Raw genomic sequence first — 121,896 nt, forward strand, 5'->3', positions numbered from 1 at the left:
ATCACCATCAGAATCCTCCTCGCCAACTTCCTCCTCAGCGCCAGCTACACCAGTATCCTCATCCTGTTGTACTTCAACAGTGACATCTTCAATTTGCATATCAGCAAGTGGATTGTGGGTGCTCCTTTCAGCACTTGCAGGGGGCGTGCAAATGGTGGAAAGAGCCACCTCTTCCCGTCCAGTGCTGGGAAGGTCAGGCATCGCAACCACCACCACACTTGGACTCTCCTTGGGGATTTGTGATATCTTCTTAGAAAGCACAGTTCTTCGCTGTGCTTTTGCCAGCTTAACTCTTTTGATTTTTTTAGTGGGAGGAGGGCTTCCATCGTCATGTGAAGCTGAACCACTAGTCATGAACATACTAGGGATCGACCTTAGCCGTTCCTTGCCACTCCGTGTCGTAAATGGCATATTGGCAAGTTTACGTTTCTCTTCAGCTGATTTAAATGTCTTTTTCAAGGTCATTTTCCTGAACTTTGCCATTTGGGATTGTATGTGCCCTCTACTATGACATTGGGCATCGGCCTTGGCAGACGACGTTGATGGCATGTTATCGTCTATGTTATGACTAGTGGCAGCAGCTTCAGCACTAGGAGGAAGTGGTTCTTGATCTTTCTCTATTTTATTTTTATCGGAGAAAGTTTGGTCCTCCATTTATGTTATATCGATTTGATATATACGTGCGGCTAAACACAGAAAATAATTTTTTTTTTGGTTTGGACTGGAGTGTACTTTGTGGGTTACAGCACCCTTTAACGGTCAAGCCAGCCGGCCCTTTACTTATGACACAGGCGCACGCTTGGCACTACTTTGTTGATGCACGTGCGGCTACTGCGCACACAATTCACAAACACAGAAAATAATTTTTTTTTTGGTTTGGACTGGAGTGTACTTTCGGGGGTTACAGCACCCTTAACGGTCAAGCCAGCCGGCCCTTTACTTATGACACAGGCGCACGCTTGGCACTACTTTGTTGATGCACGTGCGGCTACTGCGCACACAATTCACAAACACAGAAAATAATTTTTTTTTGGTTTGGACTGGAGTGTACTTTCGGGGGTTACAGCACCCTTTAACGGTCAAGCCAGCCGGCCCTTTAGTTATGACACAGGCGCACGCTTGGCACTACTTTGTTGATGCACGTGCGGCTACTGCGCACACAATTCACAAACACAGAAAATAATTTTTTTTTGGTTTGGACTGGAGTGTACTTTCGGGGGTTACAGCACCCTTTAACGGTCAAGCCAGCCGGCCCTTTACTTATGACACAGGCGCACGCTTGGCACTACTTTGTTGATGCACGTGCGGCTACTGCGCACACAATTCACAAACACAGAAAATTATTTTTTTTTGGTTTGGACTGGAGTGTACTTTCGGGGGTTACAGCACCCTTAACGGTCAAGCCAGCCGGCCCTTTACTTATGACACAGGCGCACGCTTGGCACTACTTTGTTGATGCACGTGCGGCTACTGCGCACACAATTCACAAACACAGAAAATAATTTTTTTTTGGTTTGGACTGGAGTGTACTTTCGGGGGTTACAGCACCCTTTAACGGTCAAGCCAGCCGGCCCTTTACTTATGACACAGGCGCACGCTTGGCACTACTTTGTTGATGCACGTGCGGCTACTGCGCACACAATTCACAAACACAGAAAATAATTTTTTTTTGGTTTGGATAACGGTCAAGCCAGCCGGCCCTTTACTTATGACACAGGCGCACGCTTGGCACTACTTTGTTGATGCACGTGCGGCTACTGCGCACACAATTCACAAACACAGAAAATAATTTTTTTTTTGGTTTGGACTGGAGTGTACTTTCGGGGGTTACAGCACCCTTAACGGTCAAGCCAGCCGGCCCTTTACTTATGACACAGGTGCACGCTTGGCACTACTTTGTTGATGCACGTGCGGCTACTGCGCACACAATTCACAAACACAGAAAATAATTTTTTTTTGGTTTGGACTGGAGTGTACTTTCGGGGGTTACAGCACCCTTTAACGGTCAAGCCAGCCGGCCCTTTACTTATGACACAGGCGCACGCTTGGCACTACTTTGTTGATGCACGTGCGGCTACTGCGCACACAATTCACAAACACAGAAAATAATTTTTTTTTTTTGGGTTTGGACTGGAGTGTACTTTGGGGGTTACAGCACCCTTTAACGGTCAAGCCAGCCGGCCCTTTACTTATGACACAGGCGCACGCTTGGCACTACTTTGTTGATGCACGTGCGGCTACTGCGCACACAATTCACAAACACAGAAAATAATTTTTTTTTTGGTTTGGACTGGAGTGTACTTTCGGGGGTTACAGCACCCTTAACGGTCAAGCCAGCCGGCCCTTTACTTATGACACAGGTGCACGCTTGGCACTACTTTGTTGATGCACGTGCGGCTACTGCGCACACAATTCACAAACACAGAAAATAATTTTTTTTTGGGTTTGGACTGGAGTGTACTTTCGGGGGTTACAGCACCCTTAACGGTCAAGCCAGCCGGCCCTTTACTTATGACACAGGCGCACGCTTGGCACTATTTTGTTGATGCACGTGCGGCTACTGCGCACACAATTCACAAACACAGAAAATAATTTTTTTTTGGTTTGGATAACGGTCAAGCCAGCCTGCCCTTTACTTATGACACAGGCGCACGCTTGGCACTACTTTGTTGATGCACGTGCGGCTACTGCGCACACAATTCACAAACACAGAAAATAATTTTTTTTTGGTTTGGACTGGAGTGTACTTTCGGGGGTTACAGCACCCTTTAACGGTCAAGCCAGCCGGCCCTTTACTTATGACACAGGCGCACGCTTGGCACTACTTTGTTGATGCACGTGCGGCTACTGCGCACACAATTCACAAACACAGAAAATATATTATTTTTTTAGCACTTGGGGGGAGCACCCCTGATGGGCAGAGCACCCCCTGGACAACACTACAGCACTCCTTTAGGACTGGGACACTGCACAGGACTTTGGAGTGGACACAGCCCCTATGGAGAACTGACTGCACAACACAGTCCAGCCAGCCCCTATGGACTTTGAAGTAGTGGACACAGCCCCTATTAACAACAGCAGCACAGCACAACACAGCCAGCCCCTATGGACTTTGAAGTAGTGGACAACAGCAGCACTACACTACACTACACTACACTACACAGCCCTAACTCCCACCCTCCCTCTTCACTGTCCACAGCCGAGTGAGAAAATGGCGCCGACGCGGGTACCTTATATAGGATCCAAAACCCGCGAGACTCGGAAGGCGGGATGATGACGTTTTGCCTCGATTTCAGATCCGAGTCAGGCGGGAAAAGTCGAGCCTGACTCGGATCGGACTCGGATCGGGGGGGCTCGGGGGGGTTCGGATTTCAGAAATCCGAACCCGCTCACCCCTAATATATATATATATATATATATATATATATATATATATTACAATAGTCCTCACATGCAGATACATACCGAGTTTTATTATTTGTATTTAAAATCTATGTGATAGCTGGAGCCAAATGAGGCAGAACAATGCTCATATTTTTGAGTGTCAGTGTAGGGACTGACCAGAAGGGGAGACTGACATGGTTGGTGATCTTGACAAATTACATACAATCCATGTTATCTGTACACCTTTAGTAGGGCTCTATTTACTACAATCCACATTTTGAATGCAGATTGTAGTGTGATATTACAGACTGAGGGCCTGATTCAGAGCCGGTCGCTATTTGCAGTCGTTCGTTCAAAAAAAAGGGGTGGCTATTCAAATGAACCGTTCGCTCTTTGCGGTCTGTTCACGCCTCTAGGTCTGAACGAGCGAACAAAACTTGCGGTCGTTTTTTGGGAAAATACGCCCCCTGGCCGCTCGCATCCTACGTCATGTCCGCTATTTATTAGATTAATCGAGTACATCGACCAGGGTATGAGCTGCTCGCTATTCTTGTGGTTGGTTTTTGCTACCACAATTTTGCGAGCAGTTCTGGCTATAAAATAACCCAGTGACGTGCTCAATGACGCTGCTGTTTTAATTATGCACAACCATAAAACGCCCGTTTTGACCTTTAAGCACGCCTGCGATCGGATCTCCACTGCCTGTTTTCAAGCACCTTCCCCTGTTACCACCCACATACGCCTCTTTCTGTCATTCAAATTATTAGGCATTCAATATTTTGCAAGCACATGAATTTCGACCGCACTGACTGGTTCGCGCATGCGTATAACGATCCGTACGCATGCGCAGTTGGGCTAACATCGCTCGGAGCGAACGAGCGCCCGCTTATGAGCGGCTCTGAATCAGGCCCTGAATTCGCATTGCGAATTCAGCCAATATCACAGGGATTTACTAAAAATCCCTTGCAGGGACAGAGCTTGCGATAAAGCTCTGTCCCTGCGAATCCCCTCCGTACACTTATCACGGTATTTTCGCAAAAAATACTGTGACAAGTGCCCGCGCATGTGCCGACCGGCCACAGCTAAGCCCCGCCACTGTCACTAAGCTCCGCCTCCCTTGATCGCAGACCCCCCCGCCGCGACCTCCCCTCCCTACACTACACTTACCTCCGGTGATTGGTGCTCCGGTGATGTCCTCCGTGGCTCCGGTCAGCTGACATTCCATCATGCACTGGGACCCAGTCAGGTGACGATCGGGCCCCAGTGCAGGATGGGAGACCGGCTGACCGGAGGGAGGACATCACCGGAGCACCGATCTTCGGTCCCTGGACTCTGGTAAGTTTTTTTTTTTTTACTAAGTTTAGACCACACAGCTGATCACTGGGGCCGGCTCCGAGCTCTGCTCTGCCTGTTAGAGCAGAGCAGGAGTCCGGTAACCGGGGGAGACCCTGGATAACGCCACCTCCAGGTGGCGTTACTATCGCAGGGCTTTCCCAGGTATTTTTTCACAATTTATTTTTAGTAACTTTGGCCAGATCACATTTCCCATTACAATTATGGGAAATGCGATCTGCTTACTAAAAATATGTGATAATTAGGACTTGGAGTAGAATTTTACGAATTCTACTCCAATTGCCTTTTAGTAACTTTAGGTGATACTAAAATAATGTGAAAAGGGTGTGAAAATACCCTTTTTCACTTTTAGTAAAAATAATGTTAAGCCCATAGAAACAGCAGTCAGTCATTCCACACAGAGTGATATTTTTCTCCAGGGGTCTAAAATCTCATTCATGTAAATTGGCTGATGGCTACACCTCTACGTAATTCAAACTTCAAATAATGATGATATTTTAAAATGCCGCAAAAGTTTATATAATACCCGATTCTGAGTGCTTATCTCTGGTACGGGAATAGCACTATCTGTGTTTCCCAATAGGTGCTGGGAGCAGTGGCATAACTCCTGCCCTTGCAGCCCCCGCGGTGTCTTGGAGGCGCTGGGTAGCTTGGGGGCGACGGAGGAAGTAGTTACGTCACTCAGTGGCGGAACTCCCGTAACTACGGAGGGTGCAGGGCGCCTGCTGAGTCTGTTACCAGCGGGCGCCCGGCTCTTATTCAAACCCCCGGCGGCAGCCGGAGGATGGTTGCTGCTATTTCCTATGTGGCTAAAGGACCTCTATGACGTATCCACCACGTGACCGCTGTGCAGGAGGTTGGACCGCTCCTGCGTTACCATCCACTAGGGCATAGAGGGGGAAAAAATATTTGTGGCAAGCGCAGCGAGCAACTGTGCCCGAAGCGTGGCGAGCGCAGCAAGCCCGCGAGGGGACACTTTTGGTTCCCCATTAGCAACCCCGCCCCTCCCCCTTTGAGGCCGGGTCACGTGGGTGTGACGTCACAGGTCCATCAGCCTTGTATCGTCTAGACCTAACCGCCGGAGGATGGAGCTCCCTCCGTCTTCCGGGTCCCACAGGGCACTATGGGAGTGACGTCATGACGTCACTCCCGTAGTGCCGAGCAGCGGACGCCGGGGACGGAGCTCAGGAGTGAGCTCCGTCTTCCGTGTCCCATAGAGCACTATGGGAGTGACGTCATGACGTCACTCCCATAGTGCCGAGGAGCGGACGTCGGGGTATGGACGGCAGCAGCACTGGAGCGGGGATAAAGGTAAGTGTTTTTTTTATTTATTTTTTTGTGTGTGTTTGTGTGCGCATTGGGGGGGAGCAACTACAGGGGGCTAACTACTGGGGGCAACTACAGGGAGCTCACTACTGGGGGCTCACTACTGGGATCAACAAGGTGCAACTACAGGGAACTCACTACTTGGGGCAACTACAGGGGGCAATTACAGGGGGCTCACTACTGTGGGCAACTACAGGGGCTCACTACTGGGGGTAACTACTGGGGGCTCACTACTGGGGGCTCACTACTGGGGGCTCACTACAGGGGGCAACTACTGGGCACAACTACAGGGGGCACAACTACATGGGGCACTACTAGAAGGGGCACAACTACAGGGGGCACTACTTGAAGGGGCACAACTACAAGGGGCACTACAGGGGGCACTACTTTAATGGGCACAACTACAGGGGGCCCTGCATAATGGGCACTACTACAGGGGACATTGCATAAGGGGCACTATTACAGGGGGCATTGCACTTTGGGGCACAACTACAGAGGGCACTAACTTGATACACACAGTTTACAGGTTATAAACTATGTTCCCAATAAGCTGGTTCTACACGGACATAAAAACTGTGCAACCTGTCTTGAGCTGAGGTGACAGACTGGCAGGAGTAGAGAGGAGAGTTGGTGAGGTAGATCTGTCAGGGTGGGATGTAATGGGCATTACTGTTTGGCATAATGTGTATTTGGCATTACTGTGTGCACAATGTGCTATTAGGGGCATTACTGTGTGGCATAATGTGTAAGGGGCATTACTGTGTGACATATTGTGTTGTATGTGGCATTACAGTGTGGCATAATGTGAAATAGGGGCATTACAGCATGGCATAAATTTGTTATAAGGGCTTTACTGTATGTCATTATTTGTTATACGTGGCATTATTGTGTGGCATGTGTAAGGGGCATTGCTGTGTGGCATAATGTGCTGTAAGGGGCACTCCGGTGTGGCATAATGTGTTGTAAGGGGCATTCCGGTGTGGCATTACTTAGTCTGTCATAATGTGTAAGGCACGTTGCTGTATCATGTAACCACACACCTTAAACGTCGTTTTTGGGTGTGTTTGATCTTTTGGTGGGGGGGGTGAATGGCGCCTGAAACTTTTTTGGTATGGGGGAGCATAATTTATAGTTACACCACTGGCTGGGAGTATTTATTAAGCACGTGTGGAGTGCACTCTTTATACATTTTCGGTGATTTATTTACTTTTTGAATTTGCTGTGCTGTGTCTCACACTTTTCTTCTTGCATGAAAGCACATACACAGATTTATATCAGTATTACACCGTGTTTGCTTTTATCATTATTTTCAATATATTGTATTTTCGTGGAAATATTGCATGAAAATCCTTCAGATGTGCCTTGGAGTACGTCCGGAAATTCACAGAAGAAACTACAAACACATATTGACGTTTGTTATATCACAAAAAGGTTGTATTATATAGAACATTGCACTGACGGCACTACTTTCTTCACCCTTGTTTATATGTATCTGCTTTGGACAAACTTTGTGGTCTCTGGGCCTGATTAAGAGCCGGACGCTATTTGCAGATGGTCGTTCCAAAAAAGGAGCCGGCTATTTAAATTGAGCGCTCGCTCTTTGCGGTTTGTTGACGCCACTATGTCTGTGCGAGCAAAGGAAAAATGCGCTCGCTATTTTGTAAAGGCGCCCTTTTGCCGTTCGCATCACACGTCATCTCCGGTATTTATTAGATTAATCGGGTACATCGAAAGGCATCTGAACAGCTCGCAGTGCTTTTGGTAGGTTTTTCTTTTTTTTTTTTTTTTTAGATTGAGTACATTTTTATTGGTTTATAGATATACATCAACAAATAACCAAACAAAATAAATAATAAAAAAAAAAATATATATATATATATATATATATATATAATAAAAAAATATATAATTATATATATATATATATATATATACTTACCTACACATACACATATATACATACATACACATATATACACATACACATACATACATACACACACACATATGCACACATATACCCATAATCAAATAACAGTATCTGGAATATAAAACCTAGATCTACAAACTGCATCCCAGATCCATTGCTTATAAAAAATATAATATTAATCTGTATACCAAAACAATAAACATAGACAAAAAAAAAATAAAAAAAAAAATATATATATATATATACATACATACACACATACATATACACACACATAAACACATATATAAATATATATATATATATATATATATATACACCACACTATACAAATATTGGAATATTGTCAAAAATAACACCTGAAAAATTGGCAAAATTAACTAGATCACAATAAATTCTGCTCTCAACTTATCACACAGCACATTACCTCCAACAAAGTAACAATCTACCTCACTATCCTAACAATAATATAACGGTCAATCATTAGGCAGTGCACGGGCATAACAGGATTTAAGCCAACTGCTCCAGATACGTTCATACTTCTTCTCAGCTTTGCGACAAATAAACACATGTTTTTCATGTTCAACAGTGGTACGGACCAAGGACAGCCAAGCATTATAATCTGGTCCTGTAGGAGCCATCCACGACCGAGCCACACATACCTTAGCTAGTGTACACATATTGACAATGTATTGCTTAAGATATCTGTCCACTACCCCATCGTCCATAGAGCCTAAACAGCACATCAATGGCGTAGCTAAAGTGGGAGCAATACCTGTATTGGACAAAACTCTCAGAACCTTATTCCAAAAAATGCTAACCACCGGACAATCCCATAGAAGGTGCCAGAAAGTACCGCTACTAATTTTACACTTAGGGCATATGTCAGATGCTCTCCCCCAAAATTTTAGCAAACGAACAGGAGTTAAATAGGTACGGTGTAGAATAAACAGTTGAATCTGTTGAAATCTTATAGAAGTCGTGGAAATACGAGGAGCTTCTAGAGCATTATACCAGTCCGTATCACTTATAAGGCCAATATCTCTCTCCCACTTTGATCTAAGATGTGGTAAACTATCCTTATGATAAGAAGACAATATATAGGAGTATAAGTAAGAAAGCATCTTCCGGGGACCTAAAGATAAAAGGAATGACTTCAATGGGGATATTTGAATTAGAGGAGGGCCATCTGAAAATTGAGCTGAGAGAGCATGCCGTAATTGTAAATATCTATAGAAATATGATTGAGGGAGATGATGAGCTTCTTGGAGTTGTGCAAAAGATTTAATAATTGAAGTGTCATATAAATGACCCAGTGTAGTTACACCATTAGAACCCCATGTCACCTCAAGCTGTAAAGAGGCCAGTTCAGGTAATATACGATAACTACATAGAGAAGTGTCTGGATCTAATCCCGTAAACTGTAGAATACTAGATACCAATTTCCATATCTTAATAGCTTGCATCAACAGGGGAGGGCCTTTCTGTATAATTCTACCCGCAAGCAAGGCCTGTAATGGTGTAAAGTTAGGGAAAATCTGAGAAACCAACAAAACGTGCAGGGCATTAGGGGAGTCATCTTGAAGCCATAACCGTATATGTGCCATCTGCGCCGCATAATAATAAAATTTGGAAGAGCCAAACCTCCCCCAGACCTAGATCGGGTCAGAGCTGCCAATTGAATACGTGGTCGACGATTCACCCAGACCAATGAAGAAAGAAGACTATTCAAACGCCTAAACAATGTATCTGTAATAAAAACAGGAGAATGCTGCAAAACGTACACAAATTTTGGCTGCACCACCATCTTGATTAAGTTAATTCTACCAGTAACGGTAAGAGGGAGCTGGCGCCAGGACTGAAGTTTGCCCTTTATGTAGACAAAAAGGGGCTCAACATTCAATACTATATAGTACTTTGGGGAATTAGTTATCCAAATACCTAAATATTTAAATTTATTTACCCAACAGAGAGGGAGAGTGATAATGGGAACAGTCGGATACAACCCCCTAAGAGGAAGGATAGATGATTTGTCCCAGTTTATCTTAAGACCAGAAAAAAATCCAAATTGTTCTATGACTTGAAGAACCACAGGCATAGCTGTTACATAGTCAGACAAAAAAGTAATAAATCATCTGCATATAAGGAAACTTTGTCCATTCTATTACCCAATTGTAGACTTATAATATCAGGGTGAGAACGTATAATACAGGCTAACGGCTCAATAGCCAATGCAAACAGGGTTGGGGACAAGGGGCAACCCTGTCTTGTGCCCCGAGACAGGGGGAAGGATGGGGAGATAAACCCATTCACTGACACCCTGGCAGTAGGGTTCGCATACACTAGCTTTACCCATTTCAAGAACACCGGCCCAAACCCAAAACATAACATGACCTCCCACAGAAAGGGCCACTCCACAGAGTCAAATGCTTTTGCAGCATCTAATGACACAATAACAGAGGACGATTCCTCACCATGGGAGGCCTGTAAGTGAGTGTGCAGCCTTCTAATGTTCTCCGACGTCGACTTGCCTGGCATGAATCCAGATTGGTCTGGGTGAATAATTGAAGTAATAACAGTGTTTAGCCGAATAGAAAGGATCTTAGCCAAAATTTTGGCATCTGTGGGAATTAGAGAAATTGGCCTATAGGAATCAGGGTATCTAGGGTCCTTCCCGGGTTTAGGGAGCACAACAATGACATAGATGGAGAGAACAAATTTTCTTCATAGAGCCCATTAAACAGATCTGAAAGTCTTGGAACAAAGATACGAGCATGTTTTTTATATATCTCTATGGGAATCCCATCAGATCCGGGTGCCTTGTTACCGGGAAAGGAACTAATCGCAGCATCTACCTCCTCCAGGGTCAACGGGGCATCTAAATACGCCCGAGCCTCGGATGACAATTTTGGAAGCCTAGCAGAAGCAACATATAATGACAAAGCATTCACGTCCTCAGTCAACTGTGTTTGATATAAGTTGTTATAAAATAAACTAAAAACCTCTGCAATATCTTGTGTAGATGTGACCATAGAGCCCTCAGGCCCAATTAGTTCAGAGACAACAGCAGAAGGACGATCAGCATGAACCAAGTGTGCCAGAAAACTACCAGTTCTGTCAGCCTGCATATAATATAAATGAGAACGGAATAACAGTCTACGGTTCATTCTATCTGTCAAATGATCAGTCCACTCTGTCTGTGCAGTCAACCATTTTAAACGTGAAGATTCCAACTTGTCCCCCAAGTAATCCAACTCAAGATTTCTACAGGCCATCTCCAAAACACGTTCTTTTTCCCTATAAAATGTTTTTAATTCTGCTACCTTTTTGATCAGAGACCCACGTAAATAGGCCTTGAAGGCGTCCCAAACATTAGCTACAGAGGCAGATCCCACTTTGTCAGTGAAATAGCCATCCCACATAACTTCCAGCTCCGAACCTGTACCCATTTGAAGAAGCCAAGAGGGGTGTAGTTTCCATAAACGGAGACCTCTAGGACTACACATATTCAATTCTACCAGAAGTGGGGAGTGATCTGAGATTCCTCTGGCTTTATATTCAATGTTAGTTATATTAGGTACAATAGAAGGGGACACCAGGGCCAAATCCAATCTAGAGAAAGAGTGATGCGTGGAAGAAAAACAGGAGAACTGTTGTACTCCAGGGTGTTTAACTCGCCACGCATCAACCCATCCCAAGTCAGTTACAAACTTAGCAAAGCCCTCACCACCTTTAGAAAGAGAACTTGAAGACTCACGCCACTTATCCATAGACTGGTCCATTATATTATTGAAGTCTCCCAAACAGAGCACAGGCGTATCTGGAGAACGGGCCACAAATTGAGCAGCTTTTTTTAAAACATCATACGAAAAAGGAGGGGGGATGTACACTGCTAACAATAAAATGGGCTTAGAATACAGTACACAATCCAGAAACACATATCTGCCATAAGGGTCAGTTTGGACCGCACTAAAAGAAAAATGGACAGATTTATTAATAAGAATGGAGACACCCCTGGACGATGAAGTATGTGAGGAGTGATAAGCCCATCCCACCCATGGTCTTTTTAGAGCTACTACCTTACTCCCGACCAAATGCGTCTCCATTAGACAAGAAATATCAGGGCCATATTGCTTAATCATTTTAAAGACCAAAGAGCACTTTAAACGATCATTAACCCCCCGGACATTCCATGTTAAAAGTTTCACCATTGTAATACATTAAGCTATAAAGCATAATTGAAGTTACCTTAAAAATAGTGTGATAAAGAAAAAATAATAAAAAAAAACATTTGTAAGAAAAAAACTGGACTACCCATCCAAAGCCACCCCCCACCCTGTATACCCACCCGAACTTAGGCATACTTAAACCCAAAACTAAACTAAACTACACTAAAACCCACAGGATACAACTACTCGATCCTTATAGGTGTAAAAGGCACTGGAATAAAAATAACCACCAATGCAACGAAACTCTCCGGCCATATTTTGACCGAAATATCAACATAAACAACAAATAGAAATATACCCAGTAAGGGGAGCGGGACATAGAACAATATCCAACCAATATCACAACATAAATATTATTATAGAAATATAAATATTGAAATATCAGAAAAAGGCCTATTTAATGTCGTAATGACACTAGCAATTTCTGGCCATAAACAAATATAATCAGTAAATGCAATCAGTACAGTCATTCCAGTGCCATTTGCCTGTTCCCAGGAGATATCCAGTCCAGCCACGCCGCAGCCTCCCATGGTGTAGAGAAAAATTTTGACTCTCCATCCGCAACCACTCGCAACTTAGATGGAAAAATCATAGCGTACTGAAGATTTAAATCACGGAAACAACGCTTTATTGGAAGGAATTTAGCTATGTCTTTTTGGACATCCATTGCGAAATCAGGAAACATAGAAATTTTTACACCGTTGCGTTCCAGTGGCCCTTTAACTCGAGCCAATCGAAGCACAGTATCACGATCCTGGTAATGAAGAAATTTGGCTATAAATGTGCGCGGTGGAGCGCCAGGCGGCAGGGGACGGGTAGGGATCCGATGCGCTCTCTCCACAGCAAATTGGGTAGTAAATGAGTCTCTGCCATATGTATCCCCCAACCACTTCTCAAGGAATGTTTCAGGTGAAGACCCCTCCTCTCTTTCCGGGAGACCAACAAACCGCACGTTATTGCGGCGCAGTCTGCCCTCCATATAGGAAATTTTATGCTGCATTGCGGACATTTGGGATGTCAGGGAGGCCACTTGAGTCTGTAGTGGGGTCCGGGAATCTTCCAGATTAGATAGACGTGTTTCTGCCTCCCCGACTCTTTCGCGGACCTGCTGGAGACCTTGATGAAGAGAAGATATATCGGATTGAACTTTCTCAATCTTATCTGCCAATTTAGTCTCGCAGGAGGTAACTGCTTCCAGCACTTGTTGCAGCGTAACTTCTGGTGATGAATCTGACCCAGATGCAGCAGGGGGAGGTGGGGTCACAGACTTGGATGTACCCTGGGGATCGCAACACACTGGGGGTACAGGAGTGGAGGAGCGGGCAAAGCATTCCAGTTTTGCAGCAGCATGACCTGTTTTCCCCATAGTATTAATATAATGTAGGAGAATAATGTAGGAGACAAGTTATAATATATAAATGCACAGGTAGTGACACAGCAGCAGCAACAGGCAGAGATTCCTCCAAACTTAGAAATCACTCACAGGAAAAGAAGTGTTGCTGAGTCCCACAGTTGCAGAGCTGACAGTTCTCCACACAGAGCAGGGAGAAATAGTGATGTCTGGCAGAACTCCGGCAGTATTAGACTCAGAGATAACCTCCCTGACCCTGACTCTAAACACAAGCCAGGCAGGAGAAGCAGACCAGAAGCTCCCAGCAAAGCCCCCTTGTCAGGCACAGACAGGCTGCATAATACAGAAGCCAACAGGAGAGGAGAGGCCTGGGTGCAGCCCTGGAATCACAGGATCTAAAGACAGGCAGGCCCAGGGAATGCAATGGAGGCCCTCAAGAGCCACTCTCCTCACTCCACACAGCTCCAACCAAGTCAGCAGGTTCCTGGCAAGGTATGTGAGAGACAGCAGGGTAGTAATGTTGATATAGGGGTCTCAGGAGAGTTAAGCAGGATTATCAGCCGGAGAGCTCAGAGTCCCTGTGTCCTACACTATTGCTGCCGTGGCCATGCCCCCTTTGGTAGGTTTTTCTTACTGCTATCACTGCGAGCAGTTGAGGCTAAAAGACAACCAAGTTACGTGGTCGATGACGCTCCTTTACTAATTATGCACTCCCTTTAAACGCCCTTTTGACCGTTTGGCACGCCTGCGTTCGGATCTCCACTCCCCCGTTTTCAAGCACCTTCCCCTGTTACCACCCACAAACGGTACATTCTGTCAATCAAATTAGCAGCCCCTCGCTGTTTTGTGAGCGCACGATTTCCGACCGCAATGACTGGTTTGCGCATGCGCATTATGACCCATACGCATGCGCAGTTGGGCGAACATCGCTCAGAGCAAACGAGCGGCCGCTTACGAGCGGCTCTGAATCAGGCCCTCTGTGTCTTGGCAAAGGGTCCGCTGAGGCCCGAAACGTCGACCAAATGGACTTGTGGCAATATGTGAGCTATTAAAAAGAGTTTCTTCACTTTTTTATGTTAAGAAGACTGGTGAGTGCTCTCTTTATTCTACTATATATATATATATATATATATATAAGTTGCCAACATTACGATGTTGCTTTATTACATCGTGAGCGGCAGTACGCTCGCAAGCGGGTCGATGTTCCCCCACTGCGCATGCGCATGACGGAGGGAGCTCCGTCGTGCGCATGCGCGAGACCCGGCAAGCGACGGGCTCTCCATCGCTCCGGGTCTTGCACCAAAGGGGGCGTGCTGTCGATGTTGATTGACAGCACACCCCCTTTGGTGAGCGTGCCGGGGGCGTGCCTGCCAGACGGAGGCGTTCCCATGGGTACGCCTACCATCTGAAGCCGGCCCCACTGACATCACTAATGATGTCAGTGGGAGCGATATTGGCTCTGATAGAGCCAAAATCACTCCAGGGCTTGCGGCAGCGAGACCCTACCGCAGGGTCTCGTCGCAAGCCCAATGGTCGCGATGGTCAAGACCATCGCGACCATCATCATGGACGCTCGCATAAGCTGTGGGTGGTAACCCACAGCTATGCGAGCGTCCGAGAGGCCGCTCCATTTTCAGGGAGGAGGACCCTGATTCAGAGCGAGCGCTCTGGTCAGAGCATTCAGCTCTGAATCAGGCCCAATGTTTTTAGTTAACTCTTTGCACTGTCTTTTTTTGTTGCTTTTTCTAAAGGTGCCCATACATCTGCGACGGATCGTCGCGATGCAGGGATGCGACCTAAAATTTCCGATTGCCCATCGGAAATTTCCGATCGCCCACCATCGATGTTCAGCGATCCGTAGCCGGATCGCTGATATTTGACTTGTTAAATGTCTCCGATTTGACGAATGCGATCATTTTTTGATCGCGATCGTCAAATCTCCAAAATCCAACATGTTGGATTTCTGCGATCCTGTGATGCCGGGTTGCAGGATCGCGGCAATCCGTCGCAAGTGTATGGGGCCCATAAGATAAGTCTAGTGCAAAGTGACAATACTGCACTAATTAGCTGCACTGAGTAGATCTATAGTGCCTAATATACACTGAGCGATATGTACCCAGCCGATATGTCAGCCTGACATATCAGCTGGGTACACATCAGAACGAGGTAATGAACGAAGGACTGATACATCGTTATCGTGAAGCATGGCCAACAGGACAATGTCGCAAGCGGGTGCGGGAGCGCACATATTGCCCGTACACACTGAGCTATGCGGGTCGATATGTTGCTCCGATTCGGACGGAAATTACATATCTTGCTGACATCGTCTGAATGTACCCAGCATTACAGGAAGGTCACCGTGAGACAGGCAGAGTGGTGAGAACTGGACAGATGGTAACCTTGCCCACTCTGACATCTACATAGAATGGAATGGTGTCATTGAATTTCATTTGTTTAATGTTTAGTGTGTATTAAGAAAAGTGACCTGGTTATTGGGAAATAAATAGATTACATATTAAGGCGATAATATACAGTGCTTAATGATCAATCATTTACAATGCAGATTGAGTAATCAGTTACTGTTCTAGATTCTTGAACACTTAAAGGACACTTAGGCAGCAGCACATATGCCATTTAGTGGGACTAGGTATGTAATTCCGACAATCGGGATGCCTCCTGTCAAAATACCAACAACGCCACTCCGATGGTCGGTATCCCGACAGGGGTCTGGTAAGTATAATTACCCTCCCTCCTACTAACGCTTACCCTAACCCTCCCTTCTTGTAGCCTACCCCTAACACGCCCCGCACCCTAACCCTCCCCATTAGTACCTAAACCTAAGTCTCCCCCCTTCGTGCCAAAAGCAGCAGCCACAGATGCCTGTGGCTCCCCCTATGCCTGTGGGGGGGGATCGATCACACTGATCGCGCCCCCCCGGCTTTGAGCAGGGCTGAGGGGGCCCAGAGCACCCCCCTCCCCAGCGCACAGCACTGCTTCACGACGCTGCAAATATTTTTTTTGTGTGAAGGGGGCGTGGCCACGCCTCCCGCGATTAGGCCACGCCCTCTATTACCCGGGCCCGCCGCGGCTCTCAGCGGGCCTGCCCCCACCCACAACTAACAGCTAAGATGCTGGATACCAGCTTTGGCATTAAGATAGCTGTTGATATTTTGACACCTATGTTAAATCCCGTGTCAGGCTTCCCCTGTCGGCATTTAGACCGGTGGCATCCAGACCGCTGGTCTGCTAACTACATCCCATTTTGTGATTATGTGGATATTATTACACAAATGTGCCTGATTTTATGACAGATGCATAGATCTGTGTATCAAGAAGGAGGCATTTGAAGAGGATCTAAAGTGGGTGCATTAAGCACGTTTCTAACTAAATAAATATATAACAAATCATGTGGCTGGCCCTTTCATCCTCCTGGTTACTCTGTTTGTCCTAGAGACAGTAATTTATTATAAACTGCTTATTCTCTGCAACTATATTTCTGTTTTAAATCCTACAAGAGCCACTAAATGCCAAAAGCGCAGGTATAAAATACACCCGAAAATAGATGCAGATGTGACCATCTAAAATTACAGTCAGGGCCAGTGCTATGTTCTCCTGCACCCCCTGCCTAGGCTAAGGTACATACATACGGCATAAACCTCTTTTGAAGCCTCACTGTAACATTTACACTTCGTGCATATGCCAGCTCTCTCAGAGCCGAGAATTTTAAGGTGGAACAGCACCTCTGCTGGAAAAAAACTATACTCCAGTGCACATAGGGCATTCGGTTAGCATTGTGCCCTCCTGCCGCACTTACTGGGCTTGCTGTATTCTACCTGCCCTGGTTACAGTACACAATTAGTACACCCTATACTACTTTAATGACGTATCATATACAGTACATAAAGCAATCTATCTGTATCTGGACAGTTTTATCAATAAATAATAAGTCACATCTGTCAAGCAAAACACATTTAATTACATTTATAAGTAGGGATGTGCGCCGACCCCCGTGTTTTGGATCTGGATTTGCCTAAAACGCCCTTGCGGGCTTTGGATCTGTATTTTTTTTTCAAAACTTGATAAAAACTGCTAAAATTACATAATTTGGGCTTTTTGTTGTTCCTATATTATTATTAACCTCAGTAACATTAATTTCCACTCGTCTCCAGTCAATTTTGACCACCTCACAGCTCACAATATTGTTTTCATCTGGTTTAGGCCCAAAATTTGCATCAAGCTAGCTGACTAAGCTAAGCAGCAGCAGTGGGCGGCACAGACACGTGGCAGTTCATCTTCCAACATGGCACTTAAGGAAACATATGTTTTCATTAATCAAGAGGCCTGAGGAAGATAGAGTATGTATGTAGGGCAGGGATATGAAGGGTTGATTGGTAGTAAATTTATTTGAATTTTTTGACTCAGAAGAAAATTTATGAGGGAGGAGGGGAGAGCATGGGTGAACAAAATGTCCCATGTTTGCCCACAAAATCAACTTGGTGGTTCAGAATATTGTTTTAAATTAAAGGAGCATGCAGGAAATGCTGTCTGTTGCCATAAACATTTGTGGACATTTTTGGCATTCAGCAACCACATATCAAAGATTGCAGCAGCTGTGGCAGTTCAACTTCCAACATGGCACATCAGGAAACAAATGTTTTTATTATTCAAGAGGCCTGAGGGAGTTGGAGTATGTATGTAGTTGAAGGCAGGGAAAGGAAGATTTTATTAGTAGTAAATTTAATTTATTTTTTTGATTCTGAAGCAAATTTATGATGGAGGAGGGGAGGCATTAAATATTTAAATCAATCACATCAGTCCTTGCCCCAGAAGAATCCTTGCCTGCTGCTGCTGCTGGGAGTGGATTTTCATCTCAGAAGGGGACCAGGAAGACTACTAGTAGTACTTTAAAACACAATTGACTGTTAAACAATCCTTTGCAAGGGTGAGCAAGTATGACAGCAGGCACCCAGTTGCACAGCAGCTCACTGACCCCATAACATTTATGCTGGTATTAGATGTGCGTCCAATATCTGCCAATAATGCAGTGGGTTTTAGATAGTTAATTGAGGTCCTGTGTCCCTGCTACCAAATCCCATCTAGATTCCACTTCACTAGAAAATCAATTCCCAACCTGTACAGGGATATAAAAAAGAACTTAATTAGTGACCTCTAAAATGCCATTGTACCCACTATCCACTTAACCACAGATATGTGGAGAAGCGGAACAGAGCAAATACAAGGTTACATGACTGTAAGAGGCATGCCACTGACAACCGTTTAGAAAAACTCAGGGAAATCATTGAAAATGGCTCACCCTGCTTGGACTCTCCTCAGGATTTGTGATTTCTAACAATGCCACCAATATTGTGAGAGCATTACAGCTGGGTGAATTCCAACACGTCCCATGTTTTGCTCACGCAATCAACTTTTTGGTGCAATTTTTTATAGAAATGACAGGGCCGTGCAGGAGATGCTCTCTTCGGGACATTTTCACCATTTAACAGGTGCATGTAGAAGACTGCAGCACCTGCAGAAAATGTTGAATTTGCTCTGCCACCAACTGAAGCAAGAGGTAGTTACAAGGTGGAACTCCACCCTTTATATGCTTCAGCAGATGGAGGAACAGAAAAAAGCCATCCAAAGCTACATAGCATACTATGACATAGGAAGAGGAGTGGGAATGTATCTTACTTAAGCTCAGTGGAAAAATACTTTCCGTGTTGCGCAAAGTGTTGTAACCTTTCAAAGTAGTCACCTGTGAAGTGAGTTCAGACACTGCCAGCTTGAGTCAGGTAATTCCCCTAATTAGACTGTTGGAAAAGCAGCTGGAGAAACTGAAGGAGGAACTGAAATGAAGCGATTTCACTAAGTATGTCAGACTTTTAGATCAAGTCCTTTATTTGTTTCACCAGGATCCAATGGTTGTCAGGATCTTAAATTCAGATCAATAGATTCAATCAATAGTGCTGGATCCTAGGTTTGTCATACGTTGTGCATTTCTTCCCAATGGACACAGATCTGAAGAGATGCAAAGAGCTATTGTCAGGATGTGACTTAGCTGTTCAGTCGTTGGGAGTGGAGGTGAGTGGTGGCTGAGTTTTCTCCCCGAGGTCTGCTAGAGCTTCTGTGTGTGTGCCCTGGTTCCCGTGGTAGCGTGCATGGGCATAGCCATGTTTATCCACATCATCTGACTAGTCTCCCACAATAGTAGCCCTGCAGTCACTCTGCTGATCCTCTGATCCAATGACCAGCTACCTAGGGGTATATAGTCTCACTCCAGGAACAAGAAGATGCTGTTCAACTTCGCTGTTCCAGTGACTGTGACTCACCAGTGTTTCTTCATGTTAATTCCTCAGTGTATTGCTTCAGCCTTCTCACTGTTCTCCAGTGTTATTTGCATCAGCTCCCAGGCTGACTTCCAGTGTATCATTTCAGTTCTCTCACTGAACTCCAGTTCTTTTCATAACAGCTCTTGTGTTGTTATTATTGTGCTGTTCAGTTCCCCAGCTGCCTCCCTGTGTTACTGGTGTCTGCTTTCATGCTAATTACTAGTTAGCTCTCAGCTGGATCCTTAACTATTCTCAGTGCATTCCTGTGTTACATTTCCCTGTGTTCTCCGTGCAAGTCAACAACTGGTTCCTTTACTAATCTCTGTGCATTACTGTGTTACATTTTCCTGTGTTCTCAGTGCAAGTCAGCGACTGGATCCTTAAGAATTCTAAGTGCATTCCTGTGTTACATTTCCCTGTGTTCTCAGTACAAGTCAGCGACTGGATCCTTAACTTTTCTCAGTGCATTCCTGGTTACATTTCCCTGTGTTCAAGTATTCAGTTCACATGCTGATCTCCTGTGTTCAAGTATTCAGTTCACATGCTAATCTCCTGTGTTCAAGTATTCAGTTCACATGCTGGTCTCCTGTGTTCAAGTATTCAGTTTATTCACTGATCTCCTGTGTTCAAGTATTCAGTCCACACACTGATCTCCTGTGTTCAAGTATTCAGTTTACATGCTGATCTCCTGTGTTCAAGTATTCAGTTCATATGCTGATCTGTGTTCAAGTATTCAGCTCACACGCTGATCTCCTGTGTTCAAGTATTCAGTTCACATGCTGGTCTCCTGTGTTCAAGTATTCAGTTTATTCACTGATCTCCTGTGTTCAAGTATTCAGTCCACACACTGATCTCCTGTGTTCAAGTATTCAGTTTACATGCTGATCTCCTGTGTTCAAGTATTCAGTTCATATGCTGATCTGTGTTCAAGTATTCAGCTCACACGCTGATCTCCTTTGTTCAAGTATTCAGTTCATACGCTGATTGCTGTGTTCAAGTATTCAGTTCATATGCTGGTTTCCTGTGTTCAAGTATTCAGTGTACACGCTGATCTCCTGTGTTCAAGTACTCTGTTCATATGCGGATCTCCTGTGGTCAAGTATTCAGCTCACTAGCTGATCCCTTGTGTCCTAGTTATTATTTCTTATGCTGGCCTCTAGTGTTATACCTTTACTGTCTCTGTGCTGGTTTCCTGTGAATTAACTCTCGTAAATATATTTCCTGCTACTCCCAGGTACCTGTCCAGAGGGCCGTGACCTGCTCACTTGGTGCAATGAAACCCATATCCCATCTGGATCGGTCACTGGTGAAGACCACCAAGTAAGTTAGACTCCGCGCCTCTGGGCAGGTCTAGCCAAACCTGGGTTTGGCCGCAATAAGGAGACCTAATACTGTCACTCACCTGCTTGTTCCCTAGCCACCCTTACCCCTTGGCTTCTATCCTCACCTGAAGAACTTCCTATACGGTTCCTGACAGCTGTTTTTAAGAAAATTGTCATCATGTGGCACATGATGCAGCGATGGCTCCTACAGTTTCTCCAGCAAGTGCATCTGCCGAGGAAAAAAACAAAACTTTCCCAAAAGACCAACTGGTGATGCAGATAACTCAACACAACCAGGTTTTGACATCTGGTCGGGTCTAAAAGAATTGCCTACAATTAAGACCTCTACCATGACTCCATCTGATACGGTCACCATTCAAAGAATGGTTGAGGACTATTTTGAAATTTTTAATGATAGCATCCAAATAGGCATGTCAGACAGTCCGTTTGACTACTGGAAGGAATAAAAAGGCAATTTGGAGGCCCTTGCACAAACTGGCTTTGCTTTACTTGAGCTGCCCACCCTCCAGTGTGTACTCAGAAAGAGTTTACAGCACAGCTGGGAACTTTGTCAGCGATCGGCGTAGGAGGCTACTTCCTCAAAATGTGGAAAAGATGATGTCCAACAAAATGAACAACAAATTCTATGCCAATTACATCCAAAAACTACAGAGGCATCTGTTAGGGTGGATTCCAGTGGGGACGAATTAATACTGTGTGAAGATGATGTACACACTGATGAGGGTGAGGAATCGGATGATGATGGCAACAACATCGTGCCTCTGTAAAGCCAGTTTGTGCACATAGAGATCATTGCCAGCAATGTCAGCTGCCAATTGGTAGCTTTGTTTTGTGGGGGCCCAAACAAACCAATTGCTTCATGATTGATATTGTTGATGAAGGTGTTGGTGGTCAAGATGGCAGGTGCTTGGATCTAGCAGAGAGAAGGGAGCTAGCTGACCCTGGACTGCTTGTTGGTACTTTAGCCAAGGTTTCTGAATTTTGAAAAAAAAATTTTTGATGGATGCACTGCAGATGACATAACAGGGAGGAGGTTCCTAGATGGTTAAGGTTGCTACCTCTAATTACTTTGGCTTTACAAAGGGTACAGATGGCTTGACAATTCCATACATAAGAAGTGGATTTTTTTTGTCTTATGCCCAGGCATGACAATGGGCTTTTCCTTATCAGGGGCAACAATTGTTTCTTCCACTAGTGCCTGATTTACACAAACAACATCCTCATCAACAACATCCTCATCATCAACATCCTTATTAGCGTCAGCTACACAAATATCCTGCTCATCCTGGTGCAGTACCACAGAAGCATCCTCGATTTCTTTTTATTTATTTTTATGCCCCTTGATGGACAGGACAACACAGCAGCACCCCTTTATGTACTGGGGAAGAGCACCCCTGGATTTACAGAGCACCCATGGATGACACAGCATCCCTTTATGTACTGCAGCCCTAGACCCTTTATGGACAACACAGCAGCACCCCTGTATGTACTGCAGCCCCAGCCCTCTGCTGAACAGGACAACACAGCAGCACCCCTTTATGTACTTAAGCATCTTTATGGACAACACAGCAGCAGCCATTTATGTACTGCAGCCCCAGCCCCTTGATTGACAGCAGCCCCAGTCCCAGCCCGACAACACTGCACCCTTGAGAAGTTGAGGACACGTGCACAGACAGAGCAACACAGAGCACATATGTTCTGTACACTCTCCACAGCCAGAGTGAAAATGGCGCCGATCACGGGGACCTTTATAGAATCCAACAGCGGGATCATGATGTTTTGCCTCAAGTTACCTGAGCCGGACTCGGATCCAACTCGGACCCTCTATGTTCAGGTGGGTCCGGTTCTCGGAGAACCGGGCCCGCTCATCTCTATTTATAAGTAATGCAAAAACAATGGAGCAGCCGCACTAATAATAGTTTCAGTGGGATCGCTACCAGAAGCGGCTGCAAACCAGCATCATCATCTTCAGTGTGTATTTTGCACCAGAGACTGAGCACCAGAAAATCATAAACCCATCACAAGCACCTAGGCATCTCTGTCGTGGTCTGCATGGGAGACATTTCTGGTAAGTTGCCATTCCTATACTCGCCAAGTGGATGTGGAAGAGAACAGGCTTGAAAATAAATTAAAAATACAATGGAGGTGCCAACTATCTATAAATCAGGCTCACACATAGGAAGAAATAAAAGCCCTTTGAATCCCCTGTTCAGTATAAAGATGGGAGACCAAAGCCCTTACTCAGCACTAGGATTCACCAGCCAGCACCTTTTTGGGACAAATATAGCACCTATAGCATCCCAATTTGCCAACGGCCACAGGACTCCGCAAGACAGACACAAATTAATATCTGGTAATGAGTAAACCATCCACATGCTACACCCAAGCTGGGGGGGCAACAGTCCAAACATGCCAGTTCATAGGACCTCGGGCAGATACACCTGTCCTCGCAAGCCACCAAAGACATCTACTTGCACCTACACAATGAGTCTGCCTTGGAGCACTGCAATTTGCAAAGCACAGCATCAGCACTCAACAACACATCACAATACAGCAGTGACCCATTCCGACACTAGACGTATACAGCTAAGCAAAAAGGATATCAAAGCCACAAGTCCCTCTTGAGCTCCACCAACAGCCGCAGGAAAAGTAGGGTCTAAAAATCCCAGCCATAGCCCACTCCAATACTAGGCACAGGACTCTCCCCTTGGGAATAACCCTACAAGCAAAGTTAAACAGGCCAAGCAAGGACTGAGCCTGTGCAAGCTCAAACTAACCACATCGAAAGCAGAGACAAAGGCTGCGTGCAATTTATGAACCTTATCCTGAAGCAAATGGCAGCTAGACACCTCCATGTTTATCCCAATTCTAAGGTAAGAGATTGGGGAAGCTAGACCTTCAGTCTTCTAATGGGCCACTGGGATCCCAAATTCCGTCAACAAAGCTTGCTTGAAAAAAGGAGGTCAGCACAGTGCAGAGAACAATTGTGGTCGACACAAAATAAGTCAAGGTAGGAGCAATTCCTGACTCCCCTTTGCCAGCCCCCATGCACCAGTGTAAGAAGGAGCTGAAATGCTCAAAGAACGCATAATAGACAAAACACCCCATAGGCACATCCTCCCCCAAGCAGAACCCCATGAACTGGGGGATGTCCGGATGCAGTGGCAGTAAGCAGAAGCCCAAATCCACATACAACTTCTCCATCAGGACACTGGAACCAAATGACTTGACCTTATCCAGGGTAGCTTCAAATAACTGGTAATGTACCAAACACAAGTCAGCCGGGATGGCATCATTAACTGATGCAGTAGCCGGGTGGGAGAGATGATAAATAAGCCAATACTTGCTATTGGTGAAAGTGAAACAATGCACAGCTCCTGGGGAGGAAGGAGGGAAACAAAGATGAGGAGGAGTCCACCAAGGAGCAGCATCCAGCAATGCCATGGTGGCTGGCCGTGTATCCTCTAGCCAGACCTTCACATATTTGCAAACGAAGTCAATCACCACCGCCCTTGACTGTTTACAGTGGAGCACATCATCATAGGAGCGACACTTTAACCCATGTGTGTTCATTGCCATACCATGAACAACATGCACATAGCACAACACATTCAAGTGCTCAGTGTGGTGTGTCTCAAAGTAGCAAATATATACGTGCCCAAGAGCCTGGCATGATAAGATTTAAATGCATTGTTGCCAATGCCAGCACACTTTTGTGCTTCCAGAAGCCCAGCCTTGCCCCAACATATTTTATTCCACATCCAAGAACGCAGCCCATGTAGAACAGCTGTGTTATTCCAATGAACCACACTCCACTACGCTTGCAGCAGAGATCCCAAGCTACCTCACTAGAGATACAGGTCTGTCGAGACCAGCAATGGGTACCACCTGTGACTATGCATAACCTTCTTGACAGCATACCTAGAGGAACCCTCAGATTCTGAGGTAGACCTGGATGAGGAGGATCCTGATCCTGCCCCCAAAAAACCCATGCTTGCCAATGACTCATGGATGAGATGGGTGCGAAACCACAGGAGCAGAACATACAGTCTGGCCACCATTACATTGGGTGGCAACAGCCCCAAACCTGCAACAGAAGAGGGGACAACTGGAGAGGGAGGCAGTAGAGAAACAGAAGACAAAAGAGTGGAAGGGGACAGCCTTAAAGATGCCGAGCCCATGTAACCATCGAGAGCACGCAACAGCTGCCCTGCTAGTGGACAACTTTCTCCTGCCACTCTGCAACTGAGCCCAGACCAGCAGATGGTGGCGCACAGAAGATGAGGATACCTGTATACACCTCATTGGCGCGAATACAAAAGGCAATGCCACCAAAGCTTATGCCACAACTACAGGAGCCAGAGGAGGGCCCACATAGTGGGAGCATAGCTGCAGGTGCAGTGACCAAATACATGATCAGGCCACCTCCAGTAGTATCTTCTAGAATAGCTGACCCACCACTGCAGGTGCTGCAAGATAAGTAGGAGGCCCACCCCCCCCCCAACACAGGTGCGATCTTGGGCACAGCACTAATGACTGATACTAGGTCAAAGGGGGAAGCCAGAGCAGGGGCCCATCGATCAGCTCTTACTCCATCCCCACCACCCGACGCCATAAATAGCCATAACTGTTAATATGCAGTTTTATGGGTAATCAATACATGCTGTTTTTTTAAAGGTGTGTTTTTGTGCATGACTCATCTGTCTAAATAACATCACATGTCTGAGAAATATTATACACCAAACTTAAAGGTCAGGCTGATTAGACTCCAGGTGCAAGACTTGTTTACATGCATCTATAAAAGTATCTGCATGTGTAGATATCTGTCACTGTGATATTGGAATGTCACAGTGCAGTATGGCTGTAGAGTACCAAGAGGGAATAATATCTTATCGTATTCACTACTGTTTGTCTTCAATCACGTATATGCTGTTATATTCAAAAAACCTACTCTGGTTTGGAATCAATGTGTGGAGTAACCTCTTTGCTCATATCTGCTACTCTCACTTACCAACTTGTAAGCATCTGACAATAATAACGCCTGCAGATGCAGCATGGGGTAATGGGTGTCATGACTTACCCCACACTGCAGGGCCAGCTCTAGGGGTGTTTGACCTGAGAGGTCAAACAGGGGCGCCACCCATAGAGGACACACCCTTCCCCAGCATCCCAACTTCCACCCATGGGCCAAAGTGGGAGGTTGGGGACCCCCACCGCCGCAGCTGTGCGGTGGTGCCAGGACCCCAGAGTCTGAATGGATGCTGTGCGCATGCACTTGGCATCCATTCAGTGCCATGAGAGGGCTGGGGGAAGCCCAGAAGGTGAGGCTCCCCCAAGCCTGACGTAATTTGGAGGCGTGCAATGCAGGCACGCCCCTCAGATAACGTCACGTAAGGAGGCGTGACCTATGGTAATTAGGCCATGCCCCCAATTTCACCGCGATAAGGAGCGCAGAACGCACAGGGCGCTTTTAGCCCTGGAGCCGGCTCTGCCACACTGCGCTGCACAGCATAAACACTGGGACCTGAATCGGAGGTGGCCGCAACTTGGCAGTCAACAGTGTTGCCCACATGATCATTTGTACTGTGCTGTGCACAGCAAGAACTTTAACCCCTCCTGTAGTGTGAGGGTCGGTGGTGTCTGCTCCCCCAGGCTACAGCACTCCGGGTGATGGCCCTGTCAGCCTGCCCCTTGTTCACAGTATTGCAGATAATTGAGTCGGCTGTGGAATTTTTAACTCCAGACTCGTCTTTGTTGTGGATTTCTTTGGGCTGCAATGATAAATGGCATGAGTACAGTCCACTTGTTGCCCCCTGCAGCAGTGCCCCTATAGTACTGCCCCCTTCAGCAGTGCAGCTATAGTAATGCCCCAAGGTAATACCCCTGTAGTAGTGCCCATATAGTAATGACCCTGTAGTAGTGCCCATACGGTAAAGCCCCCATAGTAATGCCCCTGTAGTAGTGTCCATAAAGTAATTCCCCCATAGTAATGCCCCTGTAGTAGTGCCCATATAGTAATGCCCCTGTAGTAGTGTCCATATGGTAATGCCCCTGTAGTAGTGCCCATATGGTAATGCCCCTATAGTAATGCACCTGTAGTAGTGCCGATATGGTAATGCCCCCATAGTAATGCCCCTGTAGTGCTGCTTACACAACAAAAAAAACAAAACTTACCTTAAACCCCGCTCCTACGTCTGACGCCGTACGGTCTCCCGGTTGTTCCTCGGAACTATGGGAGAGACGTCGTGATGGTAATAAAATCTCAGCGGGCATCTGGCTTGGAGCCCTCCTGTGGCGCCGGGTTGGAGGACACTGGCGGCGGGTGCAGCGGCGCATCCGGTGTACGTGTACCTCCAGCCCCCCCCCCCCCATTTGCGGCCCTGTCATCAGATACACACGGCTTTTACCTTTACACAAGCGTCTAGTTGTTTTTAATTTCTTGTGCCAATCATAGATGGATTGTCTCATTAGTGGTGATTTCCTGAATCGCGTTCTAAAATGTTGTTGTACAACTGTAACAGTACCCGTTCTACTTAATTTGGGCACAAAAAAACATCTTCTCCACAGCATTTGCAGCCATCTTGCCTGACTGGTCACATGACGCACTTCTGGTTGCTTACGTCATCATGGTCTTCTGTAGTTAAAACTTCCACAGTTTTTCTATGAAACAGTGTATGGTGCGTGTCATTATCCTAATTAGTAATTATTCTATAAATTGTTAAAACTGTCTATTTCTTTTGTAATTACCCTGCATATACAGTATATATTTTATGGGAAGGCTAGTAGAATTATTGGACTTGTGCTACCACGCACTCAGGAGATAAATGAAAAAAAAAGTCTCCTGAAGAAAACTAAAGCTGATCCCAGCCATCCTAACCATGCTCTTTTTGAGAAATTGACATCTAATTGGCGTTTTAGAGCTGCGCACACTCGCACAAAATGTTTGCATAATAGTTTTTCCCCAACTGCAGTGCGTATGTTAAATGATTGATTTCATTTTTAATTGATTAATGCTGTCAGGGCCGTAGCTAGGGTAGTGCAGCCGGTGCCATCGCACAGGGCACCACAGGTCAGGGGGCGCTGTTTGGGTCTGTCAAATTTTTGTTTATTATCATTCTTGCGTGTAGCTTCCTCTTATTTCATCTTCAGCATCTCCTGGCCTCTCTTATCTCTTCCCTGGCCCTTCCCCATGAAACCATGGCCCTTTTTTGGGTGCATTATGTCCCTTTGAAAAATGACGTGGGCGCCAATGCTCTTTCTGTCACAGGGCACCAAAAAGTCTAGTTACGGCTCTGAATGCTGTTATGATGTTTTCTATTCTTTTTTTTCTTATTTAAATAGTAGTGTATTTGCTGCCTGATTATTATGTGGTATAGTGCTGTTTGGTTTTTTTGTTGACATCATTCGTGCTGTTAATGACAATAAAGTATTACTACTATTAGATAGATATACAGATAGACAGATAGATAGATAGAGTTGGGTATGCGATCCCGGTGCTGATAATGCCGGCGGTCAGAATCCCAGCAGTGCAATCCCGACGCATGTAGGTAAGTATTCTAACCCTTCCCCTAACCCTACACCTAACCCACCTTTCCCGCAGCCTAACTAACCCTCACCTCCTACAGCCAAACCCTAACACTCCCCCCATGAAGCCTATCCCTAACCCTCCCCCTAGTGCCGAACCCTAACCAGGGGCGCCACAACATTTTTGGTTGGGGGGTACAAAACATAATTTATATATATTTATATGTGCTGTGAAGGGGGGGTCAGGGGTGAAGCAGGGGGTTGGGTTAAAAGGGGTCAACGAGGGGGGATTGTTGTGCCCCAAAGTGGGGGGTCTGGAGTGCAGCAAAGGGGGGGTTGAGGGTGCCGTGAATGGGGGGCGGGCATTTGGGTCCAAGGGGGAAGAGAGAAGGTATGAAGTTGGATCAGAGAAGTAAGAGGAGAGGAATATATAAAGTGAAGGGTGCAGGGCTGTTCCCAGAGAAAGGGCCAGCCAGCAGTTACTAGCCACTGTAGGGGTTGGAGCTAGGTGAAACGGGGAGGAGGCGGGAAGAGAAGGGCTGTGAGGATGGAGGAGGTGGAGCAGCTGGAAAGGGGAATATCTCTGTTCCTGGCCCTGTGGTAAACCTGCTCACTATGACCCAGTACATATTATACTGGCACCTCTCAAATTCTCAAATGTTTGGGGGGGCGAGTCACCCCCTTGCCCCCAGTTCCTATGCCCCTAACCATAATACTCACAGTCGGGATCGCAGCCATCAATACTTTGGAGCCGGGATTTTAACTGCAGTTGGGCATTGTGTGTGCTGGGATGCCGACTACATCCTTATAAACAGTATATATATATATATATATATATATATACACACACAGTCAGGTGCATAAATATTGGGACATTGTCAGAATTTTCATATTTTGGCCTCTATTCACCACCATAATGGCTTTGAAATGAAACAAACAAGATGTGCTTTAACTGCAGACTTTCAGATTTAATTTGAGGGTAATTACATCCAAATCAGGTGAACGGTGTAGGAATTACAACGGTTTCTATATGCGCCTCCCACTTTTTAAGGGGCCAAAAGTAATGGGACAAACTAAACAATCCTAAATTTAACTTTCACTATTTAATACTTTGTTGCAAATCCTTTGCAGGCAATTACAGCCTGAAGTCTGGAACGCATAGATATCACCAGACGCTGGGTTTCATCCCTGGTGATGCTCTGCCAGGCCTCTACTGCAAATGTCTTCAGTTCCTGCTTGTTCTTGGGGTATTTTCCCTTCGGTTTTGTCTTCATCAAGTGAAATGCATGCTCAATCGGATTCAGGTCAGGGGATTGACTTGGCCATTGCATAACATTCCACTTTTTAGCCTTAAAAAACTCTTTGGTTGCTTTTGCAGTATGCTTCGGGTCATTGTCCATCTGCACTGCATCCATCTGCCGTCCAATGAGTTCTGAAGCATTTGACTGAATATGAGCATATAATATTGCCCAAAACACTTCAGAATTCATTCTGCTGCTTTTGTCAGCAGTCACATCATCAATAAATACAAGGGAACCAGTTCCATTGGCAGCCATACATGCCCACGCCATGACACTACCACCACCATGCTTCACTGATGAGGTGGTATGTTTTAGATCATGAGCAGTTCCTTTCCTTCTCCATACTCTTCTCTTCCCATCACTCTGGTACAAGTTGATTTTTGTCTCATATGTCCATAGGATGTTGTTCCAGAACTGTAATGGCTTTTCTACTTCAAGGTCCATAGGGTATCCACAGGATACCTTGGGGTATAGGTGATGACGTCAGGCATCGGGCACCATAGAGTTAAGTTTTCAGCCTCCCAGGATGTACTAGGGTCCCCATCCCATACCCCGCCCCCGAGCCAAGGCATCTCAGTTTAGTTTGGTGCCCGGCCGGAGTCGGATGCACCTGTTAGAGGGGGGCCATGAAGAGCCCCTGAAGTTTTCCTCAATGCAGCTGTGGCTGCACATCTGGAAGTACAGCATGGACAGTCAGTCCTGACGTCCATGCTGTCTTCCCTAAACCCCCTACCAGACTCTGTGTCTGTGTAGTTGATTTATCAGCGCTGTTAGTGCAGGAATTGATTTTCTTTGCATTGTATGTGACTGTGCTAGTGCTGCTGCCTGTACTTTTTAATTTCTAACTGTCAGCCTTATTACTGTCCCTGCTCTTTCTGCTAAAGCCCTTGCGGTGCGGTGCTGCAGTGTGGTCTCTCACTATACTAAAAGTATTGGTGAAGAGGGGTCACATACTTTCCACCATCATGTCGGAAAGTGACTTTCCTCTCCGGCTTCAGTGTACTACGTGTAAAGTACCTATAGCGGAGGGGGAGGGTAGCGCGGAGGGTTTATGCCGGCAGTGTTTTTTATTGGCGCGGGCAATTACGGTCACAGCAATGGTACAGGAGCCGCCCTGGGCTTGTTTTGCTCAGGCACTTACAACATTGGTGGCCCTGTTAGCTCCGCAGCCCGCGTTCTCACAGATGGGATTGTCCCAGCAATCGGTGGTGTCGTCACCCATGCAGGGTTTCCCGAGGCAATTGATGGTACCCCGCAGTCTCCCTATTTCCCCTCTCCCGGTCTCTAAGGAGCCGGCGTGGGTTAATTCCCTGACTAGTTCTGTACAGCACTTGTCGGATGTGTTACAAGGGGAGTCTGTGTTGCAGCCACATAAGAGGCCGGTGGCATCTCTGTCTGCTCCTTATGAGGATGACGAAGTGACGTCTGATGATGGGGAGATTCTGGATCTTTCCGACCAGGAACCTCTCCGTACTAAGGAGGCGGACGCTAGGTCCAAGGTATATATTCCTGGACTTATTTGGGCAGTCCGCACCGCTTTGGTAATTGAGGACGAAGTTCCTCCAGCGTCTAAATCCAAATATGCCTTTTTTAAGGATGTTAAGGGTGACACCACAGTCTTTCCTCTTTCGGGTCAGTTGGTGGACCATTTAGAGGAGGCGTGGAAACAGCCTGGCAAACGATACCAGCCGCAGAGGCGTTTGGAGGTGGCTTATCCGTTCGCGGATAATTATTTTTCTAAGTGGGAATCTCCTCCACAGGTGGATTCTCATGTGACACGCCTCATCCGGAGTGCCACTTTACCCATGCCATCCATGTCCTCCCTTAAGGATGCTATGGACCGCAAGGTGGAGATCTGCCTAAAGTCCATTTATTCCCTTGCGGGGGGGGCAGCGCGGCCAGCTATGGCCATTTGCTGGGTTGCCAGAGCTATGGAGCGCTGGGCGGATACGTTGGAGGCGTCCTTTGACTCCGACTGTTCGGCTGAACAGACGGAGTTGATCGGCAATCTCCGGGATTCGGCCACTAATATCAACGAAGCGGCCTTGGATATTAGTACCCTGGCGTCTCGAATTTCTTCGGCAGCTGTAGCTGCTCGTCGCACATTGTGGTTGTGATCCTGGAAGGCGGACGCTGATTCCAAAAAGGGTTTGGAAGCGTTGCCTTTTAACGGAGAAGTTCTCTTTGGTCCGGACCTGGACAAAATTGTAGCCACGTTGGCGGCAGCCAAATCGGCTTGTCTCCCGTCTGCTGCAGTTCCTTCCGGTTCAGGTACATCGTCCTTTCGGCCTTATAGGGCCCAGGGTAGGCCTAAAGCACAGTCCTTTCCCCGACAGGCTGGCCCCAAAAAATCGGCCAAGCCCTGGAAGCAGGCCTGGAGTACCAGATGTCCGGCCCCTAAGCCAGATGACAAGCCTGCGGCCTGACGGTCCGGGCCTCCCTTTGGGGGATCCCAAGGTGGGAGGCCATCTGCTGCAGTTCACCCTGTGTTGGTCGGTCACCACGACAGACACTTGGGTTCTCGAGGTGGTCTCACATGGGTATGCCCTCTCCTTCCGGCACAGACCCCCGTCTTGATTCTTCACCACAGGTCTGCCATCAGACCGGAACAAAGCCGCGGAGCTGCGGAAGGTCTTGCACACTATGCTCCAGGCTGGAGTTATAGTGCCTGTTCCATTCTCCCAGAAGGGCCAGGGTTTCTATTCCAATCTCTTTTTGGTGCAGAAACCCAATGGGTCGTTTCGTCCGATACTCAACCTCAAAGCTCTCAACAAGTCTTTGCGGGTGCCGAAGTTTCGGATGGAGACCCTACAGTCCATCATTCTGGCGCTGGAGCCTGGGGACTACATGGTGTCATTGGACATACAGGACGCTTACCTGCATGTCCCTATTCTTTCGCGCCATCAGCAGTTCCTCAGGTTTGCAATCAGCAGTGACCACTTTCAGTTCCAGGCGTTACCTTTTGGCCTGGCGACAGCACCACGTGTTTTCACCAAGGTGATGGCGGCTGCAGGGAGTCCGCATGTTGCCGTACTTGGACGACCTTCTCTTAGTGGCAGGATCTCCAGAGCTCCTTCTACGCCACTTGGACCTGACCATTGCGGTACCGCAACGGCACGGCTGGTTAATAAACTGGCAGAAGTCCACCCTGATCCCGTCTCAGCGGATTCTGCACCTCGGAGCCTTATTGGACTCCGGACAGCAAAGGATCTTTGTGACGGGGGAAAAGATCTCTGCCTTGCAGTTGCGGGTGCGCAGTTGTCTGCAGAGCCGCCAGGTGTCTCTACACTCGGCGATGAGGTTACTGGGTTCCATGGTGTCGGTTTTCGACATTGTGGAATATGCCCAGTTTCACTCCAGACCTCTGCAGCACCTGATCCTGTCCAAATGGAATGGACTGCCTCAGAGTCTAAATTCCCAGACGATGGTGCTCACTCCGGAGGTTCGCCTGTCTCTTGCCTGGTGGTTGCAGACGACCCATCTCAACAAGGGTTGTCCGTTCTGGGTGGCGAATTGGGTCCTGATAACAACGGATGCCAGTCTTCGGGGCTGGGGAGCAGTCTCGGGTCCACACTTTTTCCAGGGCAGGTGGACTCCGGCAGAAACAGAGCTTCCAATAAACATCTTGGAACTCCGAGCGGTTTTCAATGCTCTCCAGCAGGTGCACCGGGTTCTCCAAGGTCACCCAGTGCAGGTCCAGTCAGACAACGCTACCACCGTGGCCTACATAAATCGGCAAGGAGGAACCCGAAGTCGGGCGGCTCTCGTAGAGGTGTCCCGAATCCTGGTATGGGCGGAGCGCAATCTTCCGGCCATATCAGCAGTCTTCATTCCGGGAGTGCTAAACTGGGAGGCGGACTTTCTCAGTCGCCAGGACGTTCATCCGGGGGAATGGTCTCTGCACCCGGACGTGTTTCAACTACTGGTGGACAGGTGGGGTCTTCCAGAGATCGACCTCATGGCGTCCCGGCACAACAACAAGTTGCCGGTGTACGGGTCTCGAACAAGAGATGAAAAGGCGTCTCTGGTGGATGCTCTGTCCGTCCGGTGGACGTTCCGGTTCGCTTATCTGTTTCCTCCGGTTTCCCTTCTTCTGCGAGTGATCCGGAAATTCAAACAGGAAGGAGGGACGCTCCTGTTGATAGCTCCCGCATGGCCCAGATGGCACTGGTTCTCAGACCTGCAGGGTCTGTCCGCTACGACCGGACCTTCTGTCACAGGGTCCTTGTCTTCACCCGGACCTGACTCGGCTGTCTTTGATGGCGTGGCTGTTGAGACGGCCATGTTGAGGTCCAGGGGGTTTTCCAGCTCTGTAGTGCGAACCATGCTAAGAGCTCGGAAGCCGTCTTCCGCGAGAATATACCATCGCGTGTGGCATACGTTCTTCCAGTGGTGTCGACCGAGAGGTTATGCACCGCGGGAGTTTCGTCTGTCTAGAGTGCTAGCCTTCCTACAAGCGGGACTAGACCATGGGCTTCACCTTGCTTCTTTGAAGGTGCAGGTTTCTGCCCTGTTGGTCTGGTTTCATTGTAGGATTGCTACAATCCCTGATGTGCGCACCTGTATGCAAGGTGTTCTGCGAATTCAGCCACCTTTTGTTCCACCTGTGGCGCCTTGGGACTTGGCTGTGGTCCTGAGGGCTCTCCAGGGACCGCCGTTTGAACCACTGGGCTCAGTGGATCTTAAATGGCTAACAGCTAAGACTGTTTTCCTTCTGGCCATAGCTTCGGCCAGACGTGTTTCTAATTTAGGGGCTCTCTCTTGTAGACCCCCTTTCTTGATTTTTCATGGGAACAGGGCAGTGCTACACACTCGTCCTGAATTTCTTCCCAAAGTTGTTTCCCAGTTTCATGTTAACGAGGAAATAGTTGTACCGGCTTTTAACTCACCTGGACTTTCAGTGGGTGAGGCCACTTTGGATGTTGTGCGGGTCTTAAGGACTTATGTTGACCGCACTTCTTCGTTTAGGAAGTCGGACGCCTTGTTTGTCCTCTATGGCTTCCGTAAAAAGGGTTGGCCTGCTTCAAAGCAAACTTTGGCAGCCTGGATCCGTATGGCGATTTCAGAAGCTTATCTTCATAAAGGCCTGCCGGTTCCTCCTTCTGTGAAGGCTCATTCCACTAGGTCTGTGGGTCCTTCGTGGGCAGCTCGACGTGGTGCCTCTGCAGTCCAGATCTGCAAGGCGGCCACGTGGTCCTCTGTCCATACCTTTGTGAGGTATTACGCGTTTGACACCTTTGCCTCTCAGGATGCTTCCTTCGGGCGGCGGATTCTCCTTTCAGCACAGGAGCATCTCCACCCTTAAAGGATACTGCTTTCGGACATCCCCAAGGTATCCTGTGGATACGCTATGGACCCTGAAGTAGAAAATATGAGATATGGTAAGAACTTACCCTTGTTATCTCTATTTCAACGAAGTCCATAGGGTTCCACAGGACTCCCGCCCTGTCGCACCTGTGCTGCAGATGGGCTTTACTCTGGTCACTGGTTTTTCCGTCTCCCTCTGGTGAGAATGTGATTATTGTGTGTGTCCAGAATCCAGATCTTTTTTCTCTCTCTTCCTTCTCCTCCGGCCTATGGCTTGGTACAAAACCGAGATGCCTTGGCTCGGGGGCTGGGTATAGGAGGGGGACCCTAGTGCATCCTGGGAGGCTGAAAACTTAACTCTATGGTGCCCGATGCCTGACGTCATCACCTATACCCAAGGTATCCTGTGGAACCCTATGGACTTCGTAGAAATTGAGATAACAAGGGTAAGTTCTTACCATATCTCATATTTTTTAGATGTTGTTTGGCAAACTCTAATCTGGTTTTCCTGTTTTTGAGGCTCACCAATGGTTTACATCTTGTGGTGAACCCTCTATATTCACTCTTGTGAAGTCTTCTCTTGATTGTTGTCTTTGACACATATACACCTACCTCCTGGAGAGTGTTCTTGATTTGGCCAACTGTTGTGAAGGGGTTTTTCTTCACCAGGGAAATAATTCTTCTGTCATCCACCACAGTTGTTTTCCGTGGTCTTCTGGGTCTTTTGGTGTTGCTGAGCTCTCCGGTGAGTTCTTTCTTTTTAAGAATGTTCCAAACGGTTGATTTGGCAACAACTAATGTTTTGACTATCTCTCTGATGGGTTTGTTTTTATTTTTGAGGCTTGCTTCACTGATCGTGACAGCTCTTTGAATCTCATATTGAGAGTCGACAGGAACTGATTCCAAATGCAAATGTCACACTTAACTCCAGACCTATTACCTGTTTATTTGATAATGAAATAACGAGGGAATAGCCCACACCTCTCCTTGAAATAGCTTTTGAGTTGATAGTCCCATTACTTTTAGCCCCTTAAAAAGTGGGAGGCACTTATAGAAACCGTTGTAATTCCTACACCGTTCACCTGATTTGGATGTAATTATCCTCAAATTAAATCTGAAAGTCTGCAGTTAAAGCACATCTTGTATGTTTCATTTCAAAGCCATTGTGGTGGTGAATAGAGGCCAAAATATGAAAATTCTGTCAATGTCCCAATATTTATGCCTGACTGTATATATATTTATATATTATATTCAGTATATGAGAGGCATGTTGCTGCAGCATAACAAATAGCTTTTAAGATTTGTGCTGTAATTAAACCTTTTTTTATATATTTAACACGCCTGGGAAATGTGCTAAATTATCTTTAGCTACAGTAACATGTAGGGCTATATACAAACGGTGGTGGATGTAGCAAAACTAGAGGAGTTGAAGACATCATAGAATTTCATGTTCTCATCAATTTAAGGTAGTACAAAAACAATCATTCAGTCATTATATACCAATGAGTGACTACGTGAAAGCATATGTATATATTTTTTATTCAGAAATAAAAAAAAAAAGTTAATACTGATAGTGATTGTTCAACTTACATTAAAAACATGCTTAAAAAAGACAAAGACTGTCATTTGAGTATTCAACATTATTAGAAAAATAATAGTATGATGTTATTGTTTTGAAACTTATGTACCAATATAAAAGTAAATCTGAAATACACATTTCATATTATAAAGAGTATTTTTCAGCAATGTGGGAGATCCATACTATAATATGTATGATATGGATCTCCCACAAGCTCCTGCATGATCTCTCCATTTATTTACTAATATTCTGACAACCAGTGGTTTAATTTTATTCTGTTAAACTTGGAGTTCAAGACAATTTTTCCAGGTCTCTCCATAACATATTATTTGTCAGCACTTGGATTGAGTTTCACTTGTCATGACTTTATAATAAAAGGGTGCATTAATGCATTTAATTTATAAAATAAAACCATAACAACAAAATAAAAAGGTAAACAGCAAATACTCTTACTTAGGTGCAGGGCCGTATTAGTAATACTATTTTAATACTTATTATTTATGGCCGACGGTGTGGCCAGTTAGACAGCTGGTCATCATCATGCTGCCATGATGAGAAAACTAGATATACAGTTTGAATACTTATGATGATGGGCCTATTTTTATGTGTAGGCCTGGAGCTGTAGCTCCATCCGCCCCATTGTTATTTTGGCCCTGCTATGGTGTTATATTTTGTTATGAGAGAATTAAGTATGTGAAGAGATAAAAAACGGGATGCGATCAAAATCCCGACAGCGGGGATTCCAGCGTTCAAAATACTGGTGCCAGCATCCTGAAGATAAGTAGGTAAGGCACTAGGGGTAGGGTAAGGTTTAGGCTACGGGGGTGGGGGGGTAGATTTAAGCTGTGAGGAGGGAGGTTTAGGTATAGGCACCAGGGAGGGAGGTTAGGTTTAGGCCGCGGATAGGGAGCTTTAGGGATAAGATTAGGGGTTGGGGTAGGCTTACTTACCTGGAGGCGTCAGGATTGTAACCTGGTCAGGATGCTGGCGGTGGGATTCTGACCACCGGGATCCCGAGTACCAGCATCCTGTACCCATCCCATAACAAACATATAAGCTCAGACAGAGTCATCAATGAAGCCTTTTGTAGTTGATAAATGTGTTTTTTTAAATGGGAATGTAGTCAAAATGTCGACATTTGCAATATTAACATTAATAATGTCAACATCACAATGTAGCACAGACCGGAGGGTTGCTACGGGAGGGAAGGGTTAGGCTACGGGAGAAGTGGTTAGGGTTAGGCGTTATAGGGGGGGTTAGGCTACAGGAGGAGAGGTTAAGGTTAGAAACTAGGGGGAGGGTTAGGATTTAGGCATACTCACAGATGGCAGCACCACTGGATACGCCGGAAGTCATCATTAACTGACTGCCGCACCTGGAAGACATTGCAAGAGCCACCGGACCTGACATACCAGGTATATCTTCGCTAGACAACAGGGACATTTTGTTGACATTCTAATCATGTCGACATTTCATCAGTGTTGACATGATGAATGCCAACATGTTGAGCATGTGAACATGTTGCATGTTAACATTATGACCATGTGGACATGGTGATTGTCCACAAAATATACCACACCCCTTATAGGATATATTTGCCTAAAATTAATTTGATATGATCTGAAATGTTAAGAAGTATGGTATTTAGGGGCATATTTACCAATTATCGGGACTTGGTCCTGATAATTATAATTTCTTATCGACTAATATCGTGGTACTACAGAAATTATTTGTTAGCCCATTTACTTCTGGATGCAGACCACAGCCAATTTTCTTAAGAATTATAACTGGCATTCTTGGTTTTTTTTCTGCGTTTTTCATCTCCAAACCTATTTATTGGTATTGAGGCTGATTCTCAAACCATGTGTTGTGGCTTACAAATCTCAAAAGCAGCACAAGAGATAATGCTGGGAAAGCTATCTGGCCAACCAGAACATAGGAGAAGGCACAATACACTTATTAATTAAGAGGACAATCAATTATTTAATTAAGGGGGTGAAAACAGTATTTGTGCTGTGGGACAAAATATTTTTATGATTATCTTAAAAGGGGGAGAAATTAATTATCTTAAAAGGGGGAGAAATCATTATATGTAGAGGGTAATATAATTTTAACATTAAGTGGGCAATAATAATATTGGGTCTATTTATCAAGTAATATTTGCGGGATATTCCCCCAAAATACCCGTTTTCGGGGGATATCTGCAAATAGTAAGTATCCCCCGACTGTATCATGGCTGTACCATTTCCAACAGCTGCTGCAGCACCATAGGATAACGCCATCTCCACGTGTTATTACCCTATGGTGCATACTGGCTACATTTGGCAAAAATTACCAGAAGAGGGATCATAGGGTGAACGTTCATCTCTAAATCAGGCCCATAGTTTGATAAATTTGAGGGCTTGTTCTTTACATCCCCAAATATCGGGATGGCCATGTGTATTGTGGCCAGTGCTAGTTCTGTGGTCGCACTCATTTTTATTTCTTATATCTAGTTCCAGAAACCAGAAGAAATCAGTTAAATAATTTCAGAAATGAATAAAATATGTATCTGCAAATGTATCCAGAGTGTGGCAGCTACTATAAATCTTGAATGAACTTGTATCTTTAGGTGACTATCCCAGGTAACGGCACCTTTTAAACATAGAAAAAAAAGCACTGATTGTGGTGTTTAGTGAAATGGCAGATTTGAGGGGGTTCAATAGCAGTTTTACCTTTAGTAAATCGGGTTGTTTGAAAACCCACAGAAAAACAGCCAAAAACCCCTCAGAGTGCTGACCCTAAAATCACCATGACAATCAACACACCATCACGTACACAGAAAAGATTGTAGAATTTACAAATGTGCTTAATTTGATTCATGGCTCTATTAAATTATCTCATAAATGTAATCTAACAAAACAGATCACTTTGGGCCTGATTCAGCAGTGCACGCTAGAGGGAAGAAGCCAGGATCTCTGTCGGCTGACGGAGATTTCCTGGCTTCTTCATCTCACCTGCGGCGGCCGGCTGCGTGACCCCATGGTTCACCTTAGCCGGCCGATGTCCCGCAAAGTATCCAATGCTGCGGTGGACAACGCAGCTCGGATACATAATGCAGCAGGAGTTGTGATGCATCCTGTGGTATTACCATATCTGCACAGACGGAATTGCAAAGCTGTTTGTGAGCAGCTTTGCAATTCTGTCTGAAGCTGAATCAGGCCCTTTATGAGCAAGAAAATAGTTGACAAACTCTATAAAAATGATAATAGTAATTACGAAAAAACACTCTGATAAACTGTTATCAGTAAATGTCAACCAATGACCCAAATAAATACCTGTCCTAATCATTATCATTGTTTCTATGGCATGTACATACCAATTTGTGTTCAGATGCTACATTTATAGAACTCCCATGGATCCTGGAATATGGTAAATGGTCTACTGTTCACAGTACTTTCAAGAAACACAATCACAAAATGTTTCTCCTACTCCATACATTTGTTAGAAGTTAGTGGATCAGCCTTCTCTCACTGGGGCAGATGTATTAAGCTCTGGAAAGTGTTAAAAGTGCAGAGTGATAAACGACCAACCACTGAGCTACTAACTGTTATGTTACAGTCTGTGTTTGAAAATTACAGTTGGGAGCTGATTGGTTGGTAGTTTATCACTCTCCACTTTTTCACTTCCCAGAGCTTCATACATCTGCCCCTCTGTGAGGACCTACATCAAAGTAGAGGCTTTAAAACTGTAAATGCATTCAGGGCTGGTACAAGCTCTGCTGGCACTTTCGGCCCTCCTACCAACTGAGGTGGCAAAACACACGGAGTGTGGCATTAGGTCTTGTAAGATCAGACAAGACTAAAATAGAACTTTCTTTCCTTGATGCAAAAGGGTATATATTGTACAAATAAAACACTGCACACCAGCCAAGAACCACCATCCACACCATGAAATGACAAGGTGATAGCCACAAATTATGGGATCACATTTAGTGGTGGGGGACTGATAGTATAGACGTGATCATCAGGGAGATGAATGGTGCTCAAAACCCTTTACTAAAACCTCAAGTTTAGGAGGAAGATTATCTTTATATAAGGCAATAATCCAAAGGACAATGCAAGAACAACAGTGAAGTGGCTTTAAAGTAAGAACATTGAGTCCCTGAGTGATCCAATCAGAGTACTGACCTACATCCTATTGAAAATCAGTGTCAAGGACCTAAACTTGCTGTCCAATTAACCTAACACAGTTTGTGCAATTTTGCAAGGAAGAGTTGGCAAATATTTCTCCATATTTGTGATTAGTTACACTACATAACTCCCAGAGGGCAGAGAAGCATTGGTCAGGTGCCGAAGGGGGACATCAGCGGAGGGGTAATAAATACTGGTGCAGCCACATCTATGTAGTTTGAACCATGTGCAGCCATTTACACAGGCTGCATTTACATAGTCTGTAAAGGACCCCATCCTCACCTCAACTCCCCCTCATGGCTCCAGGGCGCACCTGAAATCCTTTCATCCAAGCGCCCTAACAAGTCAATTTATTACCATTTACTATAGCTTCCGGAGGTAGTTCAATTAAATAATGATCAAGGAGATACTTATTTAATGATTATGTTGATCACAGAGCGTTTCTTTCAATACTATTTCTGAGGAATTCTGGTAAAAGTAGAAGAAACCATATAGATCAAGCAACAGACTGGTGTGGAAATGTAAACAGTAAGTTAACTGTTTAATCATTACTCCTGACATATAAAAAGCCCTGTGTGTCAGAAACAATTATATTTACAATTATCCTGCCAGGGGGGGGGGGGGGGGCTTATATGATGAATGGCAGGGTTCCAAGCCTAGGACACCTGCTGTCCTTATATTTGGGACAGTGAACTTATTATAAAAAACTGTATTTGGTCGATGAGTTTAACACTACTTGCGATTTGTAATAAAACTTTCAATAAACAGGTTTATTATCAGTTACTGTTACTAATGGCTGTAAGCACCCTATCCTTGCTGAAATTACCTTCATTTAATAGTTTTAATTATACTGACTGTGCACTGTTTCCGGATTCTTTAAAATGGTACTTGGGCAAAACTTCATAATTCAGTATAACTTATTGTTAACATTATGTTCTATAACACTAATATTCAGATTTACATCTCAGGTTTAAAATATACCAACTATAGATCTTATTGCATGTTTTGACCAAAAACAAAAAGTGTTGGTCACTCAAAACAAAAATTACCCCATATTCAAAGGTGGTATTGCAATGTGGTCTCCATATTCTTTCTACAGGTGTATAGACAGAGCTGGTGCTGCGATTAGGCAAATATAACCATATTAAAGGATAAATATTAAACATATAAACAATATTAAAGGATAATACAGTAGGTTATTGCCTAGACTGGATTAGATGGATTTTTCACCTGCAGTCAATAACCATCCATGCACTAATTAATCTTAAAGGATTTTTGGAAATAAGTAGTGTGTGTTCCTCTGCTAGTAAACTCATTTGCATACATACAACACATGTATTCTCCATGCCTAAATGTATAAAAATATGTTTCTATATAAAAAGCACAAAATGGTCAGTTGTTACCCTGTGTCACATATGGCAAAAATGTAAAAATAAATGTCCACGTCTCATAGAGCTCAAGCTTCTGTACTTGTTCCCAGGTATTCCATCTCTGTTGATTTGCCTCCCTTGAGCTTCTTCCTACGGAACTCAGCAGATATCTCATCAAAAGACTTCCCTTTTGTTTCTGGAACTTTAAAGTATGTAAATATGGTAAAACCAAGTAGAAGAACTGCAAAAATGATGAACACGTAAGGTCCACATGCATCCTAAAAAATAAAAACAACAAAAAAAATTACTTTCACATAGCGTAGTTGTGCAAAATTGTGACATAAATGTAAATTGCTGTGAGATGTCTACATCTATACACAATATGATTTGTATAGACATAATTAATCAAACATTGTTCCTATAGCAATTTTAAACTTATTACATGACATGTCTAAAATAACTTCCTGTGCAATTAATAATAGGGCTAAATTGAGAATACAAAGAAGAGTGATGGAGCCACAAAACAAGTACAGTATATTAGGTTCCTCTAGTACACTTATAATCATACTTTCATTATGAGAGTAAAAATTCACATTTTTGACAGAAATGTTACATGCTCTTGTTACCAGATTTGCCGAGAGGAGGGGGAAGAAAGACACAAAGTACCCAGGGCCAGTCTGGAGATGTTACCATGCTCCCCAATATTGTTTGGCCATGATCTCTCTATGAGGGCCTAATATGCACAAAGCACAAAGATTAGCACAAAAAGACGGGATGCCTGACATTGCTTTATGTCCTAAGCAAACTTCATATCATGGGGTTACTATGAAATATGGTAGCCCCAGCTTCTGTGTATAAATGACTATCGTGTTGTTTGTCCAGCTACACGTAATCTGTGTAAAATGGAGCTAAAAAAAAACTCTGACCTGTGCTGGAATGAAAACTGAAAATAGTGCAAAAGGTATGGGCAGGAAAACCTCTTCGTGCCCAGAAGTACTTTATAATACTAAATCAATTGTTTACAGTTTTAGAGATTGCAGGAAATCTGGGCATTAAAGTGTAGTGTAGCGGATAGCATTACTGCCTCACGGCACTGAAGTCATATATTTAATTTCCAGTCATGGCACAACAGTGTGAAGTTTGTATGTTCTCCATACGTGGTCTTATTCTGGGAGCTCTGGTTTCCTTCTACACTCAAAAAAAACATACTGTTAGGTTAATTTGCTTCTAACGAAAAATGAACCTTAGTATGAATGTGTGCACCCATGTGATGGGGAATACCAGCTCCTCTGGGGCCGGGACTTGATGTGATTGACTAAAATATTCTCCATAAAGCGCTGCAGAATATGTGTGTGCTATGTACTGTAAATAAATGATAGATCATGGTGGTGACACAGTGATTACCATTGCTGCTTCATGGGACTGGAGCCATGTATTTGATTCTGTCCAAGACCCTATCTATGTGGAGTTTGCGTATTCTCCCTGTGTTAGTGTGGGTTTCCTCTGGCTGTTCTGGTTTCCTTTCACAGTCCAGAAACATACCGAATGATTAACTGTCTTCTAACAAAATGGACCCAAATGTGTATGTACAAGAGATTTTAGACTGTAAGCTCCAGTGGCAAAAGGGGACTAACATAAATGATGACAAATGCTCGGAAAAGTGCAACATAATTTGGTGGAACTATACAAATAATAATAATAGTAATAATAATAATAATAGTAATAATAATAATAATACTACTAATAATAATAATATCACATGTCCAAATAATCCACTGGGAGAGGGGCCCATTCCTGGTATGGTGAACACTGCATGAAGAATAAAGCCACATTAAAATTCTATTTCATACTCACTGCAATGTACTGAAAACACATTCCAATGATGAAGTTACAGGTCCAGTTGACAAATCCAGATACTGCCATAGCAGCAGGCCGTGGACCTTGGCTGAACAATTCGGCAACAATGAACCAAGGGATGGGACCAGGCCCCACTTCAAAGAAGATCACAAAGAGAAAGATGGCAACCATACACAAATAGCTCATCCAGGCATGGTCAGCCTAAGAGAAGAAAGCAGTTTGTTTTTTTGGTTCAGTAAATGAGTTGATATTTACCCTTGTCTATTCATTATAATTCAACTATAACGTGCTTGCACAGAAATAAAAGAACAGTGGTAATAGCAACAAATACTAGAGAGGACAATACAGGAGCAGACTAGGAATATTACTACTTATTATGCTGTAAGTCACATGCCACTGACAAGTTTACAGGACCAGTATGCAACTATAATACAGTTATGTGAATTTATATTAGTACTTCTATACTGTCTATAACACATATCAAGGTTGGAGATCATTTAAAAAAAACTATTCAGGGAGATTAAGTCATTTAACTCTATACTATAATCATAGATTCACAGTGTCATCACCAACATCAGGCTATTCTGACTGTCACTCTTGATAATATCCAAAATATTATGGTCCTTGAAGTGGGTCACTGTGGGTGAGCACCACTGGTTTAAGCATACCTTCCAACTGTCCCAAATCCAGCGGGATAGTCCCGGTTTTCTGGGGCTGTCCTGCTGTCCCACCTGCGGGCCGCAGTGTCCCGCGGTGGGGGGGAAGTTGGGGAGAGCACATACCGCTGCTCTGCATAGCAGAGCAGCAAGTGTGCAGGAGGAGAACAAATGCCGTGCACATGCGCACGGCATCTGTTCTCATGTGTTAGGACTGCCTGGGGGCTGCCCAGCATCTCGGAGAGTGCTGGGCACGCCCCCATAGTGACGAAAATGGGGGAAGCCACGAAGCTTTGCCCCATTTTCAGTAGACTCCTCCCCTTTTACATAAACCACACCCCCTTTTCGGTCGCGCACGCCTTCGGCGCGCGACCTGTCCCTCCTTGGGAGGATGAAAAATTGGGAGGTATGGTTTAAGTAACATTCAATTGTTGTATATAAGCCCTGCACAATTTATCCGTTTTGAACTTCATAGGTGAAGTTGTTTCAGATCAACTCACTTTAACCACTTAACTGGTGTGGTCGCATGTAATTTGACCGGACCCAGAAGTGCTTCATCTGGCAAGGTACCACGCCAACCTGTCTGTCCTCCGACTTCTGGAGAGGAGATCCATTCTGCACAACCTCTGTCACCCCATGCCCTCCTGCAGTGATGCGGCGGCCTGTGACCGCCGACATCACTGCCAAAATGCCGGCACTCTAGGGCGCTTGTGCCTACAGTATGCTAATTCTTCAGCAGGGGGGACTGATGATCCCTGCACCACACTCCGCTGCACCCTGCATCACAGAGGTGAGGGGGCGGGGCTAGACACAGGGGAATGGGGGTCACAGGGGGAAACTGTTTCACTAGGGGCGAGAGGTGGGGTTATAATGAACATTAATATATATTTTTTTGTGGGGGGGGGGTAAAAATATTTATATAATAAACAATTACATACATAGCCACACATGATGATAGAGGGGGGGCTAAACTTGGGACCCATTGTCTCTAGTTGTGAGGGTGGAGGCTCTGCCCAATGACCTTTTACCACTAGGGGTTTTTTTACACTGGGGGGGTATTTTTGATGGGGGACAGAATTGAAATTTCAATAGGGGTCTATGGACAAAGGGGTTGGGGGGGTTTCATATCATCCCCTAGGTATATTTTTTAAAAATAAAATATTTAAATACATTTTTAAAAATACTTCTTAAACTTTTTTACAATTTAAAGAAAAACAACAATATTTGGCGTAACATATCTACATGGACTTAGTATTGGGACTTACATATATGTATGTATGAAACAGACGAGATGCTGATGTTTTTAGTATATTCTTTATTTTATCTGGACAATTTTTGGCGGTTTTGACGGAAAAAAATTGTTAAGTCAGTGGTTCCCAAACTTTCTCAGTTCTAAGCACCCTTAGGGTCTCCTTAATATTTTCAAGGACCCTTAAGCCAAAATAATTACTGAGCAGTCCTGGTTTTTTTAGTAATTAGGTCAAAATAACGTAATAAGTATTAAAAAAGAAAGATAAAAACTGTGCTATTCTTACCCATTGCCCCTCCATATCTCTTCCATTGCCCCCTCTGTCTCTCTCCCATTTCCCCTCCATTTGCCCCCTAAAGGTCTGTCCATTGGCCCCCTCCATGTCTCTCTATTTGCCCCCTGCATGTCTCACCATATACCCTCCTGCATGTCTCCATATGCCCATCTCCATGACCCCCATTACTTATCTTTAGTTGTGATTGTCAGCACTGTTCTCCAGCATCGCTTTTCAGATCAGATCAGACACTTCCTGTCTGATCTCCTACAATGCACTGCGCTGTAGGACCCAATTCAGCATCAAGCAGCCTCAAGAATCACTGCCTGTTGCTTTACACTGATAGCTCTCCCCCGCTCATCGCAACCTCCCCACCAGCACTGCTTCGCTCAACTCCGCACCACCAACCCCTTTCCCACCCGTGCAAGAAAAAAAAATATTTGACACAAAAAAAAAAATACACTGACCGGCCTTTTTAGGCCACCGGCCGCCTCAGCACCCTGGTGACAGCACCGCGGCACCCCAGGGAGCCATGCTGCACAGTTTGGGAACCACTGAGTTAAGTGGTTAAGAAATGTAAGCATTGGGCAAAGATCTGTCTAGAAAATAACAAGTGTTGATTGGTTGGTTGGTTGATCTATTAATTAATTCATTAAAAGCATGCTACCAATTATGCCTGTTTAATGACTCCTCCATACCCATTTTTATTATAACATTGTTATCACCAAAATATCTATTATTTCAATGGGATGTGCAGCTTTAACCTTTGTCATTGTGGTGAAAGAGATGAGCAGAATCACATCCTCTTCATTGTTTTCAGGTGATCTGCTTTTCAGTATGTGCTGTACGGATGCGGTAAGTTACGGTTACATGCCACTGTCATTGTTGCTAGAACAAGCATTGATACACACTAGAATCTATCCTCACTCCAGGGAAAACACAACTGAACATGACACATGAAGGCTGTTCCATTTAAGATCATATTTCTCTAACCATTATTCTGTATGTTTTTTTTTTAATGAGCTTGCAACGTGGCACAACTTTTCTGGTGTAAAGACAACATATTGGACTTACCAGAAGAGCTAGAGCAATAGTCATGATGACAGCACAAACGCACATGCCTGCTAAACCAATGATATACAGGGACCTTCTTCCAGCTCTCTCTACAAGGAACACCTGTAGCATAACACAGATAAGTCATGATGTTACTACATGCTTGCTTCTATAACATAAGGTAGGAAATCACATTGGACAGTGTGCTATGACATTCAGAGTTGTCAGCAAGACAGCTAAACTATAAGATACTTAAAGTATAACCAGAGCAAGCCTAGTGTAAGGAAAGCTTGTCCAATTTCTTTCATTCATTTTAACTTTATTAGAGATTATTTAGACCTCATGGGGCCCTAGGCAACATACCAGTTTGGGGCCCCCCTCCCTCAAACAATCCATAGCATGTTATTTGCGTTCCTGATTCATGCAAAGCATCCCTACCCTAATCCTGGCCCTAACTCAATCCTAAACTCAAACCTGACCCTAACCATAACCTCTAACCCTAATACCCTAACTGCTAAACCCTACACTATCCCTAATACCCCAACTCAAACACCTAATCTGACCCCAATACCCTAACCCAAACTGATACACCAACCCTAATACCTTATCCCTAATGCCAAAACCCAAACTAAACCTAATACCTAAGATTTTACTCCTTATTATCCATTGAATACATCACATAAGCCTGAGAAGTGCTAAAGATTAGAAGGTAGCTGCGAGGTGGCATCTGCAGCGGGGGTTGTGGTGTGGCCATGCCCAGTATTGTGTGTGACTGTGCTCAGCTTAGTACAATGATGGGGATGAGTCATCACCATTACACCCCCCCCCCTTTTTTTTTTTTAAAGTACACTATAGGATTTATTTTTGTAATGGTAGGTGGGGAGTGGACAGGACTGCATTATAGTATAGTATATTGCAAGTACCTAACATGAAAATAGCATCATCCTGGATTGATGTACTAATAATGTCATGATCATCATAATGTATATTACTATATGCTTGTAATATAAGGCAGTCCTGTCCACTTCCCAGACCCCATCTACCATAAAAATTATATCCTACATAATTCAATCTATATTAGAGTAGTTGAGAATGGCACAGTACACTACTCTACCTGCCTGGCTGCTGTGATTCCCTGAGATCTGGATCCTTGGTCACTGTCTCACTCAGCCAGACTCTGCCTTGGCCTGTCCCTCTGCTCCTTGCTGGGTGCCACCGATGCGTGCTGCTGGTGGCAAGCTGCAAGCCTGGCAGTCAGTGGCAGAGGCTGCTGTGCTGGGGGTGGGCTGGAGACAATGGGGCTGGTCGGAGGACTCGGTGATCCTCGTCCTCCCTCTTATGCACAGTCACTCTGTGACAATGCAGACAGTGGTGCCACAGCGGGACTCTAAGCGGGTCCTCGTGACATCTTGATGTCACGTGGTACTTGTACAGTGCTCCTCTGGGAGCATTTTGACCAGCCAGATTTCTTGGGGAAAAGGGTCCCGTCTAGGGCCCCGCGAGTCAAAAGGGGCCCATCCACGGGCCCCTTGGGACTCGTGGGGCCCTAGGCGAGCGCCTAGGTTGCCTTGTGGGAAATCCGGGCCTGAATGTAATGGTATTTTTATTTTATAGTATAAATGGATACAGCAATTAATGTGTACACATAACAAGCATTAGAATATATTTTATTTTATGGATACAACTTTTTATCCAAGTTATTGATTGTTAAGAGAAAATAGTCTACTGTAATTTTCACACCTTAAGTCCTGCTTTTTCCCAAAAATTTAGAATATTATACATTATTTCTGACATTTATTTCCTCCCCTCTGGGAGAGTGCCCATAGGGGTATCTGATCCCTGATGGGGGTGGGACTGGGCTCTTCTCATAATTAGGCACCGAAAATTCCGGAGTCTCCCAGACACCCCGTGAGAGTAGGTAAGTGTAATATTATAGTATTAGCAGGACCAAATATCTACCATTGTTAATAGCTAGTGAAGAGACATATCATGCCTATATATAGGTGATGGCATAGGATTTAATGCAAAGGGAATGTTGAAAAAAATGTAGCAAAGTGGAAAGCAATGAGACAGCATCTATCCTACTGGATGCTGCCATGCCTGATGTAGTTAGGGCAAACAGACACACCCTGGGTACCCTAGATGCCCCTCTGTCATGGTCATGCAAGAGCTTGAGCCTGGGACCTTATGCACTTGAAACATTTGTAACCAGTTATTGCAGTTTGTTCATACTTTTGTTCTGATTATAAATAAGTCATAGGCGTATTTATAATAGGTGCAGGGTGTGCAATGCACACAGATCAGGATGGGCCCAACACTACACACCCTGCACCCAGATTATACTCACCTTGTACCAGCAAGCTGGTCCCTCCTCCTCCGCGGCACCCTATTCCCAGTGACATCTTCAGGTAGATGACATCGCACAATGAAAACAAAGACTCTGGCACGATGCCAGTCTTTGCTCCCTTGTGCACATCCACCATCTTCCCGAATATCGCTGGGAAGATGGTTCCATGGAGGAGGGACGCACTTGCCACCTGGATTTACAGCTGATAAGGAGGGGCGCTACTCATAGGAGGGGAGCCTGCTGCACACGGGCCCCCTCGGACATTGGTATGCCCCTGACTTAAGCATGCTATACTTACTCTGCCCACAGCAACTTGTCTGAAGGCTGTGGGTATATGAGGCAAGATGTCAACCACTGCCTGATTATTGTGGTTAGACCATTCATGTATTTCCCATGTTCCTGACTGTTTTTAGATTTCTTGTATTTCAACTGTGAATGGCTACAATTCTGGCTCTGATACACCTGGCTATGTTCTTATCTACAGCTCTGCTTAATCATTTGGTTACTTGTTTACAATCTTACTTGTCTACCTTTGTACAGAACCTCTGACAGGTCCTGGATTTTGGCTGCGTGTTTTCAGCCATTGGTATCATATCCATGAAACAACATTACTGCAGCATCCCATCTGCCATTGTCTGTGACGCCCTCTCCTTCCTCCTCCTCTATGCTACTCATGTTCCTCTCTCTTCAGGTCCCCCCCCACCACCACCACCGCCCAAACATCCTCACTTCAGTAGAGCAGGCAGAGTTGCTATCTACTGCCCCATGGATCAGGGTTATGGTACTGATACAGCCCAGCACCACGCTCCCAGGCAATCACTGACACATAGGAGCAGCAGTCAGTAGCATCACACCTTTAGCATATCATAGTGCAAATAATATGGTATTATTATGTTTCACTGCAATGTCCTATCATGTACTTCTAGAAGGGTTCTGTATAGTTTGTCAATGGTTAGAATGTTGACATACATCATGTCGACAGGGTCATATGCCAACATGTTCAGCATGTCGACATTAACCATGTCGACACTGATGAAATGTCGACATGCTAAAAATGTCAACCATTGGCAGCGAGGCTGTTCTGCTGGTAAGTACCCTAAACCTAACCCCAGCCTTAGCCCTAATCTGGCAGCTGTGGCTAACACTCAGGCATTTGCGGCTTTAGCCGCAAGTTACAGCTAGTGTTGCAAAACAGGAGTCGCAGCGGTAAGTGTGCTCCTAAGGCTAACCCTAAAACTAACTTTACCCCTAAACCTAATGTCCGCATTTCACAAAACGTCAGCATTTCACTTTTGCGTTGTTGACATTGTGAACATGCTGTCATTTTGCAGACATCGATATGTTAGCCGTCGACATTTCATCAATTAATGTTGACATTGTGACCATCATCATGCTGGCTACAACCCCTTCTAGCAGTATACATCAGAGAAGGAGCGTACAAATGCTTGAGATAACACAGTAGTGGAGATTACATGAGACAAAAGATATTTATCTATTGTCCTGTGTATGTTTCTATATGTAGTGGCAGCAATATAAGAGGGAAACATTTACTTCCCTCGTGCTGCCAACCAATGTTTTCCTAATAGCACAGCGATGAAAGACTTTTAGATGGAAATTGAGGTATTATAGGGGCCCAATTATCAATGAGTTTTATCATATGCAATGCGTTATAAAACACATTGCGTATGCTAAATGATGCTCAAGCCAATCAGCTTCCAGCTGTCATTTTTCAAACAGATGACATTTGGGAGCTAATTGGCTGGAGCACCATTATCAAACTCAACAAGTTTTATTACACGTTGTGTATGATAAAACTCGTTGACAACACCATAAAACAGGGTTGGTAGATTTTGATAACCATGCAAAGCTGTATAAATCTTTAGTCAGTGGGTCTGTAATTTTCCTGTCTATAATCACACAGAAGTAAATCCTTAAAACATGACTTGTTGGAGACATTGGAGATGAAACTCTGATTTTAGGTATGCAAGTATATGACCAACAAGGGGAAATTACTATTACATTCCAACAGTAGATAAATTAATATAAAATGAACACATTAAATTATAAGTAGAGTAATATATACTTAGCAGTATAATACAGTGATCAAGTTGCAGGGTGAATTCATTCATCTATTTTTAAATCAAGTTTACTTAACAAATACATAATAGTGTCTAGTGGTTTATTGCCAGTGTGTAACCATTCAGATATTACTCAGCATGTTTGGTAATAAATAACAGACTGTCAAGCTGCAACAGCCATTTTTGTTGGTGTCAGCAAATATTGAGCTTACAACCTTGTACTGTATGTGAAGATAAAATAGATTGCTAACAGGCTAAAATACAGAATGCTCTGTTCTTCCAGGTGAACTTATCATGTCAGCAATGTACCGGGGACTAATTTCAGCACCACTATCTGACGTAGATTAATCAATACACCACACAGCTCTCTACTTGGCTGCCACAATATAAATTCATAGAGAAATGTGATCAATATGGGTTTATTAGGGGATCATTACCTTAATAATTTTATTAATGCACTACAAACAGAAAAGACTATTGGTTAAATGTAATAGCGTGTGCAATGCAGGCATTGGCAATATCCCAGTGAGTCTGCCCGATGTTTTAAAGGGGCAATCATTTAAAAGAGAAAACAATCTAGTTTTTCCTTTAAAATGATTGCCCCTTAAAACATTGGGCAGACTTTTAGGGAACTTGTCGCCGATGCTCTGCATTGTACAGGCTATTACATTTACTCCTATAAGTTATTATAGCCATACATACGGTTTTCGCGGGAGGCTACGGATTTTTCGGGTAACCCCACCGCACCCCCCGGAAGGGTAGGCACTTCTCCTGAATTCTGCCCACTTTCTAGAATGAGGAGAATATAAGCGGGGATCGGCAGTTCTGAGCATTAGGTGCGGGGCCTAATGAAGCGATTGTATGAGAATTGTATCAATTAGCTCTGCCCCCTATTTTAATTCTGCATAATCGCGGTGAATTCCCACAAGGGGGCGGGGCTTAATTACGCTATCCAGTCGCCCCCAAATCCGCCTACCTGCTTCACCTCCTTGTCCTACTCCCGGGGAGGAAGATTTCATAGACGGCAAGTATGATTATAGCAGTGTTTAGCCCTCTTATTTTAATATGGAGTAGAAACGGTATTAGCTGCAAATTACAGTTGTGATACTATTTAGGTAAATCTCTATCAGATTTTCACATCTGAAATATTGCAATTCTGCATCTGAATGAGCTGATTCGGGTTGGATTAGAACAATTGGTGAACAGCAATTTGAAAATCATTCCACAGATTTTCACTGTGACTGCCATCTGGCCTATGACTGGGGGTGGAAAGTGCATCACATTGATTTTGCATTTAAGCCACTTTTGCTATATGATTTGAGTTATTGTCCTGATGAATATAAATCTTCCAAATGCGGACTGCATTCTGTTTTTCTGTAAGATTCATCAATATCTCTCTTCATCCATGTTCCCTCTAATTTGACACATTTTTTATATTGTGGCAGTGAAACATTCCCAAAGAATTATGCTCCAGCTTCATGGGAGGGACGGTGTTTGCAGGATGATACGCAATGCTAGGCTTGTGCCAAACATAGCGCCTAGTGTTCAAGCCAAACAGCTCACTATTGGTATCATCAGATCATAGAATATTTATCCATTTGCTACAGTATCTGGTCCATCCAGAACTAGTGCAGATATTATTGAATCATGGACAAATTTTCCAATGGCTGCCACGGAAGACTGTAACAGAGATGCTATTGGCCTCTGGTGGCCACCCCAATAGACTGGGACTTCTCACACAGAGACTCAGTATCGGAGGATGGCCTGTTCCAAAAACAGATCCTCAATTTTGGCATATCTCATTCTCCAGTTATTTAGGGTCATTGTATCTGAAGGGAGAATATTTATGAGATGCTAAGTTGTTGTTTTTTTTAAATTTGTGATTCCTTAAGAAAAAAGCTTTTTTTTTGTTGCTTGACCCTACAAAGTATTTGTGTTGATCAGTGCTAAGAATTCCTGTATAAATGTATGTTGATATTATGATTATTCAATGTAAAAAAATATTACAAAAGGGGTAAATATTTTTTATGGTCATTCATCTTTGTTCTATGGGCCTGATTCAGTGATGGACGGAAATGCAAAAGCAACTGCATTCTGTCATGGATCGTATGCTAGTGCTTTCCAAAACACAGCCGAGCATAGGGAGTATACCCGAGTGGGGGTACTCCACTGCTGCCCTCTTTTATCCTACGATGACGTGCAATGGCGGTAACATCGATGCAAAGCAAGCAGCCATGTTTCATATGCAGCAAGTCGGACCAGCTACAGACTCAGCAGCTCCCCTGACATGTAGTGAGCTAAAGAGATAGCAGTGGCTAATTTATGCATGCCCATGAAGCGGCGTGTAAATGGTCAGACACGCCTGCGTTTGCCTAACCACCCCTGTTACCTCCCCCAAACGCTGACTACCTGTCACTCACTTTGCGAATGGATCCTCTGTATGGCCGTAATCACCTTGCAATCACTGCGCGTGCGCTGTGTCGCATTCGTGCATACGCATCAGCAAGCAATCGCTCTTTCTGTGAGTATATCGGCATTGCAACGGTCTCTGAATCAGGCCTGCAATAGCAGATAATCAGTAACACCTGGGAAAATAGCAGGGCCGTAGCTAGGGTAGTGGGGCCGGTGCCATCGCAGGTCAGTGGGCGCTGTTTGGGCCTGTCAAATTTCTGTTTATTATCATTCTCACTTGTAGCTTCCTCTTCTTTTATCCCCAGCATCTCCTGGCCTCCCCTATGTCTTCCCTGGCCCTTCCCCATGAGGCCATTCCCCTTTTTTGGGTGCATTATGTCCCTTTGAAAAATGAGGGGGGCGCCAATGCGCTTTCTGGCACAGGGCACCAAAAAGTCTAGTTACGGCTCTTGAAAATAGGATCATTATGTTTTAACTACTGTATCAAATTCAGTTCTACTGTAACAAAGCGGTCTATTCATAATCACTGCGAGCTGCGGTGCTAATCTAGTATCCAACTCACTGTGAGCTGTCGCTGCGGATACTAAAATCCCAGAGCAATTCAACATTGTTCCGGCGTAGGGACAGCTGATCCTGAAAATCAGCTGTCTCTGCGATCTCTAGCACCACTACAAAGTCTGACTCAGCAGTGGGGGTACTCATGTGTGAACTGAGTTAATGTATGCATACCGAGATATCTGACGGCCGAGGAGGGATCCAAATACACCACTCTTCACTATCCGGAGTTGTTTGCTCCTGAAGTAAACCTGGCACATATACTACCCTTGCCAAGCTGGACACATCTTGCATATAGTAGTGCCAGCTTTGCAAGCTAAGTAAAATGTGCCTTTTATCAGTGAAGCATTTTGTCTGTTAGTAAAATATAGAGTTGGATGAAATTTGCAATCAATCATTAAAATATCTATTCATGTAATCTAAATAAATATATAAATGATTGGAAACCAGTCCACTTGGGCAAAACATAACAAGAATAGTGTGTATTTCCTATTTCTCTACTTTTGAAGATTCCGTTCCAGGGAGATAGTAAGTGACAAGTGCGGGTAGTATACTTGTGACATCATGAACCTGCCACTGTGGCAAAATGCAACAAATTCCAGCATCGCGCAGTAATGGCAGGGAAATGATTGCATCATCATGGCCTCATCCACTTCACTGAGGAAGTATATGGATTCAAGAGGGTGGTCTACTCTCCCAGGAGATCTTCCCTAATCCGCCAGTCTCATGGACAATCCAGGAGAGTAGGCAAGTATGATAGATAGATAGATAGATAGATAGTTTGTTTGTTTTTCACAACCATATCATTTATGTAACATAACTACTTACCGAAACCACAGTGAAGATTGTGTTTACCGCACCAACTCCTATAGTTGCATATACTGGTTGGCTAATTCCTGATTTAGTAAATATGCTTGTAGAATAGTAGAAAATCTGTTAAGAGATGAAATGTCAATTATTTTATGTTACATTGAGCAGGAGGTATTGTGTAAGCTATCTGTGCTGGAAATAACCTCCATGCCACCTTTAAACAAAACGAAGCTGCCTTTATGTCACTTCTGGCTGGTTACAGCCAGCTCACTCAGACCTATAAAGATGTGTACTCTCTGTATAAGTCAGCAGCAAAACAGGGAACCAACAACTAGGTCTATATTTTGTATATAAACCTAAATGTCAAATAAGAGAAAAAGAAAAACACAAATCTTCAAGCACGTTCAGTAGAATATAAATGTAGTAATGTTTTAGTTCTATTCAACCAGATTTACTGGTGTTGTCAAAATGGTTAATAAATATGACAGTGAAAGTCGTTACAAATTAAAACTGGGAAAACAAATATAAATATAATGAAATGAGAAATAAATAATGAACGTTTACGCTACACCTTACAATGTTTAATTTGGCATTTACTGTCACCACAAAATTCTTATAGCGCATCTATTTGATTTTTTAGAGCCATTATTTGAGCCTAAGGTAAGACTAGACGCACTTCTGTTATGGGCGTATTCCAATTTCACTCCTTTATCTGGGCCTGATGCAGCATGGATCACAATTGCAACCGCGTACGCAGATCGGCCGATTAATGCGTACTGCGCATGCATATGCACCACACCGCACATGCACAACAATTGCGCTGCGATTATGCACCACACCGCACATGCACAGCAATTGCGCTGCGATTATGCACACAGTCAGGAATCCATCACAGAGTGAGTGACAGGATGTGAGCGTTTGGGGTGGTGACGGGGGAGTGGTTGCAGAAAGGCAGGAGTGCCTCTCCCCTTGAATGCTGTCGCATTGGGCGTGCATAAATTAGCCACTGCAATTGCCTACGCAGCTTGAGTACTCACTACGTGCGACAGGATTTGCAATTTCTGAAAAAGGTCAGACTTGCTATAACTGTGCGTGACGGGCCGATGTTTTCCGATGGTACCAATGTATAAGCAGGACTGCGAGGTATTACGAATGTGAAAAACCAGTCCTGGGTGTCTCTATGCTGGCTGAGCGGTGGCAGACATTGGTATATTTTCGCAGCTGCATTGCGTGCTATTACACAGCTGCGATCTGTGCTAAATCAGGCCCTCTGTTGGTAGTGGACCTGCTTATCCTCCCAATGAGAAGAAATTATAATTAGTACATGGGTTATGTGTACATGCCTCTCCTCCCACAGGCAACGGTGCTAGACATGCATTTTCTTACCCCATTGATGCCAGAAAACTGCTGAGAGATGTGAAGGACCAGCGAGACTAAAAGTGGTTGTCTGTAATTTGGAGATTTAAACAGCTGAATAATAGAAACTTTCTTTTCACGCGCTGCTTCCTCCTTCTCCCTCCTCATCTCCTCAATGTCTTTGGATGTGTCATATTCTCCCTTAAGTCTTTTTAAAACTATAATCAGAATACACAAAACAAAATGTGGAAACTGCTGTTTTAGCCAGTTTGAAACAAAATGAACTTTCATAGCTATGGAAGAAGGATATACAGACGGATATATCTTCTGCATTCAGTACAAAAGTGCTTGCAGCAGCCATCCCCATTTCTCTCTAGGAGGTAAATGGCAATATGGGGCTATTGTACAGATCTCTATTAGCTAACGCTATATGTCCCTTGTGCGGGAAGCCCAGCCGGAGAGGGATCTTCCTTTTTTTTTTTTTCAGCAAAATTGATGTTGGCACACGTGAGAGAACCTGAAAGCGATCCGGCGGCTGCCCGCAGTGTAGGGATTAATGATTGAACCGTAAATTGACTGCTAAAGTAATTGTGCACTAGTAAATCTCCCAGAGTGATATTGGAGTCACTATGGAAATTTATGTCACTCACAGGGCCTGGTTCTGAGCCTCACACAATGCCCATGTTCATAGAGTTCAGCAATTTTTCTGCTACTACACATGTGCAAACATTTCCAAAAACTCATACGGTACATACGTCACACTGTGTGTACGCACAGAGGTGCAGTTGTGACTTAGACACATGGCATCCAAAATGTATTGTAAATGTCCAGGGCTTTCCTTGGCGGTGACTGGGAGGTGGCTATTCAGACGCACATAGATGGTCCGCCTTTTGGTCATGTTGTGATAGTGTTTTGGGCTTTTCACATAACTGGACAGAGATAAAGTACCAACCAATCAGCTCCTAATGCTGGGTCCACACTGGCAGACATATTGGCCGATCAATTGATCGGACAATATATGGTGTACCCGTGGGCCAATGTGTAACAGCGATATGTCTGTGAACTACGTCTTTCACAGGCATATCACGTCGGCTGTGCTGCACAGCCGATGACAGATATATCTGCAGATATGTTGGGGCATCGTGTGGTGTGTACGGGCGGTCAGCCAAACGTCTGTACAGCTGCAGCAGAGTACGTGAAGAGGGGGGCACGGCGAGACCCGGGGCGAGCTGGACCCGCGGTCACATGATGATTGTTCAGCATGAATTAACAAACATCATTGCAGATATATGTTAGGTGTGTACCCAGCTTAACTGTCACTTTTCGATGCAACCTGTAAAGTGACAGTTAGGAGCTGATTGGTTGGTACTTTATCTCAGTCTACTTTATCTCTCTCCAAGGCTTAGTACATAGACCCCTCAGATGTTTAATGGCTCCCATTGGAGGCCATGCTCTGACAGAGATTCTGCCCCGGGGTAGTGCAAGTTTCGATTGTACGACCAATAGTTGCATCTAAAGATGCACCAAGCAGTATAATCAGGGGTTAAAGTTGGCCGGAACGGGGCGGAACTGCGATCCATCACTTCTATTTGAAAACTGAACCAGTTCCGCCTCCTCCGACTCACCTTAGCCAGGCGCCACAGGGAGTCTCCATTTGACGTGCGCACACTGAGATTTTGTTACCAGTGGGCCCCCGGCTCCCTCCCCGCAGTGCCAGCCGGAGGCTGGAGCTCACACCTGAGCTCCGGCTTCAGGCTCCCGCAGTGCACTATGGGAGAGACGTCATGACGTCTCTCCCATAGTTCCGAGGAGCGGCCAGCCGGACGGAAGCGGGACTTAAGGTACGTATTTTTTTTGTGTAAGCGGCTTCATATTGGGGGCATAACTTCTGGGGGCACTACTAATGAGGGGCATTTACTTGGGGGCACTACTACTGGGGGAATTACTATTGGGGGCACTACTACTGGGGGCATTTACTCGGGGCATTACTATTGGGGTCACTATTACTGGGCCATTACTACAGGGGGCATTACTATTGGCACTACTACAGGGATCATTACTTCTACAGGGGGCTTTACTACAGAGGGAACCTCTCCTGGGGGGCATTGCATAAGGGGCACCACCACTGGGGGCACTGAATAAGGGGCACCACTACTGGGGTCACGGAATAAGGGACACTACCAATGCGGGCACTGCATAAGGGGCACTACCACTACTGGGGGAACTGCATAAGGAGCACCACTACTGGGGGCACTGTATAAGGGGCATTACCACTGTGAGCACTGCATAAGGGGCACTACCACTACTGGGGGAGCTGCATAAGGGGCACTACCACTACTGGGGGAGCTGCATAAAGGGCACCACTACTGGGGGCACTGCATAGCATAAAGGGCACTACCACTATGGGCACTGCATAAGGGGCACTACCACTACTGGGGGCACTGCATAAGGGGCACTACCACTACTGGGGGCACTGCATATGGGGCACTACCACTATGGGCACTGCATAAGTGGCACTACCACTACTGGGGCAACTGCATAAGAAGCACTACTACTACTGGGGGAACTGCATAAGAGGCACTACCACTTCTGGGGGAACTGCATAAGGGGCACCACTACTGGGGCACTGCATAAGGGGCAATACCACTACTGAGGGCACTGCATAAGGGACATTACCACTATGGGCACTGCATAAGTGGCACTACCACTACTGGGGGAACTGCATAAGAAGCACTACCACTACTGGGGGAACTGCATAAGGGGCACTACCACTACTGGGGGAACTGCATAAGGGGCACTACCACTACTGGGGAACTGCATAAGGTGTACCACTACTGGGGCACTGCATAAGGGGCACTACCACTAAAGTGGGCACTGAATAAGGGGCACTACCACTACTGTGGGAACTGCATAAGGGGCACCGCTACAATGGGCATTGCATAATGCCTTCGGCAGCACAGATAGTGTAATGGTTAGCATTACTGCCTCACAGCACCGAGGTTGTGGGTTCGATTCCCACCACGGCCCTAACTGTGCAGAGAATGTATATTCTCCCTGTGCTTGCATGGGTTTCCTCCGTGTGCTCCGGTTTCCTCCCACACTCCAAAAATATACTGGTAGGTTCATTGGCTCCCAACAAAAATTAACCCTACTGTGTATGTGTGTGTGCGCATGTGATAGGGAACATAGATTGTTAGCTCCCCTGGGGCAGGGACTGATGCGAATGGCCAACTATTCTCTGTAAAGCACTGCGGAATATGTGTGTGCTACATAAATAACTGGTAATAAATAAATAATAAATAAGGGGCACTACTGCTGTGGGCATTGTATAAGGGGCACTGCTACTGTGGGCATTATGGCCCTCATTCAGAGCCGTACGCTCTGAGCAGAGCGCACGCTCTGAATGAGGGCCGGGCTCCATTTTCATGGAGCGTCCTCCTGGACGCTCGTATAGCTGTGGGTCACCACCCACAGGCTATACGAGCGTGCATTGTGATGGTCGAGACCATCGCGACCATCGAATTTGCGAGCCAGAGCCTGCAGTTGAGGTTTTCAACCGCAAGCTCCGGAGTGATTTTGGCTCTATCAGAGCCAAAATCACTCCCACTGACATCACTACTGATGTGAGTGGGGCCGGACCCAGACGGTAGGCGTTCCCATGGGAACGCCTCCGTCTGGAAGCCACGCCCACCAAAGGGGGCGTGCTGTCAGTCACCATCGACAGCACGCCCCCTTTGGTGCGAGACCACGAGCGACGGCTACCCCGTCGCTCGCCGGGTCTCGTGCATGCGCACGACGGAGCTCCCTCCATCGTGCGCATGCGCATCAGGGCACCATCGACCCACTTGCGAGCGTCCTGCGCTCGCGAGCGGGTCTGAATTAGGTCCAGAGATGCATAAATGGGTGATGTACCTGGGGCAATGTCGGTATCCACAAGTGCAAGAATGTCCTGAGGAGCAGACTACTCTAGACGGCTATCCATGGCAAATCATTGTGGCTATTTGTGAACCACTTGGAGGCCATGTTCTTTCATACATGCTTTGCTGTTGCAGCAGAGAGCCCTGTAGTAGGCTCCATTGTGTCCTTAACCTTGATAAGCTTGGTTCCCTCAGGTCTGGTTTAACTCCCTCCAGGTGGTGCTACCACACAAACTTCTACATGTCCAGGTAAAACCAAGGGTTGTCCCAGTTGTAAGGGTAGAAGCTGTTCCACTTATCCCAGTGTACCATCCATAGGGGAAGGAGGAAGAAGCAAGGCATGGAGTTATCAGCAGATCCATTTGATCTCTCACATAGGGCTCTATTTATTACTATTATATTTTTACTAAAATAAAGTGAAAAAGGGTGTTTTCACACCCTTTTCACATTATTTTAGTTTCACCTAAAGTTACTACAGGGCAATTGGAGTAGAATTCAAAAATTCTACACCAAGACCTAATTATCAAATATTTTTAGTAATTAGATCGCATTTCCCATAATTGTAGTGGGAAATGCGATCTGTGTGCAAGTTACTGAAAATAAATTGTGAAAAAAATACCTGGGGAGGCCCTGTGATAATAAGGCCACCTATCCAGGGTCTCCCCCGATTACCGGACTCCTGCTCCATTCTAATATGCAGAGCAGAGCCCAGAGCCGGCCCCAGTGATCAGCTGTGTGGTCTAAACAGACCACACGCTGATACACTGAAAAAAAATTAAAGAAAATAGTAAAAAAAAAAAAATTAACTTATCTGAGTCCAGGGACCGGAGTTCGGGGCTTCGGTGATGTCCTCCATCCGGTCAGCTGGTCTCCCATACTGCACTGCGGCCCAGACATCAGGTGACCGGGTCCCAGTGCAGTATGGGATGTCAGCTGACCAGTCATGGAGGACATCACCTGAGTCCAGATCATGCAGGTAAGTGCAATTAAGGGAGGGGGGGTCATGGGGGGTCTGCAATCGTGGGGGCTGGGCTTAGCACTGGGGGTGGGGCTTAGCACCAGGAAGGTAGCAGCGGCGGCTGGTCAGCGCATGCGCGGGCACTTGTCACGGTATTTTTTGCGAAAATACAGTGATAAGGCTGCGGAGGGGATTCACAGGGACAGAGCTTTATTGCAAACTCTGTCCCTGCAAGGAATTTTTAATAAAACCCTGTGATATTGCCTGATTCGCAATGCAAATTCATTCGGTAATATCACACTACAATCTGCATTCCCAATGCGGATTGTAGTAAATAGAGCCCATAGTCCTGCAGATACATCTCTTTCCCACCTTTGAGAGGCTTCTAGTACATAACCAACTGATTCACTCTGTTCATTTTGGAGCACCAGTGCTTTCCCTTCGATGGCAAGCGAGAAAGCGTCTGTATGTCTGTTTGTCTGCCTATTTGTACTTTATGCACAGCCAGAGGTTTGGACCTAGCTCCACCAAATTTGTAAGGGTGGTGTAGTTTGATCAGGATTAGGTTTTTGCCTAGGTTTGAACTTTGTCAGGGCCACACCAGAGCCGCAACTAGGGGGGGAGGGCACATGCATTGGGCGCCGTATTTGAGGGTGGCGCCAAGATGAGATATCATGTGACCGATGACATCAGCTCACCTCCGGCCGTGACTCCCGGGTGTGTCTATGGTAGTACTCCCCTCTCTCCCTCACTGGCTGCGCACAGGCATCCGGGTCCCGGGTTGCAAGGGAAACCAGGTTGCCATAGCAACCACAGCCCTTCCACTGTCAGGCCCCTGCCCTGACAGCTCTCTCAGGCCCTCTGCTGATGGCACACCGGGATGCAGTGGCTTCTGGGAAGTGTAGTTTCCCCAAAGCCAATGCAGTTTGCCGAGTCCTGAGTGACTGCTGGAGCCAGATGTTTACTTCATATTGTGAGGCTGCGGACAGGTGCAGGACCCAGCAGCAGCAAGTGTGTCAGAGGGCCGGGTACAGGGAGAGCAGCATGTCCTTAGCATCATCGCATGCTGGGTCTTGTAGTCACACATCAGCTGTGGAGTTGGAAAGTGCCTGGGCTCTGTGTATAAAATACAGCGGGGCCAACCTATATATACAGCTGAAACCCCCCTATGTATACAGCTGAAGCTGACTCACCCCTATCTATGCAGCTGAGCCCCCACCCCCTTATGTATTCAACTGCAGGGCCAGATTAAGGAGGGGGTAAGTACGTGTGTTTGTATATATATATATATATATATATATATACATACATATATATACACACACACACACATATATATATATATATATATATATATATATGTAATCAGTGGATTAAATAGTTAATTTCTACATAGGCATATAAGTTGTAACACACATATATATCCCTTTCTAGGCCTCTTGAGGTTTGAAATGAGATTGTCTTAATACAGTTGCTGTTTTTCCATAGAATGGTCAAATGACCTTTTGGGGTCAAAGAAGACATAAATTGAGGCCTAGCTCTACCTGTCATTTCTACTACTAGAAGTATAATGAGCCATTCATGCCTTACATGTTCTTATCAGTTAGCTACATTCCAATGAGGTGACCACTCTAAAGCTGTGTAGAGATGTCCAGACTCTATACAAAGGAGCCTTGAAATAGAGTTCATCTCCAGGCATTAGGATATGTCATTAATGTATTTCTTTGTCTGGTAGTACATCTTTGTGCTTACGGAGCATGTGCAATAGAGATAAGTTGGTCAATGCTATGCTGGACCAATGAGTGCTTGATACCTAGCACTGTATGTAATTGATATGGGCTTAATATCCGGAAAGCCAACACCCCAGACTAAGGTATATAAACCAGAGGTACACAAAGGACCCATTAGCTCATGTATGGACCTAAGACTCTGCAGTAGAGGTGCCTGCAATGTAAAGTGAATTATCTGGGCGTTGGAAAACGAGGGCTCCCCAGAGAGAAGATAAGATGAAGTACATCTTATGCTGAAGATGATGATTTACCGGTGTCATCTGAATACTTAGACAAAAGTTGAGTATACTGTATACTTTGTATGTTGTTTGTTTATTGTTTGTTTGTTACTTGTAAATAAAGTGTGTTTATTTGTACTCACTCATATTGGTCACATTTGTGTGCTATTTCATTTCGATCAGAATGAAACCCACCGTTATGCACTTGGTGTCGAGAAGTGGGATCGGAAGGGTTAATTAGTTTGTGACCAATTGACTGATTCTGTAAAAAAAAAAAAGTGCAAAATGATGTTTTGCTTTTTCTCTGCTGACCTGTATATTGCATTGTGTATGTTTTCTCTGTCTCATTCCTATGAAAAGATTGTGATTTAGCTTAAATCACATTGTATGTTGTTTTGTCTTTTTCTTTTAAAAAAAAAGAAAATTGAGAAAAATGTTTTACAAATTGTTGAATCATGTGAAAATTGTAAAAGATAGAGTACAGAAAAAGTTGGTGAAATTTCAGAAATGTGTTAAAAAATCTCAGTTTAATCCAACTTTGGGACGCCTTTACAAAGTTGTAGTGATTTGAGGTTTTTGAAAGCAAATGATTTTGCATCAGATGATGAAGTTTTGCAATTATGTGTTCCTGAGATTTCTCAAAGTTTTCCTTTAAGAAATTCCATAGGGGGGAGGAGGGAATCCCCACAAGCGAGAGTTGAGATGCCAGCTAGCGCAGATATAAGTGCTGATTTATTACACACAGAAAGTGTAGAAATTAGTGAGCTTGAAATACAAAAAGAAGTATGTGAAGTTATGCAGAAAGAACTTAAGACAGAAATTAAACAATGTATTCACACTACAGTAAATGTATTTGATCAGAGCAGTGATTGTGTGATTAAAATTTCTGATGATTTCATAAAATGTGAACAAAATGTTGAAATCCATGAATGCAAAGAGTATGTCCAGAAATCAGAGTCAAAATTGAATGCAGATGAGGTTTCTGATAACATGCCATTGGTTAGTGATACTCTTGAGGTGAATGATGGTATGTCTGACTTGTCCATGACTATCCCGCTTGCCATGCAATTTGAAATGATTGAAAAAAAAGATGTGTTTGCATGGCCATTCAGAGGGGTGTTGCTAAGTGAAGGGGTGGTGATGATGTTTTTTGCCTTGCCCAATGAGACATGGGCATTGCCCAAAGCCAAGGGGTGGGAAATGGGCAGGATTGCAGTTATAGACCATGCCCCTGAGACTGAAGACTTCCCCCATGACAACATTACTTTTACATGGCATGATCAGCGTGTCATTGTTGAATGTAAAAATGCAAAAAGTGAACAAGATGTGTCTTCTGATGAAACATCCATTGCAAATGATGTTCATGGTTTACTTGCTCATTGTGAAGGAGGGGTTGGTGGGTACACACTAACTAACGACAAGGGGCATACATGCAGTACAGACACACTGACTAACGACAAGGGGCATACATGCAGTACAGACACACTGACTGTGGGTTTGTGTAGTGACAAAGGTGCAGATTTTGTGTTTGGTAATGAAATTCGCATCCCAGTGTATTTCCTTACAAAGCCTTACCAGCCAAAGGTTTTGAAGCAGCTGAAAGACACACAGTTGCTAACGACAATGGCAGAAACTCTCATGCTTATTAAGGAGATCAAAGCACTACTTGCTGGCCGAGTGAAATTTAAACCAATGTTTGAACTGTCCATACTGGATTTCTTTATGATCACAGCTCCACGGTGGTGGGAAGATTTCCAAGACAGAGAGCATTATTGGTTCATGGACTATGGTGCTATCTGCACCCACACAGGACTTTTGTTGCCCATTGCTGAAGCAAAGCAGCTTTCTTTACAAGCTGACAGCCGACAGCCAGAAGAAGGGGCTAGCGAACTTGTTGCATCTATGACTGTTTTCCAAGTCACTGACAAGACTGGATGCCCTGTAAGTCTTCACATTGAGAAATGGACATTAGACACAAAGTCTATATGCGTTGCTGTCCAAAGCTGGAAGAACGACGTGGGACATGCTGATACACACACCTACAGCTTCAATGGTGTGTGCACAAGTGAACTGAACACAGAACATGGTGTGCAATTCACCGCAAAGACAGCACTGATGGTGCTAGAACTGTTAAGCCATGACGGAGCTGACGCTGCATTCAAGCATGCTCAAATCAAAGGGATTCCTTATATCCAAAACATGGTCAGAGACATTGCAAAAACCTGTTACATTTGCCAATAGCTGGAAATGTGGCCTACCTTGCTTGCTACTGAAAAAGGCCGCATATACTGTGAAATAATGACTGCACAAGTCTGGCAATTTGAATTCATCGTTTGCCACCAAGAAGATGGAGGACGAGTGCTGTACTGAACAGCTACAAAACACTGTCATTCAGGAGTGAAGTTGTCCCAAGCAGAGTGATACAAGATAAGAGACTTTCCTGAACATGTGACACAGACTGATTTGTTGATATTATGGGATGTCTGAGAAGATTCAAGCAGACAAAGACACCCAATTCTACAGACACAACATGGAGTATATTGGGTTTTTCTAATCTTCGTACCATTCACAAAACTGACATCAGTATGATTGAATGAATGGATGTGTTGTTTAGGAAACAGGAATGTTCATATATATACAATGTGGGGTGTTTAGAGCAGGCTGTATACAGTACATATGTTTTGATAACCGGAGGGTGGTAAAAGTTTGAATTTTTTAAGTAAGATATCTGGTGCACAGACACAAACACTTATGATAAAGTTGTGAAGAAATGTTTAGTAGGAAGAGATATAGAGATAGGTAGAATAGATAATTGCTGCAGGATAAGTACATGCTTATTTTGTGTTGTTATGGTTTATCTCACACTGTTTATTTGTTTAAGCCAACAGGTTGATGGTTGGAACAGGAGGTGAGAGAACGTTGCTGGAGGTGTTCCTGAGATGACGATGGCCAGAGAGTGATTTCTTATACAGGAGAGAGTCCAGGAGGACAACAGAGTTATAAGATCTGACAGCACAACCATTACATACATCTATGTGTATTCTGCAAGATTGAACTTGTGCCTTATATTGGTTGGATCCACACTCACCAATATTCTCAAGACTTTTTCAAGATGTCATTGAACTGAACTGAACTTTGCTTTACTTTACTGATATTATCTCATAAGTAACATATATTTGATATAATCATATGTATTCTTCATTGTTTTATTAGAATATTCACATGATATAAAGGAATATATATATGTAGAGAGTTAGAAATTAAACAAGAGTTCAGTGATGCTTATTGCCAGGATTCTGCAATACAGCCAAAGTGGTCAAGTCCTGAATGGAAATGTTGATTTAGTGTGATATTATATTATTTGTTATATGTAATCATGGTATTAACTTTGTTATATTATATGTTGTTACATAGTGTGTTAGGACAAGTAGTGAAAGTACAATGGAGGTTTAGATTATGCAATGGGGATTATGTTCATTATATTTGATATGTAGAAATTAGGGTGGAATGTAATCAGTGGATTAAATAGTTAATTTCTACATAGGCATATAAGTTGTAAGTTGTAACACAAATATATATACCCCTTGCTAGGCCTCTTGAGGTTTGAAATGAGATTGTCTTAATACAGTTGCTGTTTTTCCATAGAATGGTCAAATGACCTTTTGGGGTCAAAGAAGACATAAATTGGGGCCTAGCTCTACCTGTCATTTCTACTACTAGAAATATAATGAGCCATTCATGCCTTACATGTTCTTATCAGTTAGCTACATTCCAATGAGGTGACCACTGTAAAGCTGTGTAGAGATGCTAAGCATTATGGGTAATTAACTGATGTCAAGACTCAATACAAAGGAGCCTTGAAATAGAGTTCATCTCCAGACATTAGGATACGTCATTAATGTATTTCTTTGTCTGGTAGTACATCTTTGTGCTTACGGAGCATGTGCAATAGAGATAAGTTTGGTCAATGCTATGCTGGACCAATGAGTGCTTGATACCTAGCACTGTATGTAATTGATATGGGCTTAATATCTGGAAAGCCAACACCCCAGACTAAGGTATATAAACCAGAGGTACACAAAGGACGCATTAGCTCATGTATGGACCTAAGACTCTGCAGTAGAGGTGCCTGCAATGTAAAGTGAATTATCTGGGCGTTGGAAAACGAGGGCTCCCCAGAGAGAAGATAAGATGAAGTACATCTTATGCTGAAGATGATGATTTACCGGTGTCATCTGAATACTTAGACAAAAGTTGAGTATAGTGTATACTTTGTATGTTGTTTGTTTATTGTTTGTTTGTTACTTGTAAATAAAGTGTGTTTATTTGTACTCACTCATATTGGTCACATTTGTGTGCTATTTCATTTCGATCAGAACGAAACCCACCGTTATGCAATATATATATATATATATATATATATATTAGGGGTGTGCACCGGCCACTTTTCGTGTTTTGTGTTTTGGTTTTGGATCTGGATCTTTCTTCGTGTTTTGGATCTGGATTGGTTTTGCCAAAACCACCCTTCCGTGTTTTGGGTTCTGGGTTTTGTGTTTTGGATCTGTATTTTTTTTAAAAAAAGCATAAAAACAGCTAAAATCACAGAATTTGTAGGTTTTTCTGCTCCTATGCTATTATTAACCTCAATAACCTTAATTTCCACTCATTTCCAGTCTATTCTGAACACCTCACACCTCACAATAGTGTTTTTATGTCCAAAACGTTGCACCGAGGTAGCTGGATGACTATGCTAAGCGACACGAGTGGGCGGCACAAACACGTGACCCATCTAGGCGTGAAACTGCAGTGGCAGACAGGATGGCAGTTTGAAAAACTAGGCCCCAAACTGTACATAATGCAAAGAAAAAAAAGAGGTGCAAGATGGAATTGTCCTTGGGCCCTCCCACCCACCCTTATGTTGTATAAACAGGACATGCACACTTTAACAAACCAATCATTTCAGCGCCAGGGTCTGCCACACAACTGTGGCTGAAATGATTGGTTCGTTTGGGCCCCCACAAAACAAGCTGGCAATTAATGTGTCCCTGCACAAACTGGCTCTATGGAGGCAAGATGTCATCCTCATCCTCCTCATCCACCGATTCCTCACCCTCTTCAGTGTGTACATCCTCATCCTCACAAAGTATTAACTCGTCCCCACTTGAATCCACCACCACAGGTCCCTCTGTACCTTCTGGAGGCTGGTCTCCCTGGAAGAGCTGATAATTCATTTTGATGAACATCATCTTCTCCACATTCTGTGGAAGCAACCTCCTACGCCTTTCGCTGACAAGGTTCCCGGCTGCACTAAACACTCTTTCGGAGTACACACTGGAGGGGGGGCAACTCAGGTAAAATAGAGCCAGTTTGTACAGGGGCCTCCAAATTGCCTCTTTTTCCTGCCAGTACAGGTATGGACTGTCTGCCATGCCTACTTGGATGCTGTCACCGATGTAATCCTCCACCATTCTGTCAATGGTGACAGTATCATATGCAGTGACAGTAGACATGTCAGAAATTGTTGCCAGGTCCTTCAGTCCGGACCAGATGTCCAAACTTGGTCCTGCCTGCCCTGCATCACCGCCAGCGGGTTGCTTAGGATACCTAAGTTTTTTCCTGGCAGCCCCAGTTGCAGGAGAAAATGAAGAAGGAGCCGTTGACGTGTCACGTTCCGCTTCAGCTGACAGTGTGTTCACCAGCAGGTCTTTGCACCTCTGCAGGCTTGTGTCGGCTGGAAAGAGAGACACCACATAGGCTTTAAACCTAGGATCGAGCACGGTGGCCAAAACGTAGTGGTCTGATTTCAACAGATTGACCACCCTGGAATCCTGGCAAAGCGAATGAAGGGCTTCATCCACAAGTCCCACATGCCGAGCGGAATCGCTCCGTCTTAGCTCCTCCTTCACTTTCTCCAGCTGCTTCTGCAAAAGCCTGATGAGGGGAATGACCTGACTCAAGCTGGCAGTGTCTGAACTGACTTCACGTGTGGCAAGTTCGAAGGGCTGGAGAACCTTGCACAACACGGAAATCATTCTCCACTGCGCTTGAGTCAGGTGCATACCCCCTCCTTTGCCTATGTCATAGGTGGATGTATAGGCTTGTATGGCCTTTTGCTGCTCCTCCATCCTCTGAAGCATATAGAGGGTTGAGTTCCACCGCGTCACAACCTCTTGCTTCAGGTGATGGCGGGGCAGGTTCAAGAGTGTTTGCTGGCGCTCCAGTCTTCGGCACGCAGTCGCTGAATGGCGAAAGTGGCCAGAAATTTTTCGGGCCACCCAAAGCGTCTCCTGCACGCCCCTGTCGCTTTTCAGAAAATTCTGCACCACCAAGTTTATTGTGTGAGCAAAACATGGGACGTGCTGGAATTTGCCCAGATGTAATGCCCGCACAATATTGGTGGCGTTGTCAGATATCACAAATCCCCAGGAGAGTCTAAGTGGGGTAAGCCACTGGGCGATGATTTCCCTCAGTTTCTCTAAGAGGTTGTCGGCGGTGTGCCTCTTACTGAAACCGGTGATACACAGCGTAGCCTGCCTTGTAACGAGCTGGCATTTCTGAGATGCTGCTACTGGTGACGCTGCTGCTGTTGCTGCGTAAGGTGATACATCTACCCAGTGGGCTGTCACAGTCATATAGTCCTTAGTCTGCCCTGTTCCACTTGTCCACATGTCCGTGGTTAAGTGGACATTGTGTACAACGGCATTTTTCAGGACACTGAGGACACTTTTTCTGCCGTTTCTGTACAGTCTCGGTATCGCCTGCCTAGTGAAGTGGAATCTAGACGGGATTTGGAACCGGGGACACACTACCTCCATCAATTGTCTAAATCCCACTGCACTAATGGCGGATACCGGACGCACGTCTAACACCAACATAGCAGTCAAGGCCTCAGTTATACGTTTTGCTTCAGGATGACTGCTGTCGTACTTCATCCTCCTCGCTAAGGACTGTTGGAGGGTCAATTGTTTAGTAAAAGTAGTGGTGTTCCTACTTCCTCTCTGGGATGATGAACGACTCCCAGCAGCAGCAACAGCAGCAGCGGCAGCAGTAGGCGTAGCAATGCAGGATCCTCCGGAGGAATCCCGGATAGGAGAGTCAGTCATGCCAGTGACATGGCCTGCAGGACTACTTCCAATCCTAACTAAGGAGGAAATTGACGAGGAGGGAGTTGACGGTGTGGTTTGCAGGCGCTTGGATACAACAGGACAACGGGATTTAGGTGTCCCTGGACTGCTTACGGTCTTAGCCAAAGTTTCTGAACTTGACAGTAACTTTTTATGAACGCGCTGCAGGTGCCGTATAAGGGAGGATGTTCCTAGGTGGTTGACGTCCCTACCCCTACTTATTTCACCTTTACATATGGTACATATGGCAAGACAGTTGTTGTCCGGATTTGGATAGAAATATTGCCAGACCAAAGAGGTGGAATGTTTGGTCTTCTGCCCAGGCATGACCGTGATGGGCTTTTTCATCCCACGGACAACAACTGTCTCCCCCGGAGCCTGATTTAAACAAACCACATCACCATCAGAATCCTCCTCGCCAACTTCCTCCTCAGCGCCAGCTACACCAGTATCCTCATCCTGTTGTACTTCAACAGTGACATCTTCAATTTGCATATCAGCAAGTGGACTGTGGGTGCTCCTTTCAGCACTTGCAGGGGGCGTGCAAATGGTGGAAAGAGCCACCTCTTCCCGTCCAGTGCTGGGAAGGTCAGGCATCGCAACCACCACCACACTTGGACTCTCCTTGGGGATTTGTGATATCTTCTTAGAAAGCACAGTTCTTCGCTGTGCTTTTGCCAGCTTAACTCTTTTGATTTTTTTAGTGGGAGGAGGGCTTCCATCGTCATGTGAAGCTGAACCACTAGTCATGAACATACTAGGGATCGACCTTAGCCGTTCCTTGCCACTCCGTGTCGTAAATGGCATATTGGCAAGTTTACGTTTCTCTTCAGCTGATTTAAATGTCTTTTTCAAGGTCATTTTCCTGAACTTTGCCATTTGGGATTGTATGTGCCCTCTACTATGACATTGGGCATCGGCCTTGGCAGACGACGTTGATGGCATGTTATCGTCTATGTCATGACTAGTGGCAGCAGCTTCAGCACTAGGAGGAAGTGGTTCTTGATCTTTCTCTATTTTATTTTTATCGGAGAAAGTTTGGTCCTCCATTTATGTTATATCGATTTGATATATACGTGCGGCTAAACACAGAAAATTATTTTTTTTTGGGTTTGGACTGGAGTGTACTTTGTGGGTTACAGCACCCTTTAACGGTCAAGCCAGCCGGCCCTTTACTTATGACACAGGCGCACGCTTGGCACTACTTTGCTGATGCACGTGCGGCTACTGCGCACACAATTCACAAACACAGAAAATAATTTTTTTTTGGTTTGGACTGGAGTGTACTTTCGGGGGTTACAGCACCCTTTAACGGTCAAGCCAGCCGGCCCTTTACTTATGACACAGGCGCACGCTTGGCACTACTTTGTTGATGCACGTGCGGCTACTGCGCACACAATTCACAAACACAGAAAATAATTTTTTTTTGGTTTGGACTGGAGTGTACTTTCGGGGGTTACAGCACCCTTAACGGTCAAGCCAGCCGGCCCTTTACTTATGACACAGGCGCACGCTTGGCACTACTTTGTTGATGCACGTGCGGCTACTGCGCACACAATTCACAAACACAGAAAATAATTTTTTTTTTGGTTTGGACTGGAGTGTACTTTCGGGGGTTACAGCACCCTTAACGGTCAAGCCAGCCGGCCCTTTACTTATGACACAGGTGCACGCTTGGCACTACTTTGTTGATGCACGTGCGGCTACTGCGCACACAATTCACAAACACAGAAAATAATTTTTTTTTTGGTTTGGACTGGAGTGTACTTTCGGAGGTTACAGCACCCTTAACGGTCAAGCCAGTCGGCCCTTTACTTATGACACAGGCGCACGCTTGGCACTACTTTGTTGATGCACGTGCGGCTACTGCGCACACAATTCACAAACACAGAAAATAATTTTTTTTTTGGTTTGGACTGGAGTGTACTTTCGGGGGTTACAGCACCCTTAACGGTCAAGCCAGCCGGCCCTTTACTTATGACACAGGCGCACGCTTGGCACTACTTTGTTGATGCACGTGCGGCTACTGCGCACACAATTCACAAACACAGAAAATAATTTTTTTTTGGTTTGGACTGGAGTGTACTTTCGGGGGTTACAGCACCCTTTAACGGTCAAGCCAGCCGGCCCTTTACTTATGACACAGGCGCACACTTGGCACTACTTTGTTGATGCACGTGCGGCTACTGCGCACACAATTCACAAACACAGAAAATATATTATTTTTTTAGCACTTGGGGGGAGCACCCCTGATGGACAGAGCACCCCCTGGACAACACTACAGCACTCCTTTAGGACTGGGACACTGCACAGGACTTTGGAGTGGACACAGCCCCTATGGAGAACTGACTGCACAACACAGTCCAGCCAGCCCCTATGGACTTTGAAGTAGTGGACACAGCCCCTATTAACAACAGCAGCACAGCACAACACAGCCAGCCCCTATGGACTTTGAAGTAGTGGACAACAGCAGCACTACACTACACTACACTACACTACACTACACAGCCCTAACTCCCACCCTCCCTCTTCACTGTCCACAGCCGAGTGAGAAAATGGCGCCGACGCGGGTACCTTATATAGGATCCAAAACCCGCGAGACTCGGAAGGCGGGATGATGACGTTTTGCCTCGATTTCAGATCCGAGTCAGGCGGGAAAAGTCGAGCCTGACTCGGATCGGACTCGGATCGGGGGGGCTCGGGGGGGTTCGGATTTCAGAAATCCGAACCCGCTCACCCCTAATATATATATATATATATATATATAAACACGCAGTTTGCCCCGGGTGACAAAAATCTTATTTTCGGCCCTGGCCTGAAAATGGAGACACTTTTAAATTACACAGGTTCAGGGGCTGGCGCAAGTCAATTGTCAGTCTGCCAAAAACCGGTGGGAAAGCGACAAAAGTATAATTTTACCCTCACAGTCTGGGCAAATGTCAAACTGTTTGACTGATGCAAGTTCATATTAAATCCATAGTTAGTCCTTTTTGAAGTGACCATATGTATTAGTCAACCCTCTGTGTTTGCATATAAGGACGTAACTAGGACCTTGGGGGCCACATAGTAAAATCTTAAAAGGGTCCCCCAGGGGTAAAAATGCACATAAATTTGCCCCCACACAGAGCCCATTCATGTTATTCCACACAGAGCCCATTCAGGTTATGCTACACAATAGTACCCCTTATACACATTATGCCACACAGTAGTAGTGTCCCATATATATTATGCTACACAGCCTGTTACATTACACAGTAATTCCCCTTACACATTATACCACACAGTATCTGCCCTTTACAGATTATGCCACATAGTAGTAGTGCCCCATACAACACATTATTCCACACAATAGTAGTGCCCCTTACACATTTTGCCACAAAGTAATTCCCCTTATAACATTATGCCACACAGTAATGCCCATTATAACATTATGCCACACAGTAATGCCCCTTCCACAATATGCCCCCCAGCAACTCACCTCCCCGTGTCCTTCCAGCAGCCTCTTGCCTCCCTCTGTGTGCCATCAGCAGCAAGCAGGTGTAGATTTGGTGCCAGTCCACCAGCTAATTACAGCTTGCGCCCCAGCAGGCAGTGCCAGACATGGACAGAGAGCGCTGGCACAATTTGAATCTGGCACCGGTTTGCGAGCCAATCAAAGCTTGTGGACCGGCAGCCAATAAGGAACCACCACTGCTGATTGGCTGCTGGTTGGCAAGCTTTGATTGCCTCTTGACCGGCAGTGCTGTCTCTCCATGTTATGCCACTGTTTACATGCATGTTAGCAAACAGTGAGGTACTTTCAGAATTAATGGAATGGGGTTATAGGTGAGGATAATGTAAACAAATAAAGGCTGCAGGTGTACTTCAGGGTCCTATCTTCAACCTGGGCAACGCCAGGTATCCCAGCTAGATTTATACAGTATAATGGAGACTACCAGGATGACAGAGCAGTGGTGAAAGCTTACAGTACAATGACCCCATAGTTCTACAACCTGTTGCATAAGTGCATATGTAAAGCAAAGTGAGCATGCGTATCTGAATGTGGCAGGCACAGTTGCACAGAACTGTAAACTGCATGGCTGTACAGCATTACTCTGACTCTATAAGAGCATAAATAAAGAACTCCCAACCAAAACAGTCACAGCAGAAGCATGTTCACAAATGACTTCTCAGATCTCCTTTTGCATAGAGGATCACAGGGTTATAGGTAACCGAGATGTTAAATAAATCTGTGATCTAAGCTCTGCAAATGTGCTTGTTTGTGTAATTGTGAGCCAAGGGACCGGAACGATGGGTCATTTCCTTTAACTAAATGTAATCATGACACCATCACAATTTGCATTGTCAGGTCTACCCTATTCTGTTAGATCAGCAAAAGCAAGAGAAGAGTAAGAATAATAAGCTCACCCACCGAGAAAAACATACTAAAAAAAAGTGATATTGTTTGTAAAAATGTGACGATCGTACACTTCTAGTCAGCATTTGTAATAAATGTGTTTCAGGATCAGTAGCTGGATAGACTGTATGATATACAGACACTGCTGTATCTGTCAGTAATCCTGATAAAATACAGGTTGTATAACTATTGTACACAAGGACACAGCTTTTCCTTTCACATTACCTGATACTTATTATAATACACAAATAAGAGTTATCTAATAAACTTGAAAACACAAACTGGGATCACGTTGGCAGTCTTCTGTATATATTCAGGGTGTATTATATATTCAGAATATAATAAATTACTCACTCACTACCAGGCCCAAAAATCCTTGTGCACTCAAAACACTGCAGCTTCCTTATACCATTATATGCTGCATTATATTATGCACCGACTGGCCCTGGTACTTGGTGTAACCAAATGCTGGATGGCCATGCCCCCACCCCAAAAACCTGTAACAAAATAGTATGGCAGAAGGGGTGCACCAGGGGGGGGGATGGTCAAGGGGCTCACCTGTAATAATTTTACTCTCTGCCCGCTGCCGCCTCCGCATCTTATAGCAGCCACAGCGGCACATCGAACAATGAAAGAGAGAAGACTGGTTCTGCTCAGCGGCAGCAGTCTCCTTTCTTTCATTGCCCAATGTGCCACTGCGGCTGTTGTGCTATACAGACACGTCCACAGCATTAGTGGGCAGACAGGAGAATTTTTCAAGTGGAGGCGATCACTGACCCAGGCCCCTTCAACATGCTTAACATTGTTAAGTAGTACCTACCCCCCTTCTCAACTTGCAGGGAGTTGGGAGGTAAGTTGGTGTTGCGGTATCAGAGGTAACTGTATCTTGTGCCCATGGTTATTGAACAGTGATTTTAGATAAAGGGAGTGGTTTTGATGGAGGACTAGGACTTTGGAGTGCTAGGTAAGCCCCGGGGATGTGACCATCCATGCCTCCCCCCCCTCCCTTCCCTCCAGAGAGGACATTTAAAAAGTAGCCAAGTACGCTTTAATTGCAGCATACAGGGAGCTTAATGTCTCCTTGGAGCACTCAGACAGTGGGCCTGATTCAGACCCGCTCACAAGCGCTCGCAAGAGAGTCGATGTTGGCCAAGTGCGCATGCGCACGACGGAGGCGGCTCCGTCGTGCGCATGCGCGAGACCCGGATAACGACGGCCAAGCTGTCGCTATGGGTCTCGCACCAAGGGGGCGTGCTGTCGATGGTGATTGACAGCACGCCTCCTTTGGTGGGAGTACCAGGGGCGTGGCTGCCCAGACGGAGGCGTTCCCATGGGAATGCCTACCGTCTGGGGCCGGCCCCACTGACATCACTAGTGATGTCAGTGGGAGTGCTTTTGGCTCTGATAGAGCCAAAAGCACTCCAGGGCCTGCGGCAATGAGACCCTACCACAAGGGTCTTGTCGCAATCCCGATGTGTCGCGATGGTCTTGACCATCGCGACCATCATTTTGGCCGCTCGCTATAGCTGTGGGTGGTCACCCACAGCTATGCGAGCGGCCAGCAGGCCGCTCTTAAATTCAGAGGGACGGCCCTGATTCAGAGCGAGCGCTCTGTCAGAGCGTCCGGCTCTGAATCAGGGCCTGTGTTCATAATGTCAACACCAGAATATCGACATACAGTTTTTTGCATATTTTAGCCTAACCTTAAAAATAACACAAAAATTGTACTGTTTACATGTTAAATCGACATTATGAACATTTCAACATTTCATCCGTGTTGACATTTTTCTTGTCAGCCTCATGTCCACGTCGACATTCTGGCTGTCGACATTTAGAAGTTGATATGCTGGTGTTAACATTCTGCATGAGTCTAATAAATTCCTAAGGAGCCACATATTGAGCACATTTTATAATTGTTTTTAAAAGTACTCACCAGAACTGTTTGTTCAATAATTAATAACTGGCAATCCTGGTTTGGATCGATTAGATGGTCAAATCTAGCAGAGTATCCGGTTACCTGAGCTCTGTAATTGAGTAGCGTGTGGTCATTTTTTGCTAGTACTCCCTAATATGACCTGTTTTGCACTTTCTGATCACCAAGAATCTTCAAATTTGTCCATCCATATTGGTGTCTAATATAGATGTAGAATGACTGCATCACCCTGTGCATGGATAGCTTTGGAACGACATACCAACAGCAGTCCCATTTGATCACAACTATTAAATTCACCAAACAATGCAATGAGATTACTGGTACGTATTGACACACCATGGTGTATTGTCCTGCATTCATCATAAGGATTGTGTATTGATCACGATTATGACCACATTGTCAGTACTGAGTTGTCAGTTACAATACAGACAGAGGTTCATCCCATCAGGCTGTGTATGTGGTCTGCCTAGCTCATGTACTCAGTACAGGGGGGGAATGACAGAATGGTAGTTAATAGAGCACAATCCTTAGGGCCACTCACGCTGCATTTAGGTCCCAGTACATACAGTCCAGGGCATATAATTGTGACATGACTATACAAATCTCCACCAACCACCAATAATAATATCTTTGTTCAGCTCATCAATAAGGCTTCTACCGTTATTTGTTTCTTATCTTTGTTAACTTCTCCCCAGTGTTCATAGGGCCTGATTCAGAGCCGCTCGTTCGTTCTGAGCGATGTTCGCACAACTGCGCATGTGTATGGGTCGTAATGCGCATGCGCAAACCAATCATTGCGGTCGGAAATCGCGCGCTCGCAAAACAGCGAGGGGCTGCTAATTTGATTGACAGAATGTACCATTTGTGGGTTGTAACAGGGGAAGGTGCTTGAAAACGGGGGAGTGGAGATCCGAACGCAGGCGTGCCAAACGGTAAAAGGGTGTTTAATGGGAGTGCATAATTAGTAAAGGAGCATCATCGACCACGTCACTTGGTTGTGTTTTAGCCTGAACTGCTCGCAGTGATTGCGGTAAGAAAATCCTACCACAAGCACTGCGAGCAGTTCAGATGCCTTTCGATGTACCCGATTAATCATATAAATACCGGAGATGACGTGTGATGCGAACGGCAAAGGGGCGTCTTTACAAAATAGCGAGCGCATTTTTCGTTTGCTCGCTCAGACATAGAGGCGTCAACAAACCGCAATGAGCGAGCGCTCAATTTAAATAGCCGGCCCCCTTTTTGGAACGACCGTCCGCAAATAGCGTCCGGCTCTGAATCAGGCCCATAGATCGTGCCTCAAGGTAAAGGTAAGTTCTACTTCAAACAACTCATTACAGGCTGGGAAAACAACTTTTTTTTTCTTTTCCTGCTACAGTAGTCTGTAAGCTCCCTCTCCCAACCCCTTGTCTAATTGTCTGTCTTGCATGCCACTGCTTTATGTATGTTCTGTCCTGCCCACTGACCAGTGCTGAGGAGAACTGTAGAACAATATGAATCTAAAAATATTATAATAATAACTTATGATTAAAAATGTCAAGATGTTAATTACACCTTAATGAAAGAAAAACAGAAAGAAAAGTAGCTGCCATGGCTGGTAATAATCAGAGCCTCATTTAGAAGTTACCTCATGTTTATGGCACAGGTGGAATCCTAAACATTCAGTCGCAACATTGCTGTCTTATGTATGCATTTTGAAAAGCATGCATCTCATGGTACATCCAACTCAAAGCACAAAAAATAAATAAATATATATATATATATATATATATATATATAATTATAATATATATATATATTATATGGGAAATTGCACCAGTAACCAAATCACCTTTCTACAGTGATAAACTCTATTCATTATACAACTGGAACTACTAATATGGCCAAATCATCATAACACAACCGCCCACAATAAGCCACACGTATGGTACTATCAAAATAGCTCAAGTTATCATTGATCATCCTACTTTCAAAGTCAGTAACGGAATCACCATTCGTGAGACGTTACTATATGGTCTATTCAAAAGCACTTAATTTCTACAAAAACAGGTAAAAATTAACATTATCACCTGCTTTTGTAGAAATTAAGTGTCCGGGTCATTCATCAAAAAGGTAATGCAGGAGATATCACCGATATCTCCTGCTTGTCTTTCACTTCCAATGTGGCTTGCTGACCCCATACACTAGTATGGCGATAGAAATTCATCAAGCTCCGAAAATACAATATTTTCGGAGCTTGACTGCGGAAGCATTTGTCGTCTTCAGACTCCCGGGTTGCGAAGAGGGATCCTTTCTGATCCTTCTGCCGGACGTCAGGGTTTTGTGCGCCTGCGTGAACTCTAGGTCACGTAGGCGCACTAGCACTGCCGAGTCGACTCGGAAGTGCAAAGTTTTACTGTCCTGAATGGAGCAGTGAAGCTGTTAAGGGAGACAGCTCATATTTGGATCAGCTGTCTCCGCACCAGAGCAATGATGAATTGCTCTGGCGCTCGTGGAAAGTTAGTATGTTATAGTAGATTTGGATGCTCTTCTGCGCACTGAGGGCCTGATTCAGACCCGGTCGCAAGCGCTGAGCGCTCGCAACTGGGTCGATGGTGGCCCAGAGCGCATGCGCACGACGGAGCCGGCTCCGTCGTGCGCATGCGCGAGACCCGGATAGCGACGGGCACTCCGTCGCTCCGGGTCTCGCAAAAAAGGGGGTGAGCTGTCGATGTTGAGTGACAGCTCGCCCCCTTTGGTGGGCGGGCCGGGGGGGTGGCTGCCCAAACTGAGGCGTTACCATGAGAAAGCCTGTTGTTTGGGGGTGGCCCCACTGACATCACAAGTGATGTCAGTGGAGAGCTTCCGGCTCTGTTAGAGCCGAAAGCTCTCTGGGGCTTGCGGCCACGAGACCCTACCATAAGGGTCTCGTCGCAAGCCCGATGGTAGCGATGGTCTTGACCATCGCGACCATCAAACTGGCCGCTCGCTATAGCTGTGGGTGGTCACCCACAGCTATGCGAGCGACCAGGAGGCCGCACAAAAAAAAAAAAACGCCCCGATTCAGAGCGAGCGCTCTATCAGAGCGTCAAGCTCTGAATCAGGGCCTGAGCTCATGGTTTTATGGCCAGCTGCTAGCAAACCTCAAGGTGTCCCCAAACCGCAAAATAGCGTATAATAAAAGTAAATATGGTGCAGCGCTTGGCCTATTATGGCAATTATGGAAATCAAGTGTAACAATTATATTGCTTGATTGAGTTGATTCATGTATGGTGGTATATACCGATGACATATATTGACATAATAATGGTGTGAAGAATAATATCAAGACTAATGAATATTATTAACAATGATATTTAGTTCAGAGAGTAAAAAAATGCTTAAATACAAATGAAGATAAAGGGTAAAAATATCAATATCATTCCATTCAATGATCAAAAAAAGATCTGTACATTTATGATCTTCCCAACTGGTTATTCAGATGTATGTTCCCGATAATGCAGACCAAGGTATAGGAATATTCAATAATTGATTGTCCAGAAATGTAACAGAGTGCGGCGTCCCACTACTCTGGAAGCGGTGGGCCGTGATCTTAGGGGTCAACCTCGGTGATCACATGATCACATGCAACTGCAAAAGGTCGCACTCCTAGAGTGCGACTGCCAAAAACAATATGTAGGAAGAACAACTAGACCTCTCAAAATACGTATTCATGAACACATACGCAATATCAAGAAGGGTCTTGAGGATGACAACTTATCAAAACACTTCAAAGATCACCATGATAGTGACCCAAAATCACTGAAGTTTATAGGTATCCAAGAAATAAAACACAACTGGAGAGGAGGCAATTTTACTAATCAAATAAATAAAAATTAGTTAAGATGGATGTATGAATTAAAAACATTTGCACCCCGAGGTTTAAACAAATATAATGAAGTCATAATAGGCAAACAATGAAGTACCATATGTCTTTTACTATAACACCAATAATGTAACAACAACACACAGTAATCACGTTAGGGACACAAGTTGAGCCATACATGTGGTATGCATGTTGAGCCTATAGTGGTATATATATACTTGCCTACCCTCCTGATTTGGTCGGGAGCCTCGCGAAAATCGGGTGCCGCTTCCGACCTCCCAGGAAAGCAGACAATCCTCCCAGCTGCCGCCCACTACTCCTATCCCCCCGCAATAACCCCTGCAGCCCCCACAGTGGGGGGGCGGTGATGCGATTCGCGTAATTTTGGCCCCGCCCCCTGCTATACAATGCCTATATTATCGGCCTGCTTCACAATGCCTATATGACAGCCACGCCCACAGGTGCCTGTCACCCGCCCGGCCACTCCCCCTTGTCCCGGCCACGCCCCCCATCCTGCCGATCTGGCTGCTCCCTCCCGGAAGGAGCAGCCAGAAAGTTGGCAGGTATGGGTATATAATAGACCGACATGTACCCAAATTGACACACCCCAAGACAGTAATCCTAAACATAGTAGTTGAGTTCCTCACAGTAGAAAGGAGTTCCCCAACATCTATTATAGACACCAATAGATATACGAGTAAACAATAACTACATAGAACATTCCATACCTCTGCAGAATTATGCTTTAGAAGTGGCTTCAAAACTGGGCATATCTTGCAACAAGCAGCATAAAATAAAACACATAGATGTTGCCATCCTCCACATACCCAATAAGATCCATCTAATCCATGAATGACAGCTACAATAACCAACCTTAAAGAAGCTACCATCCACCTATCAAATTCTGCCTCCATTAATTTACATAGACAAAGACCACCCCCCCCTTTCACCTTAAAAAAGGTGAGAGGCAAGCTATATACTACGACTACCTCCTAGAAGAAGGCCATAGAAGGCTGAAATGCGTTGGGGCATTACATATTCCCTATCCACGGCAAGAACTCCCAAATCCAAAGGTGTTATTCGAACTACGTTCCCGATTAGCAGCACATCATTAAGCACGTGACGCGACACACCCGGAAACATGGCAAAGACAGAACAGCGGCGCCAGAAGAGAGAAGACGTCCGAGACATGAGTGGAGTGCAATGGAGTTAATGGTAAGTGCAAGTGGAACCGAGTCTCTGTAAGGGACGGAACAGACTCCATGGAGTCCAAACCGAGGTTGTCATCCCTAAGATTATGGTCCACCACTTCCAGAGTCATCACTCCGAGGGGTATGGGTGTGCCATCGGAGCCCTGACCTGCAGGTAGTGAAACCCGATCCGGAGCATCGCATACCCACTACCTTCCATACTCTGCCCGCAGTACCACACAGAAGAAATAAGACCAACACTGGTATGTGCATGAACTCCATTCCACATTATTTATAAAAGCCAGAGTAGTGGGACACCGCACTCTGTTACATTTCTGGACAATCAATTATTGAATGTACCTATAGCTTGGTCTGCATTATCGGGAACATACATCTGAATAACCAGTTGGGAAGATCATAAATGTACAGATCTTTTTTTGATCATTGAATGGAACAATATTGATATTTTTACCCTTTATCTTCATTTGTATTTAAGCATTTTTTTACTCTCTGCCTATTTGAACTAAATATCATTATTAATATTAGTCTTGGTATTATTTTTCACACCACTATTATGTCAATATATGTCATCGGTATATACCACCATATATGAATCAAGTAATATAATTGTTACACTTGATTTCCATAATTACCATAATAGGCCAAGCGCTGCACCATATTTACTTTTATTATAAGTTAGTATGTTAATTATTGGGGTCCACGCAGACTCCGACAATTAACATAATGAATCCTAAGTGTCTGTAGACAAAATTGATAAATTCAGCTTCTAGAATTGACTCTAGATTTTCATAATTTTTTTTTTTTTTGCAAAATGGGGACATCCTGGGGATACATCGACATACATTTTTGTAACCATGCTGTGGAAACGGAATCACCATGCTGTGGTCACAGAATTGCCAAGTGGGTAATGAGCATGGTAAAGTGTACTGATTATAATATGTTTGCTACCTATTACTGCAACTCCAGTACTACTTATATTTCCTACTATGTTTTACAAAATATTTAAGGACAAAATGACACAATTTGTAATGTATCAGCATGGCTCAATACTTGGAATACTTGTGAATAAACGTTGACCTAAACATACGATTCACATACATAAAAGAAGTGCAAATCCAAAATATCAACTACAAATTGGTACATTTAAAACAAAATCAAGACTAATCAAGTAGTACATTCATAAAATATAGACTTTACTGAGTCTCTTGAAAAGGAGGACTAAAATAATTATTGTCCCCTGTTATTGATATTGGGGTGTTGCAACAACTTTAACACTTGTTGTGTCTCTTGACAAAGTGAAATATGTATTAGAGTTAACATTATATGCTATAGACTCACCAGAAATATGTTGAATAATATCCAACACTCTTGTTCAGGATTATTTCAGAAATGACTCAGCACATGGTTCATTGCAGCCTGTGCAATAAATGCCTAAGATCAGCTGTACACATTTTTTTTATTTACTTCCTGATCAAAGGAGCAAAAAATGTGGTGATTCTGTTACCTCAAATTACAGCCTAGAAAAAAATGGACCATCTTCTTTTAAAAATGAGCTTGTATTTAGAAAATTGAATATAAAACTGAATTTGGAGGTAATATCTCAAAATCTGTATATTTATTTATTTATTATCAGTTATTTATATAGCGCACACATATTCCGCAGCGCTTTACAGAGAATATTTGTCCATTCACATCAGTCCCTGCCCCAGTGGAGTTTACAATCTATGTAAAAATAATCAAACTTTACCACTGTTTAATTTAACCATATCATAAAGAGAGAATTAGTTATGGCTGTTAAATTGCCTTATTTCCATTTTATTAACCCTGATATTGAGATATTATGTGATAATAATCTAATCAAACACATATTTTCTTTGCTTTATATGCAAATAAATGAATGATAGTCTGCCCATAATATTGTTTTCATTCAGAGAACACTAATAGTTAAAAATTATTTTTCTCTATTAGCAAAATAGAGCAGTTCAAATGATTAATAATGCCAGCATATTCCACCTGGGTTGACTTTTATGTTTTAGGCTCTTATTTTATATATAATACCGTGCTATATATATTAGCTATAACAAAGATGTTGATTATTTGGTGGCAACTGATGCTATATTACTAGCTGTTCCTGTCATGCATGTATTTAATGTAATATGTATAAGCATTAAATTGGTGGCGCTCCCTGAGGGGGTGTGGTGGGGACAGCATGCTTGATTAGGGGTGGAGTGGGGTGGCATGACCGTGCAAGCGCGTCATCATGGCCATGCCCCCACTACATTGTGTAGCAGAGGGTAGGGCTATAATGATGGTATTCAGCACGAATCACGTCATCGGCCCCTCTGCTGCCGGGGTTTTTGAGTTATGGTGTGGGGGTCCGGGGTAGGCGGTTGGCCGGTTCATTTTTGGGGCATAGGTCCCCCTGGATTGCATTGGTTGATCTGTTTCAGGGCACCGCATTATAACACATTTTCCTTTATAACACATTTTAACCCTTCACTATGTTTAATATATATGTACTTCACTTTTTTATTTTCACTCTCTATATGCAGCTGTAGCTGCTCTTAACTATCTCTTTACACTACACTTTTCTTACTATGGTGGTACCCTGGGGCAGATTCCCTGGGCCAGTTTTGGGGGGTCCTGCGCTCTGGATTTGAACCCTAGTATGTTAGGGACCTACCCTAAAGAGTTTACCTGGATATGGTGGGTAGGCCCATAATCTTGGCCATGATTATGCAAAAAACCTCTATTGATTGCAAAATGTTATTGCATTTATATATTATTAATAATTTGGAGTTGTGCACCTGAGATTTGTCTGTTTCTGAGCCTACAATTAGTCTCATCAGGTAGTACCTCCCATTATATATATATTCAGGTTGTGCAGTCCAGAAATCTTTCCCATATACACTTGTCCACCTTTCCAGGTGCCCGGGAGTGCCACTCAATTTTCGGGAGGCTCCCGGCCATTTCGGAAGGGTAGGTAAATATGTATATACTGTATATACAAAAGAAGCCTCGGGTGCTTAGATATATTAAATTAAATAAAAACATACAAAAATAAAGAAATTGACTCAGCCGTGGCACTGATTGGCTTGGCCCCCCCCTGCATGTGCCACTGAACCCTACAAACCATATGCTAGAGTGACAACGATGGTGCGACACCCCCATGGCCCTGAGTGATTGCAAAGGTTGCACACCCTTAAGACCCCCATACATAGCACGTCGGATCGGCACGATATAGGTGCTATATCATGCCGTGTATGGGCACAATATCGCACCTGATATCGTGCTGCGCGCTCCCGGGGTCGTACATCACATCCCCAGATCTTCCTGCAGAAGCAAGAGATCTGGGATGCGATGTACGATCCCATTGAAATGAAGGAGGGGGGAGCCGGCATATCGTGCGGTTTGTGGGGACCGCACGATTGCCGGTGGTGCCAGCACGATCCATCTGCCTACGGATCGGCAGTCGCCCTACACGGTGCATCGCACCGTGTATGGGCACCTTTAGTTACTGCCCTGATGTCCAGTATACAAATGTAGCTTAACAGTGTTAGCTATAAATAAGAAAATGTTATTACTTCATTGGTGCACACTATTAAGTTCTAAGGTGTCATACGGCCTGGGCCGACTCCAGGAGGCTCCGCGCCCTGCGCAGAATGGGACTGAAAATGAGGGCGTGGATTAATTACCATAGGCTACACTAATTACCATAGGCCACACCTTCCATCTAACGTCAGGTTGGGGGCGATCCCAGCACTCCGTCAGTAGCTGGGCTGCCCCCAGCCCTCTTCCTGCACTGAATGGATGGTACGCGAACGTGCGTGGCATCCATTCTATTCTCTGCAGTCTGGCACCGCCGCAGCTGTGCCCAACCTCCAGACCATCCACTGGACACTTCAGCCCGTGGGTGGAACAGCAGGGCAGTGCCGGAAAAACACGACTGTCCTGCTGAAATCAGGAATGGTTGGAAGGGGTCCTCTATGGGGAGGCGCCCCTGTTCGACCGTACTGGTCGAATATGCCTCGAGCCAGCCAATAGAGAATAATGGCTTGACAGTGATATTAATTGATAAATGCAAAAATCTGTAATTACTAGCAAACACCCCCACATTCATTGTTTACCGATTTAAAAATTAATGGAAATCTTTCCTGCAGTAGTCCAAAAGGAAATTACTAATAAATAATCAGAACAGATAGCCGCAACTTTATTTAATAAATTTGTGATGCTAATGATGCAAACAGCCAATCAAAAACAGCTATATACAATTTCTGTGTTGCCATTATATTTTTACACCAGGCCTCTGGTACATGCAAAATATACTCCTCCTAACCTAAGAAGCAGTGGCGTAACTTCATTCCAGGTGCCCGGAGGCAAGATAAATGTTGGTGCCCCCCGACCCCCAAATTAAAATGTACCACCCCCCAGCACCTATGCCAGCCCCAGCTGCTGCCACACCCCTATGCATTTCCTTTTATACAATGCCCCCAGTAGTGGTCCCCTTATGCAGTGCCCACCTATGTAGTGCCCCCCAGTAATGGTCCCCCTATGTAGTGCCCCCCAGTAATGGTCCCCCTATGCAGTGCCTCCAGTAGTGGGGTCCCCCTATGCAGTACTTCCAGTAGTGGTCCCCCTATGCTGTGCCCCCAGTAGTAAGGCCCCTGTAGTGCCCCCAATAGTAAGGCCCCTGTAGTGCCCCCATATGATGCCCCCAGTAGTAATGCTGCTGTAGTGCCCCCATATGATGCCCCAGTAGTAAGCCCCCTGTAATGCCCCCTGTAGTGCCCCCATATGATGCCCCCTGTAATGTCCCTGTAGTCTGCCCCCCAGTAGTAAGCCCCCTGTAATGCCCTCAGTAGTAAGCCCCCTGTAATAAGCCCCCTGTAAAAAGCCCCCAGTAGTAAGCCCCCAGTAGTAAGCCCCCAGTAGTAAGCCCCTTGTAATGCCCCCGGTAATGTGCCCCCAGTAGTAAACCCTCTGTAATAAACGGCAGCCCCCTGTAGTAAGCCCCCTGTAGTGCCCCCCCCACGCATGCACACACACATAAAAAAAAAAAACTTCCCTTAAACCCCGCTCCAATGCCTGCTGCCTTCCATTCCCGGCGCCCGCACATCGGAACTATCGGAGTGACGTCATGACATCACTTCCATAGTGCACTGCGGGACCCAGAAGCCGGAGCTCAGGAGTGAGCTCCGTCCTCTGGCTACCGCCGGGGGAGAGATTGAGCCGGGCACCCGCTGGTAACACACTTAGCGGGCGCCCGGCAAATGGAGGGTGCAATTAAGGAAGCCTCCGATCGCTTCTGAGGCCAACGTTCCCAGTGATGCAATGCGCTGAGAAGCCTGCGCAGCTGTCAGGTAAGTACTGGAGGGGACGGCAATACTTTAAGGGGCAGAACTACAGGAGGGGCGAACTACAGGGGCACAACTACTGGGGGCACACCATATAGGCACCTATACAGCGGGCACTGCATATAGGGGGCACTGCATGTGAGCACAACGGGGGGCACAGCATGGGGGGGCAGAACTACAGGGGCACACCATATGGGCACCGATAAACGGGTGCAGCTCCCAGCCCCCCCCCACCGAAATTACCTGTTAAACCCCCACAGCGGGGGGAGGACGGTGACGCGATTCACATTGAATCGCGTCATTTTGGCCCCACCCCCTGCTTCACAATGCCTGTATTATTGGCATTGTGTAGTAGGTGCGGGACCAATGTGACGCGATCGCGTAGCCCTGTCCCCGTCACGCAAATGTCATCAGCCCGTCTGGCCACGTCCCCTTTTGCCAGAAACGCCCCCTGCCCTGCCGATCTGGTGGCTCTCTCCCGGAAGGAGCATCCAGATAGTCGGCAAGTATGCTCTACAGCAAGAATATTTTGCTTGAATACAACATATTTATTAGAGTGATTATTATTTTATTGCTGTAAATATACAAATATATGGTAAGTGTAATACAAATGTTTTGCTATATATACACAAACCCCCCTCTCCTCCAGCAATAGGATGTTTAGAGCTTTGATCAATCTGCCCCAAAGTTCCACAAATTTGCACATATACCTACAGTATGCAGTGGATGGTACCATTGTTTCATAATTTTACATATTATCACAATCATAAGTATAAGTATGTCAGAATGGTAATGTTTAACAATAATTAACTGTTCACAGGGTAATAAATCATGTGAATCTTATTGTAGTAACATTACATAAAACATATTTTGTGCAGCATACGTTCTGGCCATATGCAGAACAGGTCCTGCAATCTCGCACACAGTTCCCCCAAGCCTCTGCTTGATTGACAGGCAGATGCGTTTGGGTGGTGGTGCGGGGGCGGGGATGGCCTGCGTTCCCGGAAATGGGAGCTTGTCACCCTTGTGTTCTGGGAGTGCTGAGGCCTGGGTCTGCATCTTGGCCTCGCAAGCAGCTAAGAGCCGTCCAGCCTGTGTATGCTGAGGCTTAGTCAGCTGGCCAATGCAGGGGAACATCGCGACCATCAGTGATGCCAGGCTGGTCCCTTGGTCGCTGCTCTGGGTTTGCAGATGCTGACAAGAGGAGTCTCTTATACTTTGTATTAAGAGACTGTGTTATTTTTTTTAAGAAAAAGAGAAAGAGATATAATTTAACTTGTCAACCTATGTTGAAAACTCAAAAGATACACAGATAGCGATTTTATTATACAGTGTAACGTATGGGACATTTCATGCAATGGCCCTGATGTGGATTTATAGATCAGGTACAGTATACTTAAATCTGAATCAATATTGTACATTGTAGTATGCACATTTCATTATATCTAGGTCACCCTGTGATTGTTTACACTGTGCACTTGTGATAAGGTTCATTTGCTGCAGTTATTGTCTTCACATCAATGTTAAATCTATATTGTTAATGTTGATTAAATCAGCCAGGTGAGATTTGTCGATTATTAGATTACAAGAAGCCTGTGTCTCTCCATTAATATGTTCAAGGACTCTTTGTTCATAGTGGACCCAAAACTAACAACTTGCAATCTACACAAACATGTTGTCAGGATTGTTCAATCATCCTGTAGCAGGGTTTAAAATGGTGGATTATGGGAACAGGAGAGACATTCAGTTTTGGTATCCTGATGTGTGTAGTCAATCTATAGCCAGGCCCTGCATGCCACAATCAGGGGTGCAGAGAGGGGGAAGGGGCAGGTACTAATTAGCCGGGCTTGTTGGAGGGGCCTGGGTCCACGCCCCCCCACCTTATAACCTGTCAGCGGCAGCTGTCTCCCTCCCCAGCCCCACATGCTGCTGTGTGCTGGGTGCTGAGCAGCAGCAGTCTCCACTGCCTGCATGATGTGCAGGGGGAAGCGATCGCACTGATCATCCCCGTCCCCTTCCACAGATCTGCCACTGGCTGAAGGGAACAATGGGAACAATAAACATAATGTGTTTTTTTTCTGTAGGGTTCTGTAGGGGGTGTGACCACCACAATTAGGCCACACCCTCTAGAGGACCCAGGCCCGGCCCTGGATCTTGGGTGCAAAAGGTCAGCTCTTTCAAGAATGTGATTAGACTCTGCTTGTCCAGTTCATCCTGTATTATCTGCAGGTTACCAAAGGATCTGGACCACCATATAGCTACAGAGTGGACAGGAGAATCTGGTTGGTTAGTATTGGACTCTTATGCTGGGTACACACTGGACAACATATCAGCTGTTCAACGCCCAATATATCGTGTGTGCGTCGGCCAGTGTGTACGGATGATAGGCCAAATGTAATAGCGTTAGAGTTTAGAAAATGTGATTTAGCAGTAAACTCTCACACTATTTAAACTTAGCCAAGTTAATACAGTCCGAGAAGAAACTTGCATGTTTTTAGACTCAAAAATCTCTCACGATTTAAACTATCATCCAGATGTTTTCCCATTTTGAAGATAAAACTCGACCAATGTGAGAGTTTACTGCTAAACTCTCACATTTGCTATTCTTACTCTGTCTTTATACTTTTATGCCTTCACGTATAATATACTGTTGTTTCTTCCCCGTTTTCCTTGCCTGTGTGATCAGTGAACTTGGGATAGTGGGGTATACAGTGTGAGCGCCGACTCTAGCACCTCATATCCTCACACTTCTGTATTATGAGAAAATGGTGACTCCTTCATTAAAATAACAGGAGATTAACAAATTATAGAGAAGAGAATGCAAGCATTGGAATTTTACTAAATAGACTGTAAACAGGCTAACTAAAGCTAGATATCATATGATATAAAGTAGGTAATTTTCTAACCATAACAGTAAGCAGGGCGTAACTTTGTGGGCCCCATAGCAACATTTTAAAATAGTCTCCACCATAAACCCTGAGATCTAATGGGATTACAGGTGGTTTATTCATTGTTGTACAATCCCAGCATGGGGGCGGGGCCAGAGTGGCAGCTGATCATTTTCGTCACCGATGCTGAGAGCCATAGTACAGCAGCCTGGGCCTTTACATACCTAGTTATGCCTCTGGTAATACCCAATTGCTTAGCAGGCAATTCTGGTAACTTGGTAGACAACTATATGACCTGTGTCCAGGGCCCACTAAGCTTCTGGGCCCCAAAGCAATAGCATCCCCTGCACCCTCTATAGTTACGCCGTGACAGTAAGAAATAAAAATAAATGCTAAAAGTCCCCTGAGTAATGTGTGAAAGCAAAATAATCTGTTGTAATAAAAGCAGCTTTAAATATAGAGGCCCATTTATCACTGAGTTTTATCCAGTTTTAAAACTTGTTGCGTATGATAAATGGTGCTCCAGGCAATCAGCTCCTAACTGTCATTTTTCAGACATATTGGCTGGAGCACCATTATCATACACAACGAGTTTTCGATAATTGGGCCCCTTAGTTTCTGAATATAAATATACAGAACATGGGAGAGTATACCCAATTATACCCTATTTTACATTACTTGTTACAGTAGTAAAATATATATAACATACAAAATGGCAAATTCTGTTTAATACTTACTTCTTTTAGTAGCTTCTTCCCTTCCAAGTTTAATATAGACATATCTGGGACTTTCAGGGCAAAAGAACAGCAAGATAGTCTGAATAACAGCTGGAACACCAGAAAGTCCTAGGAGGACAGGCCAATAATCCTCACTGCCCAGTATAAATTCTAGTCCAAGAATCTAAGAAATCAAAATGTGACATTTCCCATCAGTACAGGCTGACAGCAATTACTGCACAAAGAGAATCCATCTATGTGCATGACACATGGCGCAGGGTAGGCAACCATGATAACATCAATTACCATGGCTAGAATTTCATTTTAAATACTCTTTAAATAACTGGGGTATATGCATTAAATTAATATATTTTACCCTTAAATCTACTCTGCAATATGAGTCATACTTAAGCATTGGGCTCAGCACAGAATACTCCATGCAGTGGCGGCTCCAGAGGTGAGGCTGAGCGCAGTCCAAGATTCAAATAGGGGAGTCACACCAACTGCCATTTCAAACACTGCATACATAGTAGGGACTCACTGGCAGTTGATGTGGCTCCCCTATTTAAATCTTGGACTGCCCTGCAGCCGCCACTGCAACCATGTATACCAGGCCTGGCCAACCTGTGGCTCTCCAGCTGTTGTGAAACTACACATCCCAGCATGCCCTGCCACTGTTTTAGCATTCCCTAATAGCAAAACTGTGGCAGGGCATGCTGGGATGTGCAGTTTCACAACAGCTGGAGAGCCACAGAACAGATACAGAGAATTGCACATAGCATACCAGAACAAAAAAGTGGCAATGTGCAGTTGTTTAACTTTGAAAAATAGAAATATTGACAGGAACAAAATATTCAGGAATGAGCCTATTTATTATGGTTATCTGCCCATTAAATTATGCAAAGCACAGCAGCTTCCATATGGTTTCATTAATCCTGGCGTTTACCATGCACTTAATTCAGGAGACATTGAAGATAACTCCTGCATGCATAACATGTATAAAACTCAGCATATCTCAGTCCCCAATACGTGCAATAGGGACTGCGGTCTGGAGCAAAATACATTTAACTTTTACTGAAGAGGACTCTTCAGACACAAAAGGTTTGAAGCCAATGGGCCTGGTTCAGGGGTACAGACAGTTCATGCAATGCTCAACTGTGCTGGTAAATCCTATCTCTCCACCATCGACACACCATTGCTCACAACTTCGACGCCTCGTGCAGCCCCTGCCTGGCACATAGGCCCTGATTCAGAGCCGGACGCTCTGACCAGAGCGCTCGCTCTAAATCAGGGCCCACCTCCATTAATATGGAGCGTCCTCCTGGACGCTCGTATAGCTGTGGGTCACATATACGAGCGTGCATCGCGACCATTGCCACTGCGAGCAGAAGCCTGCGGTTGAGTTTCTCAACCGCAAGGCCAGGAGTGATTTTGGCTCTATCAGAGCCAAAATCACTCCCACTGACATCACTAGTGTCATTGGGGCCGGCTTCTGACGGTAGGTGTTCCCTTGGGAACGCCTCCGTCTGGCAGGCACGCCCCCGGCACGCCTACCAAAGGGGGCGTGCTGTCAATCTTCATCGACAGCACGCCCCCTTTGATCAGACACTACGAGCGAAGGAAAGTCCTTCGCTCGTCGCGTCTCGCGCATGCGCACGACGGAGCTCCCTCCGTCGTGCGCATGCACAGTGCACACCATCGACCCACTTGCGAGCGGACAGCCGCTCGCGAGTGGGTCTGAATCAGGGCCATAGTCTCCATTGTAACTTTCTTAAGTTATGGCCACTGTGACTGTGGTGCTGCAAAAGAGAACGCAGCCTCATGCAGAAACGCACCCATGACAGTCCCATAACACGCTCATGTCACCACCACTTTTTGCAATGACTTTAGGACACCTCTCAGTCTTCACTCGCACCCTCCCATGGATCGCAGAGGCCGTCTCAAGTATTAGCGATGTCGCATGCAAATGGCCAAATGCGTACACCGTTCACCTTTGCACAATTTGGTTCGTAAGTGCGCAGGAAGGATTACTAGACTTTTTGTTCATGCGCAGTAGCAACAAATCACTCAACTGCGCAAAAAATGGTACTGCGTGCACCGAGTCAGAATCAGGCCCAATATTGAAATTAAGTCACATAGGTTTTGTTGAATATACATTGTTTTAACCTTTTTTAACTTTAATTTAAATTATTAATGCTTGATCACAGATGTAATTCACTTGTACCTGACTTATGAGAATCCCTGTGACAATCGCAAGCTGGTGCATGGTTCCCAGAGCTCCTCGTAGTGCTGTGGGGGAAATCTCCCCAATATACATGGGAACTAGTCCCGATGTCAGTCCTAGCATAATGCAAACAAATAGAGGCTATTCATTATTGTCATAGATTTATTTGAGTGCGTCATATTCATCTCAGATTGCAACTTAGGTGCATGTTGGAAAGAAAAAGATTAAAAAAGGATGCCCAGCGCTAGCAGACTATCACAGGACCACGCACATCAATAGGGGCTGTTTAGCACGGAATCTGTATAACATACCGCCGGACTAAAGCCCGGCGGATGTAATACCCCCTATGTGTGCCGATCCGGGAGGCGTTAATGCCTACCATTCTCGGCACACAGTGGGCTTTCCCAGCGCTCCTGCAGCTGCTGCGGAAGCCCACAATCTCTCCCCTTCCTCTCTCCATGTCGCGGTGCCACCATCCGACGGGGTGACACCAAAATAGCAGAGCAGCGCTGCTATTTTGGTGTCACCCCCTTGGATGGTGTCACCCAGTGCGGCCCGCACCCCCTAGTGACGCCAGTGCCGACAGGGTAAGTATTTAAGCTATCCCTAACCCTTTTCCCCGCTAAACTCTCCCTTAGGGGTGCCTAACCCTAACCTCCCCCCAGGGGTGCCTAAACCTAACCCCCCTCCCCACACCCTGAACCTAACCCTCCCAGGGGGTGCCTAACCCTAACATCCCCCCGGGGGTGCCTAACCCTAACCACCCCTTCCCCTAGCCTAGCCCTAACCCTCCCGGGGGGTGCCAAATCCTAAGTCCCCCCAGGAGCCCCTAAATTTAACCCAACGCGGCTATCCACTCCCGACGCCCGGTTTACCTTCGTTTGATATGCCGGGCGTCGCGATTTCAGCATGGAGATAACATAGGCTTCCGGATTTCGACGCCTATCATTAGTCCCATGCCAGGATTTCAAAGTCGGGAAGCCGGTGGTCGGCGTGTCGACCGCCGGCTTCCTGACCGCATATCGTTTGGCACGACCGCAGCAAAGACGAGTGAGGACAGATCTGTAGTGGGTGTAGTCTCCGACACGGGCCCCCTCCTCTCCGCCCGGTGGTCGGCAGCACACTGAGCTGTGCGCGGCAAGCACCAGAGTTATAGACTCTGAGCACTTGAGTGTGCCCAGAGTCTACAGTGTATGCACAGATCACGGGAAAATGGCCACGACGGCCATTTTCCCTGTACTGTGCATGCGCAAACAATGGGAAAATGGCCGCCGCGGCCGGTTTCCAGTCGTTTTAAAGCGCCGGATGCCAGCACCGATGTGGGACTCCGGAGAGGTAAGTAATATTATTGGTGCAGGGTGTGCGGTGCAGGGCCTCCCTGGACCCAGGGGCCCGTGTTCCCCGCACACCCTGCACCCATTATAGATACACCCCTGAGCATACAGTACATCCCTCACTTCTGGCAGCACGATCCTGATTTTGGAGGACTATTCCGCTATCAACACATTTGTCCCAATACTGTGCAGGCAGGTACAGTATCTAGGTATCTACATGGCATGCAGCAATAAAAAATGTCATTTTTCTAGATAATCCTTTAGATGTACCTTTTGTTATAATTAAAAATATATTTTTCTGCCGAAAAACAAAAAATAGATTCAGGAGTGATACACAGTTGGCTGGAAAATGAGCTTATTTTCTGAATGAAAATGCTATTTATAAATGCTATTCTAAGCATGAGTCACAGACACGTCCAATGGTGAAAAGGAAGTGGCAGAATGCACCGCCTCTCGGATGCGATGTTTAGTACATCCCGCCCTAACTGTCTTGCTACCAGTACATTTTTAAACAGATTTGCTACTTAGCCACACACAGAAGTACAAGTGCTGCCATACCCAGTGGTCAGTGAAGTCAACGCAAGAAATTCTACACAAACTGGAATTATAGTTACCCTATCATTTACATTTTATATATAAATGGGTAATTTGTATACGGAACACTTACCACAATAAAGCCCAGTTACAAGTCGACCAGAAATAACTAGAGCGTGAGCTTGACCCAAAGGAGCCAACCCCATGAGAAGTGCTCCAATGACGGCCAAAGTATTCACAGCCATCATGGCTTTGGTCCTAAAATTCAACACAAGAGCTGGAATCAGTATCAGTTTGTCAGGATATTGTGTAATGGATATTACTTGTGCAAGAGTAATAAACCTGCAACACAGAAGCCTCCCTGATCAATCACAATATAAGTCTGTTGTGTGATAAGAGATGAAGTTTGTGCCTTACTACTGTAACTTACTGTACTACAAGTTATTGCTTCTTTAGGTATTTTCTTACACTTTGTCCTTTTCACAATAATAAGGCTGTAAAATGGAATACTTTGCTGTGATGACCACAGAATGACAAGAAAATTGATCATGTGCAATCAATAGTATTGGTAATGTTGGGATTAAGAAAACAATGCATTCAAAAGTTTTTCGAGCTATTACACATATAAATGTGGGCGAAATAGAAACCCATTGCTAATCAAACTAAATATGTTTTATCATCAATAATTAATGGATGAAGCATATTCTTGCATTGCTGTTGCTCAATCTTATATATTTCCTCCCCAATCGTAACAGTACTCACTGGGAGAGCTGGCAAATGGGTAACAAAGACAATATATACATAACTTTTTGGGCTCACTCCAATTAGATGCGAGTTCCCTTGCGGCGCGAGTAAGTGAAGCTGTATGCCGCACCTATGGTACCGCAAGACTCACAGATTATTGTTCGCAGCCCAGTAGGACTGCCTACAGAAATAAGCAAGTCTGGGGTAAGATCGGGCCTTGAGGGGGGGGTCAAATTGTCACGCCATTGCAGGCGATTCTACGCCATTGCAACGGCAACTCGCCCCCTTTGCACCTAAGTGTATTGAGCCTATAGTGACTTTTTATTTATGCAATCTATTATAGCTACAGATAAATGAATATCACTGTAATTACCTTCCTAGTTTATCTGCAATCCATCCAACAAAAAAGGAAGACACCAATCCTCCTAGAGAGAAAACGGACACAGAAAGGGACCAGTACATGGTAACAGCAGGGGGCACTTTGACGTCCTCTGTCATATTTCCGCTCTTCACCGCAATTTCTTCCATCTGTAAGCCCAGCACGTCCGCATAGTGTTTCTCAATGACCTGTGTGACAAGGAAAATAAGTCTTTATCAGTCTGCTTGTACAAAAAATGAATGGCTATGTGCTATATAGAAAAATAAGTGCAAAATATAAACTGCATAATAAATTAGGCGTATCATGAATTACATTCTGGGAAATACTGTCAATTATTTGGCATGGGTGGCAATCTGCTTGGAATCGGTATGTAATGCTGGCGACTGAATAGCCGCCGGATGAAATACCACAGCTGAAAAACTGAAGGATGGAGATCCCGACTGGGGCAGGTAAGTACCCTAACTCTGCCCTCACCCTTCCCTAACCCTAACCCTCCCTCAGTGGTGCCTAACCTTAAAACTCCCAACCCCCCCCCCCCCCACACGCGTGGCTACGAGCTAAGAAACTAAGAAACCCGGTTTACCTTCGTTCGGGATGCCGGCCATCAGGATTTCTGCGTGGGGCTAATGATGGGCATGAGGATTTTCAACGCTTATCATTAGTCCCAGGTCGGGCTTCCACTGTCGGGATTCCGATGGCTGGCATCCAGCTACCTGTAACCTCACTACATCCCGTCTGCTTACATGGTCCACGGGAGAAGAGTAAACACCAATCATAGGTCTCCAATATCAGATCTCCTCCGTTAGACACCTACTTGTGACATTGATCCTGTTGTTCAGTACTTGATACGAAAGGCATAATCAGCCAGTTTGTGGCCACCTCTACAAGAACCTTAATAGATACTAGGTAAAGTCCTGTAAATATTTTTATTTTTATTTTTGTCAATAACATATAGAAGCAAACATAGGTTTAAAAAACAGGTGTGAGAGGTCTTCTGTATGTATTAATAATCGTAGAACTGACGCAATTATTAAGGTTCCATATCATGGCAGATATTTTCATTTTTAATGAAAATATCCCCGCTGTGTACAAAGGGGGACTTGCAGGGACAGCGGTTTCGGTGACAACTGTAAGTTATATCCCCGGCATTTTGTGAATGTCTATCACATTTGTGAAAGACTTCTCCGGCCAAGCTGTCATGCGCACAGTGTCAGCTTCCGCCTCCGGTCGGAGGCTGTGCGAGAGAGATCAAAAGATCTTCCTCCTGCTCTTAAGCCTCCATAGGCTTAAACTTAAAGCAGTTTACACCATCTGAAAATGGTGTAAACTACCAGGGCCAAACTCCGAAATGCTTAGCTTTTTGGAGTTTCTCTGAAATCTCCTGCATTGTGCAATTAGTATATATGCCAGCACAGACGGTATAATGGTTAGCATTACTGCATCACAGCACTGAGGCCATGGGTTTGATTCCCAACACGGCCCTAACTGTGCGGAGTTTGTATATTCTCTCCATGATTGCGTGGGTTTCCTCCGGGTACTCCGGTTTCCTCCCACACTCCAAAAATAGGGAATATAGATTGTAAGCTCCACTAAGGCAGGGACTGATGTGAGTGGCCAAATATTCTCTGTAAAGCACTGCGGAATATGTGTGCTCTATATAAATAACTGGTAATAAATACATAAAAAAATCATATATAGGTACAATTCATAAAATGATGCAGAAACTGTAGTTTCAACATTATTTTATGGCAAGAAAAATGGATACATACTGTAGGCCCCAAAGTATGGTTCACCTATATTACTCACTGTTACACAGATAATCTGTTTCTTTTGACATCAGACTTGCTGAAATCTCATTTACATGTAATAAAAAGTTGCATAATGTCTGCGCTCTTGTATGTCTGCGTCTCCTTTGATCATTTAATTGTTGATCTTTATTTTATTTTATTTATTTTCATATTAATATACTGCACTGACCAGATACTGCGGATATCCTTATTGGGCTTTCTACACAGTATGCCAATAAACGATTCACCTTCTAATATGGGCTGTATAACTGTGATATATCTACAGCATTTATGTGTCTACCTATGAATTATGTTCATTATAAGACAAAGCAATTCCACAGACATTTCAGACAAGATTTAAAGAAGAAACAGCATGTGTTGTATAATAACCGTCCTGTTTAGAATATGATAAAGAGTGCATTATCACGTTACCTTTTGTGGGGCATTAATGACTCCAATTCCATATCCAAATTGTAGAGAGCCCAGCACTGCAGTGAAGACAGCAAAGATCAGAGTTCCGGTCAAGTTCTTGAAGGACAAACACAGGAGAGAGAAAGCAAAACAATCAGAACATAAGGACTGTCAGCTTCCTGCAGTACACTTCCAGCTGATGTCCTCTGCAGGCATCCTCATGTGTACAGAAAAGTCAACAGATCTGTTTGGATATACCTTTTATTTGGCTCCAGAGTGGTTGCGTGGATAACCTCCAACTTCGATATAATAATATCTTGTCATATTTTTTAGGCTTTAGGGTTATAGAAGTCTATTTTGGACAAGATATGTATTTTCATACAGTGCAAAAAATGTACTTAAACTTTTTTGCTACTTTTTAGTCACAACTCCTTGCTACTAGAGCGTGAATATGGTGGTGGGCAGGGGTGTGTAAGCTTACAGTGAGTAAAGACAATACAATTAGATACAGATACTTTGTGGGGCACATTTTTTTGTGGGTGCCAGAGGATTGCTGCAAATATATGCAAAGATAATGAGTAATTACAATAAAATTGTCAATGAAATATGCTGGAGATGTTAATAAAAGTATAATGTACTCCCAGCACAACAAATGTGTTAAACACACTGTTGTTCCCCTAGTTCATATTATGGGGTAGATTTACTAAATTGCTGGTTTTTAGAAGTGGAGATGTTGCCCATAGCAACCAATCAGATTCTAGCTATTATCTTCTAGAAGGTGCTAGATAAATATTAAGTCGACTGATTGGTTGCTATGGGCAACATTTCCACTTCTAAAAACCTCCACTTTAGTAGATATACCCCTTCATCACACAGAAAGTAAACCCAAGTTCATATATGCCACAGTACCCTCCACACTGGTGATGTAGCTATGTGTGTGCCCCCCCCTCCCAGTGTGTAGGGGCCCCTTGGCAACTGCTCCAGCCGCTGTGTTTATAATCCACCTCTGCCTCCCCAGGTGACTGCCATGAAAACTTTAGCACTGTGGATATTTTAGATCAAGTTAGGGCCGTCTTATCACATTACTGATTTGTTATATTCATACAGACTGCTGCAGGTAAGATGGTTCCCATTACATTTTATGAAGGAATTAGCAACAGATGCGGAAGTGGATTTTTTAATTTTATTATGGTAAATGTGACTATTGCTTTTATTAATGTAATTTACTATAAAGATATAGTAAAATGTTATTTTATAAAAGTATGGTAATGCCACACCTGTATTCAGAGTACTAACACGTCCACCGCGACCTTGCACATGCTACTGTATATGCTGCATGTCCCACACTTATAGGCGTACATGCACACACTGGTACGCCTGGTACTTCATCTCTGGCATAAGTACTATTGCTTTGGAGATTTCGGCATGCAATATGCTGCTGACACTACACGCACTCATGTCCATGTATTTTTGTGGTGTGCGCTTTCTCCTACATGTGCAGAAGGTGTGTATCCACAGTGTAAGTATATATAAATATATATATATATACAGTAAGGTAAGTACAGTATATATACAGTATAGTACTGAAGTCCAGGTTGTCTGCTTTCTTGGAAGCCAGGATGACAGAATTTGGCATCACAATGGGTGGATAAAGGTGATTATTAGCTGCACCCGGCACAATCAAATGCAAATTCTAAACTACTGCAGCTGATGCTACATATTGATCAATGTTGGAGAAAGACACACATTTACATTTTACTGCTTTCAAACAATGCTGGGAAAGGAGAAACAAAATTTAGCCTCACAAAAGCGATGTCTTCCTGCCCCTGTAAGTACATTTTCTGGAGAAATCACCCCATGTGATCACAAGCATGATACATAGATACATGGCCTAGAAGGAAAGATGAGTAGGTACATTTGGGTGTGTTTTCTTACTGTGTCAGTGGTCAGACCACAATGTGCTTCCTAAGGCAGATCTGAATGAAAACCTCTATGCACACTCAGGAGCATAAATTAAGTAGCGCAAAGATGAATTCAAGGAATAAGCATTATGTCAATGTTTTAAAACACACAGACCTGACATTTCAGATAAATGCATATTTGTAACAGATTTAGGTTATGCTAATTAAATAAGGGCATGCTTGGCTACTTTCCCGAATTTCAGGGAGCTCCCCATACATACCGACTTTACTGCCCCCTCCTCCGGGAAGGGGAAGACAGGTCGGAAGAGAGGGGGCATGACAGCCGGGAAAGTGGGCAGTGCAGGGGGCATGGCAGCATGATTGCGTCATAGTGACCCCATCCCCGCTATACAGTGCAGAGAAAACAGACATTATATAGCTGGGGGCGGGGCAACGGTGATGTGATTCACCGCGAATCGCATCATCGGCCCCCCGCACCACCCACCTGTGCTCTGTAAGTGGTTGGCCACAGGGGGTACGAGCGGGTGGAAGGGGGGCTGTGGTGCATGACTCGGAAGACTTGTCTACTTTTCCGCCTGCACCACCCTATTTTCGGGAGACTCCCGGCCATTTAGGGAGAGTAAGGAAGTATGGAGCTCCACTGTAGCATTCTGCAGTAGGGCCGCGATGACACTACATTCCTTGCAAGTGTCACCTGTGCCGGCCTCCGAGGATCTCTGCAGCTCATTTCTAAAATGTCTGCAGCAAGGCTTAAGGGGGAATTATGGTATCACACAGTGTAGAGCATAAGGAAGCTATGCATTAAACTGGCAAAGGCATGTATAATACAATAGCGGATTGTAGTGTGATCATTTCACCTAAAGGAATTATGTGTCAACATTCTCAAGCAGGGACAGAGCTTGCGAGAAATCTCTGTCCCTGCGAATTTTCACAGCATACTGTTCACTGTATTTTTCGCATAAAAAATACAGTGACAGTACCTCTGCGCATGCACCATTGGCAAGCGCTACCCCCCCCCCCCCCGACCCTCCGTGGCTGTATACAGATAGGGAGTTCCAACTTGCTGCGCATGCTCAGTAGGTGCCTCCTGCAGGGGGTGTACAGTGGCTGCACCTGGGTGCACAAACATGGCTGGCGTTAGCGGTGGCCGGACCCGGCGGAGGTAGAAGGTGGTGGTGGCAGGACGTGGCGGAGGCAGCGGGCATGGTGGCAGAACTCTATCCCGGAGAATCCAGTCCCTGAAAGCCATTCTGCAGAGTTTGGCTGCGGGACTCGGTGTCATTTTTTAATGGTGGCAGAACTCTATCCCGGAGAATCCAGTCCCTAAACTTTTATTGAAATATTAAAGTGTATTGTGTTTATTTTAAGATTTATTTTGCAGGTGAATTACAGGTGCCAGCTGGCCCGTAATGCCCTGCATGCTGGTACTTGTGGTTCTCCAAGTACCAGCATGTGGGGGAGACTTGTTGGAACCTGTTGTTCTACTGCAGAAGACAATATTTTTCTATTTTTACACTACACATTTTACACAATCAACCCACCGCCCAGGGGTGCCAGGGATAGCCCCGGGCAATCAGCCTAGTTCTGGGGTGCCCTGGAGAGGGGGACCCCTTTATTAATTTCATAGGCAAAAAACCTTACAGTTTCCCATGTGCCATTAAGGCTTCTTAGACATCATCTGAAATTTCACAAAACCTAATGAATTTTTGCCGCTCAAACTTAAAACACCTTAATGGACGTGTTCCTTGCGCAATACAGATATGGCATGCCATAACACCCTGTGGTTAACTCATTGGAATACACATATGCAGTCTATGCAACTGAGGTCTGAGCAGAAGGGATGAGTGGTGTGGATGGGGGAGGAGACAGAGCGGTTTGGATGGGGGAGACAGAAAGGCATGGAGAGGGGGGTAAGTTTTAGCAGTACAGATGGGGGTAGCCAAAGTGATGCAGGTGGGTGGAAAACAGTGGTGCAGATGGGGGAGAGACAGAGTGGCACGGTGTGGGGGGACATAGCGACATGGATGGGGGGTACAGAGTGGCATGGATGCGGGAAGACAGAGCAGCACAGATGGGTAAAGACAGATTGATGCCGATGAGGGAATACAGACTAGAACAAATGGGATAACAAACAACAGTGGGGATTGGGGAAGACAGATTGGTGCGGATGAGGGGGAAGACAGATTGGTGCAGGGGTGGGAGACAGAGTGGCATGGCTGGGGGGGGACAGAGTGGTGCAGATGGAGGAAGAAAAAGTGGCACAGATGAGGGGAAGACAGAGCAGTGTGGCAGGGGGAAGGCAGTGGTGCAGATGGAAGGAAACAAAGTGCCACGGATGTAGAAAGAAAGGGTGGCACGGATGGGGAAAGACAGATTGGTTCGGATGAAGGAATACAGACTAGCACAGTTGGGAGATCACACAGCAGTAGGGATTGGGGAAGATATAGCAGCATGGAGGCGTATAAGGAAAGATAGTGCACATGCATAGACAGAGTATGATAGTTTTAGCAATTAGGGAGCTGAATGTATATTCTGAATGAGATGGATGTATGGAACCTAGTGGGATTGTTGTGGTGACCGAATGGGAACATTGTGGGCACTGAGTGGGATGTGTGTGCCACATAACTGCTCAGACCTGTTGCATAGACTGCATGTGTGTATTCCAATGAGCACACAATTCTGTGAATTAGCAGCTCCACCCATTTTGTGAGTGACAGCAATCTCACTCTTTGAGAGTGCTGGATCTGCAGTTAACCACAGGGTGTGATGGTATACCATATCTGTATTGTGCAAGGAACCCGTCCATTAAGGTGTCACCCTTAATGATTGGAATTTCATTGCTTTTTTAAGCTTGAGTGTCAAAAATTCAGTAGGTTTTGTGAAATTTCAGATCATGTCTAAGACGTCTTAATGGGACATGTGAAACTGTAAGGGTTTTATCAAGGCATGGACTCCACAAGACTTTCAGGTGTCCTGTTGTATCTGGCATGAAGACATTAGCAGCAGATCCTTTAAGTCCTGTAAGTTGTGAGGTGGGGCCACCATGGCTCGGACTTGTTTTTCCAGCATATCCCACAGATGCTCGATCAGATTGATATCTGGGGAATTTGGAGGCCAAGTCAACACCTTGAACTCTTTTGTCATGTTCCTCAAACCATTCCTGAACAATTTTTGCAGTGTGACACAAGACTTGCTGTTTTAGAGATGCTCTGACTAAGTTAGCTAGCTGTCACAATTTGGCTCTTGTCAAAGTCTCTCAGATTCTTATGCTTGCCCATTTTGACTGCTTCCAACACAGCAACTTCAAGAACTGAGTGTTCACTAGCTGCCTAATATATCCCACCTCTTGATACAGTAGGTGTCATTGTACCAAGATAATCAATGCTATTCACTTAATCTGTCAGTGGTTTGTATGTATGCATCCACCTTTTCTATAGGCTTTCAAAGTATGTGTCAAGCTCAAAACTAACCCTATTATTATGTGCGTAATTGACTGTTTTAATCATTAATAATCATTGAGGCACATTCTCTAAACTGTATTTAGATAGCTACATACAGTCTTTTTGTTATTTGTTTTCCATTTTAACTTGTTGTCTACATGCTTTGTATTTACCAAAATATTTATTTTAGAAACCTACTTTAAAAATCATATAATTAGATACAGTTTGTACTTTTATTATTACCAACATGTACAGCCATGGCCAAAGTATTGATTTACACAAAGTTTGCGTATTCAGTGTTTTAGACCTCTGTCAGATATTACTATGGTATACTGAAGTAAAATTACAAGCATTTCATAAGTGGCAAAGGCTTTTATTGACAATTACATTAAGTTTATGCAAAGAGTCAGTATTTGCAGTGTTTTGGTACCATTCTTTATTCGTCGCTGTGTTCTTAGGCAAAATTGTGAGTGATCCCACTCCCTTGGCTGAGAAGCAACCCCACACATGAATGGTCTCAGGATGCCTTACTGTTGGCATGACACAGGACTGATGGTAGCGCTCACCTTCCCTTCTCCGTACAAGCGTTTTTCCAGATGCCCCAAACAATTTGAAAGGGGATTCATCAGCGAAAACAACTTTACCCCTGTCCTCAGCAGTCCAATCCCTGTACCTTTTGCAGAATATCAGTCTGTCCCTGATGTTTTTCCTGGAGAGAAGTGGCTTCTTTGCTGCCCTTCTTGACACCAGGCCATCCTTTAAAAGTCTACTGTTGTCATGCCAACAGTGAAGCATCCTGAGACCATTCATGTGTGGGGTTGCTTCTCAGCCAAGGGAGTGGGATCACTCACAATTTTGCCTAAGAACACAGCCATGAATAAAGGATTTGTGATTTCTGACAATGCCACCAATATTGTGAGAGTATTACCGCTGGGTGAATTCCAATAACACCCATGTTGTTGTTTTATTGAATGTGGGGTAAATACTGGCTGCTGTTGCATGTAGCCCACAAATGCTGGACAGAATTATTTTTACACTGCAAGTTAGATCTGAGTTTGGACATGGCCCTCCCAAATCTAAATCCCTCTGCACATTTGCATCTGCCCTCCTGCAGTGCATAATTACCAACATCTGAGAATCCCTTCCCGGTAGAAGCCCGGGGAGGAGAAGCAGGTGGGCGGTGTTGTCGGCGGGACCGGACAGGTTGCGTCATTAAGTCCCATCCCTTGCAGGAATTCACCACGTACCCCGCATATTTAATTAGGGGGCGGGCTAAATTATGCGATTCTCATAGAATTGCATCATAAGAATCCGACACCTACGCACGGATCTGCAGATCCCCGGCAATATTCTCCCCATTCTGCCGACTTCACTAGGAAGTGGGCAGAATGTGGTAGAAGTGCCTACACTTCTGGGGGTGCGGGGGGTTAGCCAAAATATCGGGTTACTCCTGCAGAACCCAGGAGAGTAGGCAAGTATGCTGCAGTGCAACATTGTTTTACCAAGGTGCAAAGTTACGTTCTCTTATTTTGCTGTGCTCCTAACTCAGAATCAGCCAAACAGTGTGATGCCATCGCTTGTTATCTTTTATTTACATGGTACCACCAATTATTCCTAGCAATGTGCAGAGAGGATTCTAATAGTATAATAAACCAACAGTACAATATAAAAAGGCTTAAGCAGACAGTATGGCGCAAAAATCAAACCGTGTCATAATGATACAACTAACAGGCCTATTCATCATCACTTCATTTCTACAATTGCAGGTGGAAATGTTCATTTTCACCAGCTTTTGTAAAAGTTAAGTTATCTGGCCATTCATCACGAAGCTAAAGCAGGAGATTTCTCTCACGATGTGGCCCGCTGTCCCCATACACTAGTATGGGGACAGAATTCATCAAGCTCTGAAAATACAATATTTTCGGAGCTTGAGTGCGGGGTCCCGATACCCGCTCCTTCTCTAAGGGAAGGTGTCCCGGGTCGCGAAGAAGGATCTCTCCGCTCCTGAACGGCTTCTTCTGCCAGACGTCGGGGCTGTTGTGCACATGTGTGATCTGTAGGTCACGCATGCGCACTCCTGTCACTGCTACGAAAGGAGCAGTGAAAAGATTCACTGCTTCGAAAAGGAGTAGAAGAGCCGCTCGCGGGGACAACTGATTACGCATCAGCTGTCAACGCGCCGGAGCAATGTTAATTATTGGGGTCAGTTCAGACCCCGATAATTAACATCATGAATAGGCCCCTTAATGAGAGACAGTTGTAAACAGTATCACTTAATAACCCAGTGCAATGTGAAGGGGCAGGCAATGCGGATCAGAGTCACTGTCTGTGACTGTCAGTGGGAGTGCACTGGAAACCAGCAAAGTGCAGGATTTGAACCAAGGGCCGTGCTTGTGAGAGCTTTGCAGCTATCTGGCAATTGGCACAGCACATGTTCACACAATATCCAATATTATTGATTATTGGGCATGTTGGCAAAGGCAATTAGCCTGTCTGACAACACTACCAGTCTGAGCTGAGTAGGAAGCGATTTGGTCAGATCTTTGCTGTGTTTTCCCAACCAATGATTGAGTGAGTGGAATGATTAGACCATGTGTGGCCACCTTATGGTAACTGGCATTAGTAAGCAGATACTATTAATCTTGCAAGAAGAGACATATAAGGTGGAAAAATATCATGTGTGACGTGACCACTTTGCTTTGTGCACACACTGAGCATCTGCCTTCAGCACGCATGAAGCTGCCCAGTGTTTGTATCTGCTCTGAGATATAGTACTAGTAGAGTTGAGTGTTGCTCTCATGAAAATGAAAAAAATCACCTCTCAGGGCCTATTTATCCCAATCCACATCTCAGATGTAGATGGGATGTGATAATATCACCAGGATTTGCAATGCGATATTTGAATACATTGCAAGGATGTATGAATACATCATGCAGGGACAGAGCTTGTGATAAAACTCTGCCCCTGCGAATCACGTTCTCGCACTTCTCAGGGTGTTTTTCTTAAAAGATCACACAGTGAAGGCTGAACTGAAGTAGGGGTAATGGTGGGCATAATGCCATCTCCAGATAGGGTTATTATCGCAGAGCTACCTTCAGGTATTTTTTCACAATTTCTTTTAGTAAATCTGAAATATCGCATTTCCCATTACAATCGATATGCTAACTAAAAGAATGCGAATTTAAGGGCTTGGAGTAGTTTTTTTTAATGAAAACTGCTCTAAAAAGACCTTTAATACATTTAAGTGATACTAAAATAATGTGAAAAGGGTATGAAAACACCCATTTTCACATTATTTTAGTAAAAATAATATTGATAAATATGCCCGTAAGAATTAGCTATGTGTATATCTTTCATTCATCCCTTCACAATCACCTTATGGGGTTTATGTAATAGGTTCCGATTTCACAGAGCGTTCTTTTTTCCTGCGAGATTGCAGCTAAATTTAAAGAAGCAATCCGTCGTAAGGTTGGTTCAGCCTTATAACCAGTAGCAGCTCCAGAGGTGGGGCTGCCGCACAGTCCACAGTTCAGTTAGGGGAGCCACACCAACTGCTAGTGAGTCCTGGCCGGCGATGTTTGGAAGGGCAGTTGGTGTGGCTCTCCTATTGAACTGCGCTGCAGCCCCACATCTGAAGCTTATAACTGATTGCTTCATTATATTTAGCCACAATCTCGCAGAAAAAAAGACATCTCAGTGAATTGGAACCTATTACATAACCCTCTAAACCTCCATTTTGTATGGCAAAGAAAAACTCAGTGAGAAGGGTGATGTGTTTAACACCGTATATTTGTATTCTATGTTTTATTTATTGGTTTTATTTTAATGCTTTTTAAAAGTACATTTGCAAAACACTTGTAACGAGTACAGATCAGTGTTTAAATAATGCTCCTAGATTAATATAACACCTCTGTACTGGTCAAAGGGGGAAAGGTTTACAACCTTGGGAAGGGAACGCACCACAGTTTACTTAGTCTTTCATCTTTGTAGTTCACGTATTAAGATTATGAGCAGTTTACAACCAACCATATGCCATCCAGCACTGACAGCCTCCCTCCACTTCTCTGTATGTCTCCCATCCCTTTAAAAGCACGATTGACCTTTATAGATGGTAAAATATTGGAACAAGAATATTATGTCATAAAGCTGAATCAGTCAGAAGCAGCGCCAAGGCCATAATAATACCATGATACACTTGTGATAGAGATGGCAGCTGTGTAGAGCAGAGGCTGCTGTGATACTCTAACTACTCACAGTATTTGCATCAGTTCTAATTCAAATAAATTATTTCTTATCAAGATAATAGTAATCCCAAACACTGATTTTATATAAATATGTTGTGTACATAGCAATATAATGCTTTTGAGGCACACATACTGTACTGATGTTATTGGCGACTGTGGCAATTTTAGACCAAAATAGCCACAATCACATCACCAAAAATCTGGGCAGAACCAAATCGATTTTTTAATGAATATTTTCAAAAACACTAACAGCTCTTTTCCACATTGATATGTATGTGCACAGATTGTCCTGCACTGCAAGGATCACTAAATCAGTACTTACAATGTTTTGCATTAAATACATATTGTAAAATAGTAAGATGAGAAAAAAGCACTGCATTTTCAGAGGGAATGTCGAAATGCGTCAGCCAAGAAATATGGGCTGCCTGCAAAATAGGTATAAAGGTATAGGGGCCTATTCATCATCGAAGGCCGTATGGCCTCCGATGACGAAGTTTAGAACTCGCTGCGAGGGATACTTTAGTATCCAACTTGCAGCGGGGGAAGTGTCACACCGGAGAAATTCATCATTGCTCCAGTGAGGGGACAACTGCTCCAAAAAGCAGTTGTCCCTGTGGAGAGTATCGTGGCTACTTCTGTAGCTGCGTTACTTACCTGTTCCCCGTCGTCCTGGCAATGCATGTGTGACCTCGGGTGACGCATGCGCAAAGCCGCCGGGTGGGAGTGAGGAGGTGGCGGAGGGATCCGCTTGGATCACTCTTGGCATCCCCGGAACTCCTTCCCATAGGAAAGAGCGGGAATCCGAGAACAATCGCCATCTGAAGATGGAGCTTGTTCTCGGCAGCACTTTCAGTTTTCGGAGTTTGCTGAATGCCAGGGGGGTCCGATAGGACCCCTAATGATGAATGGCCCGGTAACTTAAATATGCGGAAACTAGTGTTTCCGCATGGTTACCGGGCCATTTATCGTTTGATGAATAGGCCCCATAAAAAGAACCAGAACCATTTCTAGCACTGGTCCAAGATTCCCTTTGCAGGGTATTGTGATTTGTAGACCTTTCTAGCGCAAGATACTGTATATATTATACAGACAGTACAAACATTAGGCTCAATCCAATTAGGAACGAGTTTGCGAAATGAGTTTGTTTCATGAAACTCGCTTACATTGCACGAATGTGCGCACCTGAGAAATGCAAGTTCAAATTAGAAATGTCAATTTTTGGTACTCCCGGCGAGGGTGTTCGACTATTCTACAATAGAAAAGAACATGAAAAATAGGCAAACCATGCTGGACCCCCCCCCAAAAAAAGATAACTGACCATATAGAAGGACGTTACTGGCCAAAAGGAAAGTACTGGAGGTTTTTACAAGGAGCGAAATTGATGATTTTTGCATATTATTTTCAGCAAATTTAAGACTTTCCAGCATTTTGGGGGTCCAGAAAATGTCTATCAAGTATTTTTTTGTGTGTTTTTACTTTTTATACACAAGTCAGAATAAACACTTTTACCTCTCCCATTAATACAACACCTCCACATACCTGTCTCACATCATTTACACCTCCTCATACCTGCCCCACATCATTTACATCTCCACATACCTGCCCCACATCATTTACACCTCCACATACCTGCCCCACATCATTTACACCTCCACATACCTGCCCCACATCATTTACACCTCTACATACCTGTCCCACATCATTTGCACCTCCACATACCTGCCCCACATCATTTACACCTTCACATACCTGTCCCACATCATTTACACCTCCATATACCTGTCCCACATCATTTACACCTCCACATACCTGTCCCACATAATTTACACCTCCACATACCTATCCCACATATTTTAACCCATTACTGATCTTTTTAGAGAAATTCAACTAAAAGCGAACATATCTTTATTGGCCAAGTTATGCTATTTAAATTCCTCCAAGTGTGTGATTATTGATTGGAAGAGGTGTACCAGAGATTCTGCACTGTGTCTCGACATCTGAGATTTTCCCTACCTTTTCAGCTGCTCAGGGGGGTGCGCACAATAAAACACAAATTTCCTCTGTAAAATAAATGTGAGTTTGGAATTGGATTGCAAATGTAATTTGCAAAGTGAGTTCACCGTGATAACTGCCCACAGGAACCAACTCGCACCTAATTGGATTGACCCCATTGTGTGAGAGATAAATGTGCCCCCTATCTCCTCTGCCTTCAGAAAAACATTCTTCTGATTGTCATTTCTTTGGCAAACACATGTCTGTAAATTCCTCTTCATTGTTCTCTGAGTGTTTGTAGACATGACCTGTCACCTACAGAAGGCATTTGGGAGGGCTGTTGTCTATAGAGTTTCTCCATTGTATTGCTGAGTACCCCCTAGGAGTCTATTTACTAAGCCTTGGATGAAGATAAAGTGAACAGAGATAAAGTGCCAACCAATCAGCTCCTAACTGCCATGTCACAAGTAGGGATGTGCAGGCTCGGATAGGTTCGAGTTTGCACGTGGAGTTCGGATTTTTCCCTCCAAAAAAACGGAACTCAGAACGAGGCAAAACGTCATCTTACATGGACGAACATCATCATTCCTGGACAAAAGACCAGGAATGATGATGTTCGTCCATGTAAGATGACGTTTTGCCTCGTTGTGAGTTCCGTTTTTTTGGAGGGAAAAATCCGAACTCCACGTGCAAACTCGAACCTATCCGAGCCTGCACATCCCTAGTCACAAGCTGTGTTTGAAAAATGACAGTTAGGAGCTGATTGGTTGGGACTTTATCTCCATCAAAGGCTTAGTAAATACTAGTCTCTGCTGTTAACTCCACACAAACTGCAGTGAGCTTGTCCTGGAGCTGAGTAGTCAGGATGTACAGTTGATAAGGGAGACTGGGACAGCACATAACACATCGTTTTCAGGGGAAGGAAATGCTAGGAAATTATTTAAAAAAAAAATGCTTATTTCCTTTCTGCATAAACCTAAATGTGTGTGTCCTTCCTTATTGGTATATGTAATAATAGTATTCTGCTATTATAGATATATTTATGGCAATTTGAGTAAAATTGTCAGTATATAACATTTGTTATTTATCCTACAAATCTAGTATATGTGTATTAAATTTACACTACAGTCTTGTATCGCTCCATCAACAATCTCTGCAACAAAAGTTGCAATAAAAGTAATATTCACAAAATAAAGAAATAAAACAATACCCATGGCTTCAAGACCCAGCAAGTCACCTTACTACATAGCACATTCACAAAGAGATGTGTGTTCACTAAACACATATGACAAGATTATATATAAACATAAGAAAATGAAACAAAGCTAATAGTAAAACACACCAGACATAGAAACAAAACGATAACCAGTATATAAAATGAAGTAACGCTCCCTGTAACAACAATAAAGACCAGCCTAGTACCTTCTGCTCTTGTGTTTTCCTATCCATTATGTCTTGTCCAGAGCTCTGAAAACAGATTGTTGTCATTGAACTGTATAAATACAGCAGGTAGAGGGCAGCCCTAAGGGAGGAAGGGAGAGGAGTTACTAAGAAGTTGTGAAAGCTTTTGGGGGCAAAGGGCATAAGTTAACTTTATATAGTTATTTTGAACTCTAAAGAAAATTTCTGTACTTTTCAGGACCTTTTGCATTATGTGTTAATCAGTGTAATTAACATACAGTATATTATCTTTTCCACAAACATTTACACCTGTCAGCGTACATGTTACACTTATTAATTAAATAGATGGCTGATGTTTCAAAGAGAAAAAAAATCATTACTACGACAGCAGAGCTCAGCTTCCACTATCTAGCACTATCTAGCATTAACCTGACAAATTATTAATGGTTTTGTTGAATTTCTGATCGGTAAGGGAAAAGAAGAGGGAAGAAAGATATCACATTGGCTTGTCGGCTCCTACTACCCGGGCACAGCCAGCAGCAGCACCACACTACCCCTTGAACAAAAGAAGGAGGCCCAGCCCAGGCTTCTATTGGCTGCTGCCACAGACCCGGTTCACATTAAGTATATGGTGGACGCCCGCTCGGGCCGCTCCACCAACCTACAGCCGGACACACAGAGACCTGCCGGCCCCTATGTACAATAAAGTTTGATTTGACTGTAGTCAGCGCTCATGACGTCATGACGTCACGCAGCGCCGCTGAGGGGAGAGGTTGGAGGAGCCACGGTGAGTGAGGAGCATCGTCTGCCGGGGGCATTCAAAGAGAAGAAGTCAGAAGGAAGTACTCGGAGCTGCCTTCAAGGAAAAAGGTAAGTAAGTCAGAAAGTGTTGGGCAAGGAAGACGGCAGAGCACTGATTTGGTCTGGTCCAGTCACTTAAATTCCTGTGATATTTATTAAACCATGGGAGAAAGAGGAAAAAGAATTTAGAAAAAGCTGGGCATAGCAGAGAGACTGAGCACAGCACTGGTCTGGTTACAGTCCTATTTAATAAACCAGGGGGAAAAGATAATATACAGTAAATATACATATATGTGTATATATATTTATATATATATATATGTATAATGTGTGTATATATATATAATGCGTGTTTATATATGTATATAGTGTGTAAATAAATATATATATATATATATATATATACACACACACACACATACATACATACACACATACACACAGTATGTAAGCCCTCCTCCAGCTCACAGTTTCTGTATTGTGTGGCGGGGCTGGGGGCCCTACCTATTTTCTCAGTCCCGGGCCCCACAATTTCTGATGGCAGCCCTGAGGGTGCTACTCCAGGACAGATCAATATTCACATCAAAAAAAGGAAAATAAAGAATCCCATATGAGTGCACATTGTCTCGCAATATATTAAATTTAAAACATAACCTTTATTATTGTTATCCACTACAGTGGTTACTTAAAACACAGCAAAATAAAGAAGAACAAAATTTACAAAGAAAATACTCATTAAAATAATCTAAAATCTACAGTCGTGCTCAGACCAGTGTAATTTATACACGTAATAATGTTATCGCCTATGTGTGTCCAAATCTGTGTCAATTAAATACAAAGTGACATACCCACTGATGTCTCAATCTTCAATAATAATAATCTTTGACTATATAGTGAATTAGATGCCTGTGGAATATTTATTTTAAGGCAATATATTTGATATTCTAATTTTGTTCAGTGTAACCCATTGAGACCTATATCACATCAATAAAAACATGATATGCTCTTCAATGTAACAGAGTTTATCGGTAAAGTGATAATTTTAACACGCATATGTATCAAAGCTTGATGTGAGATAAAATTGTGAGATATATACCACCAACCAATCAGCTCCTAACTATCATTTTTTTTAAAACAGCCTGCAAAATGTAAGTTAGAAGCTGATTGGTTGGTGATTATATCTCACAAATTTATAATAATAATAATTTTATTTATATAGCGCTTTTCTCCTAAAGGACTCAAAGTGCTTTACATTTGCCTTTACAGTACAAAATACAAAATAAGCTTAAACAAGGGACATTAGTGAAATACTTGGGTGAATAGGCGAGTCTTGAGTCTATATTTGAAGGATTCTAGAGTGGAGGTCTCTCGAACTGTGCGGGGAAGTGAGTTTCATAAGGTTGGAGCCCCAAAATTGAAAGCTCGACCCCCAGACGAATTCCAGGAGATTCTAGGTACTGTTAATAGTCCTTCGTCAACGGATCGCAGTAATCGAGTGGGACGGTAAGGAATCAGAAGCTGCTTTAGGTACCTTGGGCCATGGTCATGTAGGGCTTTGTAAGTCAGTAATCCAATCTTGAAAACAATTTGCCATCTGACAGGCAGCCAGTGAAGGGAGTAGAGAATGGGTGTTACGTGGCTGGAACGGGGCTGGTTGGTTAATAGCCTGGCAGCTGCGTTTTGTACCATCTGCAAGCAGTGCAATTCTTTTGCTGGGTGTCCAAGGTAGAGGGCGTTGCAGTAGTCTAGGCGTGATGATATAAATGCTTGTATGACTTTAGGCAGATCTTCTGAGGGAATTAAGTGCTTGATTCTGGCAATGTTCCTCAGATGAAAGAATGATGATTTGATTGTGGCTGATACCTGATGTTTAAGTGTCAAGCCACTATCCAGGACAACACCAAGATTCCACACATGTTCAGTGTTTTGTAATTCTGAACCCCCAAGCGTAAGTCCTGTCAGTTGGCTATGCTGTGACCTATCATAAGGACCTCTGTTTTATCATGGTTCAGTCGCAGCCAACTAGCACTCATCCGCTCCTGAAGCTCAGCTAGGCAGCTATTTAAGGTTGTTATGGGGTCCTTTGTACCTGGAGTAAAGAACAGGTACGGTTGTGTATCATCTGCATAGCAGTGGTAGACCAGGCCATGACGTCTGATTATTTCACCCAATGGTAGCATGTATACTGCAAAAAGCATGGGAGATAGTATAGAACCCTGTGGGACACCGCATGGAAGTGGCACTGGTGATGAAGAGATTACTCCAGAAGAAACTCTCTGTGACCTGCCGGTCAGAAATGAATTGTACCAGCTAAGGACTGTGCCATCCAGTCCACAGAAATTTTTCAGGCGCTCAATTAGAATCCCGTGGTCCACAGTATCAAATGCTGCTGAGAGATCCAGGAGGATTAAGATTGAACAATCACCTCTGTCTCTTGCCATCAGACGATCGTTAAGCACACATCAAGATTTGATACATATGCCCCTAAGGGGTCTATTTACTAAGCTGTGTTAGGAGATAAAGTGAACGGTGATAAGGTACCAGCCAATCAGTTCCTAACTGTAATTTTTCAAACACAGCCTGTGGCATGGCAGTTAGGAGCTGATTGGCTGGTACATTATCATTCACTTTATCTGTTAACACAGCTTAGTAAATAGACCCCTAAATCACCACACATCCAAATATAGGACAAACGTATGGTATTTTAATAACTCATAAGTACCACAATAGTCAGGTGATATATAGGTTTCATGTTGTACATATATTTCATTTAGTGTCTTCAGAGTTTTTATTTCACTTACATAGCATTCAAAATATTCATTTGATTTACATCTATCAGATTGTTTAATTGTGCTGTTTTCACATTTATAACTCCCATACCACACTGACACAGCTCCTCTTATTGTCCTTTCACTATGGGGCTGTTAGTATAGAAGGTAAAGATAAGCAGCTGACTGCTAATAGACTTTATCCCACGAGCTGTCAGCGTGAGCAGTAAGAACAAACAATTGCTCATTATTTATTCATCTCCAAACAGTCCCTCTTGTCAGCTTATCACCCCGACTGTTAGCATGAGCAGCAAGGTAATAACTGCTCCTACTCTATCTAATGGTGCGTACACACAGTACAACTTTTATGAGCGATGTGAAGGATATCGTTCATATAGTTATCGTTCATTGTTTTGCAGTCACCAACCTGACAACGACCAACGATGCACGTTCCCGCATGAACGATAACTTGGCCAACTTGGACAATTTTGTAAAGATTTGCCTGTAAAAAGTTAGCTTGGAGGTCCTTCGGTGTAGTCGCATCCACAGTGAGCTCCGGATGATAAGGGGTCTCATACCTGCCCTATCCCTGCACTGGACATTCATTTGAACCCTCGGGGACCCTAATAGCCCCTAGACCCTCCCGTCGGGGCTCCGACATCTGGCGATGCCCACCAGCTAGCTACTCCATCCAGAGGCCTACTTGCAACTACCGATCACCTGCCTTGAGTTAGTGCCTGAGTTCCGGCCCGGCTAACAGCGGACTCCGGCTGCCGCGACATACCTGAGGCAGGCCCCCGTGCTTGCTCCTCCATGTGACTCCCCAGACTCCTGGCTATACTAGAGTCCTGGAACGCCTGTTATTGAGCTCTGGCTCCCGCGGCATGCCTGGGGGAGCTCCTGGGGTTTGCCGCGATCAATAGAGGCCTGCCACCCCACGTGGTCCTCCTGCAGCTCCTGACTCCCGGACTTAGGTGAGCTTCTGGACCCCAGCTTTTTTCCCTTAATAAGCCCCAACAGCACTTCTGCGGGGCTCCGGAGCCCACTATCAATTAGCTGCATCCTGCTCATCTGGAAGTCCTACTAGTGGCACCTGGCCCCCGGACTCTAATTATCAATTATACTCAGGTTCCCTATCAGAGTGCCCCAGCTCTAGTGGCCGTCACGCTTCTCAATCTGCGCAGCGGCTTGCAACCATCCCCGCTGTCAAAGTCAAATAATTGGATATGATCGCTGTACAATTATTATCTGATGATATAGTCGTCTATGGTCGGATGACGTGCTACTAGGATGCTACTTTGCGTCGGTGCAATAGAATGCGCAGAAATGCGAATCCACAATACACATACACTGACGCACTTAACGCACATATATATATACACATAGACGTTCGTATGTATATTCACATACGTACACAAAGACGCTCATATGCGTATTCACATACATACAGACACATATTTGCTATTTCAATACTCAGACGCACATATGCGAACGCATACATATAAAATGGTTCGTACACATTAAAGTTAATAATTATTACAGGTATTGTTATCTAATAATTATGTGAGATGTACTTAAAGGAGAACTAAGGTTCAGAATACAGTGGACATGTCATGTTTGGTATCATACTAAATCCCTGTCTGTTTGCAGACATCCGTTTCTATTGGCAAAGAAGTTGCATCATGCGTCCGCTAGTTATGGACAATGGGGAGTTATTGAATAGAATGTTATAACTTGTATGCAGTGTTGTAGCCAGTAAACCAGTTGTTCGGCGGGAAGCTACACAATGTGACCGTTGGAAGACTGAGCCATATCCCTGATGACACTGTATGAACTGACCAATGTTCAGATTGACCAGAAGCAAGAACCAATGAGAACCTGTCAATTTGCCTCTTTGTTAACTCAAAAACGTGTAAGGTATATATGCTGTGTCCTGACCTCAGTGTACACACATAGTCTAGCGACCGCAGACTTCTGGATTGATGACTGTATACTGGGACCAGTGCACATGCGTATGTATCGGCTGTACCATTTTCATTGCTTTTTACTGTAATTGTTAAATCTTACATCGTATTATCCCTTTTACATAAATAACTTTTTGTGCTTTGGAACCACACGATTGAACTGGAAAGCAATTCTTACTTAAGTGACTTGCAGCGCTAAATAGCGACTTATAGGAATCAATAGATGGGGGCTCGCGACTGATCTCACGCTACCGGAAATTACGTAAAGCGTACGAATTTCGTTTCCTCAACAAAGGGTGGATGCGTCATATACGGGTAAGAACCAATCTGTTTAAAGCCTGTTTTTTACTTTATGTTGTGAAACCGAATATCCGTTTTTGTGTAATCTAAGGAGCGCTGATTAGAATCCAGGGACATGAGAGAAGTCAGTTTCTTTTATTGTCACTTTTGCGCTGCAATAGGTGATTCGCAAATAGCGTATGCATCTTCCCTGTAGTACTGCCACATGTTTAAGCAATCATTGTGATAGATAGTCTTGTATCGCTGAATAGGTATTGTCACGGGGGAAAGCATTTTTCTGGCCAGAAAACAAAGGTATATGAATGTGAACATATGCTTGTGATGTGAAAAGGAAAAAGAAAATCGGAGAGAAAGTTTTTGCTTTTTGAACTGTTGAAAATAAAAAGGGCTGGCAAGGTGTCCAAGAGGCGGGTAGGACAGCCATAGCAGTATACATGGCAGGTATAACTGGGCGAGAAACCAGAGGTTGTTTCTCGGTCGACTCCCAATTGTAATTGCAAAGTCCATTGATAAGTTAGTGTCTCTGGGCAATGTGATTGGACCGCATGGTTGTGTGAACCGTGATTGTGAATTGGGTGTGGTGGAGGAAATCGCTGGCAAGGTTAAGTGGAATACTTAAATTCTACCAGTTGGAGAGTAACTCAAAGTAGGAAGCGGTCAGACAAAGCTTGGTTAATTTGTCCGGAAAGCAGAATAATTGCATAGGCTATTTTCTGTCTCCTCGTTGTGAACGCTAACAAAAAAATGCTTAGCGGTCGGCTGTGCACAGCGGGTGGAAGTGAGTGGACGCAGCTTGTTTAATTCGGCCACCGGTTGAAACCTCTAGCGAAAGTAGCCAAAGTGTTGTCCCAGATGGGTGCTAAGCAGTCGCTAGGGATGGGCGATGAGGTGCTGCTTATGGATGGGCCGACTGGTTCGGCAAGGTATATAATGAATGTGAAGTATGGCTTGTACGTTACAGCGTACTGCGACATATGGGTCAAGATGACCAAAGGATGTATGAAACCCTTTCCCAAATTTGCCAAAGTTGGCAGTTTCAATTTGGAGGTACTAAGTAATGTTAGAGATAACATATGTTTAGTCAAATCTTTGAAGAAAAGAGTGAAGTATAATGATTGTTTAAACTTGTGGCAGCACGAGGGGAACACGTGGCAAGGTGGTGTATGCACACCGCAAAGCAGCGTACTCACACTGCTAGGCAGCGTGCACACGCTGCAAAGTAGCGTGTTCATGCCACAAAATAGCGTACTCATGCCGCAAAGCAGCACGCCGCCCGGTAGCGTACCCACGCTGCAAGGTAGCGTTATTGCGCATAAAGAAGAGAGCGCATGTGCACCTCTGCCGCCATATGCGGCCACAGGTGAAAGTACAGCCGATACCAAAAACAAAAAAATCGTACCAATTAACTGTTTTAAGTCACCTCAAGGAAAATGTTGTTGTAGAAGATGATGAACCCACTGTAATTTCAGCCATTGCACATGCTGTTAATATACTAGATGTTCCACAGAGAGGAGAGGCAGCGATCCAACCACGAAGGGCAGCAGCTGAAATTAGTGAGACTAGTGGAAACCGTGGTAGAAGAGGTAACATCCATAGTACCGAAACAATAAGTCCAATTATTAATCCTGAACATAGTGATGTGGTAGGTATACATCCTGTCTGTACAATTGCAGTTCCCAATGGGAAACCGGACAAAGATGGTATAGTTCCTATCAGGCATGTAGGAATGCATTGTCAATGGACGAGAGCAGAATTGCATTCAATTATGTCAGACTTCCCAGACCCTAGGAAAGAGTTAGCCATTGAGACCTATATCACATGTAACTAGGGGTGAGCGGGTTCGGATTTCTGAAATCCGAACCCCCCCGAGCCCCCCCGATCCGAGTCCGATCCGAGTCAGGCTCGACTTTTCCCGCCTGACTCGGATCTGAAATCGAGGCAAAACGTCATCATCCCGCCTTCCGAGTCTCGCGGGTTTTGGATCCTATATAAGGTACCCGCGTCGGCGCCATTTTCTCACTCGGCTGTGGACAGTGAAGAGGGAGGGTGGGAGTTAGGGCTGTGTAGTGTAGTGTAGTGTAGTGTAGTGTAGTGCTGCTGTTGTCCACTACTTCAAAGTCCATAGGGGCTGGCTGTGTTGTGCTGTGCTGCTGTTGTTAATAGGGGCTGTGTCCACTACTTCAAAGTCCATAGGGGCTGGCTGGACTGTGTTGTGCAGTCAGTTCTCCATAGGGGCTGTGTCCACTCCAAAGTCCTGTGCAGTGTCCCAGACCTAAAGGGGTGCTGTAGTGTTGTCCAGGGGGTGCTCTGTCCATCAGGGGTGCTCCCCCCAAGTGCTAAAAAAATAATATATTTTCTGTGTTTGTGAATTGTGTGCGCAGTAGCCGCACGTGCATCAACAAAGTAGTGCCAAGCGTGCGCCTGTGTCATAAGTAAAGGGCCGGCTGGCTTGACCGTTAAAGGGTGCTGTAACCCCCGAAAGTACACTCCAGTCCAAACCAAAAAAAAATTATTTTCTGTGTTTGTGAATTGTGTGCGCAGTAGCCGCACGTGCATCAACAAAGTAGTGCCAAGCGTGCGCCTGTGTCATAAGTAAAGGGCCGGCTGGCTTGACCGTTAAGGGTGCTGTAACCCCCGAAAGTACACTCCAGTCCAAACCAAAAAAAAAATTATTTTCTGTGTTTGTGAATTGTGTGCGCAGTAGCCGCACGTGCATCAACAAAGTAGTGCCAAGCGTGCGCCTGTGTCATAAGTAAAGGGCCGGCTGGCTTGACCGTTAAGGGTGCTGTAACCCCCGAAAGTACACTCCAGTCCAAACCAAAAAAAAAATTATTTTCTGTGTTTGTGAATTGTGTGCGCAGTAGCCACACGTGCATCAACAAAGTAGTGCCAAGCGTGCGCCTGTGTCATAAGTAAAGGGCCGGCTGGCTTGACCGTTAAGGGTGCTGTAACCCCCGAAAGTACACTCCAGTCCAAACCAAAAAAAAAATTATTTTCTGTGTTTGTGAATTGTGTGCGCAGTAGCCGCACGTGCATCAACAAAGTAGTGCCAAGCGTGCGCCTGTGTCATAAGTAAAGGGCCGGCTGGCTTGACCGTTAAGGGTGCTGTAACCCCCGAAAGTACACTCCAGTCCAAACCAAAAAAAAAATTATTTTCTGTGTTTGTGAATTGTGTGCGCAGTAGCCGCACGTGCATCAACAAAGTAGTGCCAAGCGTGCGCCTGTGTCATAAAGGGCCGGCTGGCTTGACCGTTAAAGGGTGCTGTAACCCCCAAAGTACACTCCAGTCCAAACCAAAAAAAAAATTATTTTCTGTGTTTGTGAATTGTGTGCGCAGTAGCCGCACGTGCATCAACAAAGTAGTGCCAAGCGTGCGCCTGTGTCATAAGTAAAGGGCCGGCTGGCTTGACCATTAAAGGGTGCTGTAACCCCTGAAAGTACACTCCAGTCCAAACCAAAAAAAAATTATTTTCTGTGTTTGTGAATTGTGTGCGCAGTAGCCGCACGTGCATCAACAAAGTAGTGCCAAGCGTGCGCCTGTGTCATAAGTAAAGGGCCGGCTGGCTTGACCGTTAAAGGGTGCTGTAACCCCCAAAGTACACTCCAGTCCAAACCAAAAAAAATTATTTTCTGTGTTTGTGAATTGTGTGCGCAGTAGCCGCACGTGCATCAACAAAGTAGTGCCAAGCGTGCGCCTGTGTCATAAGTAAAGGGCCGGCTGGCTTGACCGTTAAGGGTGCTGTAACCCCCGAGAGTACACTCCAGTCCAAACCAAAAAAAAAAATTATTTTCTGTGTTTGTGAATTGTGTGCGCAGTAGCCGCACGTGCATCAACAAAGTAGTGCCAAGCGTGCGCCTGTGTCATAAGTAAAGGGCCGGCTGGCTTGACCGTTAAAGGGTGCTGTAACCCCCGAAAGTACACTCCAGTCCAAACCAAAAAAAAAATTATTTTCTGTGTTTGTGAATTGTGTGCGCAGTAGCCGCACGTGCATCAACAAAGTAGTGCCAAGCGTGCGCCTGTGTCATAAGTAAAGGGCCGGCTGGCTTGACCATTAAGGGTGCTGTAACCCCCGAAAGTACACTCCAGTCCAAACCAAAAAAAAAATTATTTTCTGTGTTTGTGAATTGTGTGCGCAGTAGCCGCACGTGCATCAAC

At 44.6% G+C, this 121,896-nt stretch overlaps 1 protein-coding gene across 1 annotated transcript; it reads right to left on the bottom strand.

Moving 5' to 3' along the window:
- Nucleotides 1–36,951: 36,951 nt before the first annotated feature.
- On the bottom strand, nt 36,952–111,963 carry SLC2A2 (solute carrier family 2 member 2). Its single transcript, XM_088452393.1, has 11 exons — nt 111,929–111,963; nt 98,929–99,024; nt 96,704–96,897; nt 95,720–95,844; nt 93,719–93,834; nt 91,516–91,678; nt 57,176–57,363; nt 55,808–55,912; nt 47,609–47,710; nt 44,353–44,556; nt 36,952–42,776 (listed from the first exon to the last, which is right to left on the bottom strand). The coding sequence occupies exons 1-11, from the start codon at nt 111,953–111,955 to the stop codon at nt 42,585–42,587; spliced, it is 1,512 nt and encodes a 503-aa protein (XP_088308519.1). The 5' UTR covers nt 111,956–111,963; the 3' UTR covers nt 36,952–42,584.
- Between the last annotated feature and the right edge of the window lie 9,933 nt (nt 111,964–121,896).

This window comes from Taudactylus pleione, unplaced genomic scaffold (genome assembly GCF_031769625.1).
Source record: "Taudactylus pleione unplaced genomic scaffold, aTauple2 ptg000037l, whole genome shotgun sequence".
NCBI classification, from domain to species: Eukaryota; Metazoa; Chordata; class Amphibia; order Anura; family Myobatrachidae; genus Taudactylus; species Taudactylus pleione.

Bases quoted from the DNA above. Each gene is read 5' to 3' on its own strand.
- SLC2A2 (XM_088452393.1), bottom strand. From the start codon at position 111,955: ATGGATAGGAAAACACAAGAGCAGAAG. The intron at 99,025-111,928 runs GTACTAGGCTGG...TTGTCCTTCAAG, and splicing joins GGAAAACACAAGAGCAGAAG to AACTTGACCGGAACTCTGAT. The intron at 57,364-91,515 runs GTAAGTATTAAA...TTCTGATTATAG, and splicing joins GGAAGAAGCTACTAAAAGAA to TTTTAAAAAGACTTAAGGGA.